The 144179-nt window shown below is 33.5% G+C and overlaps 3 protein-coding genes and 1 pseudogene across 4 annotated transcripts; 2 read left to right on the top strand and 2 right to left on the bottom strand.

Moving 5' to 3' along the window:
* LOC133171861 (uncharacterized) overlaps positions 1 to 2668 on the top strand; it is a 3895-nt pseudogene extending 1227 nt beyond the window's left edge.
* A 53345-nt stretch (positions 2669 to 56013) lies between these two features.
* Positions 56014 to 57646, bottom strand: LOC133171612 (uncharacterized). The gene is made up of 4 exons (XM_061306398.1): positions 57549 to 57646; positions 57232 to 57327; positions 57018 to 57102; positions 56014 to 56730 (listed from the first exon to the last, which is right to left on the bottom strand). The coding sequence occupies exons 1-4, from the start codon at positions 57639 to 57641 to the stop codon at positions 56048 to 56050; spliced, it is 957 nt and encodes a 318-aa protein (XP_061162382.1). The 5' UTR covers positions 57642 to 57646; the 3' UTR covers positions 56014 to 56047.
* Positions 57647 to 60441: 2795 nt separating this feature from the next.
* On the top strand, positions 60442 to 64274 carry LOC133172541 (G patch domain-containing protein 3-like). Its single transcript, XM_061307455.1, has 5 exons — positions 60442 to 60799; positions 61272 to 61768; positions 62019 to 62193; positions 62752 to 63106; positions 63333 to 64274. Exons 1-5 carry the CDS (start codon positions 60442 to 60444, stop codon positions 63535 to 63537), a joined length of 1590 nt encoding a protein of 529 aa, XP_061163439.1. The 3' UTR covers positions 63538 to 64274.
* Positions 64275 to 71500: 7226 nt separating this feature from the next.
* LOC133205314 (calcium/calmodulin-dependent protein kinase kinase 1-like) lies at positions 71501 to 141466 on the bottom strand. Of its 2 annotated transcripts, XM_061341096.1 has the most exons (17): positions 141442 to 141466; positions 136462 to 136567; positions 89243 to 89861; positions 85911 to 85964; positions 83252 to 83303; positions 82934 to 83095; positions 81205 to 81226; positions 80462 to 80550; positions 78853 to 78926; positions 78133 to 78232; positions 78008 to 78033; positions 76274 to 76327; positions 75697 to 75770; positions 75345 to 75432; positions 73356 to 73484; positions 72666 to 72799; positions 71501 to 72189 (listed from the first exon to the last, which is right to left on the bottom strand). In XM_061341096.1, the coding sequence occupies exons 1-17, from the start codon at positions 141449 to 141451 to the stop codon at positions 72138 to 72140; spliced, it is 1845 nt and encodes a 614-aa protein (XP_061197080.1). In that variant the 5' UTR covers positions 141452 to 141466; the 3' UTR covers positions 71501 to 72137. The 2 variants fall into 2 exon arrangements, with proteins under 2 accessions (XP_061197080.1, XP_061197081.1); XM_061341097.1 differs by lacking the exons at positions 136462 to 136567; positions 141442 to 141466 and adding an exon at positions 91078 to 91526.
* Between the last annotated feature and the right edge of the window lie 2713 nt (positions 141467 to 144179).

Here is a 144179-nt window from a genome sequence, read left to right as displayed (position 1 = left end):
TAGCAGTCAATTTAAACCAAATACCAAATGACTAAATGAACCACTTTCAAGCATCAATGTTGACAAACTTAGATTTGAACTTTCTCCATAACCAGACAAAAGTTTTGTGAATTACTTGTGTTCTAGTTTAGAACAAGGTTTTGATACCTTAGTTGTTGATAACAATTTACAAACCTTTGAATGCAAAAATTCCTTGTCTGCTCGACAGAATCCAATCGTAGTTGATGAACTTTTAAAAACTGAACTTCACAAGGGATATGTTAAAGGACCCTTTTCGCTACCTCCCTTTAACTCCTACAGAGTAAGCCCACTAGGAATAGCAACTCACAAATATTCTGGTAAAAAACGTTTGATCTTTGATTTGTCCTCACCACATAACAATTCAGAACCAAGTGTGAATGATCTTATCAACAAGGAACAGTGTTCTTTGTCATACGTGAAGATAGACGATGCAATTCAAATTATTCAAAAATTAGGCAAAGGTAGTCTCATGTGCAAAACAGATATGACAGATCCTTTTAAGCAAATTCCTATTAGTCCTAATCAATGGCACCTCTTCTGCTTCAAATGGAAAAAGAACTATTACCACTATGTGCGGTTGCCATTTGGTTGCAGATCAAGCCCCAAATTATTCGACAATCTTTCATCAGCTATTTGTTGGATTGCAAAGAATAATTATGGAATTGAAAATATCCTACGTTTATTAGATGACTTTTTAACAGTAGATAAGCCAGAAAGTTGCGGTGAAAGAACTATGGCTTTATTGTGTACAATTTTTTCACAGACTTAATTTGCCCTTATCACCCAAAAAAAACTGTAGGACCAACTTGTGAATTAGAATATTTGGGGATAATTCTTGACACCATCAACATGCAAGCCAGATTACCCCTTGATAAAATTGATAGAATTACGTCATGCATTAGAATCATTCTATCAAAGAAAAGTTGCACAAAAAAGGAATTAGAACAACTACTAGGACATTTAAACTTTGCCTCCGGAGTAATCTTACCTGGTCATTTGTCTCTTATCTCTACAAACTCATGTCCTCGGTCAAAGAGAGTTACCACCATATACATTTGAACAAAGAGTGTAAGGCAGATTTATACATGTGGTTAGAATTCTTATCAAGCTGGAATGGTATTTCCATCTTTTATGATCCGTATAAGGTAACGGCAGACTCTATACAGTTATTTATTGATGCCTCTTCTACAATTGGATATGGAGGCTACTTTGAAGGACACTGGTTCTGCGATAGATGGCCAGTCGACCTACCTCATGTTGTTAAGGAAACGTTATAAATGGCCTTTCTAGAACTGTATCCCATAGTGGTTGCTAGTATTTTATGGGGTAAACAATGGGGTGGCAAAAGAATTGTTTTTAATTGTGACAATCAAGCAACTGTGCAAATTATCACCAAAGGCCGCTCAAAGGAACCCGTAATTATGAAATTAATGAGACGATTGACTATGTGTGCAGCACATAATAATTATTATGTGCTGCACACATAGTTTCATAATAATACAGTACATTTGTTCTTGGTGTGAAAAACAATATTGCTGATAGTTTATCTCGTTTGCAGATGAATCGTTTCAAGAACTTGGCTCCAGAAGCAGATCGTCTCAATACACCATGTCCACCTTTAATGGAAGTGATTTGGACATTATCGTAGAAAATCTCTGGGATCACTCCATTTGCTTGAGAACACGCAGCCAATACAAAGTTGGTCTGGACTGTTACATAAAATTCACTTTGCTGAGAGGACTGTATGATAATGTTCGTGACTTACCACCAATTTCAGAACAGTTGTTAATTTACTTTGTTGCATTTTGTGATGAACACTTTAAATTGGCTTATTCAACTATTAAACTGTACTTAAGTGGAATAAGATACTTTTATTCAAGATCAAAAGGGTTTAATCCTTTTCATATTTCTACTGGTCAAAATTCATTTTGTTTGCAATCAATTTTAACTGGTGTAAAGAAGAAACAAAGGATGTATGCCATTCCTAAGCGTAGTAGACTTCCTATCACCATGTCAATTCTAACAAAAATTTGTTAATTACTCAGATCTGGAATTTTTGATATTTTTACATCATATATGTTTGAAGCAGCTTGCACAGTTGCATTTTTGGTTTTTTGCGCTGTGGTGAATTCACTGTTCTCAGTAATTCTCATTATGATTATGTCTCTATCAAAGATGTGATTTGTCATGATTCTTTCATTACAGTTAAAGAAATCGAAAACAGACCCATTCAGAAATGGTGTTCAGATTAAATTATTTAAGACACACACAGATGTTTGTCCAGTGAATGCTGTTTCAAAATATCTGTATTTAAGATCAAAAGTTTTCAAGACACAACCTGTGCCTTTCTTTGTTACTAAAGAGGGTTCCATTTTAACCAGAGCTATTTTCTTTGACACACTCAAAGACATTTTATCTAGATTAGGCCTGAACTCTGATCTCTATAACGGTCATTCCTTTAGAATTGGAGTGGATACAACTGCTCAAGAAGCGCGCATTGAAGATCATTTAATTAAAACTTTAGGTAGATGGTCTTCTAATTGCTACACTACCTATATTCACACATCTCCTTCAGTGATTCAAAATGCACAACAACAAATAGCCTCTACTGTTTTGTAGAAATCAACAACTACACCTGTCTGTTTCATTTTTTTCTTACAATCATGTGGTTTTATCATGAAGTAAAATTTCATTTGTTGTAATTTCACAAGGTGTGTTATAATTTGTCTGTGTTGTATATATATATATATATATATATATATATATATATATATATATATATATATATATATATATATATATATGTTATATTTCCTTTCTATATATATATATGTTTTTTTTTTTCTAATTACTTTGGAAACTTGGGGCTACAACTCCTTACAGTTGTATTTGGTGTCTTGGTGTACAAATATTACAAATGCTTGAAAATTTTCCATATTTTAACCAATAACCCCCAAGTTTTCTCCTGGGGGTTAATGTTTGTTTTCTATGTGTATGTTGTTTACTACATGTATATATTTTATCAGTTGTGCATCTCTTATTACTTTGTTTGCCTCTTATGTGTTACCATGTATACTTTGCCTATCTCCAATGCCCTGGAAATAGATCAGTTAAATTAATGCACTGTAAGTCAGTTGTTGGTCCCCCATGATCCAGTATGTGTTTTTGTAGATAATAAACTTTGTAACTATAACATTGTTGAGTTTAATATAAATTTAAGATTATTGCTATAATCTTAGTTTATATACATGTAAATCTGTCATTATAATCTTCAGTCTTTAAACTATGTCAATATGGATATTCTGTGTTATCATCAAGATATACCCTATCAGGGCCTATCTGTTGTTTATTTATAACTTAGCCTCATTTTCAGTTTCACCATCTTAGTGTCAGTAGCCATTGTGGAAATTTTTTCACCACCATCCTCCCCACCACACGCCTTGTGAAATTACCTTGGGGATTGTCAATTGTTAATATATTGTCTGCTTTGGTATTATATTGTAAGGGAGTTGTTTTGATCTGCTGTGTCATTAATTTTGTTCTGTAGATTTTTGTCATCGTTTAACAATCATTATGCCATCTTGCTTACGTTCACTTCACGCTTGTCATGCTGAGGTCTGACTTCAGTCCTAATCATTCTTACAAATGATTATTTTCATGCTAGTCATGCTGCTATATGACATCTAATTATGCTTACACATGTCAACATTCATTTCACACTAGTCATGCTGACGTTTGACACCAATCATGCTAATGCATGAATTTCTTTCATGCAAGTCATACTGATGTATGACACTTAAATTCATCTACGTTACATTCATTTCACAGCAGTCATACTGATGTATGACACCAATCTTGCTTATGTATACAATTCTCCATGCTAGTCATGCTGACGTATGACACCAATCTTGCTTATGTATACAATTCTCCATGCTAGTCATGCTGACGTATGACACCAATCTTGTTTATGTATATAATTCTCCATGTTAGTCATGCTGACGTATGACACCAATCTTGCTTATGTATATAATTCTCCATGTTAGTCATGCTGACGTATGACACCAATCTTGTTTATGTATATAATTCTCCATGTTAGTCATGCTGACGTATGACACCAATCTTGCTTATGTATATAATTCTCCATGTTAGTCATGCTGACGTATGACACCAATCTTGCTTATGTATATAATTCTCCATGTTAGTCATGCTGACGTATGACACCAATCTTGTTTATGTATATAATTCTCCATGTTAGTCATGCTGACGTATGACACCAATCTTGCTTATGTATATGATTCTCCATGCTAGTTATGCTGACGTATGACTCACATTCATGCTTACGCATATAATTCTTTCATGCTAGTCATGCTGACATGACTCACAATCATGCTTATGCATGTAATTCTTTCATGCTAGTCATGCTGACATATGACTCACAATCATGCTAACGCATGTAATTCTTTCATGGTACAGTAGTCATGCTGACATATGACACCCAATCATGCTTACGCATGTATTTTTTCATGCTGGTCATGCCAACGTATGACTCTGCTGTTTTGGTGTACAAATATTACAAGTGCTTGAAAATTTTCCATATTTTAACCAATAACCCCCAAGTTTTCTCCAGGGGGTTGTTTACTACATGTATATATTTTATCAGTTGTGCATCTCTTATTACTTTGTTTGCGTCTTATGTGTTTCCATGTATACTTTGCCTATCTCCAATGCCCTGGAGATAGATCAGTTAAATTAACGCACTGTAAGTCAGTTGTCGGTCCCCATGATCCAATATGTGTTTTTGTAGATAATAAACTTTGTAACTAAAACATTGTTGAGTTTTATATAAATGTGATATTTGCAAAAAATCTTACTGTCGAAAAGATGTAGCCAAATGTCATATTACTAAAGACCATCCAGATACAGAATTTAAAGCAACTCTTATATTTACTTGTACCAATTAATCCCAGAGAAATGGCAGAAAAACCAAAGAAATGGAATAGCCCATTTGAAAGCCGACCAAGAAGTATGAAAAAACCAATCTTCAGAATAGTACCAGCCAACAAACCAAAATTTCATGATCCCTCAAAATCAACATCTACAGAATCAATCACAATTCATGGAATTTATGGACTAGCTATTTAATTAATCTCACTACACAGACATTCAATGTATTATATTTTATACCATACATAACTTTTTATTTACGATGTCAAAGAATTAGAATATGTATAAAAATAATGCAAATCTAATCTGCATGCTGTATCAATCTTCCGCAATTTTGTTTGTTTATAGCAAAGTCATCCACAATTTTTACTTCAATAGATAAAACTTCTTGTATAATTGTTCAGATGATGACCGTCTCTGGTCGAAACCGGTCAACAAAATAAATCTACTTGTGCATTCTCACGACGTGTTGGTGATCTGTTCGTTTCCTTAAGTTTACATTCTTACAGTTTATAAGATATCTTTTCTTGATGAAACATACATGTGCAAAAACAAGAATTGTATAGCATTGCTTATTTTCTATTTAATACATTCTCACAGATTGCAGATTGCACATGAATTTTTTTAATGACCTTTTCTTTGGTGTATGCCATAAAAAAGTTGGGAACAAGGGAGCCAGAATTTAACATGACATTCAATTCAAAAGCCCAGACAGCTAAGAAAGCCTTAAATTTTGTAGGCAAAAAACTCCTGGAAGTCCATCTACATGTTAATAGCGATTCTCTGTAACCACTTAAACTTCTTTGCCACGCATGGTCACCGATTTTGATGAAACTTCGCCCACTATTACAACTTGACACCAGAAACATATATCAAATAAAATTTTGTTGCTATGTGTCTTGGTTGCCATGGTAACAGCCAGAAAAGTTGAAAAAATTGAGATTTTCAGCTACTTTAAATCTTTTGTGAGCCTTAATAAAGACAAAGAAAAACAAACAGTCCATTCTCCCAAAAACATGACACCTTGTTGCCACTTATGCTATAAAGAAACTATTTAGAATTTATCTCTAAGTAAGTGGTAACCATGGGTACATTTGGAATACATTTTAGATGCTGAAAAATGCTGAAAAATGCTCTATAGTCACAAATGATATATGTTACATGATCAAACTCAATCAACAACGTAAGAAAAACAATGAAAAATATTTGACCTCATGTAATTAGGTATTGGCAATATTATTCTAAAAATAACTTTCATGGTTGCCATGGTAAGACAGTGCCACCATGCAAAATCTGTTGTTATGATTGGGTTAATGCTAATATCGTGAGGAAAAACAATAAAATTCATGACTGGCACATATGCATCCTTAGGACCTTGCAACACCGACAACATAAGAAAAATTGAGATTAATTGTTACTTTGCAGTGTAACCATGGAAACAACGTACTAGTTGTTTAAAGTGATATTTTTTTGCTGCTTTAGGAATTTACTAACCTTTTAATCAAGAAAAATATTATTTGAATCACCTTGAATAGTACTTATCTCGTAGAACTAAAGTTGAATATCATATATTGATAAAGGTTGTTGAAAAATACAACACTGTTGCTATGGTTACCAATAAGAGAAAATGTTCGATTTTGTTAATTTTTTGTCAATATTAGACCCTATGTGCCAGCTTTTTGCATCCAGTTAGAGATTGGGTGATAGTCAAAATTGAAAGTCAGGTTAGTTGTTCACATATACCAATCATTAAAGTTTTGGGAATCTACATACAACGGTGCGTATCCAAGGAAACAGGGTATTTTTCAGATTTTTATGCATGTTTTTTTCGCCTTATTTCCATAGCAACGCACTATTTAAAGAATTGAAATTGAATTTTTTGAAATGGGAAAATTAGGGTCACACCAAGGCCTTTAAAAATTGATCATCAGTTATATAGAAATATTCTTTTTAAAAAGATAGGATAAGATTAAAACACTAAGAGAGTAAATTTAAAATCCCTTCGTGGTATTAAAACCATGGCAACCATTGCCATCCTATAAGAAATATCATATTTTGTCCTTGGTATATGTTACAAGGATCTCTTCTCTATTATTTGCTTGCATTTCAACCTATAATTGTTTTTATTCTTAAGTGTATGACTTTATAAAATTAAATGAACAAAATTATTACTTTTGAATACTTTGTTTCCATAGTAACGTATATTATAGATGATTTACCAAACATGTTCATCATGCATTTAAGACACCAGGCCTTCAACTTTCAGAAACAGTCATTGCCACTTCTTTGCTTTGCTGCAAACGTTAACTGTGGGACTCTGAAGATGTTGAAAAATGCCATTTTTCAAACTTTAGGACATGTTGCTATGGTAACCATGACACGTAGCAACCAATTTTTGCCCGATTTGAGTTTACGGTATCAAAGACTTTTATCATAGAGAGCTTCGAGAAATTCTGAGACTATGCGTGCCACAGCTCCTATATAAAAGTTCAAGTCATTACAGAGAATGGCTCTTAAATTCTTTACTGTTGAAAGCATTTTTTGCATCAGAACTGTACCCAAATTTTTAACATTTGAATAAGTAATTTGTTGTAAGTTAGGTATGTTAACTTATGGTATTGTGTCCAGTAATGTGCCACAAAAATGTGCCACAGCTTGCAGTTAACTATATGCAAGAAATGCACAAGAAGTATGTGCCACAAATTGTACGATAAAAAGAAGAATTGTTTGCTGCAAATTTGCCCAAAATTTAACCAAAATATGCAGCAAACTGTGTGGCAGAAAAAAAAATGACTAAAAAAAATTTACTTGCAGCAGGCTTGCAGCACATATTTGCTGCACGGTTGCTGCATCTTTGCAGTAAATTTGCAGCAACTGTAGACCAGAGGGCTTTTATTTTCGTGAGGGTAGTCTACACTTATGAGGGATGACTGTTCAGTTGCCAAGTGTACAGGAAAATGTTAAACACTTGAGTATAAATAATTAACATATATTATAGATGATGTTCTTGAGAAAATTCAGGCTAAAATTGGCATTCAAAAAGATGTGAACACAGAGGAATCTGTTCCTTTTGATGTTAAAGGTACTGCAGATCTGGACATTGAAACATTTTGATCAGATGAAATACTACCAGAAGGAAATTTTGAGAAAGAAGATAACACCCCCCCCCCCCCCGAAAAAAAAGACAAGAGATAGACAGAGGAGGAAATAAAGAACTAAGCATGTATTTCTTCTCCCAATTGGGTGCCTTAGTCTCAAATGAGATGATAAGCTTACCATATGATTCATAGATAAAGCAAAGGTGATTCATACAGCAGCAAAATTTTTGGATTTTTATTGGATTTTTATGATTGATTTTAGTTTAGTGCAGTAGATTTAGTGTAGTTTATTTGTGTGAACTTTAACTTTTTTGATGCGTTTTCAAGATTGATTAATCATCACTGGAACTTTTCATTATTGAACATTATATATATATATTGTCGAGAGGCAACGCTCCCAGAGACATGAGCACAGATTCTGAAACAATGGCCATCAATAGCAATGATCGTAATGATCAAACTCTCAAAGGTGATACACCTGAGAAATTTGTGGAGTCACTAGTCTCCACAATGCAAAAAGAATTGTCAGAAGATCAAGACAAGATTGTCTCTGACACAAAATGTACAAAAGATGCAGGAATGCAAGTATGTTGAACCGAACAGAAAAGGGGAGAAGTGAGGCATGGGATAAACCCCAGTCTGCATCAGCAAGCAAAATGCAGGCACACAACTGTAGTGAGCCTCTAGCATGCTGGTGTATGTAGATTCCTTATTTTATGCAAGTACTAGTACTTTATATCATGAATACTTGATATTGTGAAATGATCCCTAGATGTCAAATTGCAACTGTTGGTCTAGTTTTTACATGCATTTAATCAGTATAAAAATGAAAGTTATTTTATTTCACCATTTTTTTTTTTGTTTTGTTTTGTTTGTGTTTTATTTGTTTGTTTGTTTTGTTTTTTGTTTTTTGTTTTTTTTTTTTTTTTAAATAATTAATTCCTTGGGTATTTCTAGGAATTTACAGTACTATTTATTTTATTGTGAATATTATCACCCAAGTTTCCTGCAATATTAACTATCAGTTTCTGAAAGTGTACTAAAGTCAACTCAATACTCTTAATCATTAATACAGGAGGAGCTGAAATCAAACCTGAAGAAGGTATAAACTATCTACTGTTAAAATTCTTCTCCATTGAGGAACTCACAACATCAAGTGTAATGGGTGTTAACACCAAGAAAGGCCAAAAGAAAGGTCTAAACGAAGATGAAAAGACTTTGATTGAAGGTAATTTGATGTTATAAAAAAGGAGGAGGAGCTGAAATCAAACCTTAAATTAAAGAAAAAAAACAGCAGTGAAGGTATAAACTATCTACTGTTAAAATTCTTCTCCATTGAGGAACTCGCAACATCAAGCGTAATGGGTGTTAACACCAAAAAAGGCCAAAAGAAAGGTCTAAATGAAGATAAAAGGACTTTGACTGAAGGTAATTTGATGTTGTAAGTTTACATGTTATTGTCTTTTTTTCTTTGGGGCTTAAATGAATATTCCATGGACTATATAAGATTAATAATCTCTTTCTAATTTTACAGGTTTGAAAGCAGAAAACTGTGACAACGATACATAATATGAGAGACAGATTAAAGTTGCTTAGGAAGAGGCACTTGATACAAGAATAAATTGCTTCACAATTCTTTATTATTGTTTGTTTTTGTTTTTTTTTTAAATGTGAAAAGAATAGGACACTTTATATTTCAAGACAGTTCTTAGTATTTTTATACTTCTATGAAATATTCCTGGTCAGGATAATGCTTGAAATTGTGATCTCAGGAAATCTCAGGATTTTTATACTTCTGTGAAATATTCCTGAGGTCAGGACAATGACAGGAATTCTGTGGTCCCAAGAATTCTCAAGATATCCCAGAAAATTTTTATTTACCAGGATGTCTAGAGAAATCCTAAGAAATCCTTGTTCCAATATCATCCTGACAATTCCTGGAGCAAGAAACCAGGATTTTCCTGAGATTTTCTGGGATTTTTCACCAAGAAATCTTGAGAAGTTCTCAGTGGACCTTGTGATATCCTGGTCTATTTTTGCAAGGATACTTCCATTAGATGTCAGAGAAGATTTACAGTGCCTAACCAGTAAGAAGTGAGAATGCAGTGCATTCAGTCTGACAATCCTTATGTACGTGTTTGCAATGCAAAGAATCAAAAAATTCAAATTAAACTTAATTGTTATACCTTTCAAAACACTGTCACAGCTACATGTATTTCATAACATGCAAACGAACAAAACAGTAAAATTTTGATTGAAAAATCATTTGTAAAAGAAATGTTGGGCTGATGCAAATGCAATATACCCAAGTGAGAGGTTTGGGCACATTTCGACCCAAGGAAGATACATACAGTATCATGATATCAACAGCATTGGCTTTACAAATTAACCTGCTGAACTGTTAAAAGCTCCAAGGAAACTACAATGAATTAAAATTCATACTAAATAAACATTACAATCAATAATTTTTTTACAAAAGTGGTAGATTTTTTAATAAAAGTGGTAGGGGGAGATCAAATCCTAAAACAGAAAGGCATTTGGGGCAAATCAAGAAAGGTTATTCCCATCTAAAGGTATAGAGTTATTTTTTCTATTTTTTCATCTTGAGTGCTAATTAATCCAATAAAGTTGTTTTTCTTTGATCTTACTTATCATTGATCTTCCTGAAAAAAAGTTCAAAAAAGGTCAAAAAATGTTGATGCAGTTGAATAGCTTACATCAGTATGTATTAACATATGAAGTTTGATTACACTATCTTGAATGGTATCTTTAAAACTGAGCTAAACACTAAGAAAAGTGAGGTCAAGGTCAAAGGAAAGATCAAGGTCAAAAAATGTTGATGCAGTTGAATAGCTCTCATCAATATCTATCAGCATATGAAGTTTGATAAAAATATCTTGGATAGTTTCTTTGAAACTGAGCTTTGAACAGAGCTAAATGCAAAGCGTGACGGAAAGACAGATGGAAGGACAGGAGACGGACATGACAAACACTATATGCCCATGGCCATATTCATGGCGGGGCATAAAAACAAGAAAATTTAAACCCTCAAAAAAATTAAGTATAATCAAGTTACAACTCGTACAAGTTATCACCAAGTTATTTCCAACATAAAAAAAATAACTTTTAGTGCATAAAAGTTATCTCCTGTATAAGTTAAAAATCTCATTGCAATACAAAAACAGCACTGCAAGTGCATAAAATGTACAAAAAAAATTATACTTCCAAAAAGTTATACTTCAAACTCATCAAAAAGTTACAGTTAAACTCAAGTTGATATCCAACTGCTAGCATTTGATCCATTAACACTTTCATTAACTGCAAGGATATAACCACAGAGAGAGTTCAAATTCTGTTTTTCTGCCACCTTCTTTGTCATCTTCTCTACTTAATTTTATTTAAAAATTCTTGTAGTTTTGATTCTGTTGAAGTGAGAGTTTGTCCAAAATGTGCCGATGCAAACCAATGTAAATCTGTGCTGTGCAGTTCAGTCCAGAATACAGTAATGATATTAACAGCATAATTATATACTAATACCATAGTTCCATGTCTTCAACACAAGCCTCACAATATTTTCCCGGGGGGGGGGGGGGGGGGGGGGGGGGGGGGGGGGTTCTGGCATTGCAAGTTCTTTCAAATCTTGAAATCAGAATTATCAATAATCACAATTCTTCTCTCATTAGTTCTGGGATAATTTTTTCATCACAAACTGGAGAGTATAATTGTTCTTTTATCAGATGACTACTCAATATTATGAGAATTTTACAATGTTATTTAGTTTTATTAAATATTGTTTATATAAAATCATGTAGATCGGATCATATTTCAGTGGGCTTGTTACCACATGATTCTCAAAGCCAATCAGATTATAAATAAGCTTCTTGTCTAGATCCTGCAACTGTTGTGTTAACATTTCAAAGAATCTCTTCAGATTCCTTCAGAATATATATCGATCTAATAGCCATAACCTGGATTTATTTATTTTATGTAGTTATTATATGTGAACAATTCTTATATCGTAAACTCTTAAGCAGTATGTGACTAGGTCACACGTGCATTTGTTTTGTTTACATGTTATGGCCAAGTGACTTGAACTTTAGCCTTAGGCCTTTTATAATACTGTCAACAATAAACATGACTGGAAGGAGAAGAAAGCAAAATAGTATTCCAGGAAGGAATGTACAGACTCTTAGTGAGAGATTATTGAGATGGGACGTGAATGTACCCAAAAATTGGTCATCAGTCGATTAAGGTAGTATGGGATACCTCCACGTTATGACGTATTTCCGTTTGAAGTATTGTTTTGATTTGCATGAGTGCTTATTATCGGGTCAAAATTTGTAGATACACCGTTGAAAAGAACACTCTGAAGCTTATTTCAATGCAAGTTCTCACAAGTCGGCATTTTAAGTAAAAACAGACAAAAAAATCGCAAGTATATAAATTTACTTATAATTGTACAATGGACATTTAAAAAAGCAAACCCCTGTAAAAGGTAGTTTCAACATTGCTGCTTTTGAACACTTTTAAGCAAAAGCTGTATTTCAATTGTTTGAGTAACTGTACAGCACCTTGTGTGCGGTGAGGCATGGATAAGTGCGATTACTTCACATTGTGCTGAATTATCACCAATCAATTATCACGTTAACCAGAGCTGGACTTTTTTGTTATTTAATTCAAGAAGTAACTGTTTGGTCACAAATCAGCTAGCTGTTGTATATAGTCCCATAACGTTCAGATGAATGCAATTGCTCTGAACAAGACACGCCCTGGAAAGCGATTGTCCATGCATTGTTTTCAAAACCGCTCAAAGTTGAAAACTACAAAGTGCGATTTTTTTATGGTTGGGAAAAATGCTCATCATTTCTAAAATAGCACCCAGGTTTTTTCAACCCTTGGAAAATAAAGAAGGATAACTCTTCCTCTCGGATCTTTTAATTCAAAAAATTTTAAATGCATTTTATATTTTCCATTTATATATATTTTTTCAATTTGTTTATTTCACTTTGCTAACATATTAAGATACATTCTTAGTGTAGACTTTCATGAAATGTTATCCGTCTGTTTTCAAGAAATAAAGTTTTCCCAGTTTTTTACGCTTATTTTTTGTTGAAAATTAAAAAAATACTAAGACATATTTCTTGTCATTTTTGTTTTTATAAACACTTTATATTAGCAAACGCCTGCCTATAATATTAAGCTTATGAAAAAAGAATTATGCTGGAAAAAAATCGTTTTTGTATTTCTCATTAAAATAATAAAAAAAATTATTAAAATTACACTTTAATATACTGAAAGGTGGGGGTATTTCAAATCCTTCTAATTTGGGTACATAAATATGTAGGAGAAGTTTCGTTTGGTATCCCATACCACCTTAAATACAAAAACTAAAAGACGCTAATTTCGTGGTGCCAGCTTCATAAGAAAGTTGCAATTAGTGCAGATTTATCGTGATAACGTTCAAAATGACCAACAAGAGCATGGCATACTAGTTTCAGAAGGAAGAATCAACTTAATCAATCAAAATGGCGAAGGAATCAACAAACTTCTGGCATATTCAGTGAGAGTCAGCAAGAACGAGGCTGAGTGGATGTCAACTAATGAAACGAAAATAGATTCAATGAGCCACACTATATTCAGCAATTACTTGCGTCTCTGACAAATGTAGCCAGCTATTTACAAAAACTCCAAACCAGAATACACCATTATTGGAAACTGAAGTTCTACTATACTGTGCTTTCATGTTCCATCAGATTCTGTGCCGTACATGCATTTCCACCAACCTCAGAAATAACATCATCCAAGGTAAGGATGTTGATCTGACAGCATTACTTTTGCCCCGTGAAAATGAAGTACATAAAATTCAAGATGCAAAGGATCAGTATATTTTACTTAACCCTTGTCCTGCAGGTCGTCGATAAAGCGGCGACCCGCTAAAACAGCTATCGCTGCCGGTCGTCGATATAGTGCACTGCGCCATGTTTTTCATTCAGTGCCGGTCGTCACTATTTCGACTTTAGACATGTGACGTTTTCTAGCTAAAATAACCAATGAAATAACGGGAATCCCTTCAGTGCGAGCCTAAATATTAAAAATAGAATAGTTTACCTTCACTTCTTTGTTTTCATTGGCTGGTTTTAGGGAAATACTTTCATAAAAATAATACTTGTAAACCGAAACCGCGTCGTTTGTAAATGTTGTTGATTCAAAATGGAGGTTGTCGAAGATGTGCTAGATGGAAATGCGGTTTTACAGAATGTAGACCCGGAGAACAGAGATTTATTTAGGGAAATATTCATGGACGATGATTCAGATGAGGAATTTTTAGGATTTAATCCAGAAGATCTTGAAAATGACGAAGGCACGGCCGATTTCGAGGAGGACTTCATACAAGGAAACATGGACGTTCGCAACTTACAGTTTCGTGGTGAAAAGAAAATCAACATAGAGATTGATGAACATGCAGAAATGGTGGATTTCTTTAAACTGTATGTAACAAATGAATTTATTGATGATATTCTTGTGACAGAAACGAATAAATATGCCCAGGACTTCCTAAATTCTGCGCAAGGCCAAAACCTCAAACCTCAGTCTAGATTTCACAAATGGTCAGACGTCACTACGGACGACATGAAGAGGTTTATAGCAATGGTTATTGCTATGGGACTAGTCCAGCATCACGATATCCAGGACTACTGGAGCAAGGACGAAATGTTAGAGACCCCTTTCTTTGGGAAAACGATGCCCAGAAACAAATTCCTTCTGATATTGTCTTTGTTTCATTTAAACAACAATGAAAATCAGATACCCCGGGGACAGGATGGATACGATCCGATATTTAAAATCAGAAGGGTCTATGAACACTTCAGGACAAAGTTCAGCGAGTTATATTCCCCTGGAGAAAATATAGCCATTGATGAAGGTATGATAGCTTGGAGAGGGCACCTTTCATTCCGGGTGTACATGCCCGACAAACCAGACAAGTTTGGTGTCAAACTTTTCATGCTGTGCGACTCAAGCAATGGATATTGCTCGCAGCTCGAGCTTTACCACGGAACGTCTGAGAATCCATCGGAGAAGGGGAAGATTTATGACTTGGTGATGAGACTCATTAATCCGTACCTTGGTAAAGGTCACAAGTTGTATGTTGATAACTATTACACGTCACCTATTCTTTTTCATGACTTGTACCAGCGAAGGACAGGGGCATGTGGAACGTTACGTACCAACAGAAGAGGCGTTCCAGCGGATCTGAAAACCGTAAAGCTGAAAAAAGGAGAAAGTGTGGCAATGACAAATGGAACCCTTCAGCTCTTGAAATGGAAAGACAAAAGGGACGTTCATATGTGTACCACAATACACGATGCCTCATTTGTTGATGTACCTGGACGAGTAGACCGCACGACAGGGGAACCAATTCGAAGACCAGCATGCATCATAGCATATGACAAACACATGGGAGCAGTTGATCGCTGTGACCAGATGATCACTTACCCTGCCTTTAAACGCAGGACGCTGAAATGGTGGAAAAAAGTCTTCTTCCATCTCCTAATGATGGCCACCCTGAATGCCTACCTTTTGTACAAGGAACATTGTGCAAAATGGAGGAAAAAACCAGTTTTGCACAGGGTTTTCCGGAGGGAAATTGTGAAGGCTCTTATTGGTGAGACCAGCCATCAACCTATTACAGTAAGGGGAGCTGTAAATCCAAGAGACATGGAACGGCTGACTGGGCGCCACTTCCTTTCCAAGATCAAACAGAAGGAAGGTAACAAGTCTAAGCCTCTGAGGACATGTCCAGTGTGCTCTACCACGACTGGAAAAAGGAAATCTGTTGGAGATGGTCGCAAAACTGTACGGTCATCCTATGAATGCAAGATTTGTGATGTGGGACTATGCGTAGATCCTTGTTTTGAATTATACCATTCCTATAAGGACTTCAAACAAGCCTACCAAAGACGTCAGGACCAAAATGTGGAGTCTGATGATTCAGATTAACTATGAATGATTGTGATGAAAAGCAGTGATAAGAATTTAATTGTTTGAATAAAAGTACTTGCTTAAATGATGTAAATATTAATGCTTAACATTCAGGACAAAAGTAAAACAAAATGAGTGTTGAGTGCTGTGGAGATCTTTGTTTACTTGAATGTTTTTGGACATTTATATACTTTATTATGTGGTAAGATTTTGGAAATATCAGCATGTTTAATAAAAGAATGAATTTCTGTACAAAAACTAAAGCTTATTCAGTCAGAATTAATTAATTGATGGCAATAATTACTGAAATACAATTATTTTTGCAAATTTTGTGACTTTAATCCTCTGTAACTTTTGATTGAAATAATATATTAGAGTTTTTTCTTCACAATATTTTTCTTTGTTTCTTCCTGAATAAAAGCTGCACAGATTGTTATTAGCAAAAATGATAAGAAAACGGTGTAAATTACAATTATCTACAGCTAGTGTAATTTGATAAAAGATTACAAATCAGCCTGGCACAGTCAGCGGTTGGAGCTCATTATCAGCTCGGCAGCCACAGATGCTGTTATCTATAGCATCCCTGGCAGGACAAGGGTTAAGCTAAATTCTGATGCCAGACTACAGAGGAATTTAACTATCAGTGAGTTCATGTTGGCATTTTCAAAATAAAAAAAACATTATTTGCAAAGTATGTCCTGAGAGAAGGATAGAATTGGATGCGTATGAACGTGATAATGTAGCTGCAGAACTGTAGTTTTATGGATTTATATTTTAGACTTTAACTAGAACTGTCCAAAAGGGACAAATACCCCCCGCTGGGTTTTTCAGAGATAGTACCAAATCACCAATGTTTTCTAGATGTGAGAGGTGTTCACAATTTGCTTAAACATTTAGAGTGAAAATTTAATTACTCATTATATTTTTTTAATGAATGAAACTAAGGTGCAGCCTAATAAAACATCAATACTAATAATAAGTGTTTTTTATTACATTGAAAAAATAGTTTGCAACTATCTGTCATCTTTGTGAGACATGACACTCTGCAAATTAATTGTTGAAAAAAAAATATCATAATTAATTATACAAAATCAAATTGATCTTAATACCTTTTATATCAAACTCATTTTAAAAATAAATGGCTGGTTCCAGTAACTATGTATTTTGACAGACATAAATTACAATTAAGAGACTTAGACAACAGAAATCTTTATTTCTTTCTGCCCAATTCCCAGGAGATATAGATAAGACCTGCTTGATCAGAGATGCCCTAACAGCTTCACACACTGAACTCATTAATTAATCTTTAACTGGATGCATGTCCACTCATTACTCCCAAGGGACAAATGGATTTACACTATCTGCTGTGTAATGTAAAAACTGTTTTTAATACTTCGTGATTTTTTTTTTTAGTTCTAATGAGTAGTTTTAAGCTTTCACATTTTTGTACAGATGTCCTAGATTCTATGTCTCAAACCTTAGACATGAACCCGAAATGACTAAGTTGATAAAAATGAAAAAAAAAAACACCTGTAAAATGCAGAAAAATCATCAAATAATGTTGAAAATACAAGGTGCACATCTTCATATGGTAAATAATAAGTGTACAAATTTTCATACAAATCTATGCAATAGTCTCTGGGAACAGATCCGGACAAAACCACATAATAAAATTGAAAAAAAAAACACCTGTAAAATGCAAAAAAATTACCCAATCATGATGAAAATACCAGGTGCACACCTTCATATGGTGAATAATAAGTGTACAAATTTTCAGACAAACCCTTGCAACAGTTTCCAAGAAATGGTCCGGACAAAATCTCGTCTACAGACAGACGGATAGACAGACAGACAAGCTGATTCCAATATACCCCCCCTAAACTTCGTTTGTGGGGGGTATAATAACCATAATGCTACAGATCCCATAATGCAATTATGGTGCAATTTACGGCACATGATTTTTAGGAGGTGGATAAAACATACAGGTTGGTTAAAGAATTTGTCTAAAATTAGGAAATGAAAGGTAATTGATCAACCAATGCTGGAAAGTAGCAAAATACACCCCCAAAGTGCACAGAAAATCTTGCACTGTAAATTGCACCATATTTGCATTACGGGATCTGTAGTGTTATGGTCAAAGACTAAAATATAAATCCATAATAATGGTACAGTTCTGCAGCTAGTGATACTGTTGAGATGGCATCCATGACACGTGGTTCAGCGTTTTATGATTATCACAAGGCCTATTCGACAAAAGCCAGTGCCCTTCTACAACAACGGAACATCAGCCACAGCAGACAGACATTCAATTCAAACACATTATGGCCATATTCATACAAACCAGACTCCGTAAAATTTGGATTCAAAAACTTGTATTATACATATTAACAAAAGGATTATATTTGAGCATTATATATACACTCAATATTTTATATGATAATCATACTACAAATGTTATTTACAAAAGGATGTATATCTTAACTTATAATTTGATTAATTACTTTCACATGCAATATTATATATATATATGATAATTACAACACATTACAAACACATTTTACTTTCCCCCCAAGCAAAACAGTATTTTACTTAAAAAGAAAGTAACCTATGTTTATCAATGAAAGATAATTATATACCATTCTTGTACTTCATATTTGCCCTATATTCAATCTATTGAAAACTAGATGTATTTCACATAAGGCTATTGTGAAATCTTTATCATATCAATACATCAAATATAAAGCATATAGAAAGCACATACAGACACAAAGTTTTTGGCTTATAAAACTTACATTTGTTTTTTACTGTGACCATTAATTAACAATTAATAATGAAGCACATAAGAAACATGAGCTATTAATAATTATGGCACAATCAACATATGACCAACAATTCCATAGCAAACCATTTTTCTCTCTGTTTTTTGTTGTTGTTGTTGTTGTTGTTTTTGGGTTTTTTTGTTTGTTTTGGTTACTTTTTTTTGGGTTTTTTTTGGGGGGGTTTTTTTTTTGCATTTTTTTCTTTTTATCTTTGTATTTTCTTTATTTATACCTAGTTCTTCCTTTTTTTTAAATTTTTTTCCCACTAACTTCTTTTTCTACTATATATATTCTGAGATACAAAATATAATATACAACTATATATATATATATATAAAATACAAAACAGCTTCTACTATATATATTCTGTGACACAAAATATACCACTCTATATATATATATATATATATATATATATATGAAATACAAAACACATATCAAATCATAAATGGTATACAGTAAAACTCAATTATAAGGAAGTCACTGGGACCTCAAATTTTGCTTTGATCTTATAACAGAGATTCTTTGTATCTGTACAAGAAACAGTGAAAAGTCATCTACAGGATTTTGTAAAAAGTTCCTTGTAACCAAGAATTCCTTATAAGTAAGTTCTCAATAACTGAGTTTTACTGTATCCAAATTGTTTCACAAACTGGATGTACAATTTGTAATAAACTGGACAACAAAACATAAATATAGATATTTTTATACATTTACATCAGCTCTCACATTATAAAGCAGTAAAAGTAATACATATCAGTTTTGTGACCTTTTATTCATCATCAGCAATCATTCACTTAAGTAACGAAATGCTGTCTTTGGTTGTTAGTATGGGAAATAATGTTGCAGATGTTGCAGAAAAATACATAACCTAGCTGCCAAAGCAAATTTTTTTTTTTGCAATCTAGTGCGTTAATATTTCCATACTCACAAAGAAAGACATTTATAGTTTATATTTATGTTCATAATAATCATATAAAGAAGGTTTAAGTACATTAAATATTGATTCTTGATTTGTATGTCACTGTATGTTTCACTGATGGAAGAGCCACTGCCATCTATACAGTTGGCTTGCTTAACAACATTAAAGTATTGATAAATGACAATGTTTTTCATAAAAAATAAAGGAGATAGTATTCAGTGGATGTAAAAATATATTTATTTTTTTAAATGTTTTCTCAGTTGCAAAACATTGAAAAATAAATTGAAAAAAAAAAGAATTGAAAACATGGGTATAAATTAGACACTGAAAAATTGCAAATAAACCTTTGTTGCAAATAACAATTGGTTTACAGTGATTTCTATGATAAAGTATGGACACATGCTCTACAATAATTGGAGGTTTTACAGATTAATACACATAATAGTTGGGCTACTTCGTTTCTAATGAGACATGCATACAAGAAGTTCAACATCCCCACAATTTTTTTTAGCAGTTCACAAAATTGCTGCCATTTTGAATTAAATTCCAGCCTCATGGGAAAATTTATACCATAACAAGTTCAAAATCCAAGAAAATAATTAGGCTGACAATTTTAGCACAGCAGCCATCAGCAGTGTTTGCAACTTCATTATCAGCCTATCAATATCATAACTCTCAAATTGCTTTTGCCATTAATTAGAAGACAGGGCTTCCTTTGTCCCTCTTAGCAAAAGCAATCCCTCAGAGGAAAGGAATTTACTACATTCATACTTAATTCCATAATTTTTTAGGCATGTGTTGATGCTTTCAATAAACCTGAAAGGCTCATTTTTAGCCTAATTTTTAAAAAATCCTTAGATAGGGTGATTTTAGAAGAGTAGGCAAAGCCATATTTACCGAATTTTTAGAATTTATTATGTAAGATACTAATTGTATCAGAACATGCAAGCTTAAATTAACAGCATCCCCATGAAAACATACCGAGATAATATATATCATATTTGTATGTGTTTAACATTTAAACATGTTTTATTTTTACCAATAATTCATTAGTTGAAACTTCCTTGAATTTATGTTGTACCATATTTTCTCTAACTTGTCTATTTCAAAGGTGTCATAGTTTAGCTCTGTCGTTAAACAATTATAATACACAAATACTGTAGTACAGTATAATTTATTATCATAGTTTATTTGTCAGGCCAAAACTTTATAATAAGTGACTATTATAAAAGCCATAGTAAGCTGAAATTCATGTCGGGCATCTGACATGAAATAACATTTGTGTAAATTATTGGATGTATTATAAATACCGTAAAGTCGCGTGTATTGGCCGCAATGGTGTAAAAGACGCACCCCCAAAGTTGGGGTGAAAATCCTGAAAAAAACGCAGGTCCTATGTAAATGCGCATCCAAAAAACACATAAATTGGATGTGACTTTAAGTTTTCTATTACAGTAACTTAAGTAGGAAAATTTATGAATCTCAAACGAAAGTAGCAAATCAGTTTTTTTACTCTACGTATTATAAGTGTGCATTTGTGAACATTTAAATTCAATCTTTTTAATATTTATCTAACCAGAGATGATAAAAGAAATACCTGATTATTTTCTTTTCAAATTAATTCCAAGCGTGTTATGAAGTTATGCTTACCAGTATAATGCAGAACAAGAGTGTGTCAGTATTTACGTAAACAAAAATCATACCCAAGCGATATTAATGTCAAAGGTTTGGCTTTGGGTAATTAAACAGTTCTTGGTATCCGTCGATAATTATTTTAGTTAGCTAGTGCAATGAACAATCAGTGCTGTGACCATGATGACGTGCTAAATGAACATTTTAATATTTATGTCTTATGAACATTTTCTTGAATGTGCTTGATTGTACTCTACAAATATGTTTTTATTTGTGCTTCTGACTGAAATATGTTTTAATAAAGTTCTTTTAAAAAACGTGTTGATTTCATTGCAGGTGCTGAGGTGATAATTGTTAAAGCAATATGAGCTGCAATTTCAATGTCGGAAATTTTTGCTGCAAAATTGTAATTAACTATTTCAATGACAGGAAAAAAGAATGTTTATAAACTTCTGTTGTTCATATTTGTGATGGAAGAACTATTTTTAAGCTTTGGTTGAAGCAGAATTACATATAATACCATATATTCAGTTGTACTGAAATCTCTCTTCTGAAACAATTCAATACTTAATTTAAGTCAAATTGATCAAAAAGGTTCAGATTACATAAAAATGCATCAAAATAACACATTTTAACAGCAAAATTCAATTCTCGAAAATGCAGCTCATATTGCTTTAAATAAACAATGGTCATGTCCTACGTGACAACATAGACTGAAGTTATATATAGCAATGACGTGACAATAGAATCCCTAACGATTTGCAACTCTAATTGCATATCTAAAATTAAAAAAAATAAAAATAAGATACAGAATTAAGGATTATTCAGAATATATCACAAAGATTATAGTTGTTGACTCATTTATAGATATTAATATATTTATGTCTTAAGCGACTTGCAGTTCTTGTATATGATATAAGTGACGGTAGTTCAAAATGGCGGAATACGCAATGGAAATAAAACAAAAACAAAGATCATTTTTCATTATGATTTTATTTATGAAAAGATTATCTTTTTTTTTCAACAGGTTGGGTAGATGTATATGACTACAACAGGTAGGGCTGACGTAAATGACTCTGAAATTAGAGTAATAGTAATAAACTTTGACGTAATTGGTTACAAAGAGTAATCAATTTAAATGGATCGGGAAAATGGTCCTTGGCACTGCGAAAGTGACCTGGAAAAAAGGGGGTTGTATTTTGTTCCGATGTATTAAGCGCATCCCTAATTTTAATGGAGGCTTACGGTATTATAAGCCAGGTTTATGTTGGGAAGACGGGTTTATTCGGATTTGACCTATCCGCCATTATTGTTTCTAATATTATGTTGCTACAATTTGATTGGTTGTTTTTTATAGTGGGAATTCAGCTACAAGCAGTGCGCTAAGTTTGTAAAGAAAATTGTATCGTAATTTATTTGGCCCGTTTCACAGACTTTCAATTATTATACCTAATAATCACCGTACGCTACCAAGATGTCGTGATATGTGTTTTTTGTGAATTTGTGATCGTGAAACAGTTACAAATCAATAAGATTGTGGACACTGTACATTTCGGACGCTGAGGATCAAGTTTCAAATCATGGCTGACCGCGCTCGGAGTCGTAGACGTCCTACCCCATCTAATCGCTGGGATGAGAGCAACACAAACAATTGGACAACCAAACGATATATCGAGGAACTGGCTAAGCTGGGTATTCGTGTCCCTGCCAACATTGGGAAAGTCGTAATGAAGAAACTATATCTGGAGAATCGAGGAATACCCCCCGCAAACGCAGATGCCCGGATAAGCGTTGAATCGAGGGAAGAGGACGTCGCAAATGCCGTGATTGTGCCTCCGAGTACGGAACCAACTCCAGAGAATACTAACAGAATTGAAACAACCAGAGCAACAATTTCAAGCAAAACACCATCGGGGGAAGGATCGAGATCTAGCGCATCAACCAATGTTGCATCGGGATCGAGAGCCAATTTATCCAATATGGCGGCCTCCTCGAACAGTGACATAGTCTGCAGCATGCTGAACACCATGCAGAGCATGCAACAGACAGTACTCGGGCTTCAAAACACAGTCATGAGTTTGGTGGCCGAAAAGAAGAACAGCAAAACAGATGACCACTCATTGGACACAGCAATGGCGGCGATTCGTCAACAACCAGCAATGCAGGGTCCAGCTACAGGTGGGTACACATTACCTAGAACTGAACCTGGCATCCCGTCAGACTCTCTCTCACACATAGACGTAGTCACTGAAAAGTTGAGAAAAAAGATTTGGGAGGGGAAAGACGTTAACATGGCCGAATTGCTAATCCCCACATATGATTCAGACAAACCCAACAACATCACCATCAACCTGATGAAACAAGAAGACCATAGACTACATAAGCAACTCTCTATCGCTGAATTTATTACAGCTTTCGGTAGATATAAGAGAGTTATGTGCCAACGATTTCCAGAGAGACGGGTTGAGTTGGATAGATATGAAGCTATCATAGTAGATATACACAATGTCTATGGTGGAAAATTTTACGACTACCACTGCCAATTCTCATCAAGAGCTGCAACTGCCCTCAGGGATAATGTTAAAATTGACTGGTCGGTGAAAGATCTTGGCCTTCTCATGATGGTAGTGGGTAATGCTACTGCAAACAAATGCTCCACTTGTTCATCAAGCATGCACCTCTCAGCGTTCTGTCCTCAAGTACAACAGAACATCATTCCGGTTATCGCCAGTCCATGCGAAGTTATATCCAACCAACAAAAACCAAACAACTGACAAATACGGTCGAACACGCACCATGGTGAACAACAAGGAGGTGTGCAACAATTTCAATGATAATAGATGTAGGAAAACGAACTGTCAGTTTGAGCACATATGTACAGTGTGTCACGAAAACGACCACGGAGCCTCTCTGTGTAAGAGAAGCCAAAGAAGTTCCATGGCATCCATACCGAGTAAAAAGTGACTAGTGAACTGTGAAAGAAATTCTTCTCAAGTCTCAACGCCTGTAAATGTGAATAACTTAAGATCAGAACTCTGTAATCATCCGGATAAAAATTTTGTCCAATATTTGTGCGAAGGATTCATTTTTGGCTTTGATACTATGATTTCAAACACCAGAATAGAAACACTAGAATGTAAAAACTTATTATCAGCAAGAAAGCAACCTGAAGTTGTAGATAAACTTGTGAAAAGTGAACTTGAGAAAGGTTTCTTGACTGGACCTTTCGAAGAACCTCCATTTACCAACTATAGAGTGAGTCCAATCGGTATTACAATGGGAAAGTACTCTAAAAAACCTCGGTTAATAGTTGACTTATCTTCACCACATGACAGTGAACATGCAAGTGTTAACACTCTGATCAACAAAGAAGAATGCTCCCTATCGTATGTGAAGATAGATGATGCCATCAAAACAATTCAAAGCCTGGGGAAGGGAACAACCATGTGCAAAACCGATATATCAGACGCTTTTAAATTGGTACCAATCTTACCCTCTCAGTGGCATTTGTTCTGTATCAAATGGAAGTCAAACTATTATTATTACAACAAATTATCTTTTGGATGTCGTTCTAGCCCTAAAATCTTTGGCAATCTATCCCAAGCAGTATGTTGGATTGCCACCAATAACTATGGTGTAAAGCATATACTCCACTTGTTAGACGATTTCATCACTTTCGAACGTCCAGAGGAAGACGGAGATACTAATATGAAACTTTTGTTATATTTACATCACTCAACATACCCATGGCGCTGCATAAAACTGAAGGCCCCACAACATGTTTAGAATACCTAGGTATAATTCTAGATTCTGAAGCTAAGGAAGCCAGATTACCAGGTGACAAGCTGTCCAGAATTAAGGAGTTTCTTACCTCTTTTTATTCACGGAAAAGCTGCACTAAAAGGGAACTCTTACAGTTATTAGGCCACCTTAATTTTGCAAGCAGAGTTATACCACCGGGAAGATCCTTTGTGTCTCATCTCATCCGACTGTCTACAACAGTCAAGAACTGCACTATCACATCACAATTAATGCAGCCTGCAAGGAAGACATAAGGATGTGGCTAACATTTCTGAATGGTTGGAATGGCATTAATTTGTTCTACAATGTGTCGCAGATCACATCAGAAGAACTTAATCTGTTTACAGATGCTTCAGCTACCTTGGGATATGGTGGATACTTCAGAGGACTATGGTTTTCTTCATCTTGGTCAGATGAACTAGTACCTTTATTAAAACCCTGGATGCAAGACGAAGATGGCGTATCCATAGCCTTCTATGAACTATACCCTATAGTTGTTGCTTCAATTCTATGGGGGGAAATGTGGAAAAAACAAAGGATAATTTTTATGTGTGACAATATAGCAACAGTTGCTATCCTTAACAAGGGTAGATCTAAATCCCATTCTACCACAGTAATTGACGAGATCAAAGAAATGCCGCGGACATTATTCTCCAATAAATCATGAACGTCATCAAAAAATTATCAGATCAGAAACACATGTCAAACCTGTACAGTTGAAATAAATATTTCAATGAAGAATCTAATACTTATTTAGACCATATCGATGTGTCGTCTTACGCAATCTAAATATATAGTGTGTATTGCCTGAAACAGCTGATAAATATCCTTTTTATAGCCAAGTCGGGCTGTTCCAAGGACCTCCTCAAAACATTTACACTCCGTGATTTTACAGATGAAGCAATGAAATAGACAACTGATTTTGTTATTTTACATTCATAAAAATTAATCAATATATGTTACAAACAAATTTATAAATAATTAAAGGATATTTTTAATCCAACGAAAGCTGAAACCGTCTGCATTTTATGCAATCGATACACAAGTTAACAAACAAATTGACTCTGGTGTTAAATGGAACAGCAAAATTTCGACATGGTGACCTAATTCGTTTCTTTATAGAGAAAACGATCAGTCGTATTTTAGAGCTGTTAGTAGAATAGAAATAAAGTCCTTGTTGTCGTGAATGATGCAGGATAACCTCCTCGGTCTCGAAATGTTGTCTGAAATATAAAAGCCTCGGCTAACGCCTCGGCTTTTATATTTCAGACAACATTTCTCGACCTCGGAGGTTATCCTGCAACATTCACGATAACGCGGACTTTATTTCTTAATCATATCATGCCCCTGATGAGACGCCTTACTCTAATAGCAGCAAAATATAACTTCATTTTTTCTTCCGTACATGTACCGGGTCGAACAAATTTAATAGCAGATGCTCTATCACGTTTGCAGATTTCCAAATTCCGCAGCCTCGCTCCTCAAGCACAAGATCAACCATACAGTGTTCCTCATCCGAGGGAAGTGTTATGGATCTCAACGACACCGTGAACATGTTATGGACCAATGCAGTGGCACCAAGCACTAGGTGCACATACCAAACAGCCTTTCATGTATATGTAAAATTCCTTTTGTTGTCAAATATTATTACAAATGCATGTATTTCTGAGGTTCCCTTATCTGAAGATTACTTAATTTCATTCGTAGCAAACTGTGTTAGCAAACTTCAGATAAGCTATTCAACTATCAAGTTGTATTTGTGTGGAGTTAAATTTATGTGTTTGCAAGATAACATTGCATATCCTGACAACACTCAGTTATGTAGACTTAAGGCTATTATGAATGGTGTTAAACGTGTACAATCACCATCTCGCAGTTTAAGGTATCCAGTAACGTTCGACATTTTGAAAAGGGCTTGTCTTTATTTAAGAAAGATCGACAATTTTTACAATTTGATGTTAGTAACTGTATGTACTGTTGCATTTTTTGGCTTTTTGAGATGTGGAGAATTTACATGTAAAGAAGTATTTGATCCTTCTATACATCTTTGTATAAGTGATTTATCTATCTTTGAGGATTATGTACATTTACAACTCAAAATTTCTAAAACTGACCCATTCAGGAAAGGAGTCATCATTAAACTGTTTTCTACAGACAATATTATTTGTCCTTTCGCTGTATGTTGTAAATATTTAAAGGCAAGGTACAAATTGTCATGTTCTCCACAAAGTCCATTGTTTGTAAATCAAAATGGTGCTCCTTTGACAAGAGTTGAATTTATTTCAGCTTTTAAGCATGTGTTAACTTGTATTGGTTGTGATGCGGATGTGTATAATGGACATTCTTTCCGAATCGGTGCGGCTACGACTGCAGCTTCTGTCCATGTGGAGGACCATATTATTAAAACATTAGGAAGATGGGCCTCCGAAGCCTATTGTAGATATATTAGAACTCCGGTATCTGTGTTACGAGATGCTCAGCGTTCCTTAGTACTGTAGATTCATAGGCTGATCACACTACTTCCTATCTCACTACAGACTTGTAAAAAACAATTAAGCTTGTAACTTTACCTATAGATGTTATAATGTTAGCCTTATATATATAACTGGTTTATCATACACAATTTGGCATCATTTTGGGGCACTCAGTCTCATATCTATAATGTACATAAGTATTTACATTTATATCTATTCAACTGACTTTTGGCCACCATTTAATAAATTTTACGAATGCTGTAACAATTAATTAAATTTTCCCCCAAAATTCTGTTTTATTTTGACACTAACATCTTATTTTCCGGCTCTTGTGACTTCCCCATGTAGATATCCAACGCAACATGACGATTTCTTAATATGCTAATACTGCATAGGAAGTTACACCGAGTTAATAAGGTATCAACATCCTTCCATGGTTCTCTTCCGGCTCTTGTAGCCCGGAACTGGTTTCTCACAGCCTTCCACAGCTGCTACACCGAGTTGAGATCCACTGGAAGTAGGGCTAGTCTCAAGACTCACTAGTTACACCGAGTTGACTGGTACAATTGAGCTGTACCTTTCTTCCGGCTCCTGCGACTGGACTGCTGTCTTGAACTGGTTGTTAGCTATTGGAATTAATGGCTGAGTCTGCCCCTACTGATGCCAAAGTAACGTGTATTTTGTGTTACATTTTATTGTATATGTTTAATAGATGTGTTCTGGAATGTTGTAGTGTAGATTAATAAACCTTGTACATTTATTCAGACTTCTTCTGGTTTCTTTCCAACATAAAACAATTTTCTGAAGAAAAAAAATGCTGCCAATACAAGCGACTTTACGGTACTATGTTAGATGTAATATCAATATTTTTAGGCTTATTTGAAATAAAAGTTAACTAACATATCATTTCACAATATTTACTTACTGTTTCAACTTTTTGTAATGAATAAATTCACTTAAATATCAAAGCTTAATACTTTTCAAACTTAATCTTCTAGATCCCTTGGCATCCATCTTGTTTATTTTGATCTACTTTCATTTTTAAATGTATTCAATTCAATGTATCAATTCAAACTACCAATGTTTCATTTTTTTTTTACGTTGCGCATCAAATCATATAACACAATTAAAGAGCATGCATTAAAAATGTTTATTTCTTTTATTCATCCAAAGCCACTTGGACAGACTGACGAAAGAGTTAACTTTACTTCATTACTTCTTAATTAATAAGGCAGTTTTATATAAATGTAATTTATTATGAACATTGATTCAGACATCAAACATAAGAATGCTTGGGTTAATTGACACTGAATTTAGTTTCAACGCATTGAGTTATTAAAGTTATTTAATTATTATTAATTTACATTGAATTCTCCTGTCTTCGTTTGTTCAATGTGTGTTTATGTTTTACGTTACGATGGGATCTTCAGCTGGAAGAGTCCATTTGTTATGTACAATATGGGTTCTGCCCGGAGGACGATTCTATGACCAATCATATTGAGGGGGTTTTCTCTTCTCGTACTGGTGCCCCCTAACTGAGGTCATCTAGCGCCATCTATTAACGTCATTGCTATCCAATCACATTGCTCAACTTCTTATTTTCAAATTCTACAATGGTGTTATCCAATCAAATTATGTTAAACAGCTATCTCAATCCATGTTTGGGCCAGTTAGCGTCACTTTCTTAGAAAACCTCCGAGGCAGAACCCACATTGTTTGATTCCGTAATTTGTGTGTGTGTGTGTGCGTGATGTTACGGTACTTACGTAATAATTGTCTAGTGTGGTAGTATTAGTTTAGTTTTCTACCATGATTTCTCAAGATGGAAGATTACCATGATTGCTTTTATGATAATTATACTCAATTGCATAATAAATCACAGTATTGCCCAAACTGTGTCTTTTCTGCATACAAGAGGAAATTAATAGTACGAACTCATAACAGACATGAAAGAGGAACTTATGACAGACATGAAAGAGGAACTTATGACAGACATGAAAGAGAATGACCACTATATAATTACATTGGTGCAGAGTAATAGGCATGGCATATGCTGCTATGACAGCAGATTACTAATCAGTCTGCAGAAGTTGGCAGATCTATCACTATAGGTCAGCATTATAAAATCAATACAATTTGGGCAAATTCTTCTTGCAATAGCCCTAATCCACATTAAAATCTAATATAAACATCTTGAGACAGAAAAAAAATACATGTCACTGCCATGAGAGATATGATATCACAAAACACTTGCTGCTAATTGGTGGAGGCAAAATCGAAGCTTCCACAAATTCTGGATAATCATAGCATAAGGGATAAGGAGTATGACTCCTCAAGTTTCTAATCAACCAGACAATGTGGAACAAGAAAAACTCATTTCTTGAGGTAAAAGCAATTATAAGGCCGATGTGTATACTTATCATATGGATAGAAGCTATACTTAACATATAAAATTTATATTTTTCACCCCTATGAACATATGAAAAAAAATCTTACTTCATGTTTTTTTTTTGTAGATGGTGGAATTGATGCCAAATATGGGTGTTTGTTATCTCCAAGACATAAGGATGGCCAACAAGAAATCTACAGCTGAAGAACTGATTGCAAGGGGGAATGTAATGGGTGTGAACGGGAAGCTTGGCTTGTTTATAAACATAAAGTTTTGTTATTTTCTAAACTAAACTAACAGCTATTGACAAGAATTTTTATGAAGCTGTGTAGTTTATTTTTTTCCATCCAAGTGTTACATTTATACCACCTCAGTCATGTTATATTCGTCCTTATAATTATATATTGTGTAATTAATATTGTATTATCTCATTTCTTTGTATGTCCGATGTGGAAATATCCCCATACTATCATTAATACTATTGTGTAAACATGTTTGTATGTCTAATCATAGGGTTACCCGAATTTTCTCTACAACATTCAAATCATGCACATAAAATATATGTGCAAGACTCATAAACCCCAATTTTTATTATCTATGGCATCATTCCCCAAGTCTTTTCCTTATAGTTCCCTACCATTATCCCCTCATAACACACCCAATTACATTTAATTACAAAGCTAGGCCGAATGTTCATCTCCTCCAAATATGGCGCTAAACAGAGCGGTACTGCTCAATTTGCACGAGGATACATTTGGCCCTAGTCATCAAAAGGTATATAAACAGCGGTTTTGGACCCAACCGTTACTTTTCATCCCCAGCTTATAACGAAAAGTCACTTGGCATATTATCTATATTAAATTAATTACTGGATCCAAACCATTGATTCAATACTGTAAACCAGGATTCGGAGAGAATGATAATTATTATTTAAGATTTTATTTATTAATTGTATACCAATTTTATTTACAAGGCTTGAATTTGATGCCAATTCCCGGCAGACCCATACCCATTTGATTCTTGTTTATATATTTATACGGGTGACCCGTTAAACACGTATACCTTTTTATCTTCTGGAGACCCATAATTTATCATTACTTTATTGATAATTGTCTTGTTGTTCATTGTTATTCATTATTTTAATCATAATAAATTTTATAAATTTACAACCTGACTTTTTATTAAAATTTAAGGGTTAAATTCAGAAACAGGAGACCCACAATAATTTATATTCATTGTAACAAACCCTGCAACAGGTGTAAACGTTACACAAGTTCTCAGACAAAATACCAGCTCCTTTAGGAAGGGACAGCCTGGGAGTACATTTTATTTCCTGATGAATTGTGCAGTGGTGAATGCTTTCATTCTTTTCCGTAACACTTCAAGATGTCCAAATACAAGTTCCAGATATTAGATACTGCTTGCTGGGAGAAAGGAACCCTTTAGAATTAAAAGAATCTTCGTTGATGACTGTGGCTATTGGAGAGGTTGGTGTGAAATTCTATGCAGGAAAAAGTTTACAAATATAGCATTTAGAAAGGAGCTTGTACATCATCTAATTGGGGGCTTCTCCGGAAGAAAAAGGAAAGCTGCAGAAAAATGGTTCACCAGGCAGATAACTTTGCTGGACACTAATCTACACACATTGGGACCAAAAGAAGATGTGTTCACAACGGAACAAACAAGAAAGAACGGACAGAAACTGTGAATGGCTGCAAAGTGTGTTATGTGCATTTATGTAAAGATGGATGTCATTTCACTTTTCATAGTGGACAATAAAGCCTTCATTATAATGGAATGTAAAATCCTGGAAATCTGAGTTTTTCTCAAGGAAAATTTTTGTGTACAGATTGTTTGTTTACATTTGCTTAACTTTTTCTTGGAGTTAATATGAAATATCAGATTGGAATTAACATCATTATACAGGTGCAAATTCCTGAAAATTTAAAAAATATAATTTTATATACTTTTACCAAATAGTTTTTGAGTTATATCAATAAACACACATGAACTGTGATTTCTTTGTTTCTTTCTGAAAACGCCCGAGTAAATGGGGTTATCACTGATGCTAAACTGCTGTGGAGATAAGCTAAAGCAGTGGCTTGCTGTGGGGTACCATAAAGTCGCGTGTATTGGCCGCAATGGTGTAAAAGACGCACCCCCAAAGTTGGGGTGAAAATCCTGAAGAAAAAAAAAGCAGGTTGTATGTAAAATGTGCATTCAAAAAACACATAAATTGGATGTGACTTTAAGTTTTCTAGTACAGTAACTTAAGATAAAAGTAGGAAAATTTATGAATCTCAAATGAAAGTAGCAAGTCAGCTTTTTTTACTCTACGTATTATAAGTGTGCATTTGTGAACATTTAATCTTTTTCATAATTATCTAACCAAAGGTAATAAAAGAAATACGTACTGATTATTTTCTTTTCGTATTAATTCCAAGCATGTTATGAAGTTATGCTTACCGGTTTATTGCATAACAAGCACGCGTCAGTATTTAGTAATCAAAAATCATACCCAAGCGATTAGTGTCAAAGGTTTGGCTTTGGGTAATTAAACAGTTCTTGGTATCCATCGATAATTATTTTAGTTAGCTAGTGCAATGAACAATCAGTACTGTGACCATGATGACATGCTAAATGAACATTTTAATATTTATGTCTTACGAATATTTTCTTGAATGTGCTTGTATTTTTTTATGTGCTTCCGACTGAAATATGTTTTAATAAAGTTCTTTTTAAAAACGTGTTGTTTTCATTGAAGGCGTTGAGGTGATAATTGTTAAATAAACAATGGTCATGTCCTAAATGTACGTGACAACATAGACTGAAGTTATACATAGCAATGATGCGACAATAGAATCCCTAATGATTTGCACCTCTAATTACAAATCTGAAATTTAAAAAGATAAAAATAAGATATAGAATTAAAGATAATTCAGAATATATCACAAAGATTATAGTTGTTGACTCGTTTATAGGTATTAATTAATATATCTATGTCTTAAGCGACATGCAGTCCTTTTATATGTTATATGCAATGGTAGTTCAAAATGGTGGAATACGCAATGGAAATAAAACAAAAACAAAGATCATTTTTCATTATGATTTTATTTATGAAACGATTATCTTTTTTCCTCAACAGGTAGGGTAGATGTATATGACTACAACAGGTAGGGCTGACGTATATGACTCTGAAATTAGAGTAATAGTAACAAACTTTGACGTAATTGGTTACAAAAAGTAATCAATTCAAATGGATCGGGAAAATGGTCCTCGGCACTGAGAAAGTGTCCTGGAAAAAAGGGGGATTGTATTTTGTTCCGAAGTATTAAGCGCATCCCAAATTTTAAACAATTTTCTGAAGAAAAAAAGTGTGGCCAATACAAGCGACTTTACGGTATACAGAAGCGCTTATCTAAAGAGCTCTGAGTGGGAAAGAATTAAAGGATTGTAATAAGTGAAACCCAATTCATTTCCAAAGTTATTGGTGAATTTTTTCTCAAGATATCCTTTATTTTAAATGATAGAACTTAAATTGTATGTGCCAGTTATCAATTTGAAACAATGTACAAATGAGTTAATTATGCTTGATGTATTGACATCGTACAAGAAGACCAAATTTCACAGTATAATTTGGCGAGTGGTGAGCTGTGTGGAAAAACATTGAAAAAACATGAACTGTATAGGTTTTCTTATTTTATTGTGTCTTTGACCTTAATAGGTATTACTTTACAATTTTAATGAGCAGTTTTAGTGAAAAGGTGTCAATTTTCAGTGATATTGAAAAAATGAAATTATTTTCCTCATATTTTTCCAGAATGGGACCAGAGTACTGGTCATTTGCCCAAAGGAGGTAATCTCTAGCACGAATTATCTTGCAAACGAAAAAGTCAGAAAAAAGGCTGGGATAAAAGGGGGAAACCCTTTTCTCTTTGCAAATACTGGCAAGATATGAAAAAGGAAAGGAATTTTTTTTTCATTGCATTCAATGAAAAGGAACTATTTTTCATCACAAAGGGACTTTGCATGTCTCCAAATGAGTATGGCTTAGATAAAGGAACTTCACTGGCTGAAAGCCTAAAAAAAAAATTGGAATAGTTACACGCTCAAAACTCTCCCACACTGTGGTTGAATAGAAGCCATCCAACATACAGATGTCAACATAAAACCATTAATAATTTTTTTTCCAATAGGCAAAAGAGAAAATGGTCAAAAGAAGAGGAAGAAGAGTTGAGAAAATTTTCTCAAATTATTTTGATAAAACCGCTAGAAGAACCTCCCTAACTCTGAAAAGAGTGTTTTGAGGCTATTTCAAAAGGTAAAAGGTGTGGTGGATCTCTACACAAGCTAAAATGAGAAACTATAAAAAAGAAAATGAACAACTAGATAAAGAAAATGTGATACATTTCTGCAAATAACAAAGACATTCATTCACTTGAAGTGATATAGAAAGAGACAATTTCACTTAGCTCTGTTCATGTCTTCTGTTTGATGTTCTTTACCTTAACCATTTCCTTACATTATGGAAAAAGAAGCCATCTGCCCTATACATATATGGATCACATATAAATGTAGAAGTTTGTTTTGTTTGTATGTTGTTTAACGTCCCTCTCGAGAATTTTTCACTCATATGGAGACGCCACCACTTGCCGGTGGAGAGCTGCAAATTTTGTCCTATACTCGGCACTTACGGCCATTGAGCAGTGAGGGATCTTTATTGTGCCAGCACCTACTGCAACACGGGACCTCGGTTATACGGTCTCATCCGAAGTCTGGTCTCCACGTCCCACAGTGGGATTCGACAAATGTAGAAGTAACTGATGTCATTTAATTTTGATGTTGTTAACAAAGGAAAAATTTTACTTTCCTCTCCTCATATTTTCCCTTTGAATTCAATGAAACTTTGCATAGTTATTAGTTTTGAAGAGAGATGATTTATTACATGTATATGCATTTTAAAATTAGATGGAAAAGATCTATCAAATTAATGCAGAGCCCTGTTTAGCTGAGTGGTTTAGACAATTTTTATACACCAAGTAAGGTCAAGGTCACCGACATATTGAGAATATAGTAAGTGAAATTTGAAATTGACTAAAAATGGAAAACATCCTTTATTTTCACACAGTATAGAAGTTTTACTGCTCCAATGTTTAATGAAAGAGCAAAATTGTACTTATATTCTTGAGCATTATAAAGGCAAATTATTCCTTCAAATGTAGGTCTCTGGCATATAATGTAACCACAAAAAATGTACTGTGTACATTGATAATTTTCTGAAATCTTTTCTAAAATAAATGTGAATTTGAAAAGACATTTGGAATCTTAAGAATTTAAATCATGTCAAATCATTCAATCAGCTCATAGAACTTAATTATGGTTAACATCAATTAAAGGGGGAGGGGGGCTGTAATCTCTTATTGTGATTTTACCAGGCTTAAAGCTGGTCCATGGATGTTAATGTATGAGGTATATATCCTCCTTTTTAGCTCACCTGAGCCGAAGGCTCAAGTGAGCTTTTCTGATCACTTTTTGTCCGGCGTCCGTCTGTCTGTCTGTCCGTCTGTCTGTCTGTCTGTAAACTTTTAACATTTTCGACTTCTTCTCAAGAACCACTGGGCCAATTTCAACCAAACTTGCCACAAAGTATCCTTGGGTGAAGGGGATTCAAGTTTGTTCAAATGAAGGGCCACGCCCTCTTTCAAGGGGAGATAATAAAGAATTAGTGAAAAATTATTAGCATCTTTTAAAAATCTTCTTCTCAAGAACCACAGGGCCAGGAAAGATGTAACACAGGTGGAAGCATCCTCAGGTAGTGTAGATTCAAATTTGTTCAAATCATGACCCCCGGGGTTAGGGCGGGGCCACAATGGAGGATCAAAGTTTTACATAGAAATATATAGGAAAAATCTTTAAAAATCTTCTTCTCAAGAACAGCAGAGCCATGATGAGTCATATTTATATGGAAGCATCCTCAGATAGTGTAGATTCAAGTTTGTTCAAATCATGACCCCCGGGGGTAGGGTGGGGCCACAATGGAGGATCAAAGTTTTACATAGAAATATATAGGAAAAATCTTTAAAAATCTTCTTCTCAAGAACAGCAGAGCCATGATGAGTCATATTTATATGGAAGCATCCTCAGATAGTGTAGATTCAAGTTTGTTCAAATCATGACCCCCGGGGGTAGGGTGGGGCCACAATGGGGGATCAAAGTTTTACATAAGAACATATAGAAAAAATATTTCTTCTCAAGAACAGAAAAGCTATGTTTAGTCATATTGATATGGAAGCATCCTCAGGTAGTGTAGATTCAAGTTTGTTCAAATGATGACCCCTGGGATAGGGAGGAGCCACAATGGGGGATCAAATTTTTACAAAGGAATATATGGGAAATTTTTTTTATAAAATCTTCACAAGTACAACAAAGCCATTTGTTATAATGACATGAAAGCATCATCAGGTAGTTTAAAATTCAAGCCCCCCCCCTCCCCCCCCCCCCCCCCAGTAATCATTTCAATACTGAACTGATTTGTGCTTTTGCCTAGCCAATGTGCTCAGGTGAGCAAGTGGCCCATGGGCCTCTTGTTTTAATTTTAGGGAAAGCTTTATTTGCCCGGTAAAAAAATTGCTTGTTTATATTAAAAACAGTCATCAAATAATTATGATTGTCATGGTAAATTATTGTATACAATTATCGATATAAAATTGAAGAACCCAAACTTGTGTATATAAAAAGATTATAAAAGGTAAGGAATTAATTTAAATCTTATTAATATTGCACCATTAAAGTTAAAGCATTTTTTTTTTAACTGATAGGATTCACCAATTTGACCAAGTGCTGCTGCAAGACATTAAACATGCAGTGACCTTACAAATTACAAAGAAGTCAAGAAAATTTTTATTAAACAGATGGGTGTGAAGCACAGCCCTGAGATATAAATTGAATTGTGAGGAATGAATCAGGAATGCAGGTAGAAAATGGCAAAGACTGATACCAATCAATGTTCTTACTAATTAATGATTTATTCTTATAGCTGTTGTTTACAAGTGTGTGTAATGTAATCAAGATTGATAAAAAAAAAAAAGTCTACATGATCTTAGTAAATATTCATTGCTATGTCAAATATTTTTATTTTTCCCAATACTAGTATCTAATAGTGTTGAACTTTTTACTACCAGTTTTTTAGATTTCCATTTTATTTATTATCTAAAAAATGCCACATTCTTATTTTTTCATGATAAATTTGTGGCTGAAAAGTTCAAACTTTTTCCATACATGCTCTTCTGTAAGTAATAAATCTTCAAAAGATAGGATCCAATACATTGGTCATGAACATAATGTGTAAATTTTTTTCATTCATTTAAATTTTTTGCTCCTAATGATATAATAAATTTTATATAATTTTACACATTGTTGATGGTGTTGTAAATAATTAAGTATGTATGCACCATGTAGCAGTTCCTAGCAGTTTTATAGCAGTTTTTAGCCGTTTGGATATCCATTTAAATTTTTTGCTCCTAATGATATAATAAATTGTATATATAATTTTACACATTGTTGATGGTGTTGTAAATAATTATGTATGTATGCATCATGTAGCAGTTCCTAGCAGTTTTATAGCAGTTTTAAGTCGTTTTACCAACCATGTAAATAGCTCCATATTTTCTCCACATTTCCGTATTTCCTCATTTTTATCAACCATGTAAATACCTCTGTATTTTTTCCATATTTTAAATATACGGACATGCGGAAATCTGGAGTTAATACGGAAAAAGAGTCCAATACTCCCATCCGCATTTTCTCCATATTTTGAAAACGGAGAAAATCTGGAAATTTGAATCTATGAAAATCTGGATTGAATACGGAAAAAGAGTCCAAATACTTCTGTTCGCATTTTCTCCTTATTTTGAATATGGAGAATATCTGGAAATCTGAGGTGTGGGATAGTTATACTTGAGATATGTAGAAAATATGAAAAGCAACTGCTCAATTGATTCAATAGTTAGTAAGTGTTGATAAATAGATGATGCAACCTGGTCACAAGAGTTTCACAAACCAAATGTGATTGAATTTACAAAGAAAGTTGGCCCATTTTTGTGCTGGATGAGGACACGAAAGAATTGTATTTTTTCCTGAAATCCTTTTCTACAACACTGATCTAGAAAATCATGGAGGAAACCAAAGTTTATGTCACAAGACCAATCACTACATGGACCAACAAATTTTGGGTTCCTACAACAATTCCAGAGATGATGGCATTCTTGGAAATTCACCTAATATTTTCAGTCCTCAGAGTGCCATCGTATACACTGGCAGGGAGTAAACATGGCCATTGAAAATTCCCAGTATTCCAAGAATTATGACTAGGACTCATATTACAGACTTTCCTCCAACCAAAACATAAAGATAAGATCACCCCAATTCACACCCTAAATATTATTTCTACATATCATAATTTTATTCGTAGAGAACATAGGAATATCACTAATTGTTATACCTTTAAAAATTGGTCCCTTTATAAATCTATACCACAAAAAGTCAAGCATTTCCAAATGTTTTACTGAGCAGTCATAAAAAAATCAATGTTTGACCACAAAGTGAGATACTGGACCTGTCGATAAGATATTGGACCGCTTACGTCACATTGTGGGCAGGATCAGCTAAATCTTATTGGCACTGGTTGGTGTTCGAAGTGACAGAATTTACCAACTTTTAGTGTAGGTAAAGGAAATTTGTAATATTAAATGTAATTTAATTGTTATTTATTTAATATCGTGGTCATTTTGTATTTGTGTGGGATCCATTACCCATGTTGTTAATAATTTTCAAACCAATCAGCTTTCAGCAAGAAATTGTCCACTTTATTCAATACCCTTTGAGCCCATATGGGGATCCCCCTAGGGGGTATTTAGGGCGCCCTCTATATTCAGAGGGCTTCCTCTATTTACTACTTAATTTTCCTATAATCAGTATCGTCCTATGCCAGATTTCAATAAATAACAATGTAATTGACCGATCAGATTACTATTATCAATATAAATTATTTAAGCTGATCTGTAGATAGTGTAACTTTCAAAAAAATCTTTGAACCTACAGGCTCCGCCAGTCGTAATTTTTTTTTTTATAAATTAATTCTTTGGCAGTCGCAACTAAGTTTTTGTGTTGGGGAAATATCCTAGACATATTATATGCCCTTTGGACTTTAAATTTGACATATCTGTGTGTTTTACATCATGGATGTTATGGCTTACGCAAGGAACTATTACCTTGTCCCTGATAATTATGTGATCTTCAGTGAGGAAGCTATCAGACTTTAGACATTATCCTGGAAGCTGATTTCATCTATGCGCATGCATCACCATGGATTGCTCTGCAATGTGCAGTGAATGCTGGTTTTGCTACCCCGAAGAGTTTGCCAATCTGTCTATTTGCTGTAAGTGTCATGGCCGCTCACAATCGACTTTATTAACTATATACTGGACCTTTTTCCTGTGATTCATCATGTCCAAAGAAGACAGAGAAATTTCATTGTGTGCCGGCGAAGAAGCGGTTTGCCTCTGAGCTCATGCCAAAAAACTGTTACAAACAACTACCGACACCGACAGTTCAAAGCCTCCAGACGATGGTTTCGAGTTTAACTACCCTTATTACAACAAAAGACACAAACGCTTACAGCTCGCCATCATTTATTTTACAGCAGTTCTACCAAACGGCAAATGAAAACACCCAGAGCACGAGGAAATTCAGCATGAACCCGGAGGAATTGCCCCAAATGGAATTATTTCCAATTCCATTCGGAAAAAACATCATCGACGGTAAGGATGTTAATCTTGCTACATTGCTTATTCCTTATTACGAAATTACTACCTCAGAGAAAGAGAAACCAGAGAAAGAAGATATCCGACTTAAAAGGTGCCTTGCTATTGCTGAGTTTTTAACCGCATTCGGAAAATATAAACGATGCATGTGCCAAGCATTCCCTAATCGCAGAGAAGAATTAGATCAGTATGAAGCCAATATCATCGACATATACAATGTTTACGGTTTATGTTTACGGAGAAAGATTTTATGAGTACCACAAGCTATTTTCTCTGAGAAGTGCCAATGCCTTGGCCGTTCACAAGATTAAAGTTGACTGGTCTGTGAGAGACAGAGATCTCATTCAACTCATAGCATCTAAATCCAGATCCTGCTCTATCTGCTCAGAAGTTTCTCATGACACTAGGTTTTGTCCTCAATCACAGAGCAATTCACCTATGACTTCTCATCAATCCTCAAACAGTAATACAGATAAGCATGGCAGAAAGAGGCTGTTACACGATGGACAGGAAATCTGTAACAATTTCAATTCTACTAGGAAATGCGGAAGAAACAACTGTCCTTTCCTTCATATTTGTAGCCAATGCAAGAACAAGGATCATTCATCGCTCACTTGCAATATACATATATAAAATTATGCAGAAATTGTGTGTATTTTAAAGCCCCTTTATACTTGTTATGTTACATAACTCAGCCTCACTTTAGCAACCTTTTGTGACGTCATTGCTTATATCCAATTCATTGCTGGTGCGTGCTTCCAAATATCTATTGTTTACATTTTGATTTCAAGCCTTCAGATACCGTTTTTCTTGCCTCAACATGTAGATACTTTTTACTACTGGATGTGAATGCTATTTACGTATATATTGTGTGGATCTGTGTTCGAAATATGACAAAAAAATTGTGTTTTATGTAACTGGAAAATTTCCATTTCTTCAAAATATGGCGTCAAGACAAAGGTCCAAGAACTCGATTGATTCTACTAATCCTGCAAACTGCACAAATGCTCAGTTATAAACGGCTTTAAAAGACTTGGGAATCAATATTTCTATTCCCCTGAATAATAATTGAGGAAATTGTACGAAGACAATAAAGAAAAACAACCTGTGTTAACAGAAAATACTGCCAATGCTGGTAATCAAAGGGACAGTGAGATCTCCACCAGTGTCGTAAATACGAACGCTGTGATTAATGCAGGAATTGTATCGCAAGCAAGCCCTACTAGTAATGAAAATCAGGAATCTATACCCGCCATACCGCCAACGACCCAATCACTACTTCATCACTCACGGAGTGACACGTCACTATCGCAGCCAACTTCCACCCAGGGCAGTTCGGAAGGCCTCGGAAACCATGCTAAATTAGAGAGCGCTCTTGTCAACACGCTGCAACTCTGTCAGTAAACTTTTCTACAAGTGACCCAAAAGAGCGAACCTATTTCCAATTTCAGTCTACAGTCAGCCATGACAGCATGTCAGACACAGGCTAGCACATTTCCCCCGATTCTACACCCCGTACGCACAAGCACTGACACAACTCAGATGTCTAGGTCATCTTTCGGTGTACCAGCGACATCGATATTATTTCCCCAGAAGTACGCCAACAGATCGTAGTAGGTAAAGATGTGAATTTAAACACTTTACTCATTCCAAATTACGCAACACCTGTTAAAAAGAAAACACAAGAGAAAGATGAGAGGTTACAAAGAGCCCTGTCTTTTGATGAATTTAAAGTTGCCTTTGGCAGGTATAAAAGAATTATGTGTTCAGCATTTCCATCAGGGCGGAAGAGCTAGATTTGTACCTTGCACATGTTGTCGAAACAGCTAATATTTGGCCACACAAATTTTATGAGTTCCACAAAATGTTCTCGGCTAATTGTGCTACTATGCTTATTCAACACAACGTTAAAATTGACTGGTCTAAGGGCGATATTGAGTTGAGATTGGCTTTACAAGTGTACCATTTATTCCAGCTGCAAACTCTTGTAGCTGCAAAATCTGTCTGTTAAATAAGCCTCACACTGTCCCTACAGTGAAAGATGTGCTGTGTGTGGTAGTGAACTACAGCAGCACCACTGGTAGATAAGAAGTTTATGATGTCAAAAATTTTGACTTTGTAAACCCTCCTTGTGAAAAGTGACGAGGATTCAGATTTTGAAGGCTTTGAACCTGAGGACGCTTACAGAGCCCCGATTTTGTTGATGGGAGAGAACAGAAAACAGAAGGGATATTCATGAGCCTGCTGGCCCCATATATATTTTGGATGCTTCATGCAAAGCTGTAGAATTTTTCAAAAATTTTATACCCAGGAACTATTTGAAAAAAATAGTGAAATATACCAACCTAAGCACTGCCATAAAATGAAAAGCTGAGACAGGAAAACACAAGGGTCTTGGTCCACTGTTGACACAATATTGGAAGGGCAATCATCTCTTGTACTACCTGTCATCATATCACAGACCAGAAAAAGAGGACCTCATCACAACCAGAGGAAACAAAGATGGCACTGAACTTGAGATTCCTGTCACATCTACTATGAAGGAATATGCCACATACTGTATAAAAGGTTAATTTTTATGATGATCAGATTTTTTCTGAGCATTTTTAGATTGCAAAAAATCAAATCAAACTCACATAAATTTGTCACTGAATGTGTACCATATAGAATACATATATGGCTATTAAACCACTGAAATGATTGAAAAATAGGATTATACTAATTAAAAATAACATTGTTTTGGCATATTTTCACAAAAATTGTGATACACACAAAAAAAAAGTTATAAGGTATATGGGAGGTGTTGACTGACTTGATCAGCAAGATGATTAAGTCAAAAATCCCCTCCTGGAATCTCCTTTTGAGAAATTGCACTTTGTAATTCCTATATAATAGAGGGATCAGTTCTGGAAGGCAATCCCTCCAACAAATACAAAAAACAAGACATACTGAGCTACCTTTTTGATATAGCCCACCATCTCATCGGGAATTATCGCCAAGAAAGGAGAGGATTCAAATGCCCCCGTTTTCTTGATACAGAACCTGAGACTCATCTTGATGAAAAATCCAATGGGCCTGCATCTAAAGGAAGTGGCTATACAGTCTGTATTTTAAGCAAAAAGAAAGATGTATAAAAACAACCATCCCAAATTTTCTGTAACTGAAAATCTGAAGAAGCAAACAAAACCAACCAGGAAATGTGGGAAAAAAATGCAATGTTCCGTTGTGGTGTAATGCAAGAAGCACTTGATTCAAGGACTATCACACAAAAGTTTATTACTGGCAGTAGACTATAGCAGAAGAAAATGGACAAATATAAAGCCAACTTGTAAAAAGTGTATACATTTAATTTTTAGGGAAACCATGACATCATTCATTTGAAATCTTCATGGACTTGTGCTGATAGAACTTTATCAACTTTTATATCATTTTGTTCTGAACATATTTCTCTTTCAATTGGTAGTAAGAATTTGTATAATTTTAAAACTTCATAACAGCAAATTAATGTTGAACAGGAGAGTGAGAAAAAACCAACCCAACCATATGCTGCAAAATGGACTCTAATATGAAAGCCTTTATAGGCTTATGCTTTGCCATGAGTAGTAAGAGAATGCCCAACAAAAATGACTACTGGAGACAAAGAAAATGGCTTCTGACAACTTCATTTGGCAGAAACATGCCTAGGGACCACTTCACATAAATGTGGAGATACCACTTCACATAAAAACAGAGATCTATACCTCCATGTATGAGATATCTCCATGTATGGAACAATGAAGAGTCAACCAGAACAACCAGAAAAACTGTGGAAAGTACCATGGTTTATAGGGCTCTGTATTGAGCAAAATATTTCGATACGATACAATACGATATTTTATAAAGCGATATGCGATATATTGGATTATTTACTACTTCTTTCAATAATGTCTTGTAAATGACATTTATTGCATAAATTTGATAAAAACTGGGGGAGTCTAACATAACGTTAAAATATAGTTGTCCATGTATTTTGTAATAGTTATCTAAGATGTGCTATCTCCTTAATGTTTATTTCATTATTGACCAGTTTTAATTCAAGACAGTTAAAAATAATCTTTGGTAACTGAAATTCCCTACATTTTTACAGAATTATAAGGAAAACTGCCTTTCCGATACGTGTTGGAAGTTATTTTTTCGATACATTCCTGAATATCGATACATATTGAATATTCGATATATTGACACAGCCCTAATGGTTTATCACTTTCTTGAACAAGAGTGATACTTGCTACATGCATGGCTTTCAAGTTTATACTGGAAGGGAATTTAGACAGCAAGAGAAAGGACAGGCATACAGAGTTCTGATGGACTTGTGTAGATCAATGTTTGGGAGCAATTTATAAGTTTATATAGACAATTTCTTTACAAGTGCTGACCTCTTATGAGATCTACATATCCGGGGTATATATGCTTGTGGGAACTGTCAAATTGGAAAGGCTTACCTAAGACTTCTTGCCAAAACAAGTAAAACTAGTTATAATTGTAACAGGTACCATTACAGATGTTCCCCAAATGCTTCCCAACTCCCTTTTGGTGTCTTATTCCCTGTAAGCTTCATTAAATAAGGCAATCAAGTATATTGGTCATTTTACGCATTACACACGCACGCACATGTATGCATGTGCAGGATGGCCATGTCATCTCGTCTATACTCAGGGTTTGACACTAAGGCACGTCTGACCGACCCATTCTAGTAAATGAGTGGTCCAGTCGTGTGAAATATACGTGAACTAGACCGACTGGTCGTGTGGATGAAATGAATGATAACCCTCATTTCAGTCTTTCAAATAAATATTCTAAAGAGTTTAAAAAGTTTTTTTTAAATTCTTGTTTGTCTGATTGTTAACATCAGCCATCACTCTGTAACTAAAAGATAACTTCCCCGAATGACACAATGGCTATTTTTTAGCCCGGCTGTAATAGACAAGTTGCAATGGGAACTAGCTTCGTTCAGTATAAATTAGTATGAATTGTTATTGAATAATATATTATATTCCAGTGACTTTTTTAGGGCTGATTTGGGGCCAAAATCCCGCCCCAGTCCCAATTGAAAATATGCCTGTATTTTCCCAAAATGTAGTGGAAGTTTTCCCAAAGAAAAACTCACAAAATATGTGATCAAAATCAGTCTGTTTATTGCATGTTTTTCAGTGAAGTTCAAGCAGGTTTTGTTGTTCATTGGATTTCTTCATAATTAGATAATTCATACCACTATTGTTTTTGATGCAAGTAATTAGATAATTCATACCAAGAATAGTCTTGATTTTTATAACAATTGTTTGCAAAAGTAATACAAAGACAAAAAAAAAACAAAGCTTTTTGACAATGCTTTTTGAGTGACTTGGTTTTCTGGGAGATTCCCAATTCAATAGCCCAATTGACGCTGAAATTCCCAATCCAGCCCCCAGTCCCAAAGTACTGAAAAAAACACTGTATTCCTTAATTTACAATGTATTTATATTTAGGGTAATTATTTTATTTAAGTTCATTGATTGTTTCTTAAGGCTTGTAATATTTGCATGTCACGCTTAACCCGACCTAACGTCAAGCGATCTATGGAACAGTCTGTCAAAATATATCTTTACAGGTGCGAGAGACGGTATCTTTATTAAAGTATGATTTCAAAACTTTTTTTTTCTATTATAGTTAGCAGGTTATAAAAAAATAAATCTTCATGTTTGGTTTGGGCTAGTGATTTTATGGTCAGGGCTAGTAAAAATTATTGAAAGTAGCCCGACTGGTCTAGTACTCATCAAAGTTAATGTCAAACCCTGATACTATAAATGCATCTTAATTCTGAGTATCAAAACATTTCATAAAAAAAATATAAAAGTTATGGCTTTATCAAGTTTATTGGTCATTTAAGCATTGCACGCGCATGCATGTGCATACATGTTCATGATGACCATGTCATCTTGTCTACTCTATAAATATATTTCATAAAACTGAGTGTGAAAGAATTTAATCAAAAAGTATAAATTTACAGCTATATAAATGTTATTGATCATTTTACGCTTCGCACGTGCATGCATGTGCATGTTGACCATATCATCTTGATTTATATATTTCTATATTCTGAGTTTCAAAGCATTTCATAAAAGAGTATAAAACTGATGGCTATATCAAATATATTGGTCATTTCAGCATTGCACACGCACGCACGTGCATGCATATGCATGATTACCATATCACACTTTTAATATATTTCTTCTTTTTTTTTTTAGTTTCAAAGCATTTCATCAAAAAGTTTAGACATTACAGCTACATCAAGTATATTATAAGTTTAAAATCACAAGTTTAATGAGAGAAATTAACTTTCACTGAACTGCAGCAACTTTCCATTTTACTGTAAATGCTAAACATATTCCAGAAAAACTTTACGATAGATTTAAGCAATTTAATATTTATTATCAAATCAGAAACGATGCCATTTTGCATTGCCATTTTTGGTAATGTTTGTTGTTTAGGCCAAAGTTTTTATTTTTTTTGGTTTACGATTTTCTGTCTCAAAAAAATGCATTGGGTGGTCGAAAAATAAAAATAAAAATAATTTAGAATTCAACAATTTCATTTTTAAATACCAGCAATGTTTATTTTAATGAAAATAATACACGTCAATAGTACTTTTAAGTTTTATTGTCTTGATCACATAACTCTTTTTATTTAATTTTAATTCATTTCTAACTTTAGACTGAATGTCATTTTCATTTAGTTCTGATTTTTGTTTGTCAATCAGTGCTTGGTTCATGATGTTCAACTTCTTTTTGTGCTCTTCAGTGATATGTGATGTGTTATAAACCTCGGTATCCCCACAAACTAAAAATAAGGATCCAAATTTAAGTTAAATTTAGATTGAAGAAAAATACAATTTAATTGTTTAACAATATTGAAAGTAATTGACGTTGAAATAAAGGTTATACTGTAATAATTTGATCATGCAGCTATTAAATTTAATGTTCAAATAATTTCTCGATCAAGCCCTTCTTTAAATTTTGTTATGTACCTGCACAGTAGGCAATGCTCATTATTTACTTAGTAATTCAGAGGGCTCTAATCTCAATTGAGTATCAAATTTGCAAAGATTTGTATATTAAAATTACTTCTATAAATTAACAAAATGTTTTATACACATTTGAACTTATCCAGTGAAATAATCACTCAGGTCAGCGTTACTTCAACTAAGATGTATCTCTCAACACTAAATTGGCTTAACTATTATCCATGGATTTATCAGCCTATTTTGGGAAACACCATTTTTGGGAAATTGGGAAAAAAATATCGGCTATTTGATGAAATTGGAAAAAAAATTAAAATGTTGCTTAAATCATGTATTCAGGGGTAATTCATTTAACATTTCAGCATGAACTCTAATTTGGGCAACCAAACGACAATTAGAATGGACTTCAATGAGTATAAAGTATTTATACAACTTAGGGTAGTACATGTACATGTGTGTATGAGATTTCAATTTAGGTCATTATAGTATCTGTTTCTGGAGATTATAAATCTCCTGCAAAAAATTATACTAAGTACACATTTCTAAAAGTCCTCTTTTAATATGTATTAATGCATTGAAAATATATTTTTCTATCTGAAATAATGCATAAAGTCCTTACCATTCACTTGTAGATCAATTGAGTAGATGGAAATAACTTAATAAATCTATATAATTACACAATATCATCATTTTTAGAAAACGGAGGAAATTCGGATTAAAAGTTGGCGACGTTTTTTCAGTGTTTTAAAACATGTGTTATGACTGTAGCTTTGCTAAATGAGTTAAATAGATGAAAATTACAGACAATCTGACAATTTTACTTTTTTCCCAAAGATAATTAAAAATAAAAGCATTGTTCACCAATTGGGAAAAAATACTGCCAAATTGGGAAAACTGAACTCATTTTCAATTGGGAATGAGGCCGAATTTCGGCCCATGAGAAGGCACTGATAAATCCCTGTTACCTATAGGTGTATCCTTGTCTGCTAGGTCGATCAGGGTTGGTCATACACTCTCCAATATTACGGGATGAATTTAGCCAATTGAGACATCGCAATTAGAGAAAGGGATCATGCATCCAAGATTTTATTCACTTTTCCATGCATAAAAAGTTCTTTAAGTGTGTGTCATTCCTTTCAGTGAGGAATTACCTTCTTACATGACAGAACCGCCATTTTTGGTTGCACATGTGTTTATTTACGGTCACCTAAATGTTTGTAAAGGTCTCATATATTTATAAGCGCTTATTTGACTAAGATGCATTCTAAAATTTAAAACCCAACAGTTCAGCTGAGAAAAATCCGGAAAAATATGTCGGAAAAAGACATTATTTTTATTTTCATGATTTGTGAAAATTAGGGTCGGCGGAATCGTAAACCAATTGAAAAAAAAACTTTGGCCTTACATTGATCTAGTCTGTTAAGTGCCCTTAAAGGGCAAGCCCGTCCTATTTTTGTTTCTGGGGTTACAACAGCAACAGTGCTCCTAGAAAAATAAGTTGCACCATCCAATCAAATTTTGTTTTGTATTGCTTTGCGCCAATGAGATTAAATAGGGACAGCAGTGTAAATTTTAACCGATGAGATTGCCATGTTTTCTCATGATTATTAACTCTTTACCTACCACTGACGGATTTTCACTAAACTCACACTGACTGATAAATCTGACTGATAAATCTATCTCAAAAATCTACCAAGTTAACCTTACTGATGGATATATCCGTTGTAAACAATGACATGCACAATCGCTATGACAGATTTTTCAGTCATGTATAGTAGTAATACAAATCATTTGATTGGTAGAATAAGAGTGGATTTAGGCATAAAGACAAATAAAATTCATGTTTAGAAATGAATAAAGTATGACGTAGTCTTTTTTTTGTTTGTGTTGTGAAGTTAAAAATAACCCAGAAAAGTGTGTGTAAAGTAAAGGCACGTGTATGTAAAACAAAATGGCAGACAATGGAATACATTGGTAAGCTTTCTTTCAATCAAACGATGATGAGATCGATTTTGAGGGATTTAGTTCACAGAGTGATATGTGTTAATAATGATACATCTGAGGAATCATCTGATAGTCAATTGACAAGGAAACTGAGTTTTGACCTGAACGAAGAAATTGAACTCACCGAGAGTCGGAAACTTTGACCAGCAGACTGGTGCGTTTCTTCTCGACTCAGAGAGAAATGAATTGTTTTTTCCCTCAAATTTTTCTTTATGACACTTGTAGAAAATTTGGTGACAGAAACGAACAATTATCATGATTATGCTGAACGTTGCATAGCTACAAAGCCAGACAAGTTCTGGACGCCGACTACTGTTCCTGAGATGGCGTTTCAGGAAATTCAGATTGTTTTTTCTGTCATTGCTCTGCCATCTTATACAATGGCGTGGAAATCAACCTGGCCCTTTGAAATGCCCGGTATACCATCTTTATGACCAGAACTAGATTTGAAAAGATCTACTCTCACATGAATGATATCTTAGAAAATCCTCGAAGAGGTCAGCCAGGACATGACAAACTGTGTCACATAAGACCTGTGTTAGATGCAGTGTCCAAAACTTGTATGGAAAATTATAACCCACACAAGGAACAGACAATAGACGAGGGTATGATTGATTGCTTTCAAGGGACAGCTCTCATTTAAGCAGTATCTTCCAGTTAAACCCACTAAGTACAGCATTAAAGTTTGGGAAAGAGCCTCATCCCACAATGGGCATGTTCATGAATTCTAAATCTAGACTGCAAAAGTGGCTGGCGCAAGAGTCAAGGAAGGATTAGGCTCCAGGGTTATAAAAGATCTATCATCATCTCTTGAAAACAAGAATCATGTAATATATATATGGATAATTTTTTCTCTAGTCCTAAATTATTTGATCAACTTTACAAGATGGGAATATACTGCTGCAGGACTGTTAGGAATGCCATCAGGATCGAGTGCAAAACTGTGTACTTCTCGTGAGAAGGCATTTCCTTGGACACCATTTATTTTGACCATTTGTCATTATGAATTTACCAAAGAAGCAGGGCAAACTTTTAATCAAATTTCAAAGAAATCGTAGTATTATTATTTTAATACTTTGGAGAGGAAATAATACAGAGTACAGAGAGTCTCTTTTAAGTCTCTACTTTGCTAGTCATTTGAAAATTTTAATTTGCAAATACCTAATTGATATTATTTCAACATTCATAAAACCTTTACCATTTTGAAGTTTTCTATTTCAGAAAAATTTCAGAAATATTTTAATTTCACTCAACAACACAGTATTTTTTTTTTTTAACAATTCACTATTTATTATACACAATATACAATTTTAAATATAGCAAAACTGGCATTCAGCACATCAAATTCAAGTCTACAATTCTGTGCGAGTTATTTAATCCAAAACAATGGGACACAATGATATATACTTGTACATAATGATAGAAAGTAGAGGTTTACTTATTTCTGCTATTTAACAAAGTTCAATTGGGCCAAACTGTCAGATTACCCAAGCTTTGTCTAAAAAAAGCTTCAAAGAGTCTCTGCCTCTGTTGGCCTAATACATCACAACCAGTTAATGTAGGAATATCTTAGGCAACAAAAACAGTGTAATGAATTGTACTGCATTTTAATAATCATATTAACCAATTAAGACAAATGTGACATCTTTGTCTTCTTTTTATTGCACATAGTTGATAAACTACACCATGCAGGTCCAGCTCAATCTTTCAGGATTTGCCCTCCATATAATTTCATTCAAGAAACATATCCGTTTGGTTGCAAATTAACGACTTTATATACAACAGCCCCAAAACTTTTATAATTTTGTTTGCAAATGCTCCGAGGGAGACATATATTAAAACAGATCTTTTTTTTCATGAATTGTTTTCAGAACAGTACTCTAACATGTCACAAAATTACAATTTTTTTTTAGCATGCTGAAAAAATTGCACATTTTAGAAAGGTATAATATAGCTAAATCAAGCTGTTTTGAATAGTTTACAAACTATATATAGCTTAACCAAGAGATTGTGCTGACATGTAGTCATCAGCAAAACAATAACAAGAGGACCATCAGCCACAACGCTCACCTGAGTCACTATGGCCCTGCTATCCTTCATTGATACAAATATTCCCTGGATATATTCCTAAGTAAAACTTTGATCAGATATGGCCCCACCCTACCCCAGGGGTGATGATTTGAATAAATTGAATCTAAACTACCTGATGAAGCTTCCATTAAAGAAGACTAACCATGGCTTTTCTGTTCTTAATCAGTTTTTGAAAGATTTTTCCTGTGTATTCCTATGCATATATATAATTTTGAACTCCCTGGGTTCATGACTTGACAAACTTGAATGTTCACTATGTTGCAATGATGTCTACAAATATATATTCATTCTTTAAACTTCATTTAAATAAAGCACATGCTGTACATTCAAACCTTTGGTCCTCATGATTTGAGCAAACTGTAGCTATGGAACTTGATTTTTTTTAAAGCACTTCTTAATTTAAAAAGCAACACTTTATATTTAAGAGCCTTCAAAACCATTTCCAAAACAGTTTCATTTTTTGAAATTGGTTGAAAAATAAAAAAGTTATGATTATTTTTTGTTTTCATTTTTTCACATCTTGAAACAAAAAGTGTTGCCATTTTTTAAAAAAATCAAAGAGACAAAACCTACTTAGCTACAATTCTTTATTTAATGCAAAGTGCTTTAAGACAATTATATAAACAAAAAATATATATTTAAATTGTTTTCCAGTGTATATAATCTCATGAAAAACAAATATTATATGGTTGCCAGAATTCGAAATGTGGTAACACTTTATCTTTTTCATTCTTTGCTTGATAAAAAGTATGAGAAATATCAATATCAAAAACTTAATATTTCTCCAGCTAGATTTCTTTGTAAATTCAGCATCAGAATTGCCAAAATAATTTTTTTTCTTAAAAATACCCCCCCCCCCCCCCCGAAAAAGGGAGGGGGTACATACACAATAAAAAATTAGGAATAGAATTCTTACTAGGGGGAACAAGATGTTTTTCACAAATAATGATTACTTTGATAAAGCGAAAGGATTAGATTTAAAGTTATGAAACTTAATATATCATGATCAGAAATTCTGTAAGTGCATCGTAATTAAGCCTCAGCAAGTAAAATAGAAGTTAATAAATCCACAAATTTTTTACATACACATCAAACTCACACACATTTTATTTTAGTATTAGAAAGTTACAAGAAAAGCTAAACTGGCTATACATAATAATTATTCAAGAGAGTATTGCATGAGGCACAAAATGAAGATATGTTTTATCGTCATCCATAAATTTATGTATTGGAATATTTATGTTAAAGAAGTTAAATGACCCAATTCTCAATCCCATAATTTCTCACTTAACCTACTTATACATTACAGATGTTGTTTCTTTCAGTAAGATGTGAAGTACAAAGTTCTGCTTGATTTCTTTTGGTTTCTCTAAATTTTATTTGAAGTATTGATGAATTATTTTTATGAAGTAAAACAATTTGATCTAGTTACAGATAACTTAAGGGTTGTTGAGTTGGCTTGGCTTGAAGGGGGAGGGGGTTAATGATAAATGGAACTACCGAGTAAGTTATAGGCCATTTCTGTGAGTGTACCGGTGTATTTAGAAACTTTCGATCTCCAATTTTAATACAATTATTTTAGCTTGTGAAAAGCAGACGGCACTGAAATGTGACGCTGAATATGACCCTCATCGTCGTACATCACCTTACAAAGTCAAAATAAACTAAATTGTTGAAAGCAAGACATTCACATGATGTTATGACCATTTGGCACCTCGCAATTTACTAAAATCCTACAAACCCCTCATGCTTTCGTTTTCCTTAATGACAGCAAAGGGCAAATAACCCTGTCAGGCAAAAATAGTCCATGTGATCAAACGCGATTTGGTGTTGAATACAAGGATTTAAAATTATTTTTAGATTGAATTCTCATAGAAAGTACTTTTCTGTTTTATTATAATCAGGTTTTCTTGGTGTATATTCTGAAATTCAATTTTTTCTCTTGAAACGAATATTTCATTATTATTTTTTTCCCGCCGAATTGATGCAAATTATTTATTTTCATCGATATACACTTGCAGTAATACTTCAAGAAGGTTTCCGAAAAACTTTTGCGACTGTACATTTCATCGTCTTACTGTATCAGTCCGTAACACACAACCACCCGATCGTTTATTTTTCACGCCATTTTTTGACAACACAAATTTAGCAAATATTAGAGTTATCGCCCGTTGCTTTTCCGTCGCTACAAACTGACGCTACCTGAGATGCTTCCATATCTATATAACTATAATCATAACTTTGTTGTTCTTCATCATCAGATTTTTTTCTATGTATATATTCCTATGTAAAACTTAAAAAATTACGACGCAGAACTGATAAATTTTGATCAGAAATTTCGGCTCAGGTGAGCTAATAACTGAATAAAACATGAAAATCTGGAAGCATTGCATTGAACTTTCCAAATTATTAAAAAGTTTTGTTTGTTTGTCTTTTTTTAAATAGTACTAGCGTTAACATTCCAATTAATATACTTATCTCAGTTATCTGAGTTGTCACTTGTGTTGGCACTTGGAACCGTAGATCTTGATGATGGGTATGGTGTATGCATGATCTGTCATTTGGATTCAGTGGACCGTGATGCCTGATGCAGTACTGCAAAAGGAGAGTGTTTCCACCGCTTCAAAGTATGCAGGCTTTGCTATGAGCTGTGATGTTGAAGTTCTATGCATTGCAAGAATGCACAGGAATGCACGGAAACGGCAGTAATCCATGCACAACATCCTAATCTGCACGTGCAACTTCTCCTAGGCGCGAAATAAATTACAATTTAAAATGTTTACGGTAAGACGATAAAAATCCGCGTTTCAATAAACGTCATGGCTGATCTTTGAGCAAAGAAAAACTGTATATATTTTTTATTTTATAATTAGATAAGCATTTTTTTCTTCATATGATTGTTCATTCTTTCAATTTAGTTTCAAAATTCGAAAGCTATACTTGAAAAATTACTCAATTTTTATAAAGCGTGTTTTTTTTTAAATGTAAAATCTACAAACCCAACTGGCATCATTAGCTGATTATATAAAGCATTTTTGAGTGTAAGTGCTATACTGATTTATAAAAATTATTACATTGTGCTTGTGTATATGGTGTTTCTCTCAGTCTTATTTGTTACAGGTGTATTCAATATTCACAGCACAGCAACCATTATATTAGAAAAATGATTTTTTTTTTTCCCTTTGCGAATGACAATTACGAATACTTAGGTATTATTGAACAAACTCGATTTTAAATATATACAGAGAGGACACTGGAAAACTGTAACGATCGAAGGCATAAAATAGTATTTCGCGATTTGAAGTGCAGGCCCGTAGCAACGGTTTCAAAAGTGGGGGGGGGGGCAACTTCCCCAAAAAAATCTGACAGGCAAAAAAAGCTAATTTACTGTCAACATCCTGGAATTGCCTGTACTCGACCTTACAATATCAAAAAGTGGGAGGGAGGCCAGCATCTAAAGGAAAATTAATTTACTATAGCAAAAACTGAACTCAGAAAAAAGCCCCCCCCCCCCGCGTTCTACGGGCCTGAAGTGAGTTAGTGACCGTCAAAAAACTCAAACCTACTAACTCTCAGGGACGTAGCATCGTTTTTGAAAGAAAGGGGGGGAGGGGGTTTGGTTCCACGTCCTTTCACTACCACATTTCGTTTTATTCATACACTGCTGCACTACCTTATTTGACTAAACTGCAACAAAAATATGGGCGGGGGATTTCCCCCCCCCCCCCCCGATGCTACGTGCCTGGTCTTGCGGGCCTTTACAAAAAAAGTAGTACTTCCACCTCTACTATACGGATATGAACTTAGGAACAATTTAAAATCCGCAGCAGACCCTAGGGCCATAAAACTTATGATCTCAGTCTCACTTTTCCACTATTAATTCCTTTAGTAAAAGTGAGACTGAGGTCAAAAGTGAGCTCATCTAAGTTTTATGACAGCTTGTTTTTTTTTTTGGGGGGGGGGCAACAACAATTCTAGAGAAGCAAAATTAAAAGGTCATCAAATGAGATGTTTGAGGGGCAAACCGTACACTAGCTTTGTTTTCTAATGTATATTACACACTGACAAAATTATTGATGGGGGACAACTGTAAAGTAGAGGTTTGTTTCCAATGGAGAGGTACATGTATATACTGGCAAAATAATTGCATGCACCACCCCTGCACCCACCCCAGTGCCTACGGGCTTGCCAGAGCTCAACATTAAATAAAATATCCATCAAACATTAATTATTTTACACATCAATTGAAGTTTGTGTTTTTCTCTTCTAGGCGTGTTGGCTCCCTTCCAAGTTCACATACAAACAAGATCTGGAAGAATTAACTCTATAAGCCCTGTAATAATTCTGACAGCTTCTACTTGAACTTTTTCAAGCAATATTCTACATTTATACTTTGAGTACAATTATCCCACACAATATCTGCATATTCTAAAATGGGTCTAATGAGAATAAAAGAAATTATTATAAGTGAATTTCTATCTATACTATGTTTTAATAACAGAAATATATTCAATCTTTTGCATGTCTTTTCCTATATTTTTCATATATCATTATAACAAGAACCATCTGCCTTAGAATGTAGTCCTAGGTGAACTTTTTGATTGTTTTATATTGTCACCTGATTCACCACCGTATCCAAAACTGAATGTCGGGATAGCATTTGTTTTCTTCTAAAATCATCGTTAACGGTTTTTTCTCTATTTGAATCAAAGCCAAACCTTTTTTTGCATATTAAAATACTGTATAAAAGTAAACTTTGCTTAAAATTAAACTAAAGGTTAATTCACAAATCAAAGGTAAACTAATAATAAGAATTCTTCAAACTATAAAGCGCATCAACAAGACTGGAAAACAGATCTGATATAGGGAATACTTTAGTTTATTTATTCTCTTATGACATAATATCATAAAATTGATAAAATCAAGCAAACGCTATACAAAAGAATAAATAATGATATACAAATATATACACTGGGTATTTTTACAAATTAGTGTTGTTGAATTCCTTTGTTGTATCACCAAGGCCTCCAGACACCATTCTCTTTCTTAGATCCACAACTGGTTCCCAAAGAAGACGACTCTGAGCCGGAAGAAGCAGAACCGGATTTTCTGACCAGACTTCCGTCAGACGATTCCTCACTGCTGGTAAACAATCGAACACGTAGATCCGGGGAAGTGTTGAGGTTAATGTCGTATCTTCCGGACAAGAGCAGCTCATCTGGTGAGACGTAGCCCCTGGTTAGAGTTGGTAGACCAATGGGGGTAGAGGTCCTGATTGGTTTTATAGCACTAACATCGACTGGAGTGGAGGTGAAGAGGGGTTTACTAGTATAACATATCTGGTTCCGTTCCCTCGATAAATTGATATGATGACGCATTGGGCTTTCTGAGCTTTTTTCGCATTTCATTCCATTGTTGTCATCTGCAAAGATAAAGACACGAGAAGCAGAGCCGCACATTACGCTACTCGATTCCATGACGTCATTAGTGTCAAAGTTGACGTCCATTATTTCCTTGTCTCCACTGTATCCACATTTGTATGTAGGTGTGCAGAAAAGATGATCCGGATAAAAACTCTGGTGCGTGAAACCTTGCTGTAGATTGTCATTGGCGGTGTTTCTTTTCATAGATCTGAAGGGATCCAAAGGGTTCACTGGTTCTGGTGTGGCGATTCCCCAGTGGTCCACAAAGCGTTTTCCTGAATCATAAATTTCAAATTTAATTAAAGTAAAAATTTCTTTATGATGTATAAAAATTTTTAAGTTTATTCTTGTTTTAAAAAAAATTAAATGACACCCTCAACTTCATTTCATACTCACAACATGGTCAGTATTTAGATTCCATCAGTGTAGCAAAGAGCTGGTGCATCGAGAAACCTGTCCTTATATATGTCAATATTAAAATAGTGTATATATGAATATGTAAGCTCACACCATAAAGAAACAATTCTTTGGCATGCAAACACATGATAATAAAAATTATTACCTATATTTTTCTGATGCATTTCAACCAAATGACCAATAGTCATTTCCAATATGTCTGCTTTTTCCATTTTCGCAAAACGTTTTTCCTAAAAAATACAAAAATAAACGTAAATTAATATTTTATGTCCAATCATTTATAAGAGAACAAAAGATAAACGCAAATAATAATAAAAAACCGAAAGCATTCAAATTCATGCAATATATAGAATACATACATCTTTGCCTGTTGCCCTCATTACGATATTCTTCAGCTGCACGAGACATTTGTTGATCCTGTCTCGTCTTCTCTTTTCTGTTATTGGTTTGCTGGCCTAAAATTAAAAAAAATATGAATAATGAAATAAAAGTTTAATTTAAAAATGTTTAAAAAAAATAAAATTACGTTTTTTAACTTCCCAAAACAAGTTTGCACTTAAAAATCAAAGTGAAATATATATATGCGATATTGTGTCTAAATGTTGATATTCACGAATAAACCGACATATTCCAAGCCGAATTTAATGTTTTCTGCTAACTATTAATTAAATCTTACCTTTTTGCCGACCATTGGAATGGCACCCTCCTTTACTGAAAAATGCCTCATCAATTTCCCACCAACAGATTTCTTTCCCCTTTGGACCTCCATTGTTTTCCAAGCTGAAATAAGTGTGTATTGAGTGAATGTTTGCTTGCTGTGTGAAGAACAGTTGATTGTGATTTTCAAGTTCTGGCTCACCCTATTTAAACTCCTTACGAAGTATATTTCACAAGTACATTTCTTCCGAGTAGTATTTGTCATCTGCTACAGTATATCTGATGTTGTTTCAAAGACTGCCTGACTAGTTCGACACACTAATTACTAATTAGTTTATGAATGCTAACGATGTATTGTTTTTTTTTTATATTATTGATAACTGTACTCGTAGCATTAACTTCGTGTTTTCTTTACCGAATGTAATTATTAGACAGTTTAGATTTTTGAGCATTTGTTTTCATTAAAACTTAATTATAATTAAAGCATGCCCATGCTATGTCAACAACAACAAAATATTTAAAACAGTAACTAATTTGGCCCATCTCTCGGGATATTATAGAAACATGTTAATTAAAAACTTTAAAATAGATTTTATCACTCATTACATGTACTTTCTCAGTCTTTCTATAATTGTGCATATAATCTGATCACAACTACATGTAATTAAGGGATATTCAGTCTCATGTTAACATTTTAAAATCTGTTTTAACTAATCATGGAAAGGCTATAAAAATGTTATTATTGCTGACGTGTATTTTGTTTTTAGACCAAAGTGTAGGACTATACTGATGCCATGCTTGCAAATTATTGATTAATTACAACCCCATTAACAAAGAACAAAATCCTTTCCGATTAAAAGGTATAGGGATGGAGGCATTCGGCTTTGTTTGCAGATATGTGTATAAGCTTTGGTTGAAACTGTCCGAAATATTGAAATTAAAGGAAAACTTTAACAAGTGTTGAAACGACTTTATTGAAAAAAAAAAAAGCAATGTAACCTGGGTCCACTTAGAGATTTTTTTAAACAGTAGTCTTGGTGTAATGCAAGGCGGGATACTTTCGCCCATCTTGTTTTGTTTGAATTATCTTAAGTTTCGGCCTCATGTAAGTATAAGGCTAAAATGAGAAACTTCATCTTGAATTTATTTTTCATGCAATATTAAGGGATAAAAAAGGCAACATGCAAAGGCGGATCCAGCGCCGGTGTGCCGGGCGTGCCCCCCCCCCCCCCCCGGCTTGAATTTTTTTTTTTGAAATTTTGTTTGTATTATTCTAAAATCAAGGGAAAAAACACTTCTTATTTGTTAGAATTCGTCAGCTCCCAGACCCTCTGCCTTCTACCCCCCCCCCCCCCCCGTAATGAAATTCCAGGATCCGCCGCTGACATGTAATCTAGCTACATATTCGTAATTAGGACTATATCATATCAACGAATGAACAATATTATCATAAAGTTTTGAAGAAGAAAAATCTTGAGCACACCAGTTGTATTATTCAACATTTTTTATAATAAATTACTTGAGACTATTGCAAGGAAGAATGTGAGAAATTGGATGCCCTAATTATACTTAAAATTATTTTCAAAGATCTATGTAATTCTATTTATGGGAGAAGATTGCATTGTCAAGCAGCACATTTTTGCTCAAGAAATACAGTCTATACTCTGTTGTTTCTCAGTTCGATAGTGTTGGTAAATGCTCTTTTTTAAGATATTTTTTAAAGTCACAACTCATATGCATGTTTAACAATTCTTTTTTTCTGAAAACCAAACAGATAAAGACTGGCATCACATCAATTAGCAATAGAAACTGGTCGATACTTGATAATTACAAAGATAGACAGCTCAGACACTGTTTTGAATGTCACAATTATGTTGAAGATGAGTATCATTTATTAATTCCTGCTTATCCCACCCCCTTCCACCCCAAATGCTTGTAAAAATAAAAAAAAAACTTCAATATGTAAAATGTTGCAATTGATAAACGCAGAGTGAAAACGTGAAAGAAATAATTTTATATGCATTATTTTTTCTACCACAACTTCTTTTTAAGTTATCATTGATGTGCATTTACATAGCTAGTACACACATTTAAGAATTATTTTATGTATAAAAGGTATTGTATGATTTTAATCTGTAAGTTTTACGAAGCATTAGAAGTGTAACGATAGAAAGGAAGAAAAAGATCTGAAAGAAAACTTTGCTATATTTAAAAATTAAAGCCGAATGACCATCCTCTAAGTGAAATTGGCTTATAGCTAGCAAAAAAAAAAAAAAAAAAAAAAAAAAAAAAAAAAAAAAGAGAGAGAGAGAGAGAGAAATAACTGTTTTATTTATAAAACTGATTTGTCTCAAATATTTGATATACAGCGCTTTTGTCAGTTTCATCTTCTGCAAGAAAATTGTCATCAGTAAAATAGCTTCGAAAATCCGTTTCAGTGAGCAGTTGACTAGCTGTTCCTAATGCATGTTTGGAGTTCAGCCGTGGGTTCCAGTATGGTCAGGAGGTTAATATTTTCTCTCTTCGTGCTACATTATACCCGGGTACAAGGCTGAAAAATGAATTTATTGATGTTACTAATTTATTCAATGATTATTGGATTTTTTTTTTTTTTTTTTGTACATGGTAGTTCTGAAAATTTTGTTTAAAAAAAGGGCAATGCCACTGAGGATTTCAAAACTTTGCACATGAAGGAATTTACGCTGTAAAAGAATACCTTTCACTATTTTGACATGTTGGACACCTTTAAAAGATGAAAAATAATTTCATTTGCTCATTTAATTTTAATTTTATTGCGATATAGAACAAGTTCCCGAAAACAAGTAATTTGTCCGCTCTACTTTTAGACATCAAACCGGAAGTTCAAACATGAAAGTAAATAACTTGCGTTGTGAGTGATGCATCATTGCATGATGAGTGACGAAAGGGATACAGTTTTTGTAATTATAAACAATATACCCCGTGATTATCATTCATCAGATCTCAGAAATTTCTTCTCTCAGTTCATAGAGACTAAGGGATTCAAATGTTTCCACTTCAGACATCGACCAGAAGTTCAGCTGAAGAAACGTCAGATAGACGATGGAGTTGATGATAACGATAAAACACAAAACACATCATCTAATACGTGCTGTTGTGTTGCTAGGGTATATACAAATAGATATGATGAACTTATAAAGATGTACCACAGAAAACACTGGCTAGACAGCAATGGAGAATCGATTTCCAAAGTTTGTCATATTTCTAAAGCCAAAATTCAACAGTCAGACGGTAAGTCACTAAGTGTTTCAAGATAATAGAAATAATGTCAAAAGTCAGATGTTAAGTCAATAAGTGTCACAAGATGCTAGAAATAATCACAGTAGACTTGTATATAGATTGTATTTGATATTGATTGATACAGTACGTAGTAATTTTTACAAGATATTATTTACACCTCAGCGTATTTGGAAGTGTTGACTGACTGTCTATTCTTATTCTGAAAATTAAGTACCAGTGACATTTGTCTTGTTCTGTTTAAAACTGTAAGGATATATTATCTGAAATGTCACTCAATTATTTTGTGCATGGGCATCAACCATTTTGTTGATTTACAACCGTTTGACTGAATTAATAATGGTTAACAAAATTTCAATTAACAACAATATGATTTTTTTTTTGAAAAGAGAAATTGAAAGTATTTTAGATTTGGATTTTAGGCTGGTATTTTATGAAATTTTTTCATTACCATCTTCACCTACAGATATGTCTTTAAAGTACAAGACAAGAGGAGAGTTGAAACAGATACCCAATGACAGAGAAACTTTCACAGAAGCAGATTTAATGAAACTTCCAGAATTACATCCCCCTGCTGCAATGCCAAATGGTAATGTGGGAACTCCAACATCTATTTTCATGGAGGCCATTCGACAATGTAAACTTCCACCCATTGTTATCAAGAAATTAGGACTGAAATTTCCCAAAACCAGAGTAAAAAACAGATATGGAAATGTTTCTTTTGATTATGGAGGTGAGACCGAGGAACCAAAATATGAAGAATCTTCTGAGGAGGCCATTTTATCTGGTTGTGGGCATAAACTTGTGAGTGAGGAGGACTTTGAAGAAAAGGTTGATAGGTCAGATGAACAAAGTCAAAAGATATACAAGAGAGTAACCAGAAAAGACCCGGAAACCAAGAGGAGAATGGAATTGAACATTGAAGAGAATATGATCCACAAAGAAGACAATGATTCTGAGCATGTATGTATGGCATTTTTAAGGCTTAAATGTTGTGAATGACAAAAAAGTCACTATTTTACATAGACCTCGTAGGCCTTCTGTATTCTATATTTACAAATATGGAATGGTTTATATAGTAAATATCATCAATTAGCAAAGATTGCCAAAGAAGCTTAAAAATATGTCTGTTAAGCATAATCACAGCTATGCTTCCACAGACTGACAGTATATATATTTCAATAAATCTTAAATGACTACAACCTTTCTTTAGGACGATGACAGTTGTGAGGAATGGGAGCGACATGAAGCACTGACAGACGACCCAACAAATCAGGAGAGAAACAAGGACCGACTGTTTGAGGAGGAGATAGAACTCAAGTGGGAGAAGGGAGGCAGTGGACTGGTCTTTTACACAGATGCCCAGTACTGGCAGGAGCAGGAAGGGGGTAAGAACTGTTCAGTGAATGGAATCAGCAAGAGAGGAATGAAAATTTAGTGGCTATATACTCTATAGTGGGTTTTCTTGGTGAGTCTAAAATTTGGTGTTTTGCTTACTCAAAGGTATGCCAATAATTTGGTGTAATATATTTTAGCCGACACTGGGTTTCATGACTTTGCTAAAGAACACTAAGAAGAAAACTGAGTATTTTAGCGATTACAATTTTGGCAGGCTACTACCAAAATTCTAAAATAAGCCAATATTAACTACTACCTAAATTCTAAAATAAGCCAATATTAGTCACCCTTCTAAAATAACCCACAATAAGGTATTACCAAGGAATGTTAGTGGGATTTTGGCAAGATTCCACTGGACTGGGTTACACGTAAGAGTTTTCACTCTTGGTTTATAGTTATTTCTTCCCTAACCTTTAAAAATGACTTAAGAAAATGGAGATCTTTTTTCTAAATCTTGTACATTGAGAGGGAAACAAATTTATAGCTTAAAAATAAAATTTTAAATTTGTGAACAAAACTAATAATTGATGATGTCAATAATTTTTCAGACTTTGATGAACAAACAACAGATGACTGGGATGTAGACATGAGTGTGTATTATGAAGACGGAGCCGGGGATAAGGATGCCAGAGATCATGTGACCATGAGGCAAGAAAAACGTAGGAGGGATGGTGAAGAGGCCACAGATAGGTTCACTGTAGGAATAGGAAGAAAAAGAAGATTCAAAGTTCCAAAGGAAGATCACAAAATAGGAAGATTTGAATCTCACACTAAAGGAGTGGGAAGGAAGATCCTAGAAAAGCAAGGCTGGCAGGAAGGAGAGGGATTAGGATCTTCTGTTAAAGGGATTGCAGAAGCATTGGAAAATGATGGACAAAATCCCAAAGACAGAAAAGGATTAGGGTAAATGTTAGCTCATTTACAAAATTTACAATATTTTGAAGCTACCTGGTGTTTTTTTTCCTCAGACCTGATGTTACTGTATTGCAACACACCTTACATGTTCATAGTTTCAATGATCTGGGGCATCAAAATAATATACTATTTAAACCTTGACTTGATGAAAACCATTTTTTTTTTAAATTAGAATATTCAAATGTTTTATTAACTTTTTATTTTCTGTCTTCAGATACAGAGGTGAGAAACTTGTCAGGCCAACAGGAAAATCTCAACGAGCATACAGAGAAGTGATAATTTCTACTGTGTATGATAACCACTCTAAGACAGATCCCCAGGATCCACTGCTGAGAAGGGGCCACCATTATCACATCAAGTATAGGGATAAAGTAGACTTCACCAAACCACAGGAAAGTCAGGGCTACATTGACAACTGAAGAGAGGGTTATATTAACAACTGAAGACAGGGTTATATTGACAACTGAGGAGAGGGTTATATTTGAGAACTGAAGACAGGGTTATATTGACAACTGAAGGCAGGGTTATATGGACTACCGAAGACAGGGTTATATTGAAAACTGAAGACATGGTTATATTGACAACAGAAGTCAGGGCTATTTGAGAACTGAAGACTTTGCTTCACTGATAACCTGAGTCAGGCTAAAGCCAAGGTGGTGTATCTTGGCAATTGCAGAATGGGGTGTGTTGACGACTGAAGAGACTGGGCTATGTTCGAAGCCAAAATGACGACACATTTATTGCAATCCAACTGAAGCCAAGATGAAATTGAGAATTTTAAAGTGTGCTACATCTGTGTATTGAAAACAAACTGAAGACAGGGGTTTAGTCTATTATTGATGGAAGTGAACAGAGATAAAAGAGCAAGAGATAATGATATAAAGTTGATCCTTTGACTACATCTATCCAGACTAATTGATTTTAATGAAAAAAGAAACAAGCTACCCTGGTAAATATTTTAAACCTTTAAAATGCGAGACATTATAGCTAAGCCATTATGAGATTGAATATAGTAAACATGGATTTTAGCAACAATTTGGTGAAACTTTGGCAATTTTAATCGGTGTCAGTATGGTTTATATACAGTACTCTCGCTATCTTATAACAAGAAATATTTTTTTTTAATAATGCAATAAATGAAAGGAAGGAAAATCAAGAGTTTGGAAGCCTTTGGATTCATCTTTACCGCATAGTTGGAGTATGATAAGAGAAAGACATCTATAGAGTTTGGCAGGCATTTGTCAAAGGTCCAAGTAGAAAGTCAAGATTATGAATATGACTATTGTAACATGCAATACCTAAGGGACATTGGTAAATGGAGAGTATGTGGTTAAAGGAATTTCCCCAGAAATTTAAAATGAAGTCACTTATTTAAATGTCAAGCTTTTAAGGTTATTTTCCAAGGCCATCTTGACATTTTCATACCAAGTTCTTTATATTTGATACATAGATAATGGTTTGGAGAAAAAGTTATTTTGGTGTCACTTTAACAGACGATTTGGCCAAAGACAAGACTATTATAAATGTCATTGCTCATTTCTCAAGTATTTTTTAACCTTTAAAAACTATTTTCACGACATAGCTAAACATTGGTTAGACAAAGATGCCTAAAGACTCTGAGATCTTTTCATTCAAAGATCAAGGTCAAAATTATTGATTCTCCCGTGTGGACAAAATCAGGGTAAAAAGGTTACTGATTTAAGAATATTGTGGTACACAGTCTGACTTTATCACATTTATCTCACTTAAGCCAGAAATTCAAGAGGACTTTTCTGATTGATGTGTGTCTGTCATTCATCTGTCTGTATGTTCACTTTTGATATTTTCAACCTCTCCAGAACCATGTACCAATTTCAACCAAACTCAGCAAAAAGCATCCTTGAGTGAGGGAAATTCAAGTTTGTTCAAATAAAAGGCCATGCTTTCTTGATATGGAAGAAAATATCCAAGAGGCACATGGGACACAATGCTCACCTGAGTAACTATGGCCCTGGTGTTATTCATCAGATTCTCCCCCCCCCCCCCCCCCCAATATATTGCTATGTAAAAGTTTGATAACATATTGTGGCTTACCTGTTATTGAGAAAAATTTTGTAAGATTTCTCTTATGTATTTCTATGTAAAACTTTGATCAACCATTATAGCCCTTTCTACCCCGGGGGGGTCATGATTTGAACAATATGATCAAGTTTTTACATGGGAATAGGCCTATATAGGAAATGAATCTTTAAAAATATTCTTCTCAAGAAGCAGCAAGATTAGTCATATCAATATACAAGCATCCTCAGGTAGGGTAGCTTCAAATTTGTTCAAATCATGACCCCCACCCCTTCGGGGAGGGGGGGGGGGGTTAGGACAGGGCTGCAATGGGCAATCAAAGTTTTACAAAGGAATACATAGCAAAAATTTTTAAATACATGTATCTTCTTCTCAAGAACAGCAAAGCCCAGAGAAGTTATATTTACATATTTATATGGAAGCATCCTCAGATAGTGTACGTAGATTCATAATTGGTCATACTAATATGGAATGAAATATGTGGAGATAATGAACAGTATTCGAGCTCAAATGTCCATTAAACATTACAAAATAGGTGCAGAGCAAACACGGACCTCTAGGACATCAGAGGTGGGATCAGGTGCCATGGAGGAGTGAGCATCCCCTGCCAACCGGTCACACCCGCCATGTGCTCCCTGTCATGATCAGGAAATAACGTAAAAATCCGTCGACAATTTAGCATGTAAATAATGGCCTAACAATTAGTATGATAAAAGTCAGTCAGCATTTGACTTAATGAAAGATTATATTTGCTGACAAGATCATTGTATCGACCATAGAACTTACGAAATGATGACTTTAAACGAGACTGCTGATATTCTTGTTTCATCAACTTGTTTGTCAATAACTTACCTTGTTTTAGAAATTGTTCATACGTAGAGCATGCTCTGGCGTATTGAATCAACTGAGAGATATAAACCCAGTATGCAGGTGATAAGGGTATAATGCTGCATATGTAAGGGAAGTTGAAGATTGAAAAGTTAAAGTCATCACGTTTATCATTAAGCTTTGTTGTTAGATTACCATTAATGTCTTTTTCTAATAACATTCTCAAGCAGTGTAGATTCAAGGTTGTTCAAATCATGACCCCCTGGGGTAGAGCGGGGCCACAAGAGAAGATCAGACTTTTAAATAGGAATATATAACAGAAAATCAATTTTAAAAAATTTAAAGCCACGATTAGTTACATTTATATGGAATCATCTTCACTATTGTAGATTCAAGTTTGTTCAGAGCATGTCTTCCTCTCCTAGGTAGTGTGGGACCACTTATAGATGTACATTTAAATTTTACAATACTGAACTAATCTCTTCTTCTCTATCAAAAGTGCCCATGGGCCTCTTGTTTTTCTCAAATTATGGCCATTTCAGTAAGGATGGGGCTAAAAATGGGGATCAAATTTACATAATGCATGCACCAGTATACAACTCAAGGTTAAAAATCTGTAAAACATAGGTAATCAAAGATAATAAAGGTAGTTCAATGAATGTTATCTAAAAGTAAGGCAATTCTCAACCAATTTTTTTTTAGTGTGCATCCCAAGATTATCCATGCAAGTTTGGTTTGGGTAGGACTTATATTTACTTGAGAATGAACCTGATCCCAAAGCTTTAACCTGTTCACTCATCTGGAAAATATAGGTCAGATCCAGCATCTGAAGCAAGTCTGGTAGCATCCATCCCTACATGCATAATCCAAGTATTGGTCCAGATAATGCTTATAGTTACTTGGAAATGGAATTGCTTAAAAAACTTTAACCTGGTCACTCAACTGAAAAATGTAGGTTAGATCCAGCATCTAAAGCAAGTCTGGAAGTGTGCATCCCTAGATTCATCATCCCTGTAAATTTGGTGCATTTAGGGCTTATAGTTACTCATCTGAAAAATGACGATCAGATCCAGCATTTGAAGCAGGTTAGGGAATGTGCATTCCTAGATGCATCATCCCTTCAAGTTTGGTATAGGTAAAGATTATAGTTACTTTGGAGTACCTGCTCCCGAAACTTGAACCTAGCTGTTTACTCATCTGGAAAAATGTAGGTCAGATCCAGCATCTGAAGCAAATATGATAGTGTGCATGCTTAGATGGATCATCCCTGTAAGTTTGGAATGGACCTGCTCTAAATACTCTAACGTGTTTACTTATCCTGAAAGTGTAGGTCAGATCCAGCACTTGAAGCAAGTCTAGTAGCGTCAACTACTTTGCATCTCTAAATGCATCATCCTTGCAAGTTAAGTCACCACTTGGCTTATAGTTACTTGGGAATGAAACCTGCTCCAAAAACTTTAACCTGTTCATTCATCTGGAAAATGTAGGTCAGATCCAGCATCCATAGCAAATATGGTAGTATGCATCCCAATGTGCATCATCCGTGCAAGTTTGGTCCAGTTAGGTCATCCTTAATATGGAATATATTGGCTGAAAATGCAGCATCTGAAACCTGACTAGTACAATGAAACATACTAGATGCATCATCCATGCAGCTTTGATCTGTATAGAACATAGAAGTACTTGGAAAGAAAACTGCTCCCAAAACTTTAACCTGGACACCAACGCCAAGAGTTTAGCTTAAACTCCCTCTGTCTTTTTTGAGGCGAGTTAATAATAAATTCTAGAACAACAGTAAAGCCATCTTAGTCATATCAATATTGAAGCATCCCAATGTTTTGTGGCTTCAGGTTTGTCTTAATCATATCCCCTTAGGGCTATGTTAGGGCACAATATGGGGTTATTTTTCAATGAAATGAAGTGGGAAAAAATCTAAGAAAACAGCAGAGCATAAATGACTCTGGTAAAGCATTTGGACCCATTGGCTTCTTGTTCTTGTTTATGTGAAAAATCTTCCTGTAATGTATACTTTAGAGTTTTTATTATATTGGAAATGTTCTTGTATTTCATTGTTAACTGAGGTAATCACATGTAAGTACACGTAAACGTTTGTAATACCATACTAGCTGCTGCTTCAGATATCCAGAATATAAATCAGTTTTTAATACTTTTAACAGGGGGGTTATAGAGTTTAGTCTATCACTGTGAGTGACAACAACCTCTGAATAATCACATTTTCCATATCTTGTAAAGGAACTGTCTGTTCAGTTTGTTTTACTGATAACAAAAATTCCATTCCATTTTCCATTTTAATGTAATATTCAATAAAACTTGACAATGCATTATAAGGATGATAAAATTTATAAAAAAAAATGTTCACAAGAAAAAAAAAAGAAAAAAAAAACTACTTAAAAATACAAATTCAATACCACAAGTGTTGAATGATTAAATCACAATAATTAAATTACAAAAATATGAAAGAGCTCCGTACATCAAAGATGTAACAACAGAGACCAGCTCTGACATATTTAAATTTTGACAATGTCAAAAGTTAATAACACCAGGTCACAGGCAATCAGAAGGTGAGTTAACAATAAAATAGGTAACTATCTATAAAGTCTTGCCGATATTTTTAAATATCCCTACACAATATAATATATGTACACATACTTCATAAGAAAAAGTGTTTTTATAAAAATTGTCTGTACAAATTACAAACATTTAAAATAAAACTATGTAACTAAAAGAAAAAAGACACAGGTACAATGTACTTATTTAAGGTACATGACAAATTGAGCCAAGTGCACAGTAATTCATGAATAAAAAAGGTCCTGTATAGTGCAAATCTTCAGAGCCATAGAAAAAATGTGGGGTGTTCAATTACCAACAATAAAATAGATGAATAAATTAAAACTCTCATCAATGAATCACATGGTTAAATTAAAAAAAAAGAAATGACTCATCATGATACAATTCAGTGATTCTTCCCTTTATATTTTAACCACCTATAAACTGCACACTTTTCCAGAGAAGCTGCCTTATATTTTACCCATAATGGCCTCATTCCATGTGAATTACACAGGTCAGCTATAAAACATATCTAATCTCTTCTGGAATTTCAACTTTTCTAAATGGAACTACAAGATTTTTTGAAGAAACAACAACATTCAATGAAAGTCTTCATTGACTGTGGAAGATATGTTTCCTATGCAGACACAATATGATAGCTGAATGCATCTTTGGTAATTAAAGAAAATCTTTTAATCTGCATAACCCCCTGAATTAAACATTGAAAGAAATTCTGATGAGAAATGGTGGAGCCATGTACTTTATTGAGCAGTAAAGTTCATGGAATATGAATTAACTGAAAGCCCCAAATGGTGAATGTTGTTATTTTCACTTAAAAATATTGACAGCAATATATTCATTTACAAAACTACATTATCTACACTCCTTGCTATAAATAAAGTGACAGTAAAATATAAGTTATAAAGAAATTCAACAAAAATATCGAATGGTATGTTGTCAAGAAATTCTAGATTCTAAAGCACATGTTTCCAATGTATAAAATTATGAATGCAGCCTCTGCACTCTTACAGTAAATAAAAATATTTTTGATGACTGAAATTCATTATACAATCATTGCTGTTTTTGAGGTCAATACAATGATCTTGCCACCTGAGGAGACAATATTCACCGAGCCCAAAGGGCTAGGTGAATATTGTACTTTGAAGGTGGCTAAACCATCACATTGATTGAAAAAACAGCAATAATTGTTTTATTATAAAATTCAATGATTAAATGATACAAACCATATGGCAATCCATGCCATCTTACTTGTTTACATTTGCTGAAGTCTTAGCCAAACACACTGAGAGAAGTGGGGTTAAAATAAACATAACTTTACCAGTTGTCTTAATTTGGATTTTTTAAAAATCTAATCTAATTGCAATGTAGAAAAAAAAATAATTAAATGTCAGGCACATAGGATTACAAGGAAAAAAAAAAATCTTTGACTAGCCCCCCCCCCCCCCCCTCCCCCCAGTCTCAACTTCAAGTTTTATTTCAGGAGGGATGTTAGGGTCCATTAATGGGGTGGGGGAAGGGGTTTGCAATCAGCCTTTCAGTGAACATTTTCATACTAAATTAAAACTAAAAATTTACGTTAAGAAAAAAAAGTTTGCAGAGGGGGCAGGACCCCTGCACCCCAACCCCACCCCAATTCTATGTGCTTGCATGATATGTTCAACTGAGTGAAAGTCGGGCTAGAGAAATAACTTTCCAGAACTATTTGTATCAATTTGGAATTTAACAATCTATTTTTAGTCCAATGTTCACCTGGAAAGTCATGTACTGGTGAACATGATGTATTGTTTTTTTCTACACTGTTGGATCTCAACCATTCAGAAAGCTAGGAATTATTTAATCAATTAATAAAACTATACATAAAAACACATCAATCTTTGGAATAATGAATTCTTTAAATGTGTGTTTTCTTTTGATTGGGTTAGGCAGGGATAATCTACATAATTTTTCCTTATAAATACTATAATCATGGTAATAGAAGTCAATGCAAAATGAGCTGCCATACAAATCAACCAACAAACTGCCACATGGAAGGTGAATTTAACATGCAAGTGCCAAGGCCAAATCCCTACTGATGTCCAAAGAGTGTCCAAAATTTATAAAATACACTGTCTTGTTAAATTAAGTAATGTGCATGTCTTAAAAATAATTATTTTAGCTATACAGGTCAAATTATACAAACTGTCATTATTTTCAAATACTGGGTAAAAGTTACTATAGTTAATATTTTAAAATGATATGAAAAGCGATATCTTGATATACACATGTATCATACACAGAATCAAGTTTTGTACTCTCTATAATTAAAATCAAATGGTGTTATTCACAGAGAATGATAACAATGTATGATTTATACAATGGAAAAAAAAAAACCCTGCATGATAGATACATATATATAAGTTAGTATTTAATTTGCATTCCTTTCACATTTTGATTTTTCTCACCTTTACAATCATTTTAAGATTTCATATCAAATAAACTATATCTACATACATGTATGTATTTACACTAGAAGGAATATGACCTTGCATATAATATATACATTCTTTATAAAAACTACCTTACAAAAAAAATAGGAAAAAATTATTTTATAGTTGCAGCAAAACTTTGAAATTAAATAGTAAAAACAGTCAACATTCAACTATATGCTAAAATATTCACATAACATCAATTGAATTGTCATGTAATTCAGAATGCACCAAACAGGAACAAAAAAAACCAACAACAAAGGTCTCAGGGCCACTATGCTCACCATTTACCTTATTCTGACCAATACTACAGCTAATAAAAATATTATATTCTTCTCAACTACACATCCATAGCAATCTGGCTAAAATCAAACTCCATAGAGCTCTCCGTTTGGAATATTGCTGCCCCCCCCCACCCCTCTCTCTCTCTATATATATATACATACATGTATATATATACATATGTTATAAGCAGGCTTACATGTATGTATAAATGGAGGACAGACTGAAGTAAGAGCTTCTACAGTGGTCTATGAAGCCAGAACTCTGACCACTTGTATGAGCTGCTATCACAATTAAATTTGCAATAGATAAGAATAAATTGCTTAAAAATTTATTATTTTAATTAAGTCATACAACTCACACATTTTTTTCCTGAGAAAAGTTTATTATATTACCACATTTCTCTCTCTCTAGGAAAGTGTGTGGCCCTTCATTTAAATGACTCTAAATGATACGATGGTTCAAAATATGACAACAAAACCTATCAGAGACTCTCAGATCGACAACAGCCAATCTTCCATCAGAAGAAGCTCATTTGAAATTCTAGCTCAGGTGAGCTTAAATTAAAAAAAAATTCAATAAAATACACCATGATCAATCCAGTGTCACGAAACACAAGTAAAGTGGAAATTGCTTGAATGCACTAAGTTAGTTATATCGCTTAGAGCATCTTTCAAGGCTCGTAAGCAGAAAATTAACATCCTAAATGGGAAAGGAATCTTGAATAATGAATGCATAAAGTGGTACTCTTGTTGTAGTTTGCATATATGGAGTTTATAAGGTGGCTGGCACTGGTATTATGAATGTTCAGCCAGGGGCTTGTCGACATTGGCATCGGCAGAAATTTTCCTGTATAAAAGAAATATAAAAGATTTACTTCTGTATTGATTTTTGCCATTTCCTTAGTCTTTTGTCTACTTTTTTTTACAAAATAATATTCCCCTGCAAACATTCAAAAGTGAATCAATATTGATATAACTGACTTTCAATTCATTGCACCCACAGTGATTCATTCATCTTAGAACAACTGTAAACTAATTACCATCCAGCAAGGAAGTATACCTCCATTAATCCCAAGGACATACTTGTTAATGATAAAAATAGACACAAGTTCCTTAGGGAACACTCATTGTGGACTTCAAAATGTTTATGATGGATGAAAATCTAAGAACAATTTATTTCAAGGATATGATGTCTAAAGTGTACTGAGATACCAGCAAATTCATTTATAACAGTACTCTTAAAGAAAATGAGTAAGACTTGAAGAGGGTATTCGCAGGTTTTTACCGGTACATAATTACGGGTAATTACAAATTCCTCTGTACCTTTTCACCACCCTGTGGAATGTGTCCGGAGCTGAATTAGAGCGCCCACTTTTTTGAAATTCCTCCTTAATGTAGGAGTTGTCCCTGAATGGATTCTTGAATGACTTGTGTTTTAATATGCTCTTCACCATAATCTGAAAGAGGAAAAATCAGTACCTTTCTTAAAACAAACATTTTACTACCACAAAAAAAAAAATTAAAATCTTCAATTTCTGCTGTATACATGTCTCATTTCAAAGCTAACAATCTCCTAGCATGCATACATCTCGGTAGAATGAATACTATATCTGCCTGAGAGGAAACAATATACTTATTATTTTGCAATTAGCTTTCAAGTCCTCATCTTGTCACCTTTTTCCCTCATGCAGTATGTTGAAAATGTTAAAATACCAACATTAGTAAATTACAGGATATATAAAAAACATTTTCCTAATTCCCATGCACCCACTTAATTTTCCCTGGTTGTCACTGTTAATGATGCATAATTTACCTTTAATTAGGATACCACATATCTATTGGAAAACAGTGTCGGACAGTAATGTCAGAAACCATGATTTGCTTTTCTCATTTATTAGGCAATGACTCTTTCCTTTTTTAATTATTATGTAAAGTTTAAATGCTACATACTGAACAGAAATCCAATATATCTAAAAAACTTGTGACTAACACAAACATCTATAAAGAACTGACCAGAGTGTCTAACTTTGGCACATGTTTGACCACATTGTCAAGGTCCTCGTCAGTCAAGGTCACGAGGACACAGTTCTCCTCCTCTGTTGGCAGGGGCTCTTCTCCATCCCTTGTTACCCAGGGATGTTCCTAAAAGAAAAAAATAGTAGTACAAAATTCATGTAAATATTGTGAAATTTTATACAAATTTCATGCATACCGGTAATTTAATCTTGCAATTATGTGATCACATTGTAATTCCTGTATAAGTCAACATATATTTTGTATACATGTAGCTGAATTTCTCTTTTTTTGCATCAAATGCTATTCTTCATAAGTAGCAAATTTTAATATACGAGGGTTGTCTAAAAAGTTCGTGGACAATGGCGTTTTTGTCAAAATGAATGGTTCAAGATATGCTTATTGTATACCAAAATATTAGTTATGAAAATCCAAGTCAGAATAGTTTGGTTTTTATTGCTTGAACTTAATACTTTTGTAAAAATCCTGGTCATTAAAGGTTGCCGTAGGTGCCACACGGACCAGGGTTAAAATGCCATGAACTTTTAAATAAAGTGATCTGATTGAAATGATTATTTTCTTTTTAAAATGAGTCAAAGCTGAATAAAAATTTAATATATCTCAAATAAAGCGGTTATCGCCATTTTCTGATACCTTTAGTATCGCTTACTAAATAGACAATGAAAATATTAAGTGAAAACCACAAGAAGTATGTTTCAAAATTGACAGAAAAAGCGACGTCGGCCATCCAAACGGGACAGCGTCCAATCATACAATTATATATGTTTTAATATGGTTGAAACGTCGTCAAAAACAAAATATTTATTCAAACAACTTAAATTTATTGGAAAATATTTAGTCTATTGATTTGTAATTGGTGTATACGATTTTTCAACCGTGTATAAATTTCAGAGACACTACAAGAAGTGGAAAACCACTGTTATTTGATGAAAATAGGATATATTCCTATTCATGACGTTGTTATAAATATAGCGCTGTCGGGCTGGCTGTGCATCCTGTGTTTACGAAGTGTTAATATTGATGACGCTGATAACTTATTGTGTATTGTTTTGAATTTTAAAATTCAAATTAATTATAATCTATACATAAAGATTATTGCACACATTTGGCAATGTGGCATATTAATGAAAAATAGCCTGCGTTTATGAACCATGATTGAGTAAATGTACAAAAAATTAAAACAATGCACACTATTTACTGAACATTATAGGTGTAAATACTTTGTATATGCAAGTCGCATAATTTTATTCGTATTTCTGACGTTATCAAGAAATAAGCATTACGTCAGACTGGCCCGTGCGACTTGCATATATAAAGTATTTGAACGAATTAAACTAGTTCTTAGTCTGAAGAAACCAGTCCACTTAGAAAAGCGAAAAAGTAAACAGAAGATCAATTTTTTTTCCGTACTGCTAGTCTGATGGACTATTGTTACATTTAAATGAGCTAGCCTGAGTCTTAAAATGACCAGCCCCGGGCGTCGGGCTACCGTATATTTCAACCCCTGCAGTCAAACCTCATTATTCTGAACTCAATGGGACTGGGGTAAAACTTTGAGATATCCAAGGATTCTCAATATTGAGGGTAAAATACTTAAAGAAAAATTGCTTGGGACTTCAAAATCACTGCGATATAACCATGGTATTCAAGATATCAAAATTCAGCTGTATATTAATATACCCTGGTATAAATATTTAAAGTAACAATGTATATAAATTTGATAAACTGAAAGCAAACTTTTTTCCCAAGCAAGAATTATTTAAAAATGCAAGGTATCCAACCCTGCCTTACACAGGAATAGTTATGGTCAAACTTTTAACCCTTGCTTCTTAAATGTAGACTCAGTCATAAATAGCTGGTGACACTTTCAAATAGTTGGTGTTTGTGAAGGCACAGTAGCTGGTTCACAGTTCCAGTGTAGCTACTTACCCTGTGACTCCTTATTTTATTATGTATCAACATTTTTACCTTTATTTCTGGTAGTGTTATCCTTGTATTGGGATTTTTGTCCAACATCTTTAGGATAAGATCTTTCAATTCTTCTGACAACACAGGCCTACAATATCACAAAATCATATATAACTCCCTCAATTAAGGGAACAATGGTTTCCCCTCATCCAATCAGAGTCATTTGATTTTCTCTTTAATGTATCATTCATAAAAGATTTCAAAAGTCATATCTTTATGATTGAAAAACAAGATGTAAGAGCTTAATTAATAAACTAAATTAGGATACCAATATATATATATATATAGAGAGAGAGAGAGAGAGAGAGGGTATATATACCTAGTAAATTTTACAACAGAATTTCAAACTTACTTCTCAGGGAACTTAACTGGGTCATTCATAATTTTCTTGTGCAAACTTAGAGGAAAATCATCCTCAAATGGACACTGAAATTATTTGAATGTGCAAGTCAAGATCATGCAAGCATTAGAAACATATTCTCATAAAATGATTTTGTGATATAAACAGAAAAGCAAAACAATTTTCAGATAATTCAGATGCAGTTAAACTTGTCTAATTTGGATGTTGAGTATTCCGAAATCTAGTCTATTAGGATGTTAAAGCAATATGAGCTACATTTTTGAGAATTTTATTTTGCTTTAAAATGTACTGTTTTGATGTAATTTAAACCTTTATGATCCATTAAATTAAAATAAAGTATTAAATTGTTTCAGAAGAAAGATTTCTATTTACAATGGAATGTATAGTATTATATTTCTTTTAGTAAATTCAATTGTTTAAAATGCTGTTTAATCTAGAATGTTGTCTAATGTTGGCAAATTTCTATGGAATCAGTGATGTCTGGATTAGTTTTTCTGCACATTTTTTTCCATTATGATCTCTTTTGGGGGCCCTGTTTAAATAGTTTTATTAGTGATTAAATACATACTCTTCCTATTACAAAACAATACAAGGTGACTCCAATGGCCCAGATATCTGTTGCCTAAAACAGAAACAACTGACATTATTATTGTGGTAATACAATTGTGTGTCTTAAAAGTCATCCCTTTTTAGCTTCTAATTGGATATGAAAGCTAAATTAATTCGATATTATCATGATCAAAAAGTGTTTTAATGGAATATAATGAAAAAAAGAAAAAGACCCTATCAAAATTGAACTAAGGCGTTTTTATATTAGTATGCAAATCAACTGTATTATGATGCAACCTAAATATATTTCATAGAACTGAGTTCATTATACATGCATGGGCACTGACCTATCAAACAGTTACATCAGAATCCATCTTCTCTATAACTTTAAATTCTTCCTTTCATGCCACCTTACATGCATTATACATACTTCTAATTATATACTATAGTATGTAATCTTACACGTCCCTGACAGATACAAATGAGCCTAGCTGTGTAAAGGGATAATCTTGTATTGGAAACAAATCTACTGCTTATTTAAAATCTCCAGACCCCTTGATTACAATAAATGCTCCTCCTCCAGTCCTATACAGGCAGGCAACATTTCTCAATCTCTATCCTACCACCAGCAAATTTAATTTGAAAATGCATTAAGACAGTAGACCTGTCATTAAGTGTCCTAGAATCACCTTAGACTTCTGAATAATGGCTTTTAAATGGTCATCTAGAACTTGTACGGCTGCAGCGTTAATCTAGTTCTGGCAGAACTGTTTCTCTGTTCTGACAGACCTTTTATTATGTTTTGGGATAGGCAATATTTCTCATGAAATCCTGTGGGAAAAAATACAGCTAAATCTTCATTTTCTTCCACTTTTCCTGTCAATCTGTCATGACTGCCAAGGAGAAATTCAATAAAATTGTCGCAGCATTTGGTCACTATAGTCTACTTTTACAATAGCCCTGCTCCCTCCCATACGTGTACCCAGTGACTTCAGACTATACTAATCCTGCTGTATTTTTTTCTCTTTTGGGATATTGTTGACAAATCAATCTTTTTAGGTCTATGAAGAATCAGAAGCCTGCTATGTCCTTTTATCTTTTGATACCGATATGGATTTCCTGTGTTGTATTCCCATCTATTTGTAGTAATTGTCATATGAAACAATACCAGGTAGTTATTTGACAATATACCATCCTCTCATGCCGCAGTGTATTGAGTATCTAATAGCTAATGCATGTATAGGTGATTGATTTTTTTTTTGTGTGCTGTAGAGATACTAGAATTGCTCATCAACAACAATGCATTTTTTTTTTTTAATTTGGAAGGTGGATTTTAAATATCAGTCATGCTATATAGCATCTCATTAGGACAAGGTGACACAAATATTCAGTGCAAAAAAGCTGAAGATGAACAAAATGAAACAGTGATGTCTCTTATAGTGCAACATACTCTCTTAGTAAATCAACCATGTCTAACTATATAGGTCTTACATCCAAATTAATTCACTTACACAAGTGAAACTATTTTCATCATACCTGCACTTTCTGAGGAAATTTCAATTTTTTGGTGTTATGCCTTCCCATTCAAACTTTCTTGAGATTGAAAAAGCTAGTAGTCCGGATATTTTAACCATCATTCCAGAGAGCAACTTATAGATTTCATTTTAATTTTACGTGTTAGTAGTTCCACGATGGAAAATGCTCTCTATGACAAGAACAGCCAGGATAATTTGCACATTTCAAAAGCCCTTACCTTTCCACTGAAGTTTTCTTTTTCCTCTGGAAAGGAAAAAAAATAGCTAAAAGTAAATAATCAAGTTCATTTTTAAAAGTTATACAAGGACACTTAAAATATAATAAATATGGTATGAATTGTACCTTTGAGGGTTTCTGGAGCCATGAAGGCTGGCGTGCCTGCAGTATTTGTCAGCGTGATGTCAGTTCCTGTGAACTCATTACTGACCCCAAAATCTGCAATCTGTAATAGGAAATTTTACTTACATTTTTTTTTTCAATATTATCAATATTTAGCAAAAAGATCACTATGTTAGCCCCAGTAAGCAGCAGGGCCTGGAAAAATTTAGCAGAGGAGCACTTAGAATGTCATAACAGCATTTCCCCTCATCATCAAGACTGGAATCTAAACATGCAAGCAGAATATAATTCCCGATTCCGTCCTCTAAAATCTGAGACTTCCACACCAGACAAGGACTACACTTTTTAGGAGAAAATAAACTAGGCTGAAATTATAAAACATATTTCCCAAGTTATCAGTAATAGGATCAGGAACTTAATTCTACTGTTATTGAAAATTACAGGGCTATGAGTTAAATTGGACATTGTTTAGGGCAAATATGGTAATCATTTAATTCTTTTTCTACATTAGTCATAGTTTCTTTGCAAGGTTATATAACCTTTGGATATAAGTCTAGTACATGGCCTCAATTTCATCAATAAATCAAAATCATTAATTTTTTTTTGTGAAGCTATTGTCTGGATTTGATTTTATTTGCTGGATGTTTAATAAGATGACTTCTCTGTTTTATGTCAATGAATGCAATACTTTTTTATAGTTCATTTGCTGTGATTTTTACTTACTTTCAAATGACCATCATCCCCCAGGAGTAAGTTGGAAGGCTTGATATCTCGATGAATGATCTTCTGATAATGTACTGAAAGAAAATTCAATATACTTTTTTTTTAATAATCGTCAAAGATTTCATTTCAGGGTTGTACAGGTAGTACATTAAACATTTCCTGCAAACAGAAAAAAAATCTTTGTAGTGAAATGTACTAGGGCATATTGCGCCAGCTAGAAGATTAATATTTAATTAATAGAAAAGCTGTTTACTAGAGATGGTTCAATCATTTTAGGTCATGCTTTTGCAGGAAATAAAAAAAAATGAAGCAAAAAACAGAAACATAACTATTGGTGATTTTTTTTCCCCTCTAAATCTGCAGATAAAACCTTTGTTCATCTCTTAATTCAGCATGTTACTTGCATTAAAATAACCCAAAACCTTTCCAGTGGGATTAGCAATAAAGACAGTGAAATTGAGCTGTTTACCTGACCGAATTATCACTTTTATGGTTGAATTTTTTTCTGAGATCAATTTCCAAATTTCAAACAATGTCTTTTCATTTTTAATTACAGCGACAACCCACTAACAAGATTAAGCTGGCATAACAACACTGTATTGATGTATTTAGCTAAGATGTAATTATACTGGAAACTAAAACCAGGAAACAAGGTCTCGGAAAGGAAGTTCTGGAAATGGGTTGATTTACGGCAAATCATTGTGTAGGCACTTGAGGTATTAGGGTACATTGGAATGATAAAGAGAAATCTTTGTTGTTAAATCCCCTCGTCACAAGCCAAGGAAATGAAGAAAATGATACAGATCACTCTCTGATAGATTTAGTCTCAAATATTTGTCACAAAATGTACTTTCAAAGACAATGTGTATTTCACAATTCTCTGGCATTCAGAAATGTTGATAATTATCAAATATTATCAGAATATCATAAGAAATGTCAAAAACATTAATATGTTTGATTTGAACAAGAAATTAGTGCATGTTTTTTCTCTTGGGAAAGTACAATAGGAATGCATGTTTTCATTTGAAAAGAATTAATTGTTTATAATACAAATTTGACAATTTTCAAAACATGATATATATATATATATATATATGCTTATGTCAAATGACACATACAGCTAGGTCATTTATGTGTTTAATATATATATATATATATATATATATATATATATATATATATATATATATATATATATATATATATATATATATATATATTAAACAAATAAATGACCTGTAGCTATCTTTGTCTGAAACAAATCAATGCTAGCAATAAACAATTCATTCAACAAACTTTATTTCTTCCCTGTGGGGTCTGAATTTATGGATTTAAGGTATCATCAGTAGATAAAGTTTACACTAAGAAAACCATGTAACTTCCAGTGTAAGCTGGTACACATTTTCAGCTGGGTGGACTGAGACACATACTGCAGATAAAGTGCTTGTCCATGCAAGGACGATCACACACCAGAAATAACTAACCGAGTTAATAAAGAAGTGTAAGTGTTTGAGGAACATTAAGCAAATTTATACACTTTCTTTGGGATATCTAACATGCATAAGACTTTCAAAAAAATCTGCTTGCATATATAGGATAGATTTCTTACAGTATTCTGTTCCCAGTATGATGTCTCTCATGAATGACCATGCTTGTTCTTCAGACAGAGGCTTGTCTGTGGGCACCTCTAACACTTCTCTGTCAAAAAAAAAAAGATTAAAACTAATTTCCATGCTTTAGCTTAACTCAAACCAGATTCATGGTTAGTAGAGACTAGAAGTTAAGTGTTTCATACAAGTAACAAGGAAATACTACCAAGTAATGTGTTTTGTTAGGGTCCTAAATAATTTGCTAATAACAAACATTCACCCTCCAGTTTGCAGCATACAACAATCAAAGTTTTAATCAGAGTAAACACATTAACAATAAGGTTTTCAAAATACAATCGGAATCCTATTTATCTAAGCACAAAATTTGAAGATGATAGCAATGATAGATTAAACACAACAGGGGTTCTGCATATCATTACAAATTTCAAGGTCAAAGGTCAAGGCCTATGTCAACTCCAATCAAGGCCTACGTCAACTCCAATGGCAATATTGAAAACACCAATAAACTTACAAAAATGATAATCAGAGTAATTAATTCATCCGCAACACAGACTAATGTGATTACTGGTGATCAATTTACCACCAATGAACTCAAATGTGAAGAACAACATAAACTCCTATGTTTCAATTAAAGTATCTCGTGAATTATCTATTCCTTCCCATCCTAGCCAATAAGCAATATGTTTGGAAATATAGGGAAGGAATAAATTTAATGAAACCAAAAAAAAAAATTTATACTTACCCCTTTTCAACAAGTTCAAAGGCTGAAACATACAAAAAACAAAATAATTATGCTATAGATGTGGAGATGCTCAAGAGTACAGATTTTTAATGATATATTTTCACCTTTTATTCACAAGGACTTTATTTTTCATGCAATTACTTGAGACAACCTGCATGCTCACAAAAATTTCATTCTCACATACATGTATACTTATATTCTTAAGATTTTATGCAACAATAATCAGAATTCATAAAAATTTTGTTTCGCTTTTAAATACCAAATAACTATCTTGCCAAAATAAGGTGTAGTGAAAATTTGGTGATTTACAGTAAACTAAATTAAGCTATTAAATGTACGAGTACAAGCAACTTAATTAGCCCCATCCTGGGTAATGAGCCAATTGGGACACAAATTTATCACTTTGGTAAGGGACTCAAAGGCCACTTTCATCATGCCTGCTGTTTGCTTGTTAAATGTCCATGCAAGTATAAATATAATTTTCTATGAAACACTAATTCATTTTCATTTTAAGACACTTTTCCCCAACCTGGGCCCTGAACCATGCTGGCTAGATCAAGAAATTTGAAATCTTTAGCACCTCATTCTCATATGAAATTATAGAGTTGAAATCATGTAGATTTAGTGGAATGCCACATCAGTTAAGGTTCAATGACCCTCTGATAAGAGAGATAACTCTAACGTGGATAAATGACTTTCATTCCTTTAAATAATTATCATTAGTTATAGGGAAATTTTTGTCAAATTTTGCCTAGCAAACTAAAATGTTATGCATTTTACTTAGGAATTCAGATTTCTTATTTAGCATTAAAGCAAAATTTCATATGAGTGCACAGAGGGATGATGAGCCTTAAGAGAAACCATGAATCAGGTGTGAATCTCTTGTTGTGTATATCATTTATTAGATTCTTTGGTGCACAAGCACTGGTATGTCCTACTTCAAGGTACAAGGTATTCAAGGCCATACTAACTGCTTCAAACAAAAAGTTGAGTACTGATGAAGCTGGAACTTATAAGAGATCAAATACTTGTTTACTCATTTTCATGACCTTAATTTCTTTTGTTTTGGTGTGAGTAATGGAGTTGATCACCAGAGCATTAACCTCCATAATATTATTAAAACATCAATTTTTCACCGGGGTATAAATACTGCATTTCATTAAGCCTCACAGGGATCACAAGTTTTTATGGAAATGAAAATTGGTCATATGCTATTAGCTTGTTTCTCTTGATCTGTGTGGCTCAAAACAACAAGCACCTTTGATCCTGTTGGGAACAATAACCTATGTGTAAACAGGAGCAGACAGGGCTATTGTTTCTTTGGTTCACAGGAAGTTTTTTTTAATTTTCTATGAAAGCTTTCTTTCAGTCAGCATTGGTTGGGTATTTGTGACACAGTTCAGAGATAGTAATATTAATCCTACAACTTAAATTCATTCATCATGGAGAAAAAATACAGGACACCAATTCAAACTCTACGTGAATTCATAGCCAGTAACTGATGTATACTATTTCAAAGAAGCATCAACCCTCAAAATCTTGTATCACCAAACTTTAAATAATCTTTCAATTTTAATAGTAGCTGCATGTGTTAAAGAAAATACGAAAATAAGTCTCATCTGCCAAGCAAAAGTTTAATCCCCCATTCTCCCTGAGAATTTTGTATCCTAAGAGTGGTGAAATTGTAAAAAAAAAATTATTTTTACCCATGTATAGAATTAATTTTTACCCATGTATAAATTGTCTTCATTTGGGTCATCCAAGACTTCCACTAAGCGGACAACATTTGGATGGTCCAATTTCTTCAGAATAGCTATTTCTCTGTAAACCCGATCCATCGGGGCAAGGGGGCGAGCTACTTGTTTGCCATCCCTGGAGGGAGGAGGCCTTCCTGTCAAAAAAATACAAATTTATATGTTTTTCAAAAATGAAGAACATTATTTTTTTCTGTCAAACTTTTGAAGCAATATGAAGACCATATCAATAAACTCTTTATATATAACATGTTACATTATTTATAATATCACTAAACAAGCTAAAAGCTTACTGAAAAATCCAGCTTTTTTCTTTAACCGGCTTTTGGAAAGAATTTTCATTGCCTGAAGAAAAGAAAAACCGTTATTTATAAACCCAGTTTTATACACAGTTGTTTTTTGATCATAAATTTAGTGGACGGACACTTAAATATTTCAATATTACCACTGACAAGAAGTTCAGGTAGTGGGAATCGGAAGAATCAATCAGGAAGAATACACAATCTATTGTGGGAAATCATAGAAGTGACCTTTATTTGTTAAAGAAAACAGAGCTTTATTGTAATCACCATGGTAACAAACCTAAACAATGCATCTAATCCCTCCGAAAACTGTCTACCAAGAGGCTTTTTTAAGAGCAATCTGTACAACTTAGTAATTTCATCCAAGGATTATTCATTTCCAACACTTCTTTGATATCCTGATGATTTTTTTTTTTTTGAAAAATGAAATTTACTTTAAACAATCTTTGACAAGTTACGTAACCAATTTCACAAAAGCCCTCCCTTACCACAATCGATTATTACATTTCCCTTCGTAACAGTAAAAGAAGGCAAGAGTTCCTTCAATCATTATGCAACTCAGGAACTGAAATGAGGCATCAATATTTCAGACCATGGTCTTGTTGAGAAAATAAGACCATAATCTGATTTTTTGTTCAGGAAGATAAGGAAACCTGGTGAATTATGATGAGCTAGTAGCTACTACAAACAAACATGGAGAGGCCAGACTAGCTCTTAATTACCCTAAATGTCCTAATAATGAACGAGATAATAGCCGACAGGAAATAAATACTTATGTAAATCTCGCCTGTCATAAGAAATTACCACAGAGATAAGTACCAGTACACTTCTACTTGTAAATATAACACAGTCAATTTCTGAATCCAAAATAATTTAATTCAACACAGTATACTGCCTACATCTATGGCCAAAAAGGCATTCACAGTTGTTATATTTGGAAACAAGTTCCATAAATATAGTTTGTTTTTGTTTGCTTGTTTTTTGTTTTGCCTAAAACTCTATAAATTAAACACAGTCAAAGGGTTTAAAAGTCAGTTTCTGGAAATGTTGCCAGTTTGGAATAAATATAGAGAAAATGATCCGAGTTCATTAAAGAAAAACTTTGTATCTGCAACCTTTCAACCAGAAGTCAGTGACTTACTGGTTTTTACTTATTACAGAGAAAAGAGCACCTGGACTTGAAACTTTTATCTATAGTTTAACATGGAATTGTGTACCTTCACATTTTCCAAACATGAACCAAGCAAATGAAAAAATGTTAGAAGAAAAGCATTTTGAAAGATTTTATGTATATAACATACATATTCTTTTTTATATTGCTATGGTAACTAGAACTATGGTAAACTAGAATAATAGGCCTTACCGGTAGTTTCTGTATCGGAGTAGCATTTTAAAAGACTATTCCACATATTATTCTTTTTATACAGTCACATTGCAACATTGTTCAGAGAAATTCAAAACTGATACATTAGCATTGAATTTGGGTTGTATATCTGTGTATCAAATTTATATTGAAATCAGACTGGAACTATAGGAGGTGTACCATTTTGAAAGAATTTCATGGATATTGCTACTTTAAGTAACCATAGTAACAATATTTGTCAAAGTTAACAGGAGGCCCATGGCCAACATTGCTTACCTTAGTCACTATGGACATACAGTTCTTCATCATCAGATTTCCCCCCTATGTATTCCTATCTAAAATTTTGGTCACCTAGCCTATTGTTGGCCCACCCTACCCCTGGGATTCTTAATTTAAAAAAACTTGTATCTACACCCCCTGAGGGTGCTTCTATATTAATATAACTAAACATGTCTTTGTGGTTTTTGAAAAGAAGGTTTTTAAAGTCTTTCTTTCCTAAATATTCCTATGTGAAAATTTTGATCACCTATTGAGACCCCACCCTACCCCTGGCAGTCAATATTTGAACGAACTTGAATCTTAATAATCTGAGGATACTTCTGCAACTCTTCATTTGAACAATTTCATTTTGAATCCCCTTCTTCCAAGGATACATTGTGGCAAGCTTGGTTGAAATTGGCCCAGTGAGTCTTAAAAAGAAGTCAAATTGGCCCCAGTGAGTCTTAAAAAGAAGTCGAAAATGTGAAAAGTTTACAGAAAGATGGCAGACAACATGTGACCAGAAAAGCTCACTTGAGCCATTGTCTCATGTGAGCTAAAAACCAATAAGTAGAGTGATGTATCTTAGTTAAATTTACTTGTGTATCAGTTTCTATTGAAATCGGACCCAAACTGTAAAAGGGGCATTTTGAACGAATCTCACAGAATGTTTTTTTTTTTTTTTTTTTTTTTTTTTTTTAAATTTTTAATAACCATCGTATCATCCTTTTTCATAAATAATAATAAAGAATTATGTATCTTCTTATAATTTACTTGTTCTACTGGAATTGGACCAAAACTAGTACTGTAGGAGGAGTAGCATTTTTAAAGAATTTCAAACAATTTTTTATTTTCAGTTACCATGGCAACACCCATGGAAATGAAGTGTAGTCTACTTGTGTATCAAGGTTTATAGAACTGGACAGGTAGACAAACAGATGGACAGGCAAAGAACATCTTACCAATGCATTATGCATCTCTGGTCTTTGACCAGTAGAGTTAAAACTGAGGATATGGTGTAGTACTTACATAATGAACATCATCTTGTTCGTTGTACGCTAGTTTTACAATGCCATAAGAACCCTGTAAATAAAAAAAATAAATCCTAATGTAATATAATACAGATATTACATAACTGTATAAGCAAAGGTTGGTTGGTTTGTTTTTTTCCCAAGGACCAGCTGATGTAATATAATCCTGTGAAAGATATAAATCTGTATAAGCAAAGGTTTTTTTTTTTCAAGGTACAGAATGTTTATACATGTAACATGAAAGATTGAAAATCTTAAAACTGGCCATATCCATTAAATTATTATGCAGCTACAGTTTATGGAAAAATTTGCATTTTGTGCGTATTTATACATTAAAGATAAATTTCTCTGCAAAATTTTGACAATTTAGTACTAATGTTAAATTTGTAGTATCTACTGTAATTAATCTAGCTACTATAAACAGCATTTCAGAGAAATATAATAAATATTATTTAATTTTTACAGAGTTCCACTTATTGATACATTGACCAGGTTAAATATTTCTCTTAATCTATATCATTATCATTCTTATCATTTATAAATACTGTATATATACATCTGAATTTTGTTTCAGTCAATTCTTTCCTCTTCCTGAAAGAAATAAGATTAAGGCTGCATGTTCATGGCCATCAAGAATGAGTTAACCTTATTTCATTAGTATCCACAGAGGACAAACAACATGCTTCTACTGCATACAGGAGAAATATTGAGTCTGTCACGCTCCCCAGTCTGAATATTGCATTACTGGATAGCCAAGGGACACCCACAAAGCAGTCTGTTTACCGTGATTAATTTCATCTATGTCTCTGGGTAATTCTATCACAAGTTTAAGCTATTTGTTTATAAAAAAAGAAAATCCACTCTTTATAAGTAATGTAAATCAATATTTTGTGCAGAAAAGGGATATTTTTTTTTTTAATTAAAACAAATGGGCTATGTGCATGGCAATAAAGAAATGATCTTTTGATGAGCAACATTTCAATGCCATCTTTATTTCCGTCATGAATACTAATCTCTGATCTTATTTTGAATTGAACACAATACTGTATATAGAAATAAGAATAACTGGGATATGTTGGTGTGATTGAAATATTCTCAAGTAAAAAGCATGTGAATTGTCTTTAAAAAATATTTAATGAATTGGTGTAGTCCAAATGTAGATCAAATTGAACAAGATGTGGCATGCTCACTAGTAATACCCCCGCTGTGATGTGAATATACATTCTCATGTTGACATCAAATTCATACAAAAATGAATCCCACCATTTGGCATGCCTTAACAAAGATTGTGCTAAAATTTCAAGCATCTGCACTGAGCAGTTGCTGAGAAAACTGTGACAGAAATTTGGTGCAGACAGACGCATGGATAAACAGGAAGTTGACATCGGATTCGAACAAAAATGAATCCCACCATATGGCATGCCTAAAAAAAGATTGTGCTAAAATTGCAATCATCTGTGATGAGTAATTGCTGAGAAAATTGCAACGAAAATTTGTTATGGACAGACACACAGACAAGTAGACAGACAGACAGACACACAAGGGTAAAACAGTATACCCCCTCTCCTTTGGAGCTGGGGTATAAAAATACAGCATACACTAGATTTAAAAAAAAATGCCTATTTGACCCGGTCATTAAAGACTGAAGAAGTCAAATTGGTATATTGATAAATTTAAACATCAAAAGGTTACAGATAATATCTGATGCTTTTTGTTTGGTGTTGAATAGAGTATACTTAAATACCAGTCACTACTTAATAATGCAAAGGATTTTTAAATTGATTTTCTAAAGGGTATGCAATTTCTAGTTGACGATTACTTTGTGGGAATCCTTCATCTGTTTATACCAGTATATGGCATGTTGTACTTTAATTCATTTCAAATATATGCCCTTTCCTTTGAAGTCAAAAACAGCAATATATTGAAATATGATTTCTGTTGTCAATATCAATGTGGCTTATCTCCAATTTCTAGAACAATAAACTGCACAGAAGCATTGTATTTGTAATATAATATTCTTTCAGTTAACTTTGATCAGCAGCAGCAGAAGTCTAAAATTTCTTCCCCTGAATTTGACATGTAAATGCCCTTTCAACATACTCTTAGAATTTAACCCTGCACCTTGGGACCACTGCTTTGCCTGAAATATCTTACTGTAGCTTGTCCTGATCAAATATTTCCAATTTACAGAAAAACTGTTTACTGCTGCTGAAATTGCCACAAAGTAAATTGTCCTACACCTCAAAATACCTTTAAAACATCAGAGCTCCAAGAAGCAAGCATTGCTCATCTCACTGAATATGCTACTATTTAAAACCTAAACCCAAAATCTACACTGAGAAACTTGTCCTATTATATATTTTGAGACAGACTGTCTGCACATACCAGTACCTTCATTTCGAGTCCAACTGTACACCCATGGCCAGTTTGCTTTAAGGCCATATTCTTTCTATTTTTGATAATTCACAGTTTAGACATAATGTTTTAACTGTAGAACATCACTGATTTCACTAGGACACCTACTCATGATATGAACCTCGATGCAATATGGCTTCAGGTGTATATGAACACATACTGTAGATTCCTTATTTTTCCTGAACACTTATTATCCTGAAATGGCTCTTTAACATCAAATCGCAAGAACAATAATATGCCAGTAGACAGTTGATCAAGAAATTTTACACTGATTTCAGCACCATAAAAATAAAAGCAAGTAATTTTATTTCCTGAGTGGTGCTGCTTGCGAAATTATGTGATAATTAATTCCTCACGCATATTTAGGAATCTACAGTACATGTAGTTTGTATTTTGAATTCAGTAGGTCCATGAGACTGCATGAGAACAAACAGGCTACATTATTGAAAGTTAAATGTGTTCCAAAAGTCATGAGCTTGCAAATGTTTTGCCAGAGAATGTGTTTTACCAGAAACCCTGGGGATAAATGAAATCATGATAGAATGACCTCTGCAATTAATGGAAACATCTCAAATTCACACACATCCAGGTGAGCTCAAAACAATGAAAACATACCAAAGAATTTGAAGAAATAATCATTCTAGGCTACTTTTTTTTTATTTATATGATTGTATTTGAATGGTAAATTGATGATCATGTAAAATGTAGATATAAATATTGGACTTCATTTTTTAAAAGTTCATGAAGATTTTATGTACCTTTCATGAAATATATGTTTGTGTGAAAAGTCCCAGTTCACACCCTCCTCAATTTAAAAAAAAACACCTTTTCTTAATCATTTTAAAGATAACTCTGTGCACAGACAATACAAGCCTATATTTGATATTACCCCCAGAAGAACATAAATGATGATACCTTGCCAATTTCATTTTTGAGTTTATACTGATTCAGCTGCACATAGCCGTCAGCACCATCCACAACAGAAAAACTACTGGTCTCCATTGTTGGCTGCCTGCGTAACCGTGGTGATCCTTGCGGGGATCGTCCACCACCGAGTCTATTTACACCTAAGGTTTCTTCTGATAGACTGTAGGCAATGCGGGGCACATTTCTTTGATGAGGAAAATGAAAAGCATGAAGGGCTGAACTACTCGCCGATTGAGATGTATTTTTGAGACAGTCCAAGTTTGTAGGCACATCAAGGTGACCAGTGGCATCAACCACTGTCAAGCTGTGTCGTCTGCTCCCGTCATCGTCGTGGTCCCTGAATACGTTGTCTTCGTTGTCACTTACTGAGCTATGACCAGAATCATTTGTGATGTTGGAACTCTTCCTTAACAGAGGGTGCTTGGTTCTTGTCTGAACACACACAATATCCCCAGTTTTAGGCACATTTATATTTTCCTTGTCTTTTTCTTTTATCGGTAGATCTGTGTGACTATTTACTCCATTTGGTAGAGCTGATTTTGGTTCTTTGTGATCCTGGAGGTTGTGTTCTATGAAGTCTTCCTGATCAGAGTCAATATGACATTTCCTGCAATGAAAAGATGTCATAAGTCAAACAATGAAAAAACCTGCAACCGCCAACATGTTTACAGAATATTTGAATGTATTGTGAAGTAATTGAGTTGGAAATAGTCATATACCAAAAATTAAAAGAACAACCCACTTTTTTTTTAGATCACCAATTATTCACACTGTGTATACATGTATACCCATTGGAATTTGTAATGGAGTGTTTATTTAATGTTATTGCCCGAACCATACAATACATAGATAGAAATCATTGTTTTACCCAAATGATCAAAGAAGATTCTTTTACAAATCCTTTGATTGATTTTTTATAGACAGAATTTAAATGAACGAGTTGCTACTTTGATTTTAAATGGGTCACGATCATGAACTTTGTATTACCCGGGTGTGTACAATCAGTCACGGTTGTCTGTTCAACCCAAAATGAAGTAAACACACCCACTTTTTTCATGCATCTTTGCTTCCTGTTGAATCTTAAGCTTTTCATGTAATATTTGTGTATTAACAAACACATACGTTATTCATAGTGTTGAGAAAATTGGACATCTGTCAAAGTGTCACATCTTGTGGCATGACATTTGCAGAAAGTATTCTGAATATTATCAATCATGCATTTTCAAATAATTCTTTCTTAGGAAGAGTTATATCCATGCTGGAATTACCATTAATTATATATAGAGCGATTGAACTCCTTTGAACAATGCGGAAGATCTCTTACATAACTTTATGGAAAGTTAATATTTATTCACCTGTTACAATAAGCTGAGGTTTTCATGGGTTTCACAGCTTTATAACTGAAATAAACCCTCAATTTGATCAGGTGACCCTAACTTCAGCACAGTTCTCTAGCTGAATGATACCGGTATATAGGTATTTAATTAATATCATCTAACTATTCATGATCACTTGCTGACAAAAAAGAAACAAGTCTAGCCAACTGTGATTATTTCTGAATTCATAAAAGAAATTTAAGTTTTTCAAGTAGATGATTCAAAGTGCATAAGATTAAATTTGATCATACATTTCTGGAATTGATTTTGTCCATTTCCATTCTTGCACTTTAATTTATTATTTAAACTTCAAATGAGCAGTTAATTATACTCTATAATTTAAAGCTGCATACATCACACATACTCAGAGTAATGTCATTCAGTCATGAAACCAATCTTAAGTTTCTGCCTTATTAAGATACACCATTGTCCTCAGGAAGCACCTACCTGAAAGAACTCTCCAGATTGAACACAGGCATGGTGGCCATGATCCCAAAACAAATTTGGAAATAAAACTCTACATGAAAATAATTTCAAGTCAAGGCAATGTTTTTCGTTTAAAATTCCTCATGAAAATAAACTGCCCACATTTGATAAGAGTTTAAACTTTCTTTCCAATCTAAGTATGTAAGTCCATCAAAAGTGACAGTTTAGTTGATTTAACAAGCATCGTTTCATTGTCATTTAGAGGTTGGCTTTAAAAATGTTTTTGAGTTATATCATCCTCACTTTTTCCCAGACACTGTCCCTTTAAATGGAATGCATATGCTTTCACGGTCTATATTTTCATACATAATTCTTACAATTAGTTGTAAAAACACCATCCCCTCTACCACTTACACAGTTACTCATGTGTGAAAGTAAGTCCTTATGTTGGATCATTCCACAATAGGTAATATCTGTCAGATAGGACAGGATCTACTTAATATGGAATGCACCAGTACTGTGTGCACGTGCAGTCACTGTCAAAATAACTTATATTTAATCCCTAATCCATTGCTTAATGATCACTTGTGAACATAAGCATTAACTGACAATGAGTAGTACAGGAAAAGAGGAAGCCGATTTAATAGATTGAAAAGACGGAAGACGTTCTTACAGCAGTGCAAGTTTTTGTTGCTTTTAAAAAAAAAATAAAGTTGTCTCTTATTTTGTTTAAACAGGAAATTAATGAATATGCCATTATTATTAAACCATTTCAGACATTAATATTAAGGACCTTCTAAGAGCTTGTATGAGAGTCTCGTAAATGGATAGTTTGTTTTTGTGTGCATGATTATCATCATTATATCGCAACCTCGTAAAAGCTGAATAAGGAAAGTTTATGATACACTGATCAACAAGTAAACAACCATCAAGTACTAATGCGTGTGGTGAATTTCACTTAATGAAGGAGTGAGGAAATTTACATATTGCATATGAGCCTATCATGTACTTAATACTCGCATGAATGATAAAAATCAGGCTTGATTTAGCTCCCCCATTAAAGAGATACAAACCTAGGACCACACACTCACAAACTAATGAGAAAAAGACTTTATGCTCTCAATTTGTCATTTTGTGTAAAAATGACAATTTTTAAAATGAAATGGGGGGGGGGGGGAGGAATGAAATTAAAGCAATTTTAATATACCACACAAGGCAAAATTTAAGACAAATCAGGGCTGTAGAGGATAAGAATTTTGTAAATTAAATTATGAATTGAATGATCTCCTTTAGATAAGGGTCAATCCTCCTTAAAATTCTTAACTTTCAGCTGATATTATGCTCCTTTATCAATTTCAAAGAGGGTTTATGATGTTCTGAAAGTTATATATATATATATATATATATATATATATATATATATATATATATATATATATATATATATATATATGCTAATTCAAATGCACTTAAAGAAGATTCATCTGTCTCACCCTGCACCTAGCATCAGTTCATCTTGTATATTAAAAAAACTGATTGAACAAAAAGTGCATTCTCTCTAATAATTATCATATTAAAACATATTCATTTCAATTTGATATACTATAAATTAAATTCACACATATCACAAATATGACACTTATAGTTGATAAATTCTCATACAAATTGTTTCTACTTGTCACAACAAGTCAATTCGTCCAATTAATTTAGACTTACGGTAGCTGTATTTGCTATGGATTATCATATATGGGAATCAATAACAAAGGTATTAAAGCCAATTTTTATTAACATCCCCTACTTGTTTACTAACTGTAATTAACAGGTATACATGTACAGAACACTCAAAAGTTAATATTGTACATCATCTCAAACCACATGTACAAATATCAAAGCATTTACACTCTGAAACGAAAACTTATCCATAAAAACCTTACTAGATCTAGATGAACATGTGTTTGAAATTAGGTAAATAACTATATTTAGATAATTTTAACAATTTTAGGTCTTACTCTGTAACTAATGAAGTGGGCAGTTTTAGTGCAAGATATCCAAATATTTTTTCTGACTTTGGAAAAGGGGGGGGGGGGGATGTTGGATCTGAATATTAAAAGATGCATGAGAACTCAGGGTTTTATTTTTCTTATGTATGTACAGGTGATGTTGCGATAGAGACACAATATATTTTATTGTGTTCACCTTTCATATTATCTCTTAATATCAGTATCAATAGTCTTACAATTCAATTGTTTGTGCTGACAAAAATTCTGCACTTTTTTTCACTGTCTGTTAGTCTAACAGCCAGAAAAATGTCCTTGACCTTTAAATTATCATAATAATAAAAAATTGAATGTTGAATTGCTGGTTAGATCTTATGTCAATTTTCTGAATCTTTAAATTTATTTTATGCCATTCTAGAGCATTTATCTTCATTCAAACTTTGAATGTGTACATTGCATTCATTTTTCCGCACGCTTCTTCTGCATGAGCATCATTCACAGTCAAGATTCATTCACTCTTCTCAGTAAAAGACTGCATGTTGAATATTTCATAACGCTGTCAGTGCTTTGATCTACTTCACGGAAATGATACAGTAAATCAGTGGCATTGATTTTGATAGCGAGAACTCACTCAAAATATCATTTACTAACACAACTCAATAATTACTGTCAAACAACAAATATTCACCAAAATCTTTTATTTGCAAACTGTTGATGCAACTTTGATGAAAAACACGATTCATGACTATACTAATATTTGCGATTGAAATTTCTTCTTTAATGAGCATCCCAATAGAGTATAACTGGTTTGCAATTACAAATATTTGCGAGTGTATGTCAGTCACGAACTTCTCAAAAATTTCTCCCACTTGATTTATAATAGTTAATGGCATGCAATATGCATCTGAACACATTACAGTAAATTTTAGGCCAGAAATTAACATTTAATGGTCTTCTTACTCACATAAGGCCAATAATCATAATATATGGTATATATAGGATAACATGTCTACATAAATTTATATATTAATCTTTAGAAAAAAGCATGATTTGAATGTCTTTATTGTTCAACTTATTTGCTCCTTTTTTTTCTTGCTTGCAATTTGGAAGCTCAAGGTGAGCAGTAAGTGTATATTCATTCTTTTAGAGAAAATATTAAAGTGATGAAATCAAATGAGGCCAAAAAGAGCTATAAACTTGTCCACAGAAATTCACATGCATCAAAAATAGAATGATTTTCTTAAAATATAAATACTGAAGTCAAACCACAAGATCTAAAAAAGGAGAGGATTACCAAATAAAATATGACAGCTCATTAAATTTTTTGCCTGAATTTGCAATTCATATTTTTATACATGAAATTGTAAATACAGTCAAACCTTGTTATCTCAAACTCAATGGGACCAAGAAAATACTTCGTGATATCCGAGGATTCAAGATATCCAGGGTAAAATTCTTAAGGAATAAGCGGTTGGGACTTCCAAATCACTTCGACATATCCATGGTATTCAAGATATCAGTGTTCGAGATACCGAAGTTTAATAGTACTGTACATTAATTAGTTTTAACCAGTTCTCATGAGCAGCCAATTCCAGCAGATGACTAAAACTTTTGGTAACCCATTATTTTCAAAAATATTTTTCTATGTTAAACATGTAAGAACGATATTTTTTAAAACTGTATTCATTGTTTCATCTCCAGCTGACATGTGCAGGAAAATATCTTATCTCTTATATGTATTTTATTTCCATTAATTACTTTCCTTTTCATTAAAGAAACCCATGTGAATCACAAATTACTGTATGAGGTATTTTTGTGAAGAACATGACTCTAAAATTACGGCATGATCCTGCATGTTCAGTAAACTGGCCATTAAAATAACCGTAGAAAGAAAACAATATTTCATCAAAGTAATTGTTGAATGTGAACATCTGCATAGTATTTGGATTCTCTCTAATGGACATTAATACCTAACTGGATACTGTTTACCTGGACTACACTATGTCATATTCAATCATTATATATTTGTGCTCTTTGAGATAGTTTCAAGCCATCTAAAAGCCTGTTGAAAATGGCAGTTTTTGTTGAAACTCTCACTATATATACAGTGAAAGCTAGCAGTCTTTGCTGTGAAATATTAGAAAATGCAGGAACAGTTTAGCAATACTGCAAAATTAACTGTCATTAATTCATCAGCTGTTGAAGACAAAAAATGGCACCTCAGTGTACCAATTAATAGTTATTTCATATGTTAATTTACAAAATAATTAAGACTTACATGATAAATAAATAGGATTGAAAGTTTGTAATGGGGCTCAGAATTTCTTTTCTTGATTCAGAATTTGTTTTAGATCATTGAATTTGAAATGTCCTTGTGGTCAAAAAGACTGTGTTCCATCACAAAGATTACTTAGTGATATCATTCACATCCACTTTGCTGAAAATTTGAAGACATCAAAAACAATAAATTCTCAGAACTTTTTAAATGGCCTTTAGATATGAACAGTTAGGCCACGCCAATTTGTAAAATAGTTCTTTGGATTTTCAAAAATAAAAAGTGAGGCAATCGAGCGAAATAATTTTACAAATATTATTTTCATTTCGGGTTTCAAAATTATGAGGCGAGCGAATATAATTAATATAGGTGGCAAAATTTTCTAAGTTCTCCTCTTTTTCCTATTATTTTTTCTGGGAGAGAAAACGTTTTCTATGTACTCATAAGATGTGAAAACGCGTATTTCTTTTGTTTCTCGTAACATTGCAATTTAGACGTAGTTTCATTTCTACAAATTTTCTGTTTAATTCTTTGCAAATTGTTAAGGTCATGTCAGGTTTCAAAATCACAATTGCATCGCTTCTTGAATTTTCTTTAATTTTTATTGAACAAATACGGTCAATATTTACTTAACCTTGTGTGTATTTTTCATATGTTGATGATATTCTCTTTATTGTTTCATCAAACAAAGCTTCAAACGTCTCCTATGCTTCCATTTCTATTGCTGTGCATGGAACTACTTTGTACCCATTGTTTTTAACTATAGTACACAGGGGTGTGCAATAAAAAAAATCAAGTAAGTCAATCAAAGTTACTAGCCCCAAGTAAAAAGTTACTAGCCCAAATAGAGGGGCAAAAATTAAAATAAATACTTATTAATGTTGAGAAGAAATTAATTGCTGAAAAAGTCAGGGTACTGAGGTCATTCTTTTTAAAATTAAAGTTAAAAGTTCTCACTATCAATATAAATCATGTATAAATTATTATGAAGGAAAATTAAAATGAATTTAAATAAAGTATCTTTCCTTTTTCTGATCATTGCACTAGCTCATTTAGAATGAAATTAAATTCATTTTGTTTTCATCTTAAATCATTGAATACACTAGAAATATATTTTATGTAAGTCACAAAACACTTATTTTTCAGTTGATTGAGTGATCGTAAATAATTTAATGAGATATCTGCATGTATTTACCATAAATGGAGGAATAGAGGAAATTCGGATTAGGAAAAAACGATCGTTTTTGGAAATAGTCAGATAGAACTGTAAAACAGATAAGATTATGGAGATTTATTGACAGTCGGAGCATGTTGTCTGGAAAATTTTAACTGGTTGGGAATTTTATAGCAAAAAAAAAATGAGTGAAAATACCGATTGTGCTTGTCATGTATTGCGTGTGTAGTTAATTTTTTTACTAGCCCGACGGGCTTCCTCCTTGCAGAAAACCACTAGCCCGACCCGCAAAAATGGTAGCCCCGGGCGTCGGGAGATGCTAAATGCTCACCCCTGGTATATACGAACATTTACACAGGCATCGTGCAAAACTTCACAAACTGTTACAAACATTCTAAATCCCGCGCTTCTGTCAAACAACTTTCCAAGTCTTTTGTGCGTTTTGTGTAAAAAGTCGAGAAAAAAAAATTGTATACGGATATTTTTGGACGCGCGCGCAGATTTTTTTTTATAATATTATAATTTGGATTTGTTGTAAATAGAAGCGGCGAATCCGACGAACTATATTAGAAATTGGTATGGCCTTATCAAAATATTCAATTTTTACAAATATTCGGACATTTGATACTGTACCTGTAAGAGGCATAGGGAAACAAATTTGAAAAAATAATTATGCAATTTAAAAAAATGTATTTGAAGAGACTAGTAGGGCATATGTGTTAGTAATTAAGTTGGTTTTGATTCTGAAGTGTTTAGCTTTTTTTTGTAATACTCAGAGAAAAAGTCTGGTCTCCAGCCAGCACAACTAATGAATTGTGTACTATCAGTTTGAACACAAAATGTGCACCACTTGTACATGAACATTTTGCAAAATCATTTTAAACATAAATATATGAGTTTTATGAAAATTATGTTTGAAATTTTATATTTTTACCAATTAATGAGGAGTTTTAGATGACAATTAACAAATTCTAGCCTCAGTGTCAACTAGTTCATTTATGCAGGAAATGTTTTATTAAACAGTGAAATGAATTAAGAAGACTGCATCATTAAAAATATTGTGCTTGTAGTCATATCATGACATACGTGCCCAATTAAACTGATTATATCTCTCCCAGTGGCATGACTTCCTTCATTACTTTCCGAGAACCACAGCTGGCAAGAAAACTGATCCCCCAATATCTATATTAACTTTTTCTTTCTTATATTTAACATTAACTGACCAGTTATTAATTAATAATTATATCACTGTAATGACTTTAGTAATGATTAAACTGATCACATTTCATGAGCAAAGTGCAAATTCAATACTACTGCTGAATGATTCTCCAATTGCATCATATATTAATCATTTTTCTAACCGGTACATTCCAAATGGTCCTTGATTTCATACTTATATCAACAATGCAAGATTATGAAAATAATTTTCTAGGTTTTTTTTTTTTTTAGTTTAAATCATAACATCAATGCCAAACTTGGTGATAATTAACATAAACAATTTTATACCTTCCCCCCACCCCCAATAGCAATTTTCAACAGATAAAAGTAGCAATTCTACTACACTAAGGATTTACCATCTTGAAAAAAAAAATCATTTTTTTTCTTGAATCATTTGAAAAACTAAAAACGATATAAAGATTTTAATGATAAAACTTAGTAAATTCTGATTAAACTGTGAAAAACAAAATCAATATATTGATAGTAAACATTACCTGTTTCGAAATTTTCCCTGTCTGAATTCCAGCATTTTCAACCTTTGTTGAAGTGAAGAGTTGAGAAGCATTTTGCTATAATTTAGTGGAAACTATAGAGACATTAATACAAAGTTTTAAGCTCTTTTCAAATCTTTCAAACAAAATCCTTGAAAAATGAAATAATCAACAACTGATTATTCCTCAGTCACAGAAATGGTTGCACTTGACACGTTTTGCATCTTTTGAATCCAGACTCTGTGAAGCCTAATTTTCTATCTATCACCTACAAAAGTCACCAACCTACTAATGAAAGAAATATTCACACAGCAACTAAATCCCAGCCACAGGCCAAACTTTTCTCAATATTTCACTAGACAAAGTATCTAGGAAATGTCATTGGATCAATATATCATAAAAAATTAAAACAATGTTTGATACATCCAACACTAAGTGTCTACGAAAGAAATTCTCATAACTGAGGAAAAAAAAACCAATATATGCATCTACAGCTGCGGAGGAGAGGATCACTCGGCATCAACACAATGTGACTTGTTTATAAGGCTCTTGGCAACTGGCAGGAGACACACAGAAGAAAAATCAAAATGATCCCCTTGATAATTAACAGAAAACCAATCAGAGTTAAAACTCTGATCGAGTGACAGATAAAATTGCTCTAGAACTAAGTGTTGGAACATAATCAGGTCATTACCAGTTTGACAGACACAAGGATTATACCTGCAAAGACAGGGAATTTAAGCTTTGAACAATTTATCTCTCTATTAAGGTTCTTAATATGTCAGATCTTATTCTGGATATCAGCAATCATCATTTGTGTTTACAAATGATAAATGTTGATGAATCTGTGAAATATCATTTTAATATCCTTGTGAAGTATATGGCTCATGAAATAGATCTCTAACAACCATTAAATTGATTTGATGAAGTTGAAGATTTGTTTTCACATTCCCCAGACAGACAATATTAATAATATGTTAGCTTGCAGTGAGCAAAGTCCAATGATTATAAGAAATGGCTGACTAATAGATTCAATCACAAATCTAATGGAGAAATCTTCAAAGTTTAACTCTGTACATTTCCATGAAATGTATGAGGGCATTTTGAAGAGTTTTTGAAGATAAATTTCTTGTAAGCCTTCCAATTTAATATTCACAGTTGAGGTACATTCAATAGATAGAGGCATCTTTCTGGATTTTTTATCATTATTATATAGACTTATATACAACACTGAATCAATAAAATGCATTTATGAAACACAAATGCACCAAAGTATGGTCTAACTTTAGCAGGGAAAATTCTAAGCTTGACAGTATTTCTTATCTTCATAAGACTAAAGTATTAAGCACTCTTTGTGACCAGCTTGAGCTTTTTTAAATGATAGTCCTCTACAAAGTTATGAACTAGACTTATAAATGTTACTCCTTCAGTTTTTGTCATTACCTTGTGAGAGCTAGCCTAAATTCACAAAAAGGACACAAAATTTAGGCATGATTACAATGTCCACAGATGTATCTCTATGAGAAGTTATTTTCACTGTAATCAAGACAGGGAACTGACACAACATGAAGGATGTGAGGTGACACTCAAGGGTAAGGGAACATCAAAATACAAAGTTAAAATGAGGTCACTGAAACACCTTTTTTATGAGAAATTTTTTGAAAAATTAGCTAAACACAAAATAGGACAAAGATAATGTGAATGTCAGAGGAAAAGCTTATAGTGCTCAGAAATTAGCCAAATGCAAAATAAGGAAATGTAAGGTCAAGGTTACTTTAAATGTCAAGGTTATTGATGAGAAAATCAGGGTTAATTTGTATGGGAAATCAAACATAGATATTCCAAACAACTCAGCTGAATGCAAAATATAGATATATGAGGTCAATATGAGATCAGTTTGTGTACAAACTAATTGTGTAAGGAAGTTCCTCAAAGTAAATATGATCCATACAGCCAAAAAATATAAAGATATGTCAAGGTCACAAAATTTTAGTTTAGTTAAATTGTCTTCCTCATTGTGCATATATGTAGCAAGAAGATGATGGAATCCTTCATGATATTTTTTTAAATATTAAAAAAGAAGAATGAACACAACATGAGGAAATGTAAGGCCAAGGAAAAGATCAAAGTATGACATTCCAACATGTTTGGAATGTCCTCATATACATCTTATGTCAAATTATTTTAACAAGAGGCCAATGGGCCACAGCACTCACCTGAGTCACTGGCCCTGCTGTTACAGCAGATTTTTCCCTTTAACATATTCCCAGGTAAAACTTTGATCACATACTGCAGCCCCCTATCCTACCCCTGGGGATCATGACTTGTACAAACTTCCGTATAAATATGACTAAAAATGGCTCTGCTTTTCTCCAGATGATTTTTAAAGATTTTTTTCCAATATATTCCTATGTAAAACTTTGATCGCCTAATGTGGCCATGTCCTAGCCCCTGGGTCATGATTTGAACAAACTTGAATCTACACTATCTGAGGATGCTTCCATATATTATACCTAATCAAGGCTTTGCTATTTTTGAGAAGATTTTTAAGATTTTCCTTTAAATTCCTATATAAAAATTTCATTCCATATTGTGGCCCCATCCTATTCCTAGGGTCATAATTTGAACAAACTTGAATTACACTATCTAAGAATATGACTAATCAAGGCTTTGCTGTTCTTAAGAATATTTTTTTCTTTAGATTCTTATATATAACTTTGATCGTGTATTGATTTTGATATTTTGGCTCTGACCTAGCCCCAGGGGTCATGATTTGAACAAATTTGAATCTACACTACCTGAGGATGCTTTCAAATATATATAACTAATCATGGTTTTGCTGTTTTCGAGAAGATTTTTTTGATTTTTTCCCCCAATATATTCCTGTGTAAAACTTTGGTCGCCCATTGTGGCCCCAACCTAACCCCTGGGGTCATGATTTTAAACTTGAATCTACACTATGTAATGACACTTTCACATTATTCTTATCTTTTCTGGTCCAGTGGTTCTTGAGAAGATTTTTAATAGGTGCCATTAAATTTTCATATATTCTTCATTATCTCCCCTTGAAAGAGGATGTTACCCTTGATTTTACAACATTTTATCAATTAACAATATACCGTTCACGGTAACTCAGTCGGTAGAGCGCCCGCTTCGTGATCGGTAGGTTGTGAGTTTGAATCTCAGCCGCGACTGACCTAAGTTGATAAAAATGGGTAGCAACCGTTCCTTCGCCACGTGCTCCGCACTTTGAAGTGAAAGTTGCGGGTCCTTCAGATGAGACCTTAAAAACCGAGGCCCCGTCATGGCAGACGTTGGCATGATAAAGATACCTCACTGCTCAATGGCCCTGAGTGCCGAGTAAAGGTCAAAATTTGAAGCCCTTCACCAGTATATGGTGACGTCTCTATTTGAGGGAAAAATTCTTGAATGGGATGTAAAACAACATACAATCAATCAATCAATTAACAATATATACTTTCATTCATATGTCAACTAGATATATCCCAGAGAACTTGAAATGAAAGACACCACAGAGTCTGCCACATCTGTTTCATATTTGGATGTTTACCGACTATAGACAATAAGGGCCAACTAAAACTAAGCTGTATGACAAACGGGAAGACTTCAGCTTTTCCACTGTCAACTTCCCTTATTTATTTAGCCATATTCCAACATAATCTGCAAATGTTGTTTCCAAACTGATTCGATATGCAAGAGCATGCTCTGAATATGATCAATTTTTAAACTGAGACAAGCTACTGACAAATAAGTTGATGTTACAAGGATTTCAACAACCTGATTAAAGTCAGCTTTTTGCGAATTCTACAGTCATTATAATGACCTTGTTTGTAAATACAACCCATCACTGGGTTGTATTTTGTCTGACATGTTTCATACCATTTGTTAGGTCACTATACAGGTAAACTTCGGTATCTCGACATCGGATATGTCGACAACCTGGGATATGTCGATGTCCGTCCGCGGTCTCGGCAGTATTTACTAAATAAATGATTTGCAAAAACTCTGGTATGTCGACCTCGGTAATCTCGACAACCCTGGTTATCTCGACGTATATTCACAGTCCCAAGAGCAAAATTTACCTGGTATATGTCAACATCGGCAATTTTCTGCTCCACTGAACCTTACTGTTTGTCAGATAGGGTCGCTCGTCACGCATGGATGGCTCCGGGTATCTCGATGTCGTCAAAAATTCACACCTTTCACACCCATGTTTTGACTGCACGCTGCTTAATTAATTCTATAGATTGTGTTTGTAGGTGAATCCAAAGCCCCCTCGGCGTTAATTGCCTAATGTTCAGCTTGGGTAATATCACTGATAAATCTATACGATTCTGCTTAAATTTACAGGTGTTTACTTATGTCGAAACCTACTAAACGTAACTTTTAAAATTGAAAAAGATAACTAAATTACAAAGAATAATAAACATATTGAATAAATTCAAACTAAAGAATTAAACGATGTTCTAATAATATTTTGTAGTTAAAATGCATTCAACAGGAAATAATCCGATTAACAACACGATAACCGAATCATCCGTAATTCATGCATCTGTAATATCACTACGTTAGTTTAGATACACAAATCTCTTGAAAAATTAATATTAATGCACATTCTTCCTGAATGAAATAAGAAAAAAAAATAATAACGCATTTAATACGTTTTCGTATCTCGGATGTCGACTTTATCATGTTTATACGGTTCGGTTCGAAGTTTATAGAGCGCATTTCGTATCCTGTTCTGACAAAAAAGCAAGTAACACTCGAATGCTGGATGGAAAACTACAAAAATTTAGAATGATTTCGATAAAGAGAAAAAACAGGTTTTATAAATAAGATTTTTAAAAATAACTTCTTAGATTTTTAATAAAAATAGAGGGATTGCTGAAATAAGTTGACCTACAGTCTATATTGAAGTCATGTACGTATAATAAGCTTATACACATGTATGTGTATGGTTATGCAGTGAAATCTTGGACGTCAAGTCTCAACTCTGATATCTCGACACCTCGGATATCTCGACATTTTCCGATGGTCCCGTCGATGTCGAGATAACGAAGTTTACCTGTATTTATATACTAAATTTGACTACAGAGTACTCTGTCTACCTGAGTAATACATAGTTCTCATGGCTGGTATAACCAGGGATGGTAATACTCCTCCTAGGCACCTGATCCAACTTCTGGTGATTCCAGGGGTCAGTGTTTTTGCCCTTTTCATGATTTGTTTTGTTGGTTTATGAGATTGATCACTGTTTGTCATCTTTACCTTTTACGTTGAAGAAATTTAAATCCCCTTCACCCAAGGATGCTTAGTGCAAATTAGGTTTAAATTGGAGGAGAAGTCAAAAATGTGAAAAGTTTACAGATGAGAGAAGTTACACCACAAATGGTTGCCAGACACCCTTTGACCAGAAAAGCTCACTTGGTAAGCTAAAAATGAGAAAAACCCACATAAAGGTGAAATGGAATATCAAGGTCCGAAAATTTGAGGATGGTCGATTGCTCTTTATTAGCTCACCTGAGCTGAAAGCTCAAGTGAGCTTTTCTGATCACTCTTTGTCCGTCTGTCCGTCCGTCTGTCCGTCCGTCCATCCGTCTGTAAACTTTTCACATTTTCAACTTCTTCTCAAGAACCACTGGGCCAATTTGACCAAACTTGGTACAAAGCATCCTTGGGTAAAGGGGAGTTTAAATTGTTAAAATAAAGGGCCAAGCCCCCTTCCAAGGGGAGATAATCAAGAAAAGACAAAAATAGGGTGGGGTCATTAAAAAATCTTCTTCTCAGGAACCACTAGGCAAGAAAAGCTGAAACTTATGTGGAAGCATCCTGGGGTAGTGTAGATTCTAAATTGTTCAGATCATGACCCCCGGGGGTAGGGCGGGGCCACAATAGGGAATCCAAGTTTTACATTGAAATATGTAGAAAAAATCTTTAAAAATCTTCTTCTCAAGAACCACTGGGCCAGAAAAGCTGAAACTTATGTGGAAGCATCCTGGGGTAGTGTAGATTCTAAATTGTTCAAATCATGACCCCCGGGGATAGGGCGGGGCCACAATAGGGAATCCAAGTTTTACATTGAAATATGTAGAAGAAATCTTTAAAAATCTTCTTCTTAAGAACCACTGGGCCAGAAAAGCTGAAACTTATGTGGAAGCATCCTGGGGTAGTGTGGATTCTAAATTGTACAAATCATGACCCCGGGGAGTAGGACGGGGCCACAATAGGGAATACAAGTTTTACATTGAAATATGTAGAAAAAAATCTTTAAAAATCTTCTCAAGAACCACTGGGCTAGAAAAGCTGAAACTTATGTGGAAGCATCCTGGGGTACATGTAGTGTAGATTCTAAATTGTTCAAATCATGACCCCCAGGGGTAGGGTCAGGCCACAATAGAGAATCCAAGTTTTACATTGAAATATGTAGAAGAAATCTTTAAAAATCTTCTTCTTAAGAACCACTGGGCCAGAAAAGCTGAAACTTTAGTGGAAGCATCCTGGGGAAGTCCAGATTCTAAATTATTCAAATCATGACCCCTGGGGTAGGGCGGGGCCACAGTAGGTATTACAAGGGGGAAATCGGGTGAAAAACAGCAAGGCCAAAGTTACTCAGGTGAGCGTTGTGGCCCATGGGCCTCTTGTAGTATTTATATTTGTAAACAAAGTTGGTGGAATTTAAAGCATCTTGACCATGCAGTCTCCACAATACTGAGATAAATGCAAAGTAGAACTAAACAGACTTGGCAAATGCTATATGCTATGGTAGTATACATGGTGGGTCTTAAGCATTTTGTACAATTCATGTCAGCTATAAGTTCATACATTTTGAGTCTTTATATTGTATTGCGTCCTATCCAAATTCTAAATTCGTAAGGAAATCAATTTCAGCATCATGCAGTATCATGAAGCAAACCCATAGCAAAATCTGACCCTTCCTTGTCCCTGCACCCATCTTTTCTAAATTTAGTAAACTAGTAATTTTAAAAAAATCCACTACAACTTTTTGAAATATCTTTAAAAAGACTGATACAAACAGGATACACAGAACCTTTGAAAAACATCAATTTGGTGGAACAAATACTAGCTTGAGAGAGTAAAAAAGGGTGTCAATTTCTTAATCACCTATGACAGCCCCATTATTGAATGAAAATGTACATGTGTTAAACATCTCAATCTCTAAAATTGCCATTTTCTCGAGTGAGTCAAACCAATGCACACAAATTTTGACATCAAAGCTACTATATCCAATCAATACTGACCTAAAAATGTAGGCCAAATGTTTCAGGTAAAATACAAAGGAAAGACATTAATTAATCTCTGTGAAGTTCATAATTAGTTTTTCATATGATATATGGCTGAAAAAAATCTTTTATAAAGAATTCCTTTCAATGATTTATTGGAAGAATCTTAGGGGGAAAATTGCACAGGAAATCCATTATGCAAAAAACTACGAAGTCAATTAGAACTGAAGTGAAACAATATCACTCTAATTAGTGAAATAACAAGATATTGACTAAAGGAAAAAAAAGGACATCATATAGTAGAAATATGAGGAACCAGGAATATTTACTCACAAATATTGCCAATCTTAAAGTTATACATTTCCTTAAAGAACAAGGTTCACTTAGGGCCTTCTTTGGCCCTTTGAATTTCTGAAAAACCAAAACTGCTCAGTTTTAGTTGAAGATACATTAAATTTCATTTGGATACTTGGTGACTGCATATCTATTAAAAATGATCTAATAGCCAAACTGTGACTGCAGACATGAAATTCTATGGTTGAAAAATAACTTGAAGGTTCAGATAATCATGCTGGAACACTATGAATATAAAAATTTAATAAATAAGGAAAATACAATTGCCATGACAAGTAGACCATTCAAATGATCTAGGACAATAGTCAGATTGCTCTCTCTTTCTCTCTCTCCAATAAATGTGTAATGCGACCTCTTCTAGTAGTCCAACGTCAAAAGCCTTGAATTTTAACATAATTATATATAATGACTCTTTTTAGTCCCCAAAAACTGAGCTATAACAGGCTTTATAAATAAAAGATTGCAGGTATTAATTTGACAACTTATGGCCTTGCTTTTCTCTGTCAGGAAGTCTATATATCCCTACATAAGACTATATTTATATAATGAAGCCTTAAAAATAGTGAACATCCTAGGAATCATGACTTGACAAAAGCAAGGACGCTGGATGAATACTGTAAACATGGAAATTTATGTGTTGGGGTAAGTTACTCAAAGTTTTGCCAAAATATACTCTCATGTATCAATGCTTTTTTTTTTTTTTTTTTTTTTACACATTTTATTCAGTTTTAAAACAAGACATAATCCCAATATCAGGGGTCGAAATTAACAGGAAATACTCACTAAATGTGAATTAAAAACAGAAATTGCGAGTTAAAAGCGACCTGTGGTCGCCAACTTTTGCGAGTAAAAAAACCCGGCCTTTTTCGGATTTTTTTTTTACTTTATTCCAGGGATGTGCATTTAGCATTGTCTCACACCCGGGCTAGCATTTTTGGGGGGTCGGGCTAGTGATTTTATGCACAGAGGTATAACCCCTCGGGCTAGTAAAATTTAAAATTACCCATGTTACATGAAAAGCACTACAGGTATTTTTATTCACTTTTTTGCTATCAAATTCTCAAACAATGAAAAATTTCCAGGTAGCAATTGCTCCTATAGTTCGTAAATCTCCATTAAATCTTATCCATTTTGCAGAACTACCTGACTTATTTACTTCTAAAAACAATAGTTTTTTCCTAATCCGAATTTCCTCCATTCCTTTGTTTATGGTAAATGCATGTAGATATCCCATTTAATTATTTACGATCACTTAATCAACTAGAGAAAAAGTCTTATGTGATTTTCAAAGAATATATTTCAAGGGTATTTAATGATTTAAGATGAAAAAAAAATTTGAAAGATAATTTATTTTTAAATTTTTTTTTTTCAATCATAATTGATTTATATACGATTCAATTTTTCTAGTGAGAATTAAACTTTAAATTTACAAAAATAGAATCACCTTAAGACCCTGACTTTTTCAACGATAAACTATTTTTCTTTCATTGTAGTTACTTTTCTCCCTACGTTTGAGCTAGTAACTTTTTACTTGGGGCTACTAGTCTATGAGCTAGTGCTTGGATTTTTTAATTGCACACCCCTGTACCCGGTCATATTTCACCTTGTATAAAACAACCTTAATACACACAAGGTGTAAATTAGTTTTCTGTGAAATCATTCAAATAATACCTATGTTAATTACTATGAGAAAAAAAATGCTAGTGAAAGTTCAATATTGCTAGTTAAAAAAAATTCCACTAGCTAAAATTTGCTAGTGGTCAAAAAAGTTAATTTCAATCTCTGAATATGGCAGAATTAACCCCACCACACATAAAGTTCTTGCTTCTAATTCCCATAATTAACAACACACATACATATCCATATTTAGAGAACAAATTAAATTGATTTAATTTGCAGCTATTTTGATTTTTTGTTTGATTTTTAAAAGAATTTTATATATATTTTAATACTATATAATAGGTAGAACCTATATACGGTTCACTCATACCCAGATCATGTCTTTAAAGAAACTTAAAACAAATTTAAGAAAAAAAAAAGACCTATCTACAAAACAATTAAGAAATGTTTTCTTAGTTTTGTGTGAGTTATTGGTGTGTAGATCACACAGACTTGTCACATGTATACACATATTTCATGAAGTGCGCTAGTGCCTCATGAAAAAATATGCATTTGTGCAAGTCTTTCTGATTTACACACCAATACACAAAACTAAAAAAACATTCCTTATATTTACATTTTACATGTTTAAAAGCAGTAAAAATACATTGAATGTTTGAATTTCTCACTGGCCTATATCGCTACATTTTTTTAACGTCTCTGAAGCTTCAATGTGATGTCACTTTAGCATGAGTTTCTCCATGTATACATGTATTTCTACTCATGAGTTGATTATACATGTACAAGAAAATGGCATTCAAATCAATTTCATAGTTAGTTTAGTAGAAAAACACAGCAAATGTAAATATTAAGGAATATTATCTTATTAAAAACTTCTTTTGTTTCTGGATCAGTAGTTCAAATGGCACTTTTTTCACTATTTATAATTATCTGTTCTTGAAAAAAAAAATGGATCTCCTTTACCCAAATATGCTTTTGGAAGCAAGTTTGGATAAAATTCATTCAGTGGTTCTGAAGAAAAAGATAAAAATGGGAAAAGGTCATATCATGCATAGATCTATATGTACCCTGCCTGAAAAACTCATTTAAGCCTCAATCAAATTCATGTGAGCTTAAAAGGCTTGAGTCTTTTAAATAATTTTCTTCTTGAATTGAATCTATACTGCAATATTTTCATCAGCTTAACATTAGAGCAAAAACTACCATAATTCTGAGACTATGTGAATCCTAATTTTTATGTTGAATACTGGGTCACACTGCCTACAGCTTCCTGAGTATAGGCATCAAATTCCGTTTTTTTTTTTTTCATTTAAGGACATATACCACCAACATAACCCTCCCACACTGTCTTACATTAAGGAAACAGAATTATACCTACAAAATGTCAAATAACAGTCAGTGGATTCATTTGTACATCATTAATTGAATGTTATTATTTTACTCTATTGGGAGAACTTATTTCAAAGCATGATTGTACAATTTTAGACATTTATTTAGCTGACCACTGGTAGGATATTGCATGCATGCAGTGTCCATTTCCACTTCCTGGTATGCTCATTTGCTCATGATTTTTATGAAATATGATACTGTGATCACCAAAGTTTTTCACTAAATAATTTTTTGGTACACGTATTAATGTAAGAGAGAAAAAAAAAGTCACATATTTTAGTTATCGTTGTATATTATATTTAATATTGTTATATTCAGTAAAGAATAGTCTCTATATTCTCTATATAGAGAAAAACAGTCAACATAATTGATATTAGTTCCTCCGAAAAATATTGACAGTCATTTAATTTTAACTATTGACCGGCAAAGAGAGTTTTCCCACCTTTTTACTGATATTGATTCTGATATAAGTTGATTGATTTATTGTGACGTAATGATATCGTCGTAACTTAATTACAAAAAACATAAACATCAAAATAAAAATCCAAGTAACACAATCACGGCAACTTGAAGATATACTGGCACTACAATTAATGCGCAGGATAAATGCATTGGATACAAATGAGTTGCTGAATTTCGATGAATGAAATCAAAATTATATTTTATTGATTTGTATCATTTTTCATATAACAAAACAATTAATTGACTGAGTTTTTGGGCAACTTTGATTAAGTTAGCCCACAAGGGATGAAATATTGCCCGACGCAGAGCAGAAGGCAATATTTCATCCCTTGTGGGCTAACATAATCAATGTTGCCCTCAACCCCAGTCAATATTTGTAAAATATAAATATATGCAAGAATGAAATTTTTGATTTTTGTAAGAAGATGGTCTTGCATAATAATATGCAAAATAAAGTTCTCAAGAATATAAATGTGATTTACAATACTAGTTTTTAGCTCTAATGGTAAGGTGTCCATCGTACGTCTGTCTGTCTGTCCGTCTGTAAACAATTTTTCAAAACACTACTCCTCCTACAGTTTTGATCTCTTTTCAATATAACTTAGCACACAAGTAGACTACACAAAGATACATAATTCTATGTATCCGTTTTTGATTTCGATAAATGGTGTTGCCATGGTTACTAAAAATAGAAATTTCCTTGAAATACTTTCAAAATGCTACTCCTCCTACAGTTTTGGTCTGATTTTAGTATATAACTTGACACACAAGTAGACTACACTAAGATACATAATTCTCTGTACCAGTTTTGGATTTTGATAAACAGTGTTGCCATGGTTACTAAAAATAGAAATTTTTTGAAATACTTTCAAAACGCTACTCCTCAATACATGTTTTGTCTGATTTCAGTATAACTTGGCACACAAGTAGATTACAATGAGATACATGATTGTCATTATTGCTTTTTGATTTTGTTGAATGATGCTACCATGGTTACTTAAATTGAAATTTCTGAAAAATTATTTTAAAAGGCTACTCCTCCTACAGTTTTATTCTGATTGCAATAAATCATTGTAGTAAGTGTTAATTTAGCTAGACTAAATTTAAATATGTGAGTAAATACAACTGTGTCCTGTTAAAAATCAATGATAATTTAAAGAGATTTCTTCAATACTTAATAAAAAAAAATAATGATTGTTTTTCATGGTGGTGTAATTACTTAACTGACATGACGATAATGATGACATTTTTGCAAATAGAAGTGCAAAAAAGAAAACTGAAAAGCACATGTACATACATGCAAAATGCATTGAAGAAGTCAAATTGCGAGATTATGAATGCATTGATCAAAAGTTTTTACGACAAGTATTTCAACTGTTTGAAAATAAAAGCAAGTAATTTTATTTTGCAAGTGGTGCTTCTCCGTATGTGAAATTTAATTTGGTTTGCATACACCTCTAATATAAAGTCTGGGAACAGATTAAAATGTTGTCCTTAATTTTGATTTATCAATTAACCGACAGATAGACATATTGATTAAAGTACACTTCCACATCAATTATGTCAAGGCAATAGCATCATTTATAAAGTATACTAAGTACTATGATATGAAGAGTGAGAAGCAAAATGACGATGACCTGAACTTTTTAAAAGTTCATCAAAAAACACAGTAGAAACAACAAAATCATTAAAAAGATACGAAAAGAAGTTAGACTGCAAGACTTAAACTCATTAGCACTTATTTGAAAAAACAAAATCTTAATGGACACTTCAAATGTCTGCAATGTCATCATTAACACTCTGCTGGTAGTCTAATCCCTCTGTTTATAAAACTAGAGGATTTTATTACAGATCTAGCCAATACCACTGATAATTCTTACAGCTTAAGGGTTGTTCGTGGAATATATGATACATCTGTTTTTTCCTACAGTTTGTGTTAAGGCTATGAATTTCAAAAAACTGCTCAAAATAAAGCCATCCTACGAGTTTGGATTGATTGCTGTGCTTTTTGTAACATGGGCATACAATGAGGAAGCAATAACAATATTCTGTACATGTTTAAAAAAAAACATGGTGATCAAAATAAGTTATAATTTTGCTCAAAGGAATAAAAATAGAAATCATCCTATGTGACCGTTTTTATATTAATCCAGCAGTATACTTACTGTAGCAATCAGGTAAAACAGATAATTTTAATCATTTCATAAAAAAGTACATTTATAAGGCCATATTTAAATTAATGTTTGCTTGCCCTCTCCCAACACAGGGTAAAAAAATTGGGTCGGTAGGTAGGTGGGAAAATCTTTTTTTCTCAAAAAATTTCAACATATATGTTGACAAATGGAAAGATTCAGGAATAAAATGAAATAAAAAATATTGTAATTCCTGGAGGTTGAAAAAAGTTCTGAGTTGGGCCATTTTGAGCCAGTCGGTCGGGAGAGGGCAACCAAACAATTTTTTAAAGTTGGCCTAATTAATAACAATATATTTGATTATTATCTAATTACTAAAAGATTGTTAAAATTTCTGTTAAAATTTCTTTAAGATTTTTAAAAAAGAAGATAAAACTAGAAATATATGTCCATAGGACAGAATCAATATAACGCCCAACTTGGGTTTCTTTAGTAATGCAACATGAAAACCAGAAATCTCTGATGAGACTGTAGCTCTACTGGTTGTACTTAAAACCAGAAGTCTTTGATGAGACTGTAGCTCTACTGGTTGTACTTATAAAGGAAGATAAAAGTAGCACTTGGACTTGAAACTTTGCAACAGCAATAAATAGAATAATGATCCTTGGTTTAGTCTCTTTTTGTGGCAAGATTTATTGCAATCAGACTAAAACTGTAGGAGGAGTAGCGTTTTGAAAAATTGTTTACAGACGGACAGACTGACAGCTAGATGGATGACGGACACCTTTCTATCGCATAAGCTCTTCTGGTCTCTGACCAGTAGAGCTAACAAAGGAAAAGAAATGTAGCACTTGGACTTGAAACTATGCAAAAGCAATGAATAGAATAATGAACCTTGGTTAAGTTTCTTTTTGTGGCAAGATTAATTGCAATTAGACTAAAACTGTAGGAAGAGTACATTTAGAAAGTATTTCAAAGAAATTTCTATTTTTAGTAAATGGTTACACAGTTCATCAAAATTAACAAGAGGCCCAAGGGCCTTAACGGTCACCTTAGTATAATACAACAATTTAGAAGTTAAATACACTGATAGTTGAAGCTTTGTTGCCCTAAAGCAAGAGAAGTAGGAAGATCAGGATCAACAAAATAATTAGTCTAGTATTCAATATCAACTCATAAATTAAGTTCTAATCTGTCCCCCACTTAACACTATCACCATGCAGACTATTAACAAACTATAAGTGCTTCAGTACTATTTTTAAACCCATATTAAGACCTCTAGCATTGACCTCTCTTATGGTCTTTGAAGAACTTTTAATAAGATAAGTTATTTTTGTCTCATTTTTATTTATCTATTACTTACAGGTCTACCTGTTTATTAAAACTAAGAAAGTACTTTTTTAATTATACGATAAACATTCTTGCATAATTATCTTATTCTATTAACCTTTCAAATACATTATTTACAGTGATTAATTATCAAAGGTGAATGGAAAAGGGGAATAACTTCTCTCAGTAGAATACAAATTAATAGAGCCCTGCCCAGGACTAGAATGCTTAGACCAATGGTCCAGATGTTTAAAAATCTGGTAGAAATACGCTTACTCATATCATTTAAACTTTTACTCAGTTTTCTTCCAACATGCCCAGAAGCAGAGAAGAATTTCACAGGTACAATGCATTTTCACTACAGATTCAACAAAGCCTTACCCTAACACCAGAACCCAAGACCAAGGGTCAAGAAATTTACAAATTTGGAAGTTACCCTCATCATCATAACTATGGACTTCAAAGAATTAACACTTTTCCACTATATTATCAAAAGCCCCCCCGCCCTCGTTATGCCAGAACCCCTGACCCTAGGACCACAAGATTTAAAAATTCTGTTCAAAGCTCCCATTTTCATCATAGCTAAGCAATTTATTTATCAGCTCAACACTAAGGAGCAGACAGGATTAATTAATGATTAATAGAATTAATGCTTTTTCACTATATAATCAATAGAGCCCCCCCCCCTCCTCAAGAGCCCCAAAAACTGAGGCCATATATTTAAAAATTTTGGAAGAGGCATCCTTGTCTATCATAATCATGCACTTAGTTTGTTTATATAATCTCCAGTAGCAGAGAAGAAGATTTTCAAAGAATTAATGCATTTTCACTATATAATCTATAGAGCCCCGCCCTAACACCAGAACCCCTGACCCTGGGGCCATGAATTTCATAATTTTGGAAGAGGCACTCTTGCTCATCATAACTGCGTACTTAGTTCCTTTATTTAATACCCAGGAGCAGAGAAGAAGATTTTCAAAGAAATAATGCATTTTCACTATATAATCAATAGAGCCCCGCCCTAACACCAGAACCCCTGACCCTGGGGCCAAGAAATTCACAATTTTTGAAAAGGCATCCTTATGCATCATAACCATGTACTTAGTTTGTTTAAATAATACCCAGGAGCAGAGAAGAAGATTTTCAAAGAATTAAAGCATTTTCACTATATAATCAATAGAGCCCCGCCCTAACACCAGAACCCCTGTCCCAGGGGCCATGGCTTTCACAATTCCGGAAGAGGCCCACCTCCTCATCATAACTATGTACTTAGTTTATCACCTTAATGCCCAGGAGCAGAGGAGAAGATTTTCAAAAAATTAATGCATTTTCACCATATAGTCGATAGAGCCCCACCCTAACACCAGAACCCCTGACCCTGGGGCCATGAAATTCACAATTTTGGAAGAGGTACTCTTGCTCATCATAACTATGTACTTAGTTACTTTATTTAATATCCAGAAGCAGAGAAGAAGATTTTCAAAGAATTAATGCATTTTCACTATATAATCTATAGAGCCCCACCCTAACACCAGAACCCCTGACCCTGGGGCCATGAAATTCACAATTTTTGAAAAGGCACTTTTGTTCATCATAACTAAGTACTTAGTTACTTTATTTAATACCCAGGAGCAAAGAAGAAGATTTTCAAAGAATTAATGCATTTTCACTATATAATCTATAGAGCCCCGCCCTAACACCAGAGCCCCTGACCCTGGGGCCATGAATTTCATAATTTTGGAAGAGGCACTCTTGCTCATCATAACTACGTACTTAGTTCCTTTATTTAATACCCAGGAGCAGAGAAGAAGATTTTCAAAGAAATAATGCATTTTCACTATATAATCAATAGAGCCCCGCCCTAACACCAGAACCCCTGACCCTGGGGCCAAGAAATTCACAATTTTTGAAAAGGCATCCTTATGCATCATAACCATGTACTTAGTTTGTTTAAATAATACCCAGGAGCAGAGAAGAAGATTTTCAAAGAATTAAAGCATTTTCACTATATAATCAATAGAGCCCCGCCCTAACACCAGAACCCCTGTCCCAGGGGCCATGGCTTTCACAATTCCGGAAGAGGCCCACCTCCTCATCATAACTATGTACTTAGTTTATCACCTTAATGCCCAGGAGCAGAGGAGAAGATTTTCAAATAATTAATGCATTTTCACCATATAGTCGATAGAGCCCCACCCTAACACCAGAACCCCTGACCCTGGGGCCATGAAATTCACAATTTTGGAAGAGGTACTCTTGCTCATCATAACTATGTACTTAGTTACTTTATTTAATATCCAGAAGCAGAGAAGAAGATTTTCAAAGAATTAATGCATTTTCACTATATAATCTATAGAGCCCCACCCTAACACCAGAACCCCTGACCCTGGGGCCATGAAATTCACAATTTTTGAAAAGGCACTTTTGTTCATCATAACTAAGTACTTAGTTACTTTATTTAATACCCAGGAGCAAAGAAGAAGATTTTCAAAGAATTAATGCATTTTCACTATATAATCTATAGAGCCCCGCCCTAACACCAGAACCCCTGACCCTGGGGCCATGAATTTCATAATTTTGGAAGAGGCACTCTTGCTCATCATAACTACATACTTAGTTCCTTTATTTAATACCCAGGAGCAGAGAAGAAGATTTTCAAAGAAATAATGCATTTTCACTATATAATCAATAGAGCCCCGCCCTAACACCAGAACCCCTGACCCTGGGGCCAAGAAATTCACAATTTTTGAAAAGGCATCCTTATGCATCATAACCATGTACTTAGTTTGTTTAAATAATACCCAGGAGCAGAGAAGAAGATTTTCAAAGAATTAAAGCATTTTCACTATATAATCAATAGAGCCCCGCCCTAACACCAGAACCCCTGTCCCAGGGGCCATGGCTTTCACAATTCCGGAAGAGGCCCACCTCCTCATCATAACTATGTACTTAGTTTATCACCTTAATGCCCAGGAGCAGAGGAGAAGATTTTCAAACAAGAGGCCCAAGGGCCTTAACGGTCACCTGAGTATAATACAACAATTTAGAGAATCCATAGAGTATAAAATGAACTGAAAAGTGAAGCTTTGTTGCCCAAAAGCAAGAAAAATAGGGTGATCAGGTTCAACAAAATAATTAATCTAGTGTTCATTAACAGTTCATAAATTAGGTTCTAATCTGTTCCCCATTTATCACTATCACCATACAGTATATTAAAAAACTATCAATGCTTCTGTACTATTTTAATTCCTTGTTGAAATCTCTTACATTGGACTCTCTTGGTCTTTAATGAACATTGAATAAGACAAGTTATTTTTGTCTCATTTTTATTTATCTATTACTTACAAGTCTACCTGATCATTAAAACTATGAAAGTACTTTTTGTATTATACAATAAAAAATCTTGCAAAATTCTCTTATTCTATTAACCTTTCAAGTACATTATTTACAGTGACTAATTATCAAAAGTAAATGGCAAAGGGGAATAACTCCCCTCAGTAGAATACAAATTAATAGAGCCCTGGCCAGGACCAGAACACTTGACAAAATGGCCCAGATGTTCAAAAATATTTATCAAAACTTTTACTCTTTTTGCCTCTGATATGCCGAGGTGCAGAGAAGATTTTCAAAGAAATAATGCAGTTTTTACTACAGATTCACTACATTATCAATAGAGCCCCCCAGCCCCCCCCCCCCCCACCTCCTATCCCCACCGAGAAACACCAGAGTCTCTCACCCTGGGACCAGAAGTTTATTCATCATACATGTAAGTAATCACTTTGTTTATCTGATTAACACTAAGGAGCAGACAGGATTATTTAACAGAATTAATGCATTTTCACTACATTATCAAGAGCCCCACCCTTACACCAGCACATCTGACCCAGGGGTCATGCAATTCACTACTCTGGAAGAAGTAATCATGCTCATCATAACTATACACTTAACTTCTTTGCTTTTTAACCAGAAGCAGAAAAGAATATTTTCAGAGAAATTTTGCTTTTTCACTATATAATCAATAGAGCCCCCCCCCCCCCCTTTTCACCAGAACCCTTGACCCTGGGGCCATGAAATTCACAATTTTGGAAGGGGCATACTTGCGTATCATAACAATGTACTAATAGTTTGTTTAAATAATACCCAGGCGCAGAGAAGAAGATTTTTAAAGAAATAATTCACCTTCACTATAGGATATATATGGCCCCGCCCTAGCACCAGAACCCCTGATCCAGGGTCCATGAAATTCACAATTTTGGAAGAGGCATCCTTGCTTATCATAACTATGTATTTAATTTGTTTAAATAATACCCAGGAGTAGAGAAGATTTTTAAAGCATTAATGCATTTTCACTATATGATTTATATAGCCCAGCCCTAGCAACAGAACTCTTGACCCTGGGGCCATGAATTTCACAATTTTGGTAGAGTCACCCTTGCTTATCATAACTATGTATTCAATTTGTTTCAATAATACCCAGGAGTAGATAAGAAGATTTTCAAAGAAATAATGCACTTTCACTATATGATTTATATAGCCCCGCCCTAACACCAGAACCCCTGCCCCTGGGGCTATGAATTTCACAATTTTGGTAGAGTCACTCTTGCTTATCATAACTATGTATTCAATTTGTTTCAATAATACCCAGGAGTAGAGAAGATTTTCAAAGAAATAATGCACTTTCACTATATGATTTATATAGCCCCGCCCTAACACCAGAACCCCTGACCCTGGGGCCATGAATTTCACAATTTTGGTAGAGTCACTCTTGCTTATCAAAACTATGTATTCAATTTGTTTCAATAATACCCAGGAGTAGAGAAGAAGATTTTCAAAGAAATAATGCACTTTCACTATATGATTTATATAGCCCCGCCCTAACACCAGAACCCCTGCCCCTGGGGCTATGAATTTCACAATTTTGGTAGAGTCACTCTTGCTTATCATAACTATGTATTCAATTTGTTTCAATAATACCCAGGAGTAGAGAAGATTTTCAAAGAAATAATGCACTTTCACTATATGATTTATATAGCCCCGCCCTAACACCAGAACCCCTGACCCTGGGGCCATGAATTTCACAATTTTGGTAGAGTCACTCTTGCTTATCAAAACTATGTATTCAATTTGTTTCAATAATACCCAGGAGTAGAGAAGAAGATTTTCAAAGAAATAATGCACTTTCACTATATGATTTATATAGCCCCGCCCTAGCACCAGAACCCCTGACCCTGGGGCCATGAATTTCACAATTTTGGTAGAGTCACTCTTGCTTATCATAACTATGTATTCAATTTGTTTCAATAATACCCAGGAGTAGAGAAGAAGATTTTCAAAGAAATAATGCATTTTCACTATATGATTTATATAGCCCCGCCCTAACACCAGAACCCCTGACCCTGGGGCCATGAATTTCACAATTTTGGTAAAGTCACTCTTGCTTATCATAAATATGTATTCAATTTTTTTCAATAATACCCAGGGGTAGAGAAGAAGATTTTCAAAGAAATAATGCACTTTCACTATATGATCTATATAGCCCCGCCCTAGCACCAGAACCCCTGACCCTGGGGCCATGAATTTCACAATTTTGGTAGAGGGCTCAATGCTTATTACAATCATGCTAACAGTTTGACTGCTTGATGTCCAGGAGTAAAGAAGAAGATTTTTAAAGATTGCATTAATTTTGGTGGTTTTAGCCCCACCCCTCAGGCCCCAGGGGGGCAGGGACCATGAAATTCACAATTTTTGTCCCCCTTCACCCATAGATGCTATATGCCAAAATTGGCTGAAATTGGTTGAGCGGTTTCAGAGAAAAAGCTGAAAATGTTTAAATGTTAACGCACGACGCACGTCGCACGACGGACGACGCACGACGACGGACAAAAACGGATAGCAATAGGTCACCTGAGTGACTCAGGTGACCTAAAAATTAATGCATTTTCACCATATAGTCGATAGAGCCCCGCCCTAACACCAGAACCCCTGACCCTGGGGCCATGAAATTCACAATTTTGGAAGAGGTACTCTTGCTCATCATAACTATGTACTTAGTTACTTTATTTAATATCCAGAAGCAGAGAAGAAGATTTTCAAAGAATTAATGCATTTTCACTATATAATCTATAGAGCCCCACCCTAACACCAGAACCCCTGACCCTGGGGCCATGAAATTCACAATTTTTGAAAAGGCACTTTTGTTCATCATAACTAAGTACTTAGTTACTTTATTTAATACCCAGGAGCAAAGAAGAAGATTTTCAAAGAATTAATGCATTTTCACTATATAATCTATAGAGCCCCGCCCTAACACCAGAACCCCTGACCCTGGGGCCATGAATTTCATAATTTTGGAAGAGGCACTCTTGTTCATCATAACTACATACTTAGTTCCTTTATTTAATACCCAGGAGCAGAGAAGAAGATTTTCAAAGAAATAATGCATTTTCACTATATAATCAATAGAGCCCCGCCCTAACTCCAGAACCCCTGACCCTGAGGCCATGAATTTCACAATTTTCGAAGAGGCACTCTTGCTCTTTATAACTATGTACTTAGTAACTTTATTTAATACCCAGGAGCAGAGAGGAAGATTTTCAAAGAAATAATGCACTTTCACTATATGATCTATATAGCCCCACCCTGGGGCCAGAACCCCTGACCCTGGGGCCATGAATTTCACAATTTTGGTAGAGGGCTCCATGCTTATTACAATGATGCTAACAGTTTGACTGCTTGATGTCCAGGAGTAAAGAAGAAGATTTTTAAAGATTGCATTATTTTTGGTGGTTTTAGCCCCACCCCTCAGGCCCCAGGGGGGCAGGGACCATGAAATTCACAATTTTTGTTCCCCTTCACCCATAGATGCTATATACCAAATTTGGTTGAAATTGGTTGAGCGGTTCTAGAGAAGAAGTTAAAAATGTTCAAAAGTTAACGGACGACGACGGACGAAAACAGATAGCAATAGGTCACCTAAGTGACTCAGGTGACCTAAAAATGTGCCTTGTTTCTTTGTTTTAAAATGAGGGTAAATGACGAAGAGTGGGGTCAAGGTCTTAGGAAAGGTTAATATTATGACATATTTGAAAAGTTTAATGAAAATATCTTGAATAGTTGTTTAAAACTGAGTTTTAAACATAATTAATAGTAAAGTCAAAGGTCATAGAGAAAGCAAAGGTTATAAAAAAGGGCAACATTGATAAGTTCTTACAATGCATGCTTTAGCTAAAAATATCTTGAATAGTAAAGAAAAGAAGGGTAAAGGTCATACATTTTGTACACAGTTGAAAAGCTCCCACCAATATGTATCAGTTTATGTGTTTAGATAAAACATCTTGAATAGTTTCTTTGAAACTGAGCTGAATGCAAAATAAAATAGTATGATCATGGTCATATGGAAGGTCAGGGTCAAAAAGTTTGAAGCAGTTCAAAGCTCTCACCAATATGTATTAGAAAATACACTGTATATAAGTTTCACTTTGATAAAAATATCTTGAACAATTTCTTTGAAACTGAGCTAAATGAATAATTAAGAAAAGTGAAATCAAGATCAAGTAAAAAAAAAATTGGCATAGTTGAATAGCTCTCACTAATATATATGTATCAGCATATAAAGTTTGATAAATATATCTTGAATATTATCTCTGAAACTGAGATAATTACAAATTTAAGAAAACTTAGGACACATCTAAAGAATAAGAATACATCTTTGAAAGGTCCTAAAAATTCAAATTTATGTAAAACTACCAGTGAACAATCATTCCTCCTAAATTATTATATAAATTTGATTTATACTTGTATAGAACACTTATTGCAGCAGGAATAAAATAACCATGTCATCACTTTTAAGAAAAAATATAGCAATAAACTTACCACAGCTAAAAGCAGCTACTAAGGACATGGATCAGAGCACAGTCAGTCTTGTACCAAATAATATTAACACTTCAAACACAAACACACAATAAAATTATGATTACAACAATTCACAAGCCAGTTACCCCATTTCATGTAAACATGCAACAAAACTGACAAGAGTCATATCCCAACTTCAGTTCATGTGTTTTATCCAATAATGGTGAAAGGCTGCCCTAGAAGGTGCCATTGTTAGGGGTTCCCTAGTGAAAACATTGAACCATGGTCTGACTGTAATTACTTAATGTGCAAAATATGTGTTGGTGAAGAGAATGGGTTATCATTCTATGCTGCAAAATGGCCATATTGTTTTCGACTTGTTTACCCTTTGGCACAATTCCTCTGAAAGTCCCGGAAAAACAGCATAATGGTGTTTGAGTTGTTATGCTTGGAAATCACATAGCCAGGGAAAAAAGGTTCTCCCTAATATTTCTTCTGTTTATCTGACCAACACAATTGAATGTTATTTTTGACATAATGAAGGTTATTATTCATGTAACACTCATTTAAAACATCTTCTAATACTACTCTATATCAAAAGGCAATTCCAATATTGGTGAATTGATCTTAGGATGTCTCAAGAGAGATAACTCTGATAGCTATGTAACCTCAAATTCATAAAAAACCTTATTTTGGATAGAGAGAAACAGAGAGAGGGAACTCATCAAATTGTCTAAGAGTCTACTTTTAAGCTAGGAAACACATGCAGGCAGTACGCATCTCTATTTGTGCATTTTAAAAATGTACCCCCGACCCCTTCAACATTGCTAATTGTAGGCTCTTGCTAATACAGGTACTACCAAAAAGGAAAATATACGAATTCAAGGACCCTCTTTACACTGCACAATGAAAGGTTCCAACTCCATGGTACTTTTAAGGCAGCTAGAGTGATTTGCTCTTATTGAATAAACTGACATACACTGTGTAATACACAAGTTTTAATCAATTCAAGTAATTGTTTAACATTATATTAGACTAAGATGAAGTAACTGAATACTTTATTTCCAGCTGTTTTCCCATTAAGCTAAGCAACAGTGAGTTTTGTTCATCTTTAAACAGTTTTACTTGAGAGAAAATGATAGAAGTTCCCTATGTTTAAAATGAATATTTTCACCTTTATGCGATACACTCCAAAATTAGCTAGCCCACTTGTTTAGCATAACCCTGGCATTAAATAAAATCATTTTTTATCAGACTTCTAAGAGAAAAAATAGCTTAATGGAGGGTTCTACATGTACCTTCATCCAAGAGAAGATAACTCTCCAACAAGCCTTTGAGCAGCTATTAATCACTAAAAGTGCACAACAATTTCGTAATCATCTGGCCTTTACATAGAGAAAATTTTTTCTGAACCATTTTAAGTTCTTTACTCATATATACAGCAAAGACAATTTCAAAAATCAACTTGTAATAAATCGTAAACAGGGCTTGGCTTTATTGTTTTTATATACAAAGATTACTGCATCTTGTGGAAAAATTAATGATTGATCAAAGCTCAAAGTACATACTTTAGGCAAATCCTAGTCTTTCTTCTTTTTTCAATTAGATTACATACTGAAGTAAGGAAAGATATTGCTCATTATATTATTTTTTAGTAACAAATTTGCTCTAAAAGGACAATTAATGCAACATTTAAAGTTAAGGTATCCATAACAGAATAGAAAACACTCTCCTTTAAAGTAGACCTATACTGAAACTACATCAGTATAATGAATAGTAAAACCGGATCCACACTTCCTTTTTTCCGAGATGTGATTTTTAACTATATTGGTTTGACCTTTTCTCATTTTTTAAAAAATATCTGGTAATGATTTTGCTTTAAAGGTGCTTGGACACAGATTTGAAGTTAATATTTTCTCAAATTTTCTGTATAAGTTCATGACATATATGTTGCTATATCATTTCATACTAAAATATTGTAACGCTTCGGATGTCAAACACTCCCGCAAATGCTAGGAATAAAAACCAAGTCACTAAATAAAGTTTATAATTTATTGAGGTAGTTCAACAGCAAAAATGAGTAACAGTGTGTAAAATTGACAAGTTTCAACCCTTGGAACAAAAGACAAAAATCAGTACAACTACTGATACGGACGGATATAAACTGGCACTATTTCCAGTATAACATTCATGTATAAATTCCCCTGACCAAACTAAAACGGAAAGGCTCTCTATAAATGACTAAATTTACAAATAAATATTCCCGCTACTAGTTCAACTACTAGCATGCAGCAGAAATATTTCGTAACTCTTAAAGAAAATAGAAATAACTAGTTCTTAACTAGTAATAAGAATGAAAACTAGCACAATGACTAGTAATATTAATTTAGCCTAGCACTACATATGTACTTCAGTCACATATATACTGAAATAGTACACACCTTAATCTGGATAAAAACTGGCGACCTTTCTTTAGGACACAAAGGAAACGAGAGAGCACGCGATATTCAGCGTCTAAGTATTTATAGAACTTCCAAAACCCGCATTAATTAATAACCAATCATAATTAATAATTCCATCCCGTAATTAATAATTAGCCAATCATACATAATTATCATCCCGTAATGAAATCTCACTCTCGTACATCGTATGTAAAATTATTACAATACGTAAATAAATTAATAAAATATAAATTTACACTTTAAAAGCACATTTAACATTTAATTAAACAGAATCTACAATCAAATCTTCCGCCAAAATAACTACGGTAAAAATAGATCAATACACCGTGAAGAATCATGGGAAAATACACAAGTAAACAAAGTATGGCGGCGGCAGAAGTTACGGAAAACACGTGTGCTGAAAGATGCTATAATACATCGTTCACACGACAATTAAGGTAATCATGAGGTAATCATAAATTACTGTACAACTTTACAACTATGTATGTACAAGTAAATGATCAACAAACGTGTAATTAAATAACATAACGATGCTTGACATTCAACACATTATAACACATGAAAAGGGGGGGAGCGATTGTTACAATATAATAAAAATCTTATTTTATCTCGAAGTTATTGAAACTTCGAATTTCTGGACGCGTTTGATTGACACATCCTTGCACTTTCACAAATTTGAATTTTATTCTTAATACTTAAGAAAAGTGGCAATTTTGTTGTGTATTAATGAAAAATATTCAAACTATAATCCAGAAAATTCAGAGTAGAAATGTGAAATGCTATTGCAATATATAAGTCGTGATATTATACAGAAAATTTGAGAAAATATTAAGTTCAAATCTGTGTCTAAGCACCTTTAAGTCAGTCTCGTCAACAAAGATTGAATAAAAAGTTTAACTGAAAATTAAGTGTAAGGGGAACAATGGAAATAACTTAAAGTTGACAGAGACACAATGATTGAGGTAATAAAGATATAACGTAACAACATTTCTATGAATGAGAATGTGCTGATAAAATGAACCACAAGTGTTCTATCAAAGTCGATGCGAGACAGACAGGCCTAGACTATTGTCGGCAGGCAAGTTGAATACTGATAATTTGCAAGAGAAGGAATTGGCTACAATTTGACAGCTACTTTAATAATTTCATTATTTCAAACATTAAAATATTTACTTTAATATAATAATTATCATGTTTATAGATGCATAAAAATTCCCCCATCCCCAACAAACCCATTGGATTAAGAGCACAATGCAAAAAATTAATAGTCGATGAAAATGGTTGATTCAATTGGAGCACAATAACTTTCTGTAACCAGATCATCCAGTTTGCAAATTATCCGTCAATCACATACAGATTCCTTGTCTCTAATTTTACTGAAAGATTTTTTTAAAATCTAAAACATGGTGAATTTTAGGGACAGTAGGTATTGGATGTCTATAATTATTGTTTTAAATATGTACAACTTTGTAAATACACTCCAATTGCAAATGCAGAGCTGCCAACATCATGAAATGAAAAATCATAAAGAAGGGGTTCAGTCACCCCCAAGGCCCCCAGCTGCTGTAGATTGTTTCTATTCTGTTAACATTTAATGATTTAGAATGCAAGTTAGCATAAAAAGAGACAATGATTTAAGCAAGTACTATACAGACTATAAACTATTTATTACCATAGTGAAAACAAATAAAGTGGAAAGCTATGAAAATCAGATTTTTGATGGAGAAAAACAGAAATCGAAAGGAAATAGAGAAATCGTAAAGCATATTTTGAATGCTCAAACTGTAAGCCTTACACCAAAATCATAAGGGTTGGCAGCTCTGCAAATGTATAGAACATTTAATGTGGCAAAATATTTTTAGGAGAAAAATTTTATGGGGGTCTTTTTAGTGCAGAACTTATATCATGAAAAGTAATACATCAACATATATTTTTTTTTTTTTGCAATTCTTTTTCCAAGATGTTATTTTGTAAAAATTAAGAATACAATTTCTCAAATATTGAGTCCATAAAAATATTAAAGAATGACCCAGATTTACCTTTGCAGCATATTTTCTTGTGTTACATTTTGATACATTAGCCTAACAAAGTACTCACAATATTTATAATGATTCACATAAAAACAATGATAAATAATTTAGGCAAATTTGAGGACAGGTACATTTTTCCAAGTCTTAATATTTGGTGTTTCTGGGTATATACTGCTAAGAGGCAATAGCAGAAAATAACAGGCCTGTATGAAGCAATTTCAATTTGGGGGGCACAACCAAACATTTTTAGTTGGGGGGGGGGGGGGGCACTACCAAACATTCAAAAATTCCTTGACAAGCGAAATAAAAAAAAGGTCATCAGATGTTATAATTGAGGGGAACAAGCATACAGTAGCTATGTTTTCTATAGTATTCTATATATCAATCTGCAAAATTATTGGTGGGGGGGGGGGGGGGGGGGGAGGGGGTACCCCCCAGTTCCTTCGGCCATGAATAAGCAAGTTGACATATAATTACGTCTATCCATTGCTGGAAAGTATGTCTATGCTATAAAAGCAAGTTTTTCAAGATTGAGCCCATTTAGTGCCGAGTATAGAAATACCATTAAATTAAGTTTATGAACTTTGTAAAACCATTACTAGTATCTAAGATGAACACAGCTTTGGCTTCACTCATGGTTTTACATTCATGCTTTTCAAACAAGATACAGATTTTCCTCCCTTTGAATTCATAGTCTTTATATTTTTCATTCTTTTGATTATTAATTATACGCATGTTAATTTTATGACAGTGTTATTTTCCTGGGTTTCTTTTTCCTTTCTACAATGAAAAGGTGGAAATAAAACACAGTTAAGACATATTGGCTGTGCAAATATCTGCAGGCAAAATACTCTAATAATCTAAAAGGCCTTTTTTACATGAATCATGGTCTACAGAATATTATTTATTAATTAAAATATACTAAGACCATACATTTGTACCTCTATCCTAAATAAATGAAAATTAACACCCACCCACCTACCCCTTTCAGTAAGACTAATTTATTACTATGATTTTTGTATATCACATAATAATGGGAAATTTTTGGAATCATCACAAGATCAGCTATTTTCTTTTTGTAACCAAATTAGTAAGATATGTTTCAAGGCATGGAATTTCACTTTTTGTCATTTTACCCCCCCCCCCTTTTTTTTTTTTAAATTTTGATTTTATTAATTGTTTACAAAAAAATTATAATCAATACTGCACACATTCACCATTGCACTGTGAATTCTGATTAATTCAACAGCTTAACTACTAGATATCCAGACAACTTCCAACCTTAAAATCTCAATGTTTCTCAAAAATCTTCACAATCTTATCACTAAAGCTTGCTGACAGTAAGGATCTTAATGAAAAGAGATTTCTAAAATATTAAAGCCTAGTTATTATATCTTCATGAGACACCAGAGATTGGGTGCTTTTTTAATAAGAATTTATAGATCAATTCTTCCACTTACCAGAATAATCTGCACTTGCCAGAAGTTGAGAGAAAAAAAAATCCATTAAAACACTTTTGATCTTATAAACATATCTTGAGAAATTCTCTCTTCAGTATTATGCATGCCATAAGGTATATTCATCATTAACTTTTTCTTTGAAAATACATGTATATTCCATGCAAAAACATCTTTATTTGACAAAACTTACAAGAAAATTGGTTTATTTTCATGAAAAATTGCTATAATAACCCTGTGTGGGTAATGCACTTTATCATACTATGCATTCTCTACATTTTCGTGCCCAAAACATGATATATATCTTTTTTACATCTTCATGCCCAAAACATATTTCTATTTTAATGAATACCTCTGGACTCTAACAAAAATGGCATAAAAGAAAAAAAAGACACAGAGCTTATCTTGATATAACCCAAAACCAAATCTTTATATTTGATGATTTAATTACACTGGGAGCAGTTTTTTCTTCGTTCACTTACCCAGATTTCTTCCCGCAGCACAAATATTCGGAGAGACGCTGCAGTGGCGACTGGCGTCGTCCTCCACCCCCTTTACCTTTCTGTGTTTTGGACATTACTTGGCAGAGCACTTTTTTACTGCATTTATCATTGGTGATGATTACTTTTCCTTCCCAGAGTTATAAACACACATAGAAAACATAAAAATGTAACTTTCCTCCTCAAAAAAGCATATCTCTCTAGATATTCCTATCATCTGGGTCTCCCTTCAGCTTCCCTTATGCCCATTCAATAAGCAACCAGAGAATGGCTTTAAAAATTAATCAACAATTCATTCACAGAAAGAAATGTTACTTGGCAATGGGTCCTGACATTTGTTTACACAAATTGAGAAAAATAATAGAAAAATGTGCAGTCCTGACTAAACAATCTTCATTCATCAGGACTTAGGCAATATCATTGATTTCCAACCCATTAGACACTTAACTCAGTTATCAAGAATCAAGTTGTCCCTTGCGGTGTTCCTGATACAGAAACAGAATACCTATATCAAGTTTAAAACAGTGTGTATTGTGACTGAACTATTCACTACAGCTTTTATTCACCTCCAATCAATCTGTACTTAGTACCGGTAACTAAGCCATCTGCTGTGTAAGGATTAGGGGTGAAATTAAAAAAAAAAAAAAGCACCATGGACCTCTCACTGCAATATCTTTATATAAACTGATGTCTGATACTGAAGAAGTTCCATTTCCACTTCACAAGTCCCAGAGACAAAATTGTCCTCTCAGAAACAGCTCTGAGTAAATCCAATAATGGTTCCACTCTTTGCACTTCAACACATACAGACTCCCAGAATTATATTCCATGAGCATTACCTTTACTTACAGCATAATCAGTCCTTATTCTTTCCTTTAAGTTCTGGATGTAATTTTCTTATTTGGTGTGGCTTGTTACATAACTTCTATAACTAGGGAATAATTATTTTCTCAGAATATAATATCAAGATTTCCTGATGCAGGTTCTCTCTCTCTCGCTTCCCTATCCATTATATTAGCTTCCTCCTACCATTAACACTCTATCATATAACATGGATTCTCTGATAATATTAAGCAATAGGTGACAGGTTTTTGTGCTGAGTAATCTTCCACTGACACTACTGTTTTTACACAAATAGATTAGTAATGCATGGCTTTCAGTTTTAATCAAAATGAGATATCTGAATATAATTAATAAGAATTGATTAGTTTCCTCAATCCTAAATGTACAGATGTATAGAATTAAATCTGTTTCTCTCCTAAAACTTATCAAATGAATATCTTGTTGAAATAAAATATCTCATAAAAAAGAGCTTAAAAAATAATAATACATATCTAATACTCTTCTTTATTATACAAAATATGTTCTTTCCTAGAATTTTAATATGATGAAAAAATTTTTGACAAAATTTCATTGACATGTTCATCACCTGCAGGTGGCCTGCCCCTCTCCCCACCTTTTGAGAATGTTAAGTTCTTATTTAGATTTTAAGGATAAAAAATTTCAATGAAAGCCCCCTCCCCTCGAAAAGTTTATGGACCTTTACGTCCCACCAAATAAAATTTTTATTTGGGAGAATTCTTTTCCTGGGGGGGGGGGGGCTGGTCAAAGACTTTTTTCAGGTAAATTGTCAATTTTTTCCTTTCAACGCCCCCTTTTTCAAAATCAATCCTATATATGTGCCTGATATTTATTTTTTCTACATTGCACCTAAACTAGAATTAAAAATTCCAAAATAACATGACTGTTTTTTTAAGCCCGTTTCTCTCATTATATTCGGCTAGCATGTCAGTAGATATGTGAACAAGAAAGATGGCACGGATTGCTCAATGAGTGTGTGTCATTTAATCATTGAATCATATAATAAGACAATTATTGCCGTTTTTTCCCCGTCAATATGATGATTTAGCCACCTTCGAAGTACAATATTCACCTCGCCCTTCAGGCTCGGTGAATATTGTACTCCTCAGGTGTCTAAATCATCGTATTGACCTCAAAAACCAGCAATAATTGTATAATATCTCCCATTTTCAGTAAATATTTTCTATATACTAGGGGTTGGGGTTGGGGGGGGGGGGGGAGGAGGGTTCCACATAGACAAGGATATTTGACACTAAGGATCTTTATCATATTATTATTTATCAATATGATAAAAATCCTTAATGTCAAATATCAATACATTGCTTTATCAAGAACTTTCAATCCATACAGTTATTTAAAATGGTGTTGTTTTATGTTGTAACTTTATAAACATTCTCAATCCAAAAAGAGACAAAGGGCTATCTTGTGTACTGATAATTCATCTTTGAATGCATCTGTTCTTAATCAATGTCCTCGTTATGTTTAAAAATCATTTTATTAAGGTTTTGAATCTTAAATAATTAACTTTTTATCATAAACATCTCAATGTGGATGAAATGAAGATATGATTTGGTTCAGAGTATTTTTAATGGTTGCAAATAGCTATTGGGTTTTATGCAAATAAATCATAATTAATTTTCCCTAACTAGCATTCGCTGTGCTGAAGCAACCTCCCTGAAAATTAATAGAGATATATGGTACGTACATGTATGATCACCTAATGGTAGAACAAAAAGATAGAGGCCTATAATTAAAGAAAAAATTGCAAATCTGAAGAAAAAAATGACATGAATTTATGTTCATCCTATGTCTTAATGTTCACATTATTAGTTTGTTAATAAATATCCGCTGAAGGTTTATTTACATGAAATTAACCCATAAAGATAGCATATGAGACCAGTTTTTGTCAAACTAGAATTCAATTTCAGATGATGTCCTTCTAGGGTAAGCCTACATGAAGAAATATTTAGTAATAAATCTATGATCATCTTTAAGCAAAGTATGCTCAACAGATTCTGGTTAAGTGCTTCTTTTTTCAGTGATTATTTTGTTTTAGACTTAGTAATTGTGTGCCTAGTAATAAGTTACAAGGAGCATATCAGTTTATTCCCACAGAAATCTTGATATCAAAATAAATGCTGCTTGATGCAAAAAGTGAAAAAATAGTTGTTCAGTCTGGATTAGAACAAGGGTCTCTAAAATAAAATGAGGTATGAGGTACAAAACATTGGATCAAAAAGAGACGGTCACCTAATATGCTCCAGACAAGAATAACTGTCTAGCATTCGCTGTGCTGATCGAAGCAACCTCCCTGAAAATTAATAGAGATATATGGTACGTACATGTACGATCACCTAATGGTAGAACAAAAAGATAGAGGCCTATAATTAAAGAAAAAATTGCAAATCTGAAAAAAAAAAATGACATGAATTTATGTTCATCCTATGTCTTAATGTTCACATTATTAGTTTGTTAATAAATATCCGCTGAAGGTTTATTTACATGAAATTAACCCATAAAGATAGCATATGAAACCAGTTTTTGTCAAACTAGAATTCAATTTCAGATGATGTCCTTCTAGGGTAAGCCTACATGAAGAAATATTTAGTAATAAATCTATGATCATCTTTAAGCAAAGCATGCTCAACAGATTCTGGTTAAGTGCTTCTTTTTTCAGTGATTATTTTGTTTTAGACTTAGTAATTGTGTGCCTAGTAATAAGTTACAAGGAGCATATCAGTTTATTCCCACAGAAATCTTGATATCAAAATAAATGCTGCTTGATGCAAAAAGTGAAAAAATAGTTGTTCAGTCTGGATTAGAACAAGGGTCTCTAAAATAAAATGAGGTATGAGGTACAAAACATTGGATCAAAAAGAGACGGTCACCTAATATGCTCCAGACAAGAATTTTACACAGAGACTTGTTCTGAACTTCATCTTTTACCTATTGGTTCAAACAGTGAAAACCCTTTACTAAGGATGGGTATCACCATAAATTTCGTATCGCGATATATCACAATTTTTTCCCAAAATATCCTGATGATATCATGATATTTTTACAAGCAATTTTTACAATAATTTTTAATGAATATTCATAATTTTCCAAAAGATATGCTGGAAAAACATGACTTCACTTTTTTCATTTTTTTATTTAGTACATAATATCAAGCAATTTTGGATAATAGGATGCCGTTCTTTTACAGTGTTTCAACACTTTTTACACTTCCTGTAATTGTAATTTGAAAGATTGAACAAATAAATGAATAATTTCTGGAATTTATAACTATGTACCTAATTATCGGTATTTTCGTCTCCGTATTACGATACATATCACACAATTAAAAAATCACAATATACCGGTATACCATAAAATCGCACATCCCTACCCTATACCCAAGGTAATTTATGAGCCAAAACAAGGAGATTACAAAAAGATCTTAAGCCCTGACCTCTGAGAGGTAGAGAACAAGAATTTTACACAGAAACCTGTTTGACCTTGATATTTTATCTTGGATCTATGTTACTGCACACCCTTTACCTACATACACTCTGTGGGTGATGTATGAGTACGACGGCAAAAGGGAGAGAAAATATGCTCCTCAAAAGGATTTTACAAAGAGAAGTTTTGACCTTCAACTTTTACTAATAAACTAAGTCATTGTAAACTCTCTTCCCAAGGACACTCTGTGGTCAAATTATAAGCCAGAGATTTGGCAAAGGTAGAGAAAATATACCCTGAGTAAGTAATGTACAATGGAAAGACAGATGGAAAAGTAGGGTATCGGCACAGTGAGACCCTTAAAGTTTTTGTTTTAAATCTTAGTACATACAGGTACTAGAAATCTTGACATGAATAAAAATTTTTGTTTTGCTAAAATTTTCATGTTTTCTTTTCCATTTTATTTTTCTTAAGAAACAAGTAATGACATTTTTGTGGCCTAAAGTCATGATCTGAAATGACTACTGATCTAAAATAAAAATCGAATGAGGTCTCAATAGGGCTCTGTCTATTATCAGCATGTTCCTCTAACATACAGTCATGATATGCCTGCCTTTTAAGTTTTATTTTTCTATTGATTATGTGTGATCTTGTCAAACATAAATAAATATAACCAAATTATTAAATCATGTATTATTTACGAATCGTCAAACAAATTCCCAAGTCACAATACAACAACTATGTACTATAAACACTGTTTACATTAGGAAGAGAACACTCAGTTTTCTGTCAATGCTGCAGCCCACTCAGAGGCTTCTATAAAATAGTTATCATTCAATAAATGTCAGATTATTTAATGCTGGGCCAAAAAAAAATCTGCTAATACTAAAAACATGTTTTTGTTCCTTCGAGAAAATCCAGTTTTCTGGCCCAGACCTGAGAGATGGGATGGTGTTTGTGTAAATTATATCTCAGAAATGAAGACCGATTGTCTACTCAGTCTTGCGGACATCCCCATCTAACACATGTCGCTGCTGATAGCAACCGCAAAAAACAAAAATTTAGATACATCATTAAACAACAATTTCATGCCACTCAATGTCTATCTTCTTTCATTAATCCTGACAATTGATTTTAATCTACCCATCCAGCAATTCCAGCAAGAACCATTTTCATACAAAAAGATTACACCAAGCTCAACCAAAAAAAAAAGCAATTACCAGAGGCCAATTTTCTTCCTGTGAAGACAATGACGTACTAATATATCAAACTCACAGTTCCACTCTAGATTTATCTAATTTAAAATGTTGAGTACAAAGGAAGAACATTTTTGACATAAGAAATCAATTAGGACTGCATTTATCTCATTTTTAAGGTTCTTCCCTTTTTTCAAATAGTTTTCTTTATTTTGAAGATCTCATGGTGTCTACATGAAAAAATATTACAAATTCATGTATATTTGATATGGTATGGTAAAATGTATATTGGAATTTAAAAAAAAAACCATTGTTGGTCTATCTTAATACTTTAGTGTTTCTTCTTCTAGTCCGTTATTTAGTTGATAAGGGTTTAAAAGACATGGAGAACTGCAATAAAGGGCAAATCTATAGATCACATCGTGGTATAATGAGTTTAGGCTTAGATCAAATATAAGTAACACTTAAAAATTGTATCAAAATGCTTCCTTCATAAGGATTAGATACAAAAGTGTTCTTATGTCAAAGGATGTTTCTAAACAGTCATATAAATAACCTTTAAGCTAACAGTGGCCAAATTTTGAAATGGGAATACAATGTCAATGCAAACATATTAATGAAGTTGTAGAAAAATTTTGTTAATTCTTCGACCTACATGTACAATCTTGGCATCCTGAATCTTTTCTATACACTGCCCAAATACATTTCATAGAGATTAATAGTTGTGTTTACATGTAATGTTTACATGTTATGGACTAACAGACAAACAGCTCTAGAATGTGAATAAACAAAACCAAAAGGAATAGTGGTTAATTTTAATAATTCATGTCTGGGAATACAAGTTTTATGGAATGTAGTTGAAAATAAAAGACCATACAGAGCTATGTGCTAATTTGCTCACAAAAAAGTAGAAAACCAAAGCACTGACACTTATCACATACTGTATATATTATATAGGGCTATTTCTGCCATATTTTTAAGATTTTCCCAGACACTGTTGTATTTTAAATAATAAAATGCTTTCTTTGGTGTTAATATGGGAATTAATGTTGATGCTGTTGTAGAAAAAGTACATAATCTGTGTAAAGCAGGTTACGTAAATTTTTCTGCAATAGCTGCAACATTCATTCCCATACTAACAAAGAAAGAGTGTTATTGTTTATACATGTATTTATGTCTGTATAAATAATCATGTAAAGTAGGATTAAGTATGTAGGTTATTGTATGTTTCTTTGATGGAAGAGCCACTGCTCAAGAAATTTATACAGGTGGCTAATGTTTAGCACTGTTTTTCATATTGATAAACATTTTGGTTTTCTTAGGAAATAAAGGAGATAATATTCAGTAGATGTAAATATGAAGAGATATCTGTTGTTTTTAAATCTGCCCCACTCTTTTTAAATCTGCTCACTTGCGAAAAAGGGCTAAAGGGCAAAAATAGAGCATAAATCTCAATGTATACAGTACCCTCAAAGATAACAAAAACTTGCAGTTCTCATTAAAGCATATTAAGTTAATATCTCTATAAGCAAATGTAAATTATTGGTATCGGCTAATGAAAATGAACAATATGTGGCTGATACCAAGAGCATACATTGATGATAATATAAAAAAAACAATATCCCTAACCTGGATCTTAGACATAAAAAAAAACATCATAAAATTTATGTTTAAAATGGAAATCTGGCAAGTTTATAAACTTTCTAAATATTTTAGTCATATCATTTCATGAACACTTTGAACCTGGTTGATAACTCTGCAACTGCTTTAAAGAGAAACAAATGAGGCCAAAAAGGGTGTACCTCAGAAAAAAAGTGTACTAATTAAAGAACAAAGAGGTTGCCATAACGTCGACTTATTTGGAGTGGATCGATCAGCAAAAGTATAATTAAATGCCCTTCACAGAGTTAAATTCGAATTAAACGTAAGTTACTGCAAATCAAATTTGAACCGCATTCACACAGAGAATTTAATGCCAATTAGTTTAATTCAAATTCATTTACTGCGCATCAAATTACTTCTCATTAGCTCCATGTGAACGCAAAGTGAAGCTAATTTGAATTAAAATCTGACCCATGCGTAATAGCAAAATTAAGCCACCTGCCACATGTCGGTGATCAGATATTAGTACATATGCTAGTTTTTAGTGAAAAACAAAGAAAAATTAAGTTTATCAATAAATATTTGTACAGACACTACGATACTATGTCAAATGTAATCTGCTCTGTCATGTGAATGCAATTTAATTCGCATTATTTTACTTCAAATTAATCTACTGCCAATTAAATATTTAATGCATATTCATGTGAACAGGGCAAAAGTCTCCAGTCTCAAAATTGAAACATGTTTGTGCATGGCATTCTAATTATGAACTAAAAATCTGTGATCAAAAACACTCTCTTGAGAGAAGAGCTACAACAAAACTAGAAAAATCATTACCAGAAATAAACTTTGTGCAGAACATGAATAATTAAAGCTACCCGAACAGAAAATAACAAAAATCATCTCCATATAACAAAATATTGATTGATTTCATCCAAAAGGACAACATATAATCCAAGAGGGATTGAAAAATTCTAATAAATATTTATTATGAGGAAGCAGCCACATTATCTTAGGTAATACCAATTCTTAGCTTAAATAACAAATTTATTTCATCATAATCGCATCAAAATATGCCAATAACAGATTGGTAAACAATTCAGTTGAACAGAATGTCTCATTTATCACATATTGTACGAAGTACAATTAAACCCCTGGTTTCCCAGTCTCAATAACTACGCAGAAAAAATTGACACTTTAGTTAGACTGACAGTTTCCATACTTTATACCCTAACTCCCACATTCTGTTGGGAACCCCCAACCTCTTAGGGCAAAACAACTTAATTCTTTCACACTGAACTTCTACTTTGTATGCCTGATCTTTCCACCATCTTCTCTTGGGATCTGCAGGAGTTTTTTCCTCTTTGTTTGAATTAGGGTTTTGGGAGGACAAAACATTTCCAACAGGAATTGTATGTCATTTTTTACAGAAATAATAAAATGTCAACAGCTGAACGACTTTCAATATAATCCCTATCATTAATAATGAATTCAACATATTGTCTTGTTCTGATCAGCTATTAATGTTTAGTTGCCTCTAACTTCTGTAATCTTCTACAGCATGAAACATGTACACAGCTACATTATTCTACTGAGTGAAAAATCAATTTAGGAAATGAACAAATAATGGGTTTATAGACAGCAACCTTCTTTGTCAGAATGTATGAGATCTTACAATGCTTTTATTTATACTTTCTATAAGAAATTCCTTTGGAAGAATATTTGTGAGTTGACTTAAAAAAAGAATTGTTGGAGTTGCATTTTTTTTAATCTAGGAAAATATCCTCGAGAACTTTAAACCCATCAAACTAGCTAGGATGCAAACAAAAAACAAACTCGTAAGTTCTGCTAAAAGTACATTTTAAAAAAACTTGCCAAAACAGAAACAAAAAAAAACACTAAATTTAGGCAGTTAAATATAAATCAGTTATTCAGAGAACTTTGACAGTAGTTCCAATATACATGTTTTCAAAATTCAATGCTAATACATGTACTCAAAAATGTTTTACTGTCAACAACATCCAGATTCATATGTTACACTTGAAATATGTTTTTTTTTTTTAGCATGTACATCCTCTTAAATTGCACTATAAACAAGTTTTTGAAAGAATTTGTAAGAGTGTCATGCAAACATGATGTACTATAAATTTTGAAAATGAATAACATATACTGGTAATACATGCAGTTATAAGTCTATACCCTTTTTTAAATTGTTTATGCAAAGAAAATCGACTAATACAACAATCCTTCAGAATCATTCTATAAAATGATTTTAACAGGGAATTTATTTAATTGTACTTACTTGGCAGACTTTTTTCTGGTTGGTGGATGAGTGGGTCGTGACTTTTTGGGGGTGGGCTTTAAATGAATATGTCTTGGTGTGCCAACTTCTGTGCAGACACTAACACCTACAAAAAGTGAATGCTTGTGCAACTGAAATTTGTGAGAAAAATAATTTTGCTAGGTACAATAAGAAATCTTACCTTGTTCATACAGTGCTTGAAAGTCCTGCATAGAATTACATTTATGAACATCATAACAAAATACAAAATATCAGAACTATTACCTTTCAGAGAAATTCGGGGGAAATTCCTACTAGAATGTTATTCATATCATTTATTTGTCAAATTTCCATGGTGCAAGCAAGAACAACCAAGTTCTATATGTACCACCCCCAGAATTCATCTGTAGAATATAAATATTTTATAAGAAGCATCAAGACGCGAGACTAGAACACATTATTAATCATGCAATTTATGACACGGCACACCAAATACACTCAGGAAATCAAAATAATACCAATATGGCCACTTAATAGACTCAAAACAACTCTTTTTTTCCCCCGATGAGGGATTTCTCAATCATATCATCAGCAATTTTTTTTTTACTTTTAGAAGACTTTTTTTTCAGAATTAAAGTACAGTATTAAACCATAGCAGGAATTATTAACACCTTGAATACATGGCCATCTTTCTTTAAAAATAACTTGTTTATCATCTAAAATTGTCCCATTATCACAGTACTACTTGCCATTACAAAGTATTTGTATCAATAGAACAAAATTGGAAGAAAATTACATGTCTAAAAACTCCCACAAACCACTTAAAATCATGCGGATTTTGACAGCTATTTGGAGAGAAGTCATCATAATATGGTAATATTTTGACACAATGAGGCTTTAAATCATTTATCCAATTTCTCCAGCACGAAACACTGGGAGAAAAATAGGACTGGATAAGCTAAATAGTTGTCTGGGTTTTATTTTGTGCCAGCAAATGCACAGCAAGTGGCAAAATTTTGAAAATGTCTTACTGAACATCAAGATAGCAAATCTAAATTCTTGTTACCAGGACATGTTAATGCAACCAAAACAATCTAAAGGTGAAATATGAGAGAAGTTTGAACATTTCAAAAGTAAACAATATTTCAATCACACATGGTAAGAGTTGAGTATTTAAAGGAAATCTACCTCAAAGTGAATCAAATATGTTCTTAATGTTTTCATCATTTTATCCCCTAAATAGTAAAACACCACCAACACCATCCCCTTTTCCAAACAAGATGTGTTTGTGAAACACTGATGCTCCCATGGCAAAGGTTAAAGTTTCTCAAATGCAAGTCAAACTCCAGTGTGGAGGTCATGAGATCAAAAATATTGGTACCCAAAGGCCTTGTCACAAGGAATACATCTGTGAAATATGAAAGCCCTAACACCAGCCATTGATTCAAAAGTTTTGGCCAAGGTTAAAGTTTTTCAAAAGTAGGTCAAGATTCAAGGTCAAAGGGTGAAAAAAAGTGGTGCCCAAGGGAAGGTCTTGTCACAAGGAATACACCTGTGAAAAATAAAAGCCCTAGCACCAACCATTCAAAAATTATGGCCATGGTTAAAGTTTTTCAAAAGGAGGTCAAACTCCAAGGTCAAAAGGTCAAGGTCTTGTCACAAGGAATACACATGTGAAATTTGAAAGCACTAGCACCAACCATTCAAAAGTTATGACCTATGTTAATTAAGGTTTTTAAAAGCAGGTCAAACTCAAAGGTCAAGGTGAAATCTAAGTAGTTGGTACCCAAGGGAAGGTCTTGTCAGAAGGAATGCACCTGTGAAATATAAAAGCCCTAGTACTGAGTGTTCAAAAATGATGGCCAAGATTCAAGTTTTTCAAAAGTAGGTCAAACTCCAAGGTCAAAGGATAAAAATTTTTGGTACCTAAGGGAAGGACTTGTCACAAAAGATACAATTGTAAAATATATAAGCCCTAGCTCTAACCATTCAAAAGTTATGGTCAAGGTTAAAGTTTGGTAAAATTTTGCAAAAGTGAGTAAGGTCTTATCACAATGAATACACATGTGAAATGTGAAAGCCATAGCTCTAACCAATCAAAAGTTATATGCAAGGTGAAAGTTTTTGTGGACAAGCAGACAGACTGACAGACAAACAAACAGATGGACAGACAGAGCAAAATCTATATGCCCTCAATTCTTTCATTACGGGGGCATATAAAATTTATTATATTCAAATTTATGGGCACAAGTACCTATATAATGTAGAAAATTTGGCAATCACTGGGGTTGGAAGAATTATTTTTTACTGTACTTAGCTTTTAAAAAGTTAGCCTTAATAAAAGTACCGGTAAAGTAACGGTACATGCATAATGCATCACACTCATATGTCATTTTTTTAAGGATCATCGACCCTCTGATAAGAGGGATAACTCTCACTGGAGTTAATGTCTACAATCCTTTATAAAATTGTCAAGTTTAAGGTATTCAATGTATAACGACCACATTTCGTACCTAATTAATGAATGGTCCATGGTTTTTGATTATGGTAGCAATATGAAGGTGTTATTAAATAAAAATGCTCCACCAGAGGAATTTGCCAAATTTTGATTATTGTCCAATAAATTGCACCTTGAATTTAACATTGAAGTCTATGGGTAGCATATATTTTTTTAAAGATATTGTAAATAGTAATTTGAATTTGAATCAAATCTCTTGGTGAAAATTTGCATAAACTCTCTATTTAACTATGAAATAAAATGAAACATTTACCGCAGATATTTCGACAAATTAAAAATTTTCTCTTTTTCATCAAGGGCAGATAACTCTTCAAAAACTTTTAAGGAGCAAAATGACCGGCTTCTTACATGTTATCAGTCTTGTAAATTTGGTTCATTTCACTTTTATTGTTATCTAGCATTGCATTTTTAACTAGTTTAAAATCATTCAAAATTGTTCAAAATCCCTTCATTATACATTGAATACCTTAAAGGCAATTTCTGTCAAATTTTGCCCCGTAAAGCATGCTAAAATGGTGTGCATTTTAGTTATAAATTAGATTTCTTCTAAAAATCGTAAGTGTTAAAGCAAAGTTTTATATGAGAGCAGAGGGATGACAAACCTATGAAAAAATTCACTAATTGGATTTGGAGTCTTGACCCTTGTGGTAATTAAGTGTTAATTAGGACATATTGTGTGGTCTCGGTGAAAAAAGAAGTCAGCATAACCCCCAGTACAATGCAGTCAACTAGTAACATAAACATACATGTCATTAACTGCATTATTGAAAGCTGGATTATGGTGAAGAAGCGAAATTGTGTTAATTCAAAGGAGACAAGGTCTCAAACTCGAAATTGGACAATTGACCAATTTGTCAAATGAAGTTAACAGTAAATAGACGCCTACAGTTATATACCATAAAGCTCTCTGACATTCAAAAAGTTCAAAGCATAATGCTAGATGGAAACATGTGTATTCAATGAATAATTAATGGTTTCCCATTTGTAAAGTCATAAATTGGATGATTGGAATTAGCAGTGAGTTCATTAATTTACCAAACATGGAAATAAAGAAAAAGATAAACAGTACATTAGTCAGTCATCAAATGCCAATTTACACTACACACAGAAAAATTTACACTTACGAAGACCAGAAAGCCAAGTTCACAGCATGGTCAGGGCCTATTAGGAAAATTCTGGTGCCATTAATTGTGTGCAATTAACATTCCTATCACACAGTTTTATTGGGTTCTCATCAGTACAAATGTGTTTTACATTGATTACTCTCATTATGGTAGCCATGCATGTTACTTCTTACATATAAGGACAGTTTATTGACACATAAATTCCTGTAGAATCTCGAAAAGATGTTAACTACGATCATTGAATAGCCATGCAAAGATTTTTCACTTTATATATCATTCTGATATTTTTTAGCATACTACATTTATTTAAAATAATTTAAATGGGTCTTTTTTCCCCTTAAATATACTTTTTTCCTCTCTGAATTAAGCTAGCTCTCACAGGAGATAAAGAATTGTAGATAAATGTTAGGATATAACAAATACCATATATGTGCTTTCCGAAAAAAAAAAATACTAAAGCATTCTTTTATTCATAAATTAGACAGTATGTACATGTATGATGTATCCCAGATTCCCTTGACTTTAAAAAGTGAGTCTTGGGTTAAGTGCTTCAGAAGAGAGATAACTTCTGAAACAAGTAGCAAAGTTATTTTCCTTCATATGCTTGATTTATATTAATTATGTGTAACATATTAAAAGATGCATTTTTCACCCTCTCAGTTAGGATAAGGATAATGAATACACATGAACAATGTATTTTCATCGCTGGAATAGTTTATACACAAAGCATTTATAGTTACAGAATACTTATACCAGTACATGTATGTCAACTGTATCATGAGCTTTCTAGGATTTGATCATGTCACCAACCCATATCTTTACCTAGCAGATTCCCCCCCCCCCCCAAAAAAAAAAAACCGATGCCTTATTTCTTATATATCAACACCAATGTAACAATACCTCATGTCCTTAAGCCTTACAAATTGTTAAGATTTGATTTGCTAATGTTTTTGCTAATAAGGAAAGTTGTTTTGATGAAGACCGGTACAATTCACACGTTCTCTTGAGAAAACACATGTACAAAGCAGACCCTTGGCTGTTTCATTGTTTTTCTGCTTATTTTTAAAAAATCTTAAAAATCTTATAATTTAATTGAGAGAAAAACTTACAATTGTATTAAAAATTTTTCTCTGTAAACATTTATCCAAGAAATTTTTAAGTATCATACTGTATATCTTAAACTACTTCACTCACAAATCTGACTTCGATACACATGGGATATACTGAAATCTAAATCATAGAGCTTACTTTTTTGAAAGAGCCACAATAAACTTCACTTTTTTACTAGAAAACACCATTAATACTTTTACAACATATATGATACAGAATGCAATATACAACATGTATTTCAATACATACCTGCTCCCATACTGTTTTCTTGTGATGATTTTAGTATAAGCTAGCAAGGTGTGATGCTTCTCATTCTGTTCACATATAATTATCTATTGGATACGATATCTGTAACAAAAACACACCTGATAAAACTCAATTGTACCTCATGATGCACAAGTGGGAAATCACTATAATTGACCATCTGTAACGTAAGAGCAAAAAGGATGATGTTTTGTATCAACAGTTCATTGAACCCTTAATACCTGTATTTCAGAGATTAAAAACTAATCAGGTAACATTTATTTTATTAAAAAATCCAAATTAAAATTATCAATTTACTGGTACATACCAGTACTTAAATGAGTAGTGCGAGTGCTTTCTTAGACACATTTGCTTTTCATTCTGAATATCTTAATGAAAGAAAGAGGTCTTTCAATTTAACAACAATAACATTTTATTTCCATTTTATTTTATTATACTCTCATGTTAAATACTAAAATCTGATTGGTTTAGACACATTTAACAATCCGTAATGTTACCCTCAGCGTTAGCAACACACTTGACAACGGGTAACATTACAAAAATATCACATGTTCAAATCATGCGCGTACGGTTAACCGTAGAATTCTCAAAGCGTCAGTTGTGCGTTTGAAAGAAGCCGAATAAACGACATCAATAAAAGCCTGCATCCGATGTAGCTTACTTGAAAACAACAAACGACAGACGAAACATCCTTGCAAATGCAAACTTTAGACGATAAAGGACTTTTTGAGTAGCAAACAAACAATAAAGAGGTTGGTAAATCTTTTCCGAAGCTTTCTTATTGAGAAAAATAGAAGCGGGGAGTTTGAAAGCTTTCTAAGCGTGAAATCAACGACGATCTCCGAATTTTTCTTTTGACATCCGAAATCAATAAGACATTCAGTATAATAAAATAAATAGTGCACATTTTTGAGGGTAACAGTTGAAATTGACACCCCTCGGAAAACCATTGTCAACCTCCGCTGACTATTTATATAATAACTCATAATTTGTAATACCAAGAACTTACAAACCAATTTTACAGGCACTTTCATAAATTTAAGGCACTAACATAAGTGCACAGGCATGTAAAATCAAAGGCACAGCAGCAACTGAAGGCACTTGTATGGAGATTCAGCACAGAGGCTAGGTCATCCTCCAGTATCCACTGGGTTCTGTAACAGATCCAATATATATATATATGTTAAAAACAGGAATCTTCACTTCAGTTTATTCAGCTTAATGTACTTATTGTTTCTATAAAGGGGAATATTAAAACACATTTATTGTACACAAATGACTTACAATTTAAGGAAAATGTTAGAACACATTAATTACTGCACACAGATGATTTATAAAGTACATTAATTTAAACAATCACAAAAGAAGGGAAAAAAGGCTTCAGCAATTGTTCAAATCAATTTTAAAACACATCAAGTACTGTCAATTACATGTCCACAGAAATGGTTTAGACATTTGAATAATAAAACTATGGTTTTACCCAGTTTTGAGAATCAATAGCAGGATTGTTAACTGATTTATAATGCAACCAGGTAATTGTACATTTCATGGAGCTTTAGGACTATTGATTAAAATGTGTAATATGATTACAGGCATGAGTCCAGTTCATAATGAACAAATACAGGTATTTTATGATACAAATGCTGCTAACCTGTTACCAGTATAATCCATTTAACCACAACTCCCACATTGTTACATTGAAGAATAGGAGTTGTAAAGAGCTTTATGAATGCAACAATGGCTAGTTTCTGCTCCAGAAATCAAAGATCATGTCAAATTTTGATGAGTCTGAGAGAAAATGGCCAATTCTATGTGAGTTTTTACGGTGGGAAACATGCCCTGAGGTGCCCTGACACAAACTTTGAAACATCATTGTGTTAAAATGGTACTACAGTTCAACTTCAATATCTCAAACATTGATATCTCAAATACTATGGATATTTTAAGGTGATTTGGAAGTTCCAACCACCTTCTTTTAACGTATTTTAACCCAGTTTCTCCAATCCTCAGATATCTCAAAGTTTTTTCTCATTCCCATCGAGTTTGAGATAACACAGTTTAATTGTATATATTGAAGCTTGTGAAGTATTTACATTTGTCTGTCTTTGTGACTGTGTTTCTAACAATGTATGACATTATTATAACTTAATTGCAACTGTATCTCATACAACATATTTGTTCAATGTATCAAAAAAGAACATCACCATATTACATTAAAAAATATATATAAAAAAAAATTCAAATTAATGTGAGCATTAAATTGTTCAACATATAAAAGATGAACATCATCACACCCTAGAAAAATATCAAATATTCAATTTAAGTTAATGTTATCATTTCTTGAATGAATTTGATGCTTAAATCATACTTCTTTCATAATCATTAAAATGTTTTTTTTTTTCAAGCATTCAAGTTAAAAAAAATTCACTGCTAGATTTATACCAGTCCAGTATAGCTAATAATCAGACTTATATTCACTGCTAGGTCTATATCAGTATATCTAATGATGACTTGTATTCACTGCTAGATCTATATCAGTAATGAGTATAGCAAATAATCAGACTTGTATTCAGTGCTAGGTCTATATTAGTATATTTAATGATGACTTGTATTCACTGCTAGATCTATATCAGTAATGAGTATAACAAAAAACCAGACTTGTATTCAGTGCTAGGTATATATCAGTATATCTAATGATGACTTGTATTCACTACTAGATCTAT

The sequence above is a fragment of the Saccostrea echinata genome, unplaced genomic scaffold (genome assembly GCF_033153115.1).
Source record: "Saccostrea echinata isolate AGI-Se365-2 ecotype Australia unplaced genomic scaffold, CSIRO_AGI_Sech_v1 ptg000054l, whole genome shotgun sequence".
In the NCBI taxonomy this organism is placed as follows: Eukaryota; Metazoa; Mollusca; class Bivalvia; order Ostreida; family Ostreidae; genus Saccostrea; species Saccostrea echinata.
This window is presented reverse-complemented; position numbering and strand designations above follow the sequence as displayed.

What these genes read in the sequence shown, in the direction of transcription:
- LOC133171612 (XM_061306398.1), bottom strand. Translation starts at nt 57,641, where the DNA reads ATGGAGGTCCAAAGGGGAAAGAAATCTGTTGGTGGGAAATTGATGAGG. An exon ending in TGAGGGCAACAGGCAAAGAT is followed by an intron (nt 57,103 to 57,231) that starts GTATGTATTCTA and finishes TGTATTTTTTAG; the next exon opens with GAAAAACGTTTTGCGAAAAT. An exon ending in AATGCATCAGAAAAATATAG is followed by an intron (nt 56,731 to 57,017) that starts GTAATAATTTTT and finishes TTTATGATTCAG; the next exon opens with GAAAACGCTTTGTGGACCAC.
- LOC133172541 (XM_061307455.1), top strand. Translation starts at nt 60,442, where the DNA reads ATGAGTGACGAAAGGGATACAGTTTTTGTAATTATAAACAATATACCC. An exon ending in CAAAATTCAACAGTCAGACG is followed by an intron (nt 60,800 to 61,271) that starts GTAAGTCACTAA and finishes CTTCACCTACAG; the next exon opens with ATATGTCTTTAAAGTACAAG. An exon ending in CTGGCAGGAGCAGGAAGGGG is followed by an intron (nt 62,194 to 62,751) that starts GTAAGAACTGTT and finishes ATAATTTTTCAG; the next exon opens with ACTTTGATGAACAAACAACA.
- LOC133205314 (XM_061341096.1), bottom strand. An exon ending in GGGATGATGGTCATTTGAAA is followed by an intron (nt 78,233 to 78,852) that starts GTAAGTAAAAAT and finishes TTCCTATTACAG; the next exon opens with ATTGCAGATTTTGGGGTCAG. An exon ending in CCAGTTAAGTTCCCTGAGAA is followed by an intron (nt 75,433 to 75,696) that starts GTAAGTTTGAAA and finishes GTGATATTGTAG; the next exon opens with GCCTGTGTTGTCAGAAGAAT.